The 121,896-nt window shown below is 47.3% G+C and overlaps 10 protein-coding genes and 1 pseudogene across 15 annotated transcripts; 3 read left to right on the top strand and 8 right to left on the bottom strand.

The window, feature by feature from the left end:
- Nucleotides 1-10,777: 10,777 nt before the first annotated feature.
- On the bottom strand, nt 10,778-26,468 carry VPS52 (VPS52 subunit of GARP complex). 2 transcript variants are annotated; one of them, XM_047101915.1, is made up of 20 exons: nt 26,102-26,467; nt 25,149-25,233; nt 24,950-25,002; nt 24,689-24,764; nt 24,423-24,490; nt 23,947-24,122; nt 23,403-23,553; nt 23,014-23,114; nt 22,770-22,902; nt 22,573-22,630; nt 22,085-22,218; nt 21,454-21,609; nt 20,863-20,981; nt 20,340-20,463; nt 19,970-20,065; nt 19,746-19,853; nt 19,456-19,521; nt 11,776-11,887; nt 11,453-11,571; nt 10,778-11,250 (listed from the first exon to the last, which is right to left on the bottom strand). In XM_047101915.1, exons 1-20 carry the CDS (start codon nt 26,189-26,191, stop codon nt 11,104-11,106), a joined length of 2,172 nt encoding a protein of 723 aa, XP_046957871.1. In that variant the 5' UTR covers nt 26,192-26,467; the 3' UTR covers nt 10,778-11,103. The 2 variants fall into 2 exon arrangements, with proteins under 2 accessions (XP_046957871.1, XP_046957872.1); XM_047101916.1 differs by lacking the exon at nt 21,454-21,609 and having other exon boundaries at nt 26,102-26,468.
- A 103-nt stretch (nt 26,469-26,571) lies between these two features.
- On the top strand, nt 26,572-31,695 carry RPS18 (ribosomal protein S18). Its single transcript, XM_047101894.1, has 6 exons — nt 26,572-26,632; nt 27,106-27,204; nt 30,993-31,079; nt 31,164-31,265; nt 31,364-31,455; nt 31,578-31,695. Exons 1-6 carry the CDS (start codon nt 26,630-26,632, stop codon nt 31,651-31,653), a joined length of 459 nt encoding a protein of 152 aa, XP_046957850.1. The 5' UTR covers nt 26,572-26,629; the 3' UTR covers nt 31,654-31,695.
- Nucleotides 31,696-31,894: 199 nt separating this feature from the next.
- On the top strand, nt 31,895-34,072 carry B3GALT4 (beta-1,3-galactosyltransferase 4). Its single transcript, XM_047101893.1, has 2 exons — nt 31,895-32,423; nt 32,618-34,072. Exon 2 carries the CDS (start codon nt 32,641-32,643, stop codon nt 33,790-33,792), a length of 1,152 nt encoding a protein of 383 aa, XP_046957849.1. The 5' UTR covers nt 31,895-32,423; nt 32,618-32,640; the 3' UTR covers nt 33,793-34,072.
- A 261-nt stretch (nt 34,073-34,333) lies between these two features.
- Nucleotides 34,334-42,462, bottom strand: WDR46 (WD repeat domain 46). The gene is made up of 15 exons (XM_047101890.1): nt 42,326-42,462; nt 42,008-42,220; nt 41,818-41,898; nt 41,568-41,680; nt 41,361-41,448; nt 41,127-41,188; nt 40,758-40,862; nt 40,516-40,666; nt 40,258-40,393; nt 39,965-40,064; nt 35,478-35,791; nt 35,235-35,329; nt 34,965-35,060; nt 34,703-34,816; nt 34,334-34,607 (listed from the first exon to the last, which is right to left on the bottom strand). Exons 1-15 carry the CDS (start codon nt 42,392-42,394, stop codon nt 34,506-34,508), a joined length of 1,839 nt encoding a protein of 612 aa, XP_046957846.1. The 5' UTR covers nt 42,395-42,462; the 3' UTR covers nt 34,334-34,505.
- A 159-nt stretch (nt 42,463-42,621) lies between these two features.
- Nucleotides 42,622-44,404, top strand: PFDN6 (prefoldin subunit 6). 2 transcript variants are annotated; one of them, XM_047101896.1, is made up of 5 exons: nt 42,622-42,715; nt 43,084-43,232; nt 43,479-43,549; nt 43,647-43,771; nt 44,007-44,404. In XM_047101896.1, exons 2-5 carry the CDS (start codon nt 43,169-43,171, stop codon nt 44,134-44,136), a joined length of 390 nt encoding a protein of 129 aa, XP_046957852.1. In that variant the 5' UTR covers nt 42,622-42,715; nt 43,084-43,168; the 3' UTR covers nt 44,137-44,404. The 2 variants fall into 2 exon arrangements, with proteins under 2 accessions (XP_046957852.1, XP_046957851.1); XM_047101895.1 differs by lacking the exon at nt 42,622-42,715 and adding an exon at nt 42,747-42,935.
- Nucleotides 44,405-45,058: 654 nt separating this feature from the next.
- Nucleotides 45,059-52,538, bottom strand: RGL2 (ral guanine nucleotide dissociation stimulator like 2). Its single transcript, XM_047101884.1, has 18 exons — nt 52,449-52,538; nt 52,035-52,234; nt 50,662-50,745; nt 50,225-50,403; nt 50,056-50,106; nt 49,670-49,967; nt 49,148-49,399; nt 48,959-49,062; nt 48,777-48,861; nt 48,607-48,675; nt 48,336-48,410; nt 47,715-47,747; nt 47,471-47,592; nt 47,278-47,373; nt 47,068-47,179; nt 46,667-46,957; nt 45,874-45,988; nt 45,059-45,744 (listed from the first exon to the last, which is right to left on the bottom strand). The coding sequence occupies exons 2-18, from the start codon at nt 52,191-52,193 to the stop codon at nt 45,533-45,535; spliced, it is 2,337 nt and encodes a 778-aa protein (XP_046957840.1). The 5' UTR covers nt 52,194-52,234; nt 52,449-52,538; the 3' UTR covers nt 45,059-45,532.
- Nucleotides 52,539-53,299: 761 nt separating this feature from the next.
- Nucleotides 53,300-65,014, bottom strand: TAPBP (TAP binding protein). Of its 2 annotated transcripts, XM_047101892.1 has the most exons (8): nt 64,835-65,013; nt 64,525-64,695; nt 64,037-64,297; nt 56,556-56,954; nt 55,820-56,161; nt 55,606-55,695; nt 55,415-55,452; nt 53,300-54,405 (listed from the first exon to the last, which is right to left on the bottom strand). In XM_047101892.1, the coding sequence occupies exons 1-8, from the start codon at nt 64,869-64,871 to the stop codon at nt 54,394-54,396; spliced, it is 1,350 nt and encodes a 449-aa protein (XP_046957848.1). In that variant the 5' UTR covers nt 64,872-65,013; the 3' UTR covers nt 53,300-54,393. The 2 variants fall into 2 exon arrangements, with proteins under 2 accessions (XP_046957848.1, XP_046957847.1); XM_047101891.1 differs by lacking the exon at nt 55,415-55,452 and having other exon boundaries at nt 64,835-65,014.
- Nucleotides 65,015-65,252: 238 nt separating this feature from the next.
- On the bottom strand, nt 65,253-69,193 carry ZBTB22 (zinc finger and BTB domain containing 22). 2 transcript variants are annotated; one of them, XM_047101888.1, is made up of 2 exons: nt 68,511-69,193; nt 65,253-67,812 (listed from the first exon to the last, which is right to left on the bottom strand). In XM_047101888.1, exon 2 carries the CDS (start codon nt 67,741-67,743, stop codon nt 65,836-65,838), a length of 1,908 nt encoding a protein of 635 aa, XP_046957844.1. In that variant the 5' UTR covers nt 67,744-67,812; nt 68,511-69,193; the 3' UTR covers nt 65,253-65,835. The 2 variants fall into 2 exon arrangements, with proteins under 2 accessions (XP_046957844.1, XP_046957845.1); XM_047101889.1 differs by having other exon boundaries at nt 68,735-69,193.
- Nucleotides 69,194-69,285: 92 nt separating this feature from the next.
- DAXX (death domain associated protein) lies at nt 69,286-73,762 on the bottom strand. 2 transcript variants are annotated; one of them, XM_047101885.1, is made up of 8 exons: nt 73,656-73,762; nt 72,479-72,734; nt 71,494-72,325; nt 71,156-71,370; nt 70,765-70,999; nt 70,131-70,608; nt 69,751-69,973; nt 69,286-69,545 (listed from the first exon to the last, which is right to left on the bottom strand). In XM_047101885.1, exons 2-8 carry the CDS (start codon nt 72,683-72,685, stop codon nt 69,486-69,488), a joined length of 2,250 nt encoding a protein of 749 aa, XP_046957841.1. In that variant the 5' UTR covers nt 72,686-72,734; nt 73,656-73,762; the 3' UTR covers nt 69,286-69,485. The 2 variants fall into 2 exon arrangements, with proteins under 2 accessions (XP_046957841.1, XP_046957843.1); XM_047101887.1 differs by having other exon boundaries at nt 72,479-72,737; nt 73,656-73,757.
- Nucleotides 73,763-80,410: 6,648 nt separating this feature from the next.
- SMIM40 (small integral membrane protein 40) lies at nt 80,411-80,653 on the bottom strand. Its single transcript, XM_047102251.1, has one exon. The coding sequence runs from the start codon at nt 80,651-80,653 to the stop codon at nt 80,411-80,413; it is 243 nt and encodes an 80-aa protein (XP_046958207.1).
- Nucleotides 80,654-121,043: 40,390 nt separating this feature from the next.
- Nucleotides 121,044-121,896, bottom strand: part of LOC124529191 (diphthine methyl ester synthase-like) — a 2,588-nt pseudogene continuing 1,735 nt past the window's right edge.

Here is a 121,896-nt window from a genome sequence, read left to right as displayed (position 1 = left end):
ACAGAAAAGTTGAAACTATAGCACAATTATCATTTGTGCATCTGCCACTTTACTTAGACTTAACAATCACCATTTATACGTACATACAGATATTTACGTATTTATATATATTCTTGAACCAGGTGAAAATCCAGGAAATCACGATGTTTCACACTTTACTATAATACTTCAGCATACGGGGACTTTCTCCTACGTAACCACAATGCCATCGTTACAGTAAGAGAATAACCATCGCTCCCTAATACCATCTGATAATGCAAAATATACTCAAATTTCACCCAGGCTTATGTATTTTTCCAAACCAGTATGCAATCAAGGCACACACAACGCTGTGTGTGAGAGTCAGGCAGGAGAAAGAGAGGTGCAGGAAACAGGGGTGTCTGGGCGGCTTAGTCGGTTGAACATCCGACTTTGGCTCAGGTCATGATGTCATGGTTCGTGAGTTCGAGCTCCATATCAGGCTTGTTGCTGTCAGCGCCTAGCCCACTTTGGATCTTCTGTCCCCCTCTCTCTCTGCCCTGCTCACACACACACACACACACACACACTCTCTCTCTCTCTCAAAAATAAATAAACATTTAAAAATTAAAAAACCAAGTGGGGGGCTCCTGGGGGGCTCCTGGGTGGCTCAGTCCGACTTTGGCTCAGGTCATGATCTCGCGGTTTGCGAGTTCGAGCCTGGCGTCGGGCTCGGTGCTGACAGCTCAGAGCCTGGAGCCTGCTTCGGATTCTGGGTCTCCTCCTCTCTCTGTCCCTCTCATCCTCACACTCTGTCTCTCAATAATAAGTAAACGTTAAAAAAATTAAAAATTAAAAAAAAAAAGAGCTGCAGGGAACAGTGGGAAGAGGGAAGGTGGAGGAGTGGTTTGGTTTCTTCAAAGTGAGAGGCTGAAGATTTAGGAGGGGAAAGGGGCTGCAGAACACCGTAGAGAGACTGGCCTCGGATGGGAGAAAAGCAGCCCCCTCTACTCAAGTGGTTCTCAAAGTGAGGGCCCTAGGCCAGCAGCAAGCAACAATCATCATCTGGGAACTAGTTACAGATGAAAATTCTAGCCCTCCCACCCAAACTAATGAATCGGAAACACATAGTTTAACACATGCTCCAGGAACTCCTGGCGCACACAAAATTGGAGAACTGTTGCTCTAACGAGAGGAACACGGAGGTGGTGTAAATTTGGTCACCAGGGGTTGAGGGAGTTCACCTCTGAAGGCTTCGGTTTCCTCTGTGACATAAGTGAGATCATCAACTGAGAGTGAGGTGAGACAGAGAAGAGCTTCAGAGGTTCCAGGATGAGGGAGCTTAAAGTAACAACTGACCAGCATGATGTGGTGGGTCACTAAGGAATTCTGGGGCCTCTTTTAGGGTTGGTGGTCATGAATAAGGAGCGGTAACTATTTCCTGGAGTGGAGACTTCCTCCAACGCTTTTTGGCTCTCAGAGTAAAATCCTGAAGGAAACAGATCACTGAGCTCATCTAGGGGGAGCACTCGGCCAGATAGGGTGAAAGGATGGAGGGGCAAGGAAGTCTGGGACACTGTCAAGGCAGTTGTTGAAATGAACAAGCCACGCAGCTGACACTGGGTAGGACGGGCTGATGGGTTGGAAGAAGGGAAACATCACCACCCTCGAGGTACCGGGAGACTGAAAAAGGGTGGTGAGGGGGTCGACAGAGTGATGGGTGGAAGGTTCAGAGATGGTGCTGAGGCAGGCAGGCTGCTTGAATGAGGGATTCTCAAAGAGGGGGGGCTTCAGAGGACAAAGTCCAGGGGGTGGCCAAGCTGGCTGGCTTTTAGTACAGAAGGTCCTGGGACGAAGTCACCAAATTGTTGAGAGGCCAGGTGGGGACTGGGCCCTCCGTGTGGACGAGAGGGGAAGACACGGTCCGCCTCTCCGAGAGAGGCAAGGACTTCTGGCAGGTGGCAGACGGTGGCAAAGAGGAAGGAAGAAGGCAATTTAGCCTAATGGCCAAACAACTCAATACTGGGGACCGGAGGAGGTGTAGTCTGGAGGCAGCAATCTGGAGCAAGGAAAGCACCCTCCTCTGTAAGAAAACAAACAGCTCTCATTTCAGAGGACTGCAGAGGAGGTAGTGCCCCCAGGGGAGAGTTCCATTTCAGTGAAAGCCGGGAAGTGAAGGAGCAGTTAAGGGTGTGAGGAGGTCTGCAGTTTATTCGAGGGCATGAGGGTAGCTTAGGGAGGGGGCAAGTGGAGGGCCGGTTAAGAACCAGAGCACAGAGGGTCTGGGGACGACAATGCAGTAGAGTCGGTGGGCTAGGGCATTTACATTTCCACTAGCAAAGGATCAAAACAGGGATAGGAGGGGAGGCAGGCTGGATTTCATTTAGTCTCTTGGAAGCTATAAAAAAGTGATTAAGAATGTGGCCTCTAGGGGCGCCTGGCTGCTTTAGTGTGAAGAGCATGCGACTCTTGATCTCGGGGTCGTGAGTTCGAGCCCCACGTTGGGTGTAGAGGGGACTCAAAATTAAATAAACAGACTTAAAAAAAATAATAAGGATGTGGCCTCTAGAGCAGAGCCGCCCGCTTTCAAATCCCAGCCTTGTCATGTTCCAGCTGTCTATTAGCCTTGGACAAGGTCTCTGGGCCTCCATTTCCTCTTCCATAAAATGGAAGTGACAACAGTACCTGCCTCACAGTGCCTGCCGTGATCGTTAAATGACTTCGTGTGTTAAACGTTTGGGACAGAATCTGGGTAGCTGCCCCACATACACTTGGCGGTGGCTCCCAGACCTGGCAGAACAGCCTCTTGGCTCACTTGGACCCTGCCCCTGCACCAGGTGGGAAACATGAGTGGCAACCACGTGGATGGGAAGGGGGAGTTTCACGAGCAGTTGTGAATGCAAGAATTATACGGAGACGCCAAGATCCCGGTGGAAAAATGGAAGCTTTCAGGTTGCAAGCCAGCTGACACCGCCTATCACTGGGATCTGGATAAGGAGCCTTCACTCCCTAAGGTCACGGGAGGTTAGATTGCTACACATCAGGCCACTTATGGCTTCTCTAATGATGACACATCTAGCTCTCCTGCAAGTGTCCAAGGTATCGATGCTAAGGATGCGGAGGAACTCCTGCAAAGAAAAACCCCAAACCCACAGATCCCCAAAGAGGGGAGCTAAGAGAAAGGAAGAATCAAGATGGGTTCAGGTTGAGGAAGATAGGAATACAAATGTATTTTATCTTACAGTGGATGGGTTTATACAGCTTTTCCAAATCCTGCATTATTATGAGAGATCCTCAGAAGGATTCAAGGTCAAGCTTTACAAAGATAACCAAAAAAGTCTTACAGGAGATGGGCTTTGCTGTTACTTCAAGATCCTGACTTGGAGAGGGATCTGCAAACCTCGCATTAAATAAAGATGAGATTAGAGACTACAAAGTTCGGGGCGCCTGGGTGGCGCAGTCGGTTAAGCGTCCGACTTCAGCCAGGTCACGATCTCGCGGTCCGTGAGTTCGAGCCCCGCGTCAGGCTCTGGGCTGATGGCTCAGAGCCTGGAGCCTGTTTCCGATTCTGTGTCTCCCTCTCTCTCTGCCCCTCCCCCCGTTCATGCTCTGTCTCTCTGTCCCAAAAAAAATAAAAAAAATAAATAAACGTTGAAAAAAAAATTAAAAAAAAAAGAGACTACAAAGTTCATGTCAGGGTTGCAAAGTTTCAAGCTGAAGGAAGAATATGATGTCTCAAAAAAGTGCAGAGGCTACAAGAAGACATCCTTACGCACCACGATTAGAGCAGCTCAGACGAGGTGTCCGCTCTTTGCAGGTCCTGGGTGAGGCCCTGTGGCTACAGATCCAAGAATGAGAGAAAACTCAGAAACAAAAAATGGAGACAGTGACACTTCCAGGTAAAATGATGAGAAGTGTTCTGAAAGCAAAGGAGGAAAAAGGAGCTTGGAACCAGGGAGGATTTCAAAAGTCCAGAGATTTCTTGAATGACAGGACACATCTGGAGATGAGGAACAGAAATCATGCAGTGGCAAAAGCAATTGCCAAGGGGCTCAAGCACAGGGGCGCAGGGAAGAGCTGGTGACAATGACCACAGATGCTAAGTTTGTAGAACTTATACTGGACTATTAATGAGGCCAACGACTGATCCCTGTCCTGTCCTGATCCTGTCCCTGCCCCTGAGGGAGGCCCTCCACAGGGTTCTGGGATATACATGGGAGGACAACATCTTTTCAGGTCTTCTCTGTGCAGATATGGGGATCTCCTACCTCCTGAACTAATAGCTCCGGGGGTGACCTATCCGTGTTTCCTTCAAGGAGCTGCTGCTCCCCGTCTCCTATAGGTGGTCTATATTGAGGATCTGCAGGAACCCGATGAGAGCCCTGGATCTGAACACTCCATGAACATCTCTGTAGCTGTGTCCTGATTTCTCTCACCACACCCCACCTCTCAGCAGCAGTGTCTGACTCTGATCAAGATCCTGAACTGAAAGTTGAACCCGGATCCTAATTCCATTTTAAAGACAATAGGATACTGCATTTCCACAAAGTCATGACTCCTTCCCTTCCCCCAAACCAATTCAATATATAGCCAAAACATGTTAAAATATACAAAACAGAATTTGACAAAATGAAATGGAAAAAAAGCCCCAGAAAAATCCACATTCATAGTGAGGGACTCTGGCATACCTTCCTCAATGACTGATGGGGGAAAAAAAAAACACAAGGTAAAATCAGTAAGGATATAGAACATTTGAAGGACACAATCAACAACTTGATCTATTTGACAAATACAAGACACTTCCCCCAGCAGCAAAAGAATCCACATTCTTTTGTAAAATGAATTTTGTTTACTAAAAATTACCCATGCTATGTCACAGAACAAGCTTCAAAAAAATGTCAAAGGATTAAAACCATTCAGTGTATGTTTTCCAGAAGGTAGAAATCAAGAATAAAATAAGAAAATACTGAACTGCTCAGATATCAAGCCATATACTCCTAAATAACCCTTGGGTTATGGAAGACACCACAATAGAAATTAGAACATCTTTGGAGGTGAATAACAATAGAAAGAGACAAAGGATTTTGTGAGCCACAAGTAAACAGTGTTTAGAGGGAAAGTTATAGAATTACGACCATATATTAGAAAAGGAGACAAGGCTGGCAACCAATGATTCGAATTCATCTTAACAACGAAAAAAAAAAAAAGGTTAGCATATCAAGCTCAAACACAGCAAATAGAAGAAATAATAAAGAGATGGCATGAATAAAATAGAAATAGCAATGCTCAGTGAAGAAATTCAACAAAGTGAGGGGGAAAAAGCAGTGCCTTGTACAGAGCAAGCATGCGATACGTGGCAGTCACATTACTGTCACTCAAGAAGGGTGGACACTGGGCTCACAGACAGATGGCTTGGACGCTCACCCTGGAGTAGACTGGTCCAAAAGCTTTCAGACCCCACCCTGAGTGGAGTGAGATGAGATTTGGGATGGGGAGATTGAGGAAGTAAATGCAGTCTTTTCGAAAGCATGTGTGTGTGTGTGTGTGTGTGTGTGTGTGTGTGTGTGTGTGTGTAAACAGGACACCGTTAAACTCCTGCATACCAAGCAGGATGAAGTGCAAGGAGATAGCACCACAAGGAGCAGTATTTTGTCACTAACAATGTTGTAGAATTGCTGTGGCATGGGAACAATAAAAAGTTGGTTTCAGTATCGTCTTAAAATGTTCTACAGACAACACACCCTCTTGCTGCCTGCCCTGGGGCAACCCTCCCTCTGCTCTGCCGTCAGTAAGCTGCAGCCCGGATGACCCATGTGAGTAAACGGTCCACTCCTCCACCAGAATGGGAGCCCTATGGGAAGCCATGGCAAGTGAGGGTTATTTTGCACACGACGGCAGAGTTTTGAGCAGCATAGCTTTGTACAAGAGAGGTGTTTCCTATATAGTTGATGAATGAATGATTGAACAGTGTAATAACGAAGACAAGAAAATATGGGCGTTTTGTTTAAATGTGAAGAAAACCTTCCCAATTACTGATGTTGTAAAAGAATGCAAAACCAGGAAACTATAACCATCTCATGAGAGCTCAAGGAGTTGTTAACCTTCTTGTTTTGAACCCCTTTGGCTATAATGATGAAGTCAATGGAGGGTAAACTGCATAAAATAAAATACATAGGATTACAAAAGAAAACAATTGTACTGAAACACAGGCATCAAAATAAAAAATCAAACGTGTGATAGATACTAAGATTTAGTGTAGGTCTAATCACTATCGTAACTACGAAGTAACAATGAGCACACATGACATTTTGAAATTTCTGCAACTAGAAGGTGATAAGGTGACATAAAAATGACTGTGATGTCTATTGATAACAGTCACAGGTACTGCTAATTCTGCTGTGGTGGTTGCCTACACTTATCATTAGAGGAAATGTTAAGCTGCAGCTCGAGGTTAGAGAAAATAAAATGTAATTTTTCCTGATCCTCATTCACAGAGCCTTTAGGATCTTGGTTAAGAGCCCTGCATTTGAACCAGGGATGTTTCAGCGGAAAGGGAGCCGGGCCAGGAGAACATGTTGCTCTCTGCCCGTGAGCCTTGTGACCCTTAGTCCCTGCTACTTAGATCCTGTAACTGTCCTGGCTTCTGTCTTTTCCAAAGCCTGCCTGTTCACTTTATCCTTCACTTCTGTAAATATCCTCCCAATAAATTACTCTTCTTAATTTGTTGCTTCTCCACAGATAGCTACTTCCTCAGCCCCATGACTCCCAGCCTGGAGTCATGGAACAAGAAGTGAATGTGGGCAGAGAAGATTCAAACCACTGAGGGGCTGGGTGGTGCTGGACTCAACTTATTCAAGCATGAGAAGCAGGAACAGCATCCTCTCACAGGGCAGGTGTGTGGATTTCAGTGAGACGAAATATCTGCTCTTATGAGATCAAGGACTTTGATTTATTCTCTGTTGAATCCTATCAGTGCCTATCACAGAACACAGAAGGGGGTCAATAAATATACCTTGGCTTAACGGGTGTATCTGAATCTGGAAACACTTGAGAAACTCCAAAATGTAACATGAATTGCTGTATCCATTATTCCCAGGATGAAGAGAACAGATTCCTATTCTTACCCTCAAAGTTTTGTGTTGGTCTTGCTTTCTCCTTCTTTCCTTGAATCTTTGCCCTAAGTCTCTGTTGGAATCCAGCTAATTTGCCTTCTGATTTCCTGAAATTAAAAAAAAAAAAGCCACCCTTCTTAAGTGGAGGGAGGATGGGTCAATAATAGGATGGGGAGAAAGAAGGATGTCCTTTATTTCTTTTGTCCTACCTCATTCAGTGGTCCGGAAATTGATGCCGAGATGAGCATGCCCATCTTGCACAGAAACAGAGCTGTGAAACACTAAGTAAATGTTTCCCCGAGAGCCCAATTAAGAGATAACTCAGGGCAAACCGAGGGTACAGTGGTAGAGAAATAGAGGGAAATGATATTTCTTTAAAGGACAGAGATCCCTGAGCAGTGTTGGAGAAACGCAAGGGGCAGTGATGTTCATCAGATGTTGAGTTTCAGCCTGGGGGTCACAAGGTTCTATCTAAGCCAAAAGGCTTGGGTGCCTGGCTGGCTCAGTCGAGCATGTGACTCTTGATCTCTGGGTTGTAGGTTCCAGCCCACCATGCGTGTACAGATTACTTAAAAAAAAAACAAAAAAAAAAAACAAAAAAAACCTTTTGGGATGCTTGAGTTCACTCAGGTCATGATCTCAGGGTTTAGTAAGCTAGAGTCCCTCATCCGGCTCTGCAGCATGGAGTCTGCTTGGGATTCTCTCTCCCTCTTTCTGCCCCTCTCCAGGTCATGCTCTCTCTCAAAATAAATAAATAAACTTACAAAAAAAACCACTTTAATGTTTATTTATTTTTGACAGAAAGAGAGAAAGAGACAGAGCATGAGCGGGGGAGGGGCAGAAAGAGAAGGAGACACAGAATCCGAAGCAGGCTCCAGGCTCTCAGCTGTCAGCACAGAGCCGGACGCGGGGCTGGATCTCACGAACCTCCAGATCATGACTTGAATCGAAGTCAGACGCTTAACCGACTGAGACACCTAGGCGCCCCCCCCCCCCCCGCCAAAAAAAAAAAAACTTTAAAAAGGGCGGGGGGGGGTGTAGGCTGAAGGAAAACTCTCAGTTGCTTCAGTGTGAAGGGAGCATGAGAAAAGCTTCGTAGTCTTCTTCAGCAAGACGAAGCATCAGAGCCTGTGAACTGGGAACGACCCCATCTCCTGGTCGATGCTGCCCCCTGGAGGTCAATGTGGATGTTGCGGCTCCCTTTCACGCAGTTATGTCTCATCCGGGTCCCGAGAAACTGTTGGATGAGCGTTCTTATGGATTCTCCCGGCGAGTTCCATGTCCCCGAAAACTATGTGCATACCTCCGGGTTCCCTCATCAAGGGTCTCCTCATACTACAGCACTGCCCCTCAGTGAGCCCTGCAAAATAACGCGCTTACCGCTCGTCTGAATATTTGGGTTCGGAGATGGATAGAAGTGGTCTGTAGTGCGCGAAATCAAAGTGCCTGCCTGCACAGCCCTTGTCCCATCCGAACATTAGTTGGCTTTCGATGAAGTCTCCTGTCTTGGAGGCAGTCCCCCTCGACCCTTTCTCTGGGAACCCGCTGTTTTGTCAAAGCGGCCTGTGCCTCCCCTGTCCCAAGTCCCAGATCCTGAGCGAACCTCCTTCTGTGCCCCTCACGCTGAGGCTGCAGTCAGATCAAATGTGATGAACATCTGGATCCGCTAAGGTTGAGAGCTAAAAGTGGGGAGGGTGTAGGTGGTTCGAGGAATGAGAAGTGGGAAAGGAAGGCGGAGGGACAGAGAGTTCCGGGGGAGAGCTTGCGGACCCCTCTGAGCCCAGGACACCAACACCACCGCCTAGCATGCGGCAGGCCTCAGGGAATGTGTGGGGCAGAGTCAGGCAGGGTAAACCTGGAAGCACGCCGAGAGCAGGGAGCGAGGGGCGGAGGCGCCGGGTGAGGTCAGTTAAGGACACTGCCCTGGTTCCGCCTCTGAGGTATCTGGGCCAATCAGGAGCCGCCGACAGTCCCCCCAAATCACCCCGTCCCCGCCGCACTTTAGCCTCCGGCGCCCAGGCTCTCAAAGCAGTGAGGAGGCAGCTTTGATGTCCGGCTTCCAATCAGAGTGAGGCTCTCGGAGATGGGGCGGAACCCAAAGAAGGCGGGAGCGAGAGAAGCCACCCCATCCGCCACGCCCCCACCCCGCAGCAGCCAATCCGGAGAGTCTGCCAGGCGGGACAGTTCCTACTCGGCCAGCCCACGCGTGTACCTCTCTCTCCACCTCCCGCGCCCTGGGCGGTTAAGGACCCAGCCTTCAGACTCTGGCGGCGCCCTCCAGGAACCCCCCACCGCGCCCCTGCCTTGGCAGGCCGGGCCCGCATCCAGAAGGCCTAAGGGGGAAGCAGAAATCATTTTCTTTCCATCACTCGCTGGGACCTGGGAAGGAATCCTCAGGCTATAGGGGAGGAGGAAACATCCCCAGTTACCATCCCTCCCACCCCTAGTCTGTCTGTGCCTTACCCCTTAGGACTTGAAGGCGCCTCCGAGTCTCTCCTACCTAGTCTGAGTTCAAACGAGGTGTATAGGTGGAAAGCAGCAGGAAGGCTCCAAGTCAAACATAGAAATGGATGAGACAGACCCACTGCAGACCTGTCCTACACCTGCCTCAGTGGTGTAGGTGCTACAGCCCTCCATCAAGGGTTGTGCCAGCCAGAACCAGAGGAGCTCAAAAGCTGATGTTCAAGGAAAGGAGACAGTCCCAGGGTCAGTTTGGGGCAGGGATGCAAGGACAGACCATAGTGGGGAACCAAGGCAGCCATAGGACAGTGCCGGAGGCTGCACAGCCATGTTCCCAGCACTTGATGCATTAGCCATTTTAAACAGGGGCCACATTCCTCCACCAGGCTGGTTACTCATGAAATAGTTCCTGCCTAAAACCAATGCCACCACTTCTTTGGCCTGAAGTAGTTAAGAGTTTATTATTGGGGGGGGGGGGAGGGCGCCTGGGTGGTTTAGTTGGTTAGGCATCCAACTTTGGCTCAGGTCATGATCTCACAGTTGGTGAGTTCGAGTCCCATCGGGCTCTGTTGACAGCTGGGAGCCTGGGGCCTGCTTCAGATTCTGTGTCTCCCTCTCTCTCTCTGCCCTTCCCCCGCCTGCACTCTGTCTCCATATCAAAAGTAAATAAACGTTAAAAAATTAAAAAAAAAAAAGTTTACTACCAGTACCTCTTCCTTATGGACACCCATCAGAAGGGAGGTAAGCCCAGGAGGTAGCCTGAGAGGAAAGGTGACCCTGGAACAGAGATGGGGCCACTTGAAGGCCCAAGGAGGAAAGAGGAAGGAAATGGGAAAGGTGTGTTACATCATATTAAATATTTATTGTTTTCTGCAAACTGACCTTGGAGTAACTCTCAAGCCAGGAGGGGATTGGTTAGTGTTCAAGTTGCCGAGATCTTAGGTCAAAAAGCCATAGAAAAGGGGCACCTGGGTGGCTCAGTCATGTTCTCTTGGTTCGTGAGTTCAAGCCCTGCATCGGGTTGCTGCTGTCAGTGCACAGCCCGCTTGGATCCTCTGTCCCCCCCACCTCTGCCCCTCCCACCTTACACTCTCTCAAAAATAAATATTAAAAGAAAAAAAAAGCTACAAAAAACAAAACACTGGGGGTGGGGCCAGGGGAGAGGAATCAATGACTTGGAGGCAGTTTCACCTTTACACCAATTCCAAGAGCTGGGGCTTTTGTGACTCAGGACATGGTGACAAGAGTTGAGTAAACCAGAGACCAAGGCAGTGAAGGTTTTACTGGGGAAAGAAAACTTGGGTGTATGTGTGTGGGGGAAGGATGGTGAATGAAATAGGGAAAATGATAAAGGTGTTTTGGAAGGCTAGGGGGAAGTGGTCCTGGGAACCTGAAAACAAGGAAATTCAGCTTATCCTGATAAGGCAGGGTCCGGGGAATGAAGGCAGGGTGAGGCATGTCAAGGACCTGGGAGGCAGAGGGAGAGCTGGAAAGGAAACCCCAGGTGAAGAAGAGTCTGGGATAGGGTACAGAAGTCCATGGAGAAGGCCAGTGGATCCCAGGATCCGAGACATCAGAAGTTGGGCTTGTGCTTCTTGAGCTCCACCATTAGATGATGAATGTTGATGAGCTCAGCCCTGGCAGGGAGAGCTCGGAGCTGGGGCTGAGAGAGCACACGGTGGAACCGATGATAGAGCTGGATCAGCTGGGTCAAAGCTCCCTGGTCAGAGAAAGTCATGGAAGGATCATGTGGGGTGGTGCTAAAGATGATGTTAGGAATCAGGCTAGGGCTCATCCAGAATTCTGGGCATGCTGGTAGTTGACGATCAAGGGTCACTCGGATGATGCGAGCCCAGGGAAAAGAGAGGGAAAACAACTAGTGACAGGGTGGGGCAAAGTGAGGGCTGGGAGTTGTAAGTCACCTGGATGATACTGGTCCCATTTCTGAAGTTGGTGAAACTCCGCATTACATCCTGACTCAGAGACTCCACTGATGATTTCCAGGAACTACCAAAGCCACGGATCAGCTGAGTAACCCGGGCTGATGGCAGGAGGAAAGAGAGAGGGTGTCAGAGAAGGACTTGGCTAGGGTGATCTTTGTCCGAAAGTCCTCCCCCAGGCACAGCCTTCCTCGGCATCCAACCCCATTTTCCTACTCTACCCTCCTCATGGGATCTGCACCCTCTCGTTTTTCTTTTCCACTCACCTTACCACTGAACCCACCACTACCACATCATCCTCATACCTTCTTCCCCTCGAAGCCGCTCAGCCTGTCCACGCTCAATCAAAGCCTCCGCTTCCTTCACAAATGCCACCAGACCTCCAAAAGGGGGAGACAGCAACTCTTCAATGAATTCCTGTAGAAATACACATATACACAGGGTCAAGGGGCCCTGGTGTCAGCACCTTTCCTTGCGGATCATGACTGACCGGGTCCTCAGAACACTCCCAGAGCAAGTTATATACTTTAAGACACCACTGGTCTCAGGGGTAGGGGAAATCTCCAAGGATCCCCTTCTTCAAAAACAAAAACCAAAAAACTAAACTTGAGCTGGAAGCAGAGTAACAATAAATTGGGGTCAGGGCCGGAACCAGAGGGGTGGGCGGCTGGGAGAGGCAAGGCTACCAGAAGGCAAATGGCCATAGCAAATCTGCTATCTGGAAACGGAGAGAGTCTGATGGCAGACTCAGGTGGAGAAGCAGAGCCTGGGTCTCTCATGAGAACCTCAAAGAGGTACTGATGTAGATCCAAGTGGATTGCGTCTTTCAGCTATTACAAAGGCAGAGACAAATCCTCTTGAAAGAAAATATCCTCAGGGTGCCTGGGTGGCTCAGTCAGTTGAGCTTCCGACTCTTGATTTCGGCTCAGGTCATGATCTCAGGGGCATGGGCATCAAGCCCTGCATCAGGCTCCATGCTAAGTGTGGAGCCTGCTTAAGATTCTCTCTCTCCCTCTGCCCCTCTCCCCAGCTCATGTGTTCCCTCTCCTCTCTCTCTCTCAATCTCAAAAAAATAATTAATTAAAAAATAAAATTACTGAAAAAAGAAAAATATCCTCAATCCCATTTTAGGCCCATATGACTCCCCCTGATCATAAGAGCAGGCAATCAACTCAAAGATCATCAGACACATAAGAAAGGAAAAACTACCATAAGAATCAGTATAGATAGTAAGCAATGGACTTAGACCTGCAAAGATTGCCAACATCAGAACTATCAGATACACAGTGGTTGTGCATTCTGTATGAAACATTCAAAGAAGCTAAAAATATAGACACAAAGATGACCACTCAACAAGATTAGGAATGGGCTGGTGAGGTGCCCCCCGATTCTAAACTTTTTTTTTTTAATTTTTTTTTTAACGTTTATTTTTTTGAGACAGAGCATGAACAGGGGAGGAGCAGAGAGAGAGGAAGACACAGAATCCGAAGCAGGCTCCAGGCTCTGAGCTGTCAGCACAGAGCCCGACGCGGGGCTCGAACTCACGGACCGTGAGATCATGACCTGAGCCGAAGTCGGACGCTTAACCGACCAAGCCACCCAGGCGCCCCCTGATTCTAAACTTTTAAGAATTTAGATAAAATAAGCTAAAACTATGTAAAGCAAAATTTGATAGAACTACAGTAAAAAAGTGACAAGTCTACAAATTTCAAAGCATCTCTTTCAACTACTGATAAGTACACGCAAAAAAAAAAAATCATTAAAGATGTAGATAATTTGAACAATACAATTAAAAAGCTTGGATCTCCACACTGAGCAATTACAGAATACACATCCTTCTCAACCATGCATGGAGCATTTATAAAAGTTGATCATGTACTAGGCCACAAGTGAATCTAAACAAATTTCCAAAACTCAGTACCAAAAACCCCACATTCTCTACCCACAATGTAATTTAGACATTAATTTAAAAAAAAAAAAAACCTTTGATAAATAAGAAAACCAGTTTTTGGAAATTTTAAAATACTCCTCCAAAAATCTCATGGATCTAAAGAAGAAATAATTGAAATATTAAAATTCTTAGAACTGACTTATTTCAAAAATGCTACATATTTAAACCTACAGAATTCAATAAAAGCAGTACTTTGAGGGAATTTCATTGTTTTAAATCTTCGGAAATGCTTTTGTTGGCAAGTTCTATGAAACTTTCAAGGAAGAGATCATTTCAACCTTAAACTCTTTCAGAATAGAAAGAAAGAAGGCATATTTCCTTTCTACCTCCTCCTCCGAATCCAGTATGACTCTGGTACCAAAACCATACAAAGACAGTACAAGGAAAGAAACTCAATGGCCAGTATCACCTATGGACAAAGAAACAAAAATTCTAAATGAATTAGATCAAATCCAGAATGGTTTAACATTCTTGTTTTTTTTTAAATTTTTTAACATTTATTTATTTTTGAGAGACAGAACACAAACAGGGGAGGGGCAGAGAGAGGGGGGAGACACAGAATCCGAAGCAGGCTCCAGGCTCCAAGCTGTCAGCACAGAGCCCGATGTGGGGCTCAAACTCACAAACCGTGAGATCATGACCTGAGCTGAAATTGGACGCTTAACCAACTGAGCCACTCAGGTGCCCTTAACATTCTTTTCTTTTTTTTTTTTCTTAAGTTTTTTTAATGTTTATTTATTTTTGAGAGAGAGAGAGCACGAGCATGAGTGGTGGAGGGGCAGAGAGAGAGGGAGACACAGATCCAAGGCAGGCTCCAGATTCTGAGCTGTCAGCACAGAGTCCGACATGGGGTTTGAACTCACGAACTGTGAGATTTATGACCTGAGCCGAAGTCAGACACTTAACCAACCAAGCCACCCAGAAGCCTCTGGCAAGGTTTAACATTCTAAAGTCTACAAATGTCATAAACCATAAAACTGATATGAAGAAAAACCATGTAATTACCTCAACCACTGCAGAAAAAGCCGTTCTTGATTAAAAATTCAACACCCATTCATGCTTTTAATAGACAGTAACTTCTGGCCTACTACAAATTAAACACCAAAGTGTTGGTGAGGATGTAGAGAAAAATGAACCCTCGTGCACTGTTGGTAGAAATGCAAACTGGTGCAGCCACGGTGGAAAACAGTATGGAGGGTCCTCAAAAAATTAAAAATAGAATTATCATATGATCCAGTAATTCCACTACTGGGCATTTACCCAAAGAAAACAAAAACACTAATTTGAAAAGATAATATGCACCCCTATATTTATCGCAGCCTTATTTACAACAGCCAAGATATGGAAATAACCAAAGTGTCTATCAACAGATGAAAGCACAAGGAATATACAATGGAATATCAGCCATAAAAACGAATGAAATCCTGCCATTTGCAATAACATGGAAGGACCCTGAATGTATAATGCTAGCTGAAATAAGTCAGTCAGAAAAAGGCAAATACCATATGTGATTTCACACATATGTGGAACTTAAGAAACAAAACAAAGTCAAAAAAAGAGACAAACCAAAAAGTAGACTCTTAAACACAAAGAACAAACGTGGTTGCCAGAGGGATGGAGAGTAGGGGGAAGGGTGAAATAGATTAAGGAAGTTCAAAGTACACTTATCTTGATAAGCACTGAGACATGTATTGAATCATTATATTGTACACCTGAAACTAATATAACACTGTATGTTAATTATGCTTGAATTTTTAAAAATGAAGTAATTATTGATAGGTAATGAAAAACTAGTAATGATAGTAACTCTTGGCATGCTAGGGATTGAAAGGAATTTTCTCAACCTGAGAAAGGGTAACTATAAAAAGCCTACAGCAATGTTACCCTTAATGGGGAAATGATGAAAACATTCCTTTTAAAACTAAGAAAAGATAAGGGTTCTCACTGTCATCACTTCTACTCAACTATTCAGCTTTGTGTGGAGGTACTAGCCAGTACAGGAGGAGAATAAAGACATAAGAAATTAAAGACTTAAGGATTAGAAAGGAATAACTAAAACTGTCATATCTACATAGAAACACGCACACACTACCTCCAGAAATGTTTAGAAATAAAAAGTTAAGGAGGTGGCTTTGTATATGGTTGATACACAAAAATCAATAGCATTTCTTTTTTGTTTAAATACATCTTTAAGTTTATTTATTTATTTGTCTATTTAGAGACAGAGCGTGTGCACGTGAGCAGGGGAGGGACAGAGTGAGAGAGAGCATCCCAAACAGGCTCCACACTGTCAGCACAGAGCTCCATGTGAGGCTCCATCCCACAAACCAGGAGATCACGTGAGCCGAAATCAAGAGTCAGACACTTGGGGCACCTGGGTGGCTCAGTCGGTTAAGCGTCTGACCTCGGCTCAAGTCATGATCTGGAGGTTCGTGAGATCCAGCCCTGCGTCGGGCTCTGTGCTGACAGCTGAAAGCCTGGAGCCTGCTTTGGATTCTGTGTCTCCCTCTCTCTCTGCCCCTCCCCTGCTCGTGCTCTGCCTCTCTCTCAAAAATAAATAAACATTAAAAAAAAGAGTGTGACACTTACCCAACTGAGCCACCCAGGCACCCTCAAGAGCATTTCTACACGGCAATTCAAACAACAAGAAAATTTCTTTTAAAAATGATAATATTTAAGTAACAAGTTTATTTAAAAGGCAAATTCTAAAAGAATAGATCAGGAAGTCTGAACAATTTGAAAGGAAAAAAGTTAGCAATTATTCCTAGTACTCCTAGTAATTATTCCTGAATGTGGGTTTATTCCTAATAGGAATAACTACAGTAACAACTCCCAGTACACTAGGGATTGAAAGGAATTTTCTTAACCTGATAAAGGGCATTTACAAAAACACAGCAGCATTATTCCTAATGGGAAAGTGATGAAAGCATTCCTTTTAAAATCAGGAACAGGACAGGGGTTCTCACTATTGCACACTATTCAACTGTTCAACATTGTCAGAGAGGTCCTAGCCAGAACAGTAAAAGATCAAAGATGTAAGAAATTAAACACAGAGAATTAGAGAGGATTTATTTACTCCTAGTAGGATGAAATCTATATATTACACCTACCTAGGAATAACTGGCAAAAGATCTGCAACGTCTTTGTGTTGAAAATTATAAAAGGTTATGAAAAGACATTAAAGACAGGGGGCGCCTGGGTGGCTCAGTTGGTTGAGCGTCCAACTCTTGATTTCAGTGCAGGTCATGGTCTCACAGTTTGTGAGATCAAGCCCTGCAATGGGCTCTGCACTAGCAGCTTGGAGCCAGCTTGGAATTCTCTCTCTCCTTTCTCTCTGCCCCTCCCTTGCTTGCTGTCTCTCTCTGTCTCTCAAAATAAATAAACACTAAAAACAAAAAGTTAAAAAAAAAAAAAGACATTAAAGAATATCCTTAAAAATGGGGAGCCAAGGGGCGCCTGGGTGGCGCAGTCGGTTAAGCGTCCGACTTCAGCCAGGTCACGATCTCGCGGTCCGTGAGTTCGAGCCCCGCGTCGGGCTCTGGGCTGATGATGGCCCAGAGCCTGGAGCCTGCTTCCGATTCTGTGTCTCCCTCTCTCTTTGCCCCTCCCCCGTTCATGCTCTGTCTCTCTCTGTCCCAAAAATAAATAAACGTTGAAAAAAAAAAAATTAAAAAAAAAAAAAATGGGGAGCCCATGTTCATGGATGAGACGTTTCAATACCATAACTATCAATTCTTCCAAACTGATTCAAATTGATCAGTGCAATTCCAATCAAAATCCTTAACGGACTTTTTTAAATGTCAAAATTTACAAGCTGACTGTAAAATTTATATGAAAAATCAAGAGGTCAACACTACTCAACATACTCCTAAAAAAGGTAGAATTTGCGTAATAATATAGCATAATATTTGCATAATCATAGAGCATGTTTGCATTGTTACAAAGCACAATAATTAAAACTGCATTGCAGGTTAGACAAATTGATCAATGGAATAGAATAGACAGGCAAGGGGTGCCTGGATGGCACAAGTCAGTTAAGCGGCAGACTCTTGGTTTGGGCTCAGGTCATGATCTCATGATTTGTGAGATCAAGCCCCGTGCTGGGCTCTGTGCTGACAGTGCAGAGCCTGCTTGGGATTCTCTCTCTGCTCCTTCTCTGCTTTCTCTCTCTCAAAATAATAAACATAGGGGCACCTGGGTGGCTCAGTCGGTTAAGCGTCCGACTTCAGCCAGGTCACGATCTCGTGGTCTGTGAGTTCGAGCCCCGCGTCGGGCTCTGGGCTGATGGCTCAGAGCCTGGAGCCTGTTTCCGATTCTGTGTCTCCCTCTCTCTCTGCCCCTCCCCCATTCATGCTCTGTCTCTCTCTGTCCCAAAAATAAATAAACGTTGAAAAAAAAAATTAAAAAAAAAAAAATAATAAACATAAAAAAAAAAAAAAGAACAGAGACAAAGACACATTTTGCTATCTGACAGAAGCACACTGTGTATGGAGAAAGAAAGGGATTTTCTATAGTTCTGCTCCCATCATTTTCTATACATAAAATATTAAATTAGATTCCTACCTCACATCATACACAAAATCAATTCCAGGTAAATTTAGGGCTTAAACGTAAAAACCAAAATTCTACATTAACAGGAAAATGTAGTATAATATTTTTCTGACCCTGGGATAATGTAAGATTTCTTTTTTTTTTTTTTAAGTAGACTTCACACCCAGCACAGAGCCCAATGTGGGGCTTGACTCATGACCCCGAGATCAAGACCTGAGCTGAGATCAAGAGTTGGACGCTTAAACGACTGAGCCACCCAGGCGCCCCAACATTTCTAACAAGACAGAAAAATAAAGATCAGTAAAGTCAATCATATTAAAATTAAGATTAATTTTAAGACAAGACAATTAAGATGGACAATTAAGATGTCCATCTTAAGACAACATAAAAAAAATAAAAAGATAAAACACCGAAAAATATCTACAAACTATATGATCAAAACATTGGTTTCATAAATAAAATTAATACAAAAAAACTTTTATAAATCGAAAAGAAATACACAGGGGCTCCTGGGTGGCTCAGTGTCAGGTTGTGAGTTTGAGCCCCACACTGGGTGTAGAGCCAACTTCAAAAAAGAAAATAAATAAAAAACAAAAACTTTAAAAAAACAAAACTAAATAATTATTGCCTTACCATACATACCTACATATATATATATGTGTGTGTATATACGTATATATATATATTTTTTTTCTTTCTGTTACGTATTTTTAATTTTTTTTTTCCAACGTTTATTTATTTTCGGGACAGAGAGAGACAGAGCATGAACGGGGGAGGGGCAGAGAGAGAGGGAGACACAGAGTCGGAAACAGGCTGCAGGCTCTGAGCCATCAGCCCACAGCCTGACGTGGGGCTCAAACTCACGGACCGCGAGATCGCGACGTGGCTGAAGTCGGACGCTTAACCGACTGCGCCACCCAGGCGCCCCTGTTACGTATTTTTAAATTTTTTTTTTTCAATGTTTATTTATTTTTGGGACAGAGAGAGACAGAGCATGAATGGGGGTGGGGCAGAGAGAGAGGGAGACACAGAATCGGAAACAGGCTCCAGGCTCTGAACCATCAGCCCAGAGCCTGACGCGGGGCTCGAACTCACGGACCGCGAGATCGTGACCTGGCTGAAGTCGGACGCTTAACCGACTGCGCCACCCAGGCGCCCCATATTTTTAAAAGCAAGAACATGGTAAACACAACATATAGGTCAAGGGGAGACCGTGAGAAGCGAGGAAATGGAGTGAGGAAGAATTCAGTGTTTGAATGCTGGTTATTGCCAAGGCGTGTAGTGGCTTCAGGAGCACGTATATTATAAAAAAAAATACAAAAGAAAATAAAGCTGACCAATAGTTGCAAGTCTGTGTACCTAAAATACTTTAACTGCCACATCCTACACACACAGACACACACACACACACACACACACACACACACACACAGAACTGAAAACAGCACACAAGACCATCCTTTCTTCTTCCCCACACCCCTACCTGCGTCCGAGCATTGAGCAGCTGCTGGAAACTCTCAACCTCTTTGCTGTCATCTGCAGCCCGCTCCTAAGGGACGACAAAGGGAAATCTCAAGTGTGGGGAGAAGCAGCCCTTCACTTCAGGATATCCTCTTCCTTCCGCATTTACTGTACTTGGCCAGGCACTGTGCCAGACGCCAAGAATAAAACATGGAACAAAACCAACATCATGTCTGTCCTCAGGGAGCTAACAGAGCAGTGGGGGAAGCCAAACTCTCTGGGTGGGGAGGAAGGGAGAAGCAGTGTCTGTACCATCAGCACACCCAGCATCATGTCGTAGTTGTTGATCAGGAACACCAGCTGCTCCTTCCTTGAGGAGAACTCAGCTGCCACCCGGAGGACAAAATTCTCCACTTCCACCTGGAAAAGTCAGAAGAAGGAGGTAACACAAGTGGAGGCAAGGGCGCACGGCCCTCCTCACACTCAGGTGGCTGCGGCAGCTGGGCTGCTGGGAAGGCTGTCCTGCCCGCCCTCACCTGTAGCTGTCCCAGCAGCTGCATCGTCCGCTCGTTGGGAATTGTCTGATTGATGCTGACAAGAGCAGAGGAGAATTCTGCATATCGGCGTGTGATCTTGGGGAGACAAAGTAGGAAGAAAATTCACACCAACCCCCTGCCCAAGTCCCTGGGAGCTGGCCAATTAACCTTTATGACTCCTACCTCCCATCCCTCTAACCAACAGTGCCCAGCTCACCCTGAGTTCACGCGCACTCCTACACTGCCCCCTCACACAGTGTGCCCAAATATCCAGCCAGGCCCACAACACAACTGGACACCTGGCCAACCCCACAGTGAAGCTAAGAGCCCTGCCTTTCAGAACCCCTTTGTTACCCTTGTCCTGTCTTACATAGTGGGGCCGAGTATCCAGCCCCCCAAGGCGCTGAGGGTCAGTGCTTCGGACACTCTGGACGTTCATCTCCAGGATCAGCTCAAACCGTGGCCAGAGCAAGGCAAGCACCTGCTCCCAGTACCTGCAGGCTTAATCAGAATCAGAGATCAGCTGGCAAGAAACAGGGGGGTCGTGAGGAGCAGTGGGTCATGTATGGAATTGTTGAATGACCATATTGTGCACCTGACACTAATAGAATGCTATATGTTAGCTAACTGGAATTAAAATAAAAACTTAAGAAGTCAGTAAGAAATGGGGGGGGGCAGGGGAAGAGTTTCTGTGGGGGGAACCCAATTAACAGCTGATGGCTGGTGGAAGCAGGACTGGTATGAAAGGTGAATCAGAAAGCAGTACTATCTCCAGGCAGATGAATGGGAGTAAGAATCAGGTATCAGGTCAGTAGCAGTCCAAAGGTCAGGGCAGGGTCATGTAAGACTATGGGTTCAAGGGCACTGGGCATCAAGGACCAGAACTCAGTGACCTGTCCAGGGCAGGAACATCCCTCTTCGCTGCAATGTTGCGGAATCGGAGAACAATGTGGATACAGAGAAAAACAGCAATGGCATCGTAGCAGTCAGTGAGATAGGACTCCAGGTGTTTCTATGATTCAGGGACAAACAGAAGATTGGAAAAGAATGTTACTGTGTCATTCCCAGAGGCTATGGACAAATGCATGTGCTCCTATGGGGAGGTGGCACTGGAAGGAAGGGAGGGAGAGGTGTGATCTCTCAGGAAATGCTCCCTCCTTCCCTGTCCACTGGCCACTCACAAGGTCCTGCTGCCTTGCCCATCAGGATCTATGATCACAAGCCCTTCACAGCAGAATTCAGGGCTGAGCACTATTTCGGGGGCCCCTCTGTTTTCAGATGTTACTGCCTGAGTGTGGGTCAGTAGTAAGGGTAACCTCAGGACCCCAAGCTTTGAGGGTTTCATATACTCTGCGAGTACGAGATTTAGACATTTTAGAATAAGGGAATCCTGGTTTCAGTACCACCACAGCTAGGACTCCACTAAGGTGTTAAAGAGGACTGAGGACAAAGAGGTCTAAGGGCACAGGAGCTGGGGATCTCACCAGGGTCATGCTGAGTGTACGGCCCATGACAGCATTGAAGAGCTCGTGCGCAGCCGAGCCAGACACAACAAAGAATTCACAGATGAAAAGATATTCACGGCAGGAATTGTCTAGGAGGGCGTAGTGCTGGCTGCGGAAGAGGGCCTCGAAGGGATACTAGGATGGGAGGGGTAAAGAAGAGAAACAGAAGGGATGGATCCCAACACTGACTCCCCAGAGACAGAGCTGGAAAACCATTGAGCCTGGGTAATGAGAGCTCAGGAGGCCCTTCCCATCTGACCCAAGTGCAGACTGAGAAAGAGCAACCTGAATGTGTACTGAAAGGAGGAGGGGGGACAAGGGGCACAAGAGAAGAACCTACCCCCACCTGCCGTTTTTATGCGTGCATTCACCTCCACAACCTGCCTCATGACATGTCATGCCCCTCAGCCAGTCTCTCCCTCTATATGCCCCAAAGTCAACAGTCTTAACCCTCCTCACATCACAGAACGCTCGGGTGACCTGAGAAGGCCACTCCCAGTTCTAAGGAAATTGATACAGGGACCTACCGAATGGGTGGCTTTGCCCAGTCTGGCCTCCCCTACCCAAGGCTCAGCATCCCCTCACGACAGACTCTTGTGCCTTCTCCTACCCTCTGTTCTCCCCGCTGTGCAGTGTGGGGCACCAGGATGGGGGCCTCCAGTTCAGTGGGGGAGATGACAGAGCCACGAGTCCCCAGGGTGAAGATGGTGTTCCTGCTGCGGAGGGAAGGCTTCGAGAAGAATCGTGAAGGGTCAGGGAAAATAATAAGATCACAACTGTGACATACTCAGAGACCCAGTGCCTTCAGGGACTGGAGGCAGCTAGACACAGCCTAGATGTCCCTCCTTCCCAGTACCAGGACCTCACTCTACCTGATACTTGTGAATGGGCTTCAGAGAGCTTCTATCCTCCCTGATACCAGATGCAAAACCATGTGTCAAAATGATGTGTGCCTTTTTCTGGGAAGGCCACAGCCTTCATCATATTCTCAAAGGTTTTGGTTACAAAGAAAAAGGCAAGAAGCAATGCCTTTGAGGCTGAGCTGGAAGTACCCTCCCTGTCAAGGGCTAGTATGTGGGTTCCTCAGGTCTAGGATATCTTTCTTTGCTGTGTCTTCCACGCCCATTAGATCATCCTTCTCAGCCACTTCCTCGTACTAGAAAAAAGAGAAAAGAGAACTGGTAACCATCTCTTCCTACAGTGATAAAAAATTTTTGTCCACTGTCCAGCCTTGCCCAGAGGTGGTCCCTCTTCCCAGCCCACGTTCCTAGGAATGCCTCTCTCCCTGGCCTCACCTGCACCTTCATGAGCCGCCCCAGGTAAGAGCGATAATAAGACAGGTAGATCTTGCTCAGTGTTTCCACATATTCGTCCCTGATCTCTTTTGCTGTTGCTCGTTCATTGCCCAGTAGAAACTGATAGAAGAACCTGGAGGGGCCAGGGATGAGTCAGTATCCCTGCCTCCCCAAGAAAGCAGACACTACAATAGGCTGCTCAACACTTCAGAGGCCATCCTGAGCCCTTCCTTCAGGTGGTGACCTGTATTTCAGCAGTGCCGTCTGGGGGATCTGATAGTTGGTCATTGGTTTTCTGAAGGAATAAATCTTCTGCAGGATGAATTCTCGGATCTTCGTCACTGCCTAGACACGGGGGACCAAACACAGGGCATGAAGCTGCAACCTTATTACTGTTCAGGAAGTGGTGGGGGAAGTACCAAATGTTAAATATTGGAGGATGAAGGATAGAGAATACCTCTTCAGTATTTCTTTAAATTTTCAGGGGAACCCAGAGACGTGAGGATGAGCTCTGCCAGGTAAAGGTAGGGTGAAGTTTTGGGGACAAGCTACAATGAGCGCTGCCAGGGAAATCTAAGTTGAAGGTGTCAGGAAGAGTATTATCATCTCTGGGCTATCATCCCCATCTCTCACCTTGACCCGGAGCCGGTCGAGTATGCCTCTGACATCTGCACAGGCCGCTGTGCCTCTAGCCTCCTGCTCTCGGACTGCAGCTGCCTTGGCATCCAGTTCCTGTAGCTGTTCCAGGAACCTGGGCTCTGTCACTGGGGCCTCCAGAATTGCCCTGGGTAGCAGGGATGGGTGGAAGGGGTTAGGAGGGAGACCCAGACATCCCTAGACCCCAAACCGTATCCGTTATATCCACCGTCTCCTCTCCCTTCTCACACTGTATCATGTAGTCAGGATACATGTACAAAGTTTTCTGTTCCTGGAACCTCTGCCCCTGCTCCCATGCCCATAAGCCTTGAAACTGCTCACTACCTGCCTGACCCTGGATGATTCCTAATCTTGGATGCCTAACGCATGCATCAAGATTGAAAGGGCTGTCAACCCACCCAACAGTTTCTGGAAGGCACCTGATGACATGAAGCCCGGAGACCCACGTGATAAGTAAGGTAGGTCACCCCAGCCTATCTACCTGCTACAGACATTGTGACTCTTCAAACTGGCAACTCACGTGATCAGAGCAGAGGGCACTATCAGACCATCGACAAGTTCCCCAAGTTTCCCCCGAACTGCCTGGCGGTTTCGAAGCCGAATGTTCATGGCTCCTGACTGTTCCTGCAGTGTCCGGATCTCAGAGCTGATAGAGCTGAGGTCACTCTGAAAAGCTCCCAACATCTGCTCCATGCGCTGGGGGGAAGACAGAGATGTTGCTGGAGCACCACAGGGTAGGTAGGGAACAAATGGGTCGCCTAAGTTTATTGAAGTCTTCGGTATCAGTCCACGAGGGTATCAGGTGATGAGGTAAAAAGCACCCCAAAGGTCACTGGCAAGCAACATTAGTTATGGCAGTAACAACAAGAAAGGCTGCTGGGGTCATCCTGAAAATGAATCTAACTATCCCCATCTGAGGCTGATGACCTAAAGAATGGCACCAGACACCATGATCTGGTTCAGGGTTATTAGGGATCACAGGTCATAGTTACTAACCTCAAGAACAGCATCGCAGGCTGTAATCTGGTTGTGCAGAGATGCTATGTTCTCACTCTCTTGGATATCTGACCCACAAAAAGTCAAGGGGCCTCACCATAAAGTTGGAGATTCTCAGACCTGCAGGACCTCTCCAGTTTCTCCCTGAGATGACAGAAACTTCAGAGAGAACATGTCAGCCCCCACCCCCACCCCAGGCTGCCTGCACCATACTCCACAAAATCCCTATTTTAATAACATCACCCTTTTTCTCTACTGGAGGATACAATCCCGAATGGATTTCTGCTCAATCTGCTGTAGCTCCAGCTCAACCTGCTTTGAATAGTGTCGGAGATCCACGCCCTGGGAGAACAGAAACATGGCAGCTTAGGAGAAAGTCACAGTGAAGGGACACTGGGACAGAATCAACACAGGACTAGAGAATAAGACACCAGGGTAACATTATAAGTCCAAGAGACTGTTTCCTTTTTTAATTATTTGAAGGGAGGGTAAGTGGAGGGGCAGATCAGTATAGCCGAAAGCCTCACCGTTTTAAGAGCTTCCTTTACTAATTCATCCTCCAGATTTGCCTGAATGTGAACTGGAAATAGAAGTTTATCGTAAGGGTCCAGCTCCACAGCTCCCTCCCCCAACTGAACATCTGTCCACCAATCCCAGACTTATTATTTCCAGCCCCCTTGCTTCTCAGATCCTCATAAGCAGTCTGCATCCACCTCTATCACTTACCATCCACTTCATCCAGGATGAATTCATCAGAGGAGATGTCCAACTCTCCAAGTTGCAATGGCTCCTGAAGACCAGGACCACCCCCCTGGAGAGGGACAAGTTAATGGGAAAGGACACAGGAAGAACATAGGGAGAACAAATATAATGGGATAATCCGCAAACCTTCAAGGCATGGTGGGAGAGGGGAGAGGAGGATGGGCCGGAGTTTACTAGGGAGCCATACGTACTGAGTCAAAAAATTCCAAGAGTTTCGCATTGTACCCAATCTACTACTTGGGGCTTATAGGTAGGGAATACGACAAAGAAACAGGCAACCCACGGAGAGTAGAGGTGTCCCAATGGGAAAAATCAGGAGTTGCAGAGGACAGAGCAAAACTTACAGTTGAATGCAGGCTTTTCCAGACTCCTGCTATCTCAAGTGTTCTATCAACAATCCCTCTGGGGAGCACCAGCCTTTCTAGAAACGTCAGCTAACACATAGCTTTTACCTGCGTGCCAGGTGCCACCCTTCATATACTCATTCATCTCACCATAATAATCAACAATCTATATGGTACGTCTTATTATTTCGTTCACCTTATATGTGTATAAAGCACGACCGAGAGACTGGTTAACTTGCCCCAAGACACACAGCGTGTAAGTGGCAAAACTGGAATTGGAACCCAATCTGACTATAGAAGCCATGTTCTTAACCTTTACACTACACTGCTTCTCCATCCTGCCCCCAAATCTGGAAATTAATTGAAATTGTGCCTCTGGGAAATTGACTCTTGGCCACTCTGTTTCCGGCTCAGACTTAAGTCGGGTCCCAAGGAGGGGATACGGAAAGCCAAACAGGTAGCATCATCGGTAGCAGTCGGGCTCCCACCCTTGTGCCTAAACCCAGCCCAGGCCTTTCTGACTCGAGGACGACCGGACAAGACTCCGTAAGAGAAAGAGCCCCGCGTTCTCACCAGCGGGCCCTCCTCCTCCTCCATATCTGAGGCCCCAGCCCGCAACATCAGCTCTCGGGCAGCTGCCGCCATGGTCGCAGCGGCGGCCATTCCGCGCAGCCTCACTTCCGGCAGCTGTCAGTCGCCGAGTCCGTCCCTGGAGTGGAACTACAAATTCTAGAAGGTCTTGAGGAGCCCGAAATCGTTCCCAGATACTTGAATTAAGTTGTTTTGACTCCAACCTTCCCTCTTCAGCCCTAACCACTTCACCCAACTGAAAACGGAAATTGGAAGTCTTAAGCACTATCCCATCCCGGAACCTTTGCCGCTCTCACACCAAAGAACTTTACGAATTGTAAAGGGAGGCAGCACCGGAAGTTGTAGCCATCAATAGCGACTCCCAGAAGTCGACTAGGCTCTGGCACAATTTCCTGAAGCGCTCCTGCAAGATAGCTCCGCCTCTTCCGTCTGGTAGCTATATAAGGATACGACGTCACTTCCGTTCTCTCTTCCACAGGAGGCCTACACGCCGCCGCTGGGGCCGCCGCCATGGTAAGCTTGGGGTTAGTGGCGGGATCTGGCGACATCGGAACTGGGACACAGAAAGTCTGCTATTAGGAGGCCGGAAACGGCCTATTCTCCTGGTTCGTAACTTTCTGTGTGAGTCTTTGGATGGCGCCTCCCGGGGAGGAATAACTAAAGACATCTGGGGAGTGGGCCAAAGGAAGAGTCCCTCCCAGAGCGCTCGAAAGCGGCGAAAAGGTTGGGCGTGAATGGGGACCTCCAGTGTCTGCCACTCAGAGTGTGCTTTTGGGAACGGGCAGAAGACCTCCCCCCTCCTAAAGTTTGCGTTTTCCTGGGCCTGAACACTTCATGTCCTGGTGTCTGCAGCACTGAGGAGAGTTTGTTGTGAGAAAACTGAAGGGGGGGGGGAGGGGGTCGTTGCTCCCTGTGTGACAAGCTTAACGTTACTGTTTGATGGTAGTTCATTCGTGATGTCTGGTTTCTCCCCCAATCTCTGTCAGTCTCTAGTAATCCCTGAGAAGTTCCAGCACATTTTGCGAGTACTCAACACCAATATCGATGGGCGGCGGAAGATAGCCTTTGCCATCACTGCAATTAAGGTAAAGTAGGGTAAGGAATGGAGACTAAAAATGATACTTAGGTTAAGACAGCTGTAAGTGAGGCAGGGTTGAAGAAACACACGTCCCAACTAGCTGGGTAAAAACAAAAGAATGGTTAAAAGAGTGATTAATTCTCCTAATCCCTCGCCACATTAACCCCAAAAGGTAAGTAAAGAAAGCCAGAGAACAGTCTGAGTAGAAGCCAAGATAATTTTAGGGGAAAGGGAGTGGGTTCCCTTGTCTACCAGAATTCACTAAAATTTTACTGGACCATCAGCCATGATCCTCTTGTGAGGTTTGTTCTAAATTTGGTTTCTGATTCCTACAGGAGTGCATCATAACAGCAGCCATCACTGTGGGAATACATACACCCTAGAAATTGTATAATTGTACATGGGGGGGGTACATAGAAATGGAACAGATTCCCAGCATGAAGAAACCAATAGTTGGGAAGTAGGAGGGTGTCACTACATCATGAGCAGGTTGTTTAACTCTGATGCCGGAGGTGAATGAAACGCGTTTCCTGTTTCTGTTGATGGGAACAAGTGTTTGGTTCATTCTGTGAATTAGGTCAGGGAGCACAGGCTTGGATGATTCCCTTCACCAACCTGATGAACTGGGCTTCCAGATGGAGACATTATTCTATTGTATTTTTTGGCCCGTACGTATAATTGTGGAATGGCTGAGTGTGTTTTCTCCCCTTCTGTGGACATCATGGGGGCGGGTATAGTCCCTGTCTTGCTCACAATCCCCTGCTTCTGGTGCATAATTGGTGTATTTATGCAGTGTTAGGGAATGGATCCAGGATACTGTAGCCTGGTTTCAAAAAATTTAAAGGAGACAAATATAAAATAACTTGTTAATTTAGAATTGTATATCCTAGCTTTGATTCATCAGATCAAATTCCTTTGCTTTTTCATGTTATACTGCAGGAAGCACAGCTTTCGTTTTTTCTTAAACGGTGTATAAAAAGATTGCTTTCTTTGGTTATTATGTGAAACTAGTAAGATGGTGTAAAATATAGTACTTTTTTCAAGCGTTGGTATGAGGCTAAAATGGGATAGTGAATACAGACAGGCACAGCATAGAGATGTATATGGCAGGCTCAGTTCCAGGCAATAAAGTGAGTCAAATGAATCTTCTGGTTTCTTGTTGCATATGCAAGTTATATTTACACTGTAGTCAATATTAAGTGTGTAGAATTATGTCTAAAAAAATGTGTGTACCTTGATTTAAAAATACTTTATTGCTGGAAGAAATGCTAATCATGAGTTTTCAAGGAGTCATAATCACAGATCACTGTAATGACTATAATATTTAACTAAAAAGTGAAATATTGTGAGAATTACCAAAATGTGACACCAGCACAATGCTTTTAGGAAAATGGCACCGATAGATTCGTTTGACACAGAATTTGCCATAAGCCTTCATTGTGTAAAAGAACAAAAACCACAGTATCTGCACAGTGCAATGAAATGAGATGTGCCTGTATAAAAGATGGTGATGGCTAATGGAATGCTTGTGTTAATCCCTTTCTCTCTGCCTCTTTGAAATTAACTGGTTTTGTATTTACTTTCATTAAATATGTGTTTGTAGTCCACTTAACAATTTAACCAAAGGACTTAAAGGTAATTTGTGAGTTTTGTAATAAGTCTCTTATTACACTTTGCTTATCACTGGGAAAGGTTATTCCTAGAGATAGACGATACAGAGGTTTTTGCTAATTGTGTGGAGAGCCAGCAAATGCACCTAGCTCTTTGGTGAGAGAACTAAAGCTTGGAGAGGGTCTTTTCTAAAGATCCAGAATGGGGGGGAGGGGTTAATAATTAGAAAGTGGAAGAAAGTGGAGGCTGGGTATGAGGAGGGATTCCTCAAAAAAAAAAAAAAAAAAAAAAAACAAATGGTAAGATTAATTGGATGGGGAAGGATGAAGAATGGAAACTGACTCAAGCAGAAGAGGATATTGAGAAATAATACAGACCTTATCAGATTATTGTATACCAACGATCCTTTCCTAATTGTTTTGTTTCCACTTGAAGACTTTTGCTGTGTCCATTTAAGGTTGGCTGGTTTTCTGCCTTTCCTCTAAATCAGGGTGATACTGCCATCTGTGGGTTACTTGGAAACCTGGGAAGTAACCCACTGGCCATGTTTGAAGAATTCAGGTCCTGTCCCATGAGTAACACCGCATTAAATACTTTCTGAGAATAATATTATTAATTTGGTGCCAACTCTTCTATTATATGGTCTAGGCCATTGGGCTACAAATAATGAGTGATGGTCCCCTGAGTATACTCTTCTGGATGGAGAAAACAGAGGTGGTCTCCTTGGCTGAGAAAGGGGATCTAGGGTCCTAACTTAGGAAGTTGGCGAGTTTGTATCAGTCTACAAACAGGGCTTTCAAAAATTTTAGGTTAACAGCAACTTTTTAACTTAATTATGGAAAAATTTTAACATTGAAAAGTAGAGGGCAGAAAATTACTAGCCCCTATGAATATCGTCTAAAAATATGAACTCTTGTTTTATCTACACTCTTCCCTATCATTTTAAAGTAAACCTCAGACATACTATTTTATCTGTAAATCTTTTATTTTTTTCACATTTATCTGTTTCGAGGGAGAGAGAATGCCAAACAGGCTCTGCACTGTCAGCGCAGAACCCTATGCGGGGCTTGAACCCACAGACTATAAGATCATGACCTGAGCCGGAAGTCAAGTTGGACGCTTAACTAAGCCACCCAGGCACCCCTATCTGTAAATGAGAGGCTTAGACTTTAATATCTTCTGATAATTTGATATTCCAGGTCATTTCTTACAGAGAGGAAATAAGTCTTCGTTTCCTGGGGCTACTGAAACAAGCTACTTATTGGCTTAAACCAACAGAAAACTTATTCCTATTGTTCTGGAGGCCAAACATCCAAAATCAAGGTGTGAGCTCCCTCAGAAGGCTCTAGGAATCAATCTTCTGGTGGTTGCCAACAGTCCTTGCTATTTCTTGTCTTGTAGCTGTGTCGCTCTTCTTATTACATGGCCTTTGCTCTGCGTCTTCTCTTTTTGTGAGGATACTAGTCATTGGATTCAGGGCCTGCACTAATCTGGTCTAACCTCATTTTAACTAAGTATATTTGGAATGACCGTTTTTCCAGATAAGGTCACATTCTAGGTGGACATACAGTGGAGTGAGGGGAGGGGCACTATTCAACCTGGCACACCATCCTTCACCATTCAGGTGCAAATTTGGGTGGCAAAGTACCCGTGTTGATGCCGGCACAATGCCACCAGTGTGTTAGTTTTCTTGAGTTTGGTTTGGGTGGTTAGCTCCCTGTGGCCTGCTCATCTCTGAGCACAGACCATCAAGTTTGTGATCTTAGAAAACTAATCATTGCGATGAGGTGACCTGCCCAAAGGACTATGGCCCTTAGAGACCCAGAGCACCACAATCCCACCCCTTGATCAACCCTATTACCCCAAAAGTCCTTACTCTTGCTGCTGCATCCACGTTGAGAGCCAAGCCTTTGGTCCTCCACAATGCAGAGACTAGAAGGTACCATTCTTGGGTGCTGCTGCAGTGTCTTAAGAGCCATCACTTGATGAATGTATGTGTTGAGCAGTATGAAAAGATGTGCTTTCTTTTGGACCCGCTCCTGAATAAAACCTTTTCTGTTTAATGGTTAGGCTTTGTATCTAAAAAAGTATAGTGCAGTGGGTGGTTGCAGGCTGAATAGTGGGGCTTACAAACAAACAAAAAAAAAATCAGACTCAACCCCAAATTACAAAACCTCTCCTCAGGGTGTAGGGCGAAGATATGCTCATGTGGTGTTGAGGAAAGCAGACATCGATCTCACCAAGAGGGCAGGAGAGCTCACTGAGGATGAGGTGAGGACAAGGAAGGGGGTGCTGTGGGCTGGGCCTGCCTTGGAAGGGAGGCCATCCGTATCTGACCTTTGTCCTGCTTGACAGGTAGAACGTGTGATCACCATTATGCAGAATCCACGCCAGTATAAGATCCCAGACTGGTTTTTGAACAGACAAAAGGATGTGAAGGATGGAAAATACAGCCAGGTGTGTATTGAAATGGGAGAGATTAGAGAAAGGCAGGGTGTCCCATTAGAATTAGTCCTGGGAGGTCAGTGGGTAAAACGTTGCTCTTCCAAATCCAGGTCCTGGCCAATGGTCTGGATAACAAACTCCGTGAAGACCTGGAACGACTGAAGAAGATTCGGGCCCACAGAGGGCTGCGCCACTTCTGGGGGTGAGTGGGGTGGGAGTCTCCTCTCCTTGCCTGCCCCTAGACTCCCAGAGGTTTCTCATGCCCCCCACGTGTTTCCTTTATGTTGTGTATGACCTGTGACCTTTTTCTCTTCTCACCTGCAGACTTCGTGTCCGAGGCCAGCACACCAAGACCACAGGCCGCAGGGGCCGCACCGTGGGTGTGTCCAAGAAGAAATAAATCTGTAGACCTTGTCTGTTAATAAATAGTTTATACACCTAAGTCTTCTTTGTATGTAGTTCTCTCCTTTATTCTGGGGACACTGATCCGGAAAGCTACCACAGTGGGGCCCTTTGGGTGTTTCTCCTCTCAGTTGATGGCCTCACTCAGGTGCCCTGGGTCTAGGGTAAAGCAATGGCGTTGCTACTCCCCGTCCTACCAGAAGTGGCGCACCCTCTTGGGGTCCCACCCTCTAAGGTGTGAGGTAGAGAAAACACTCGGCCTAGAGGGGGAGCCTAAGCCAATTTCAAGACAACCAAGGCTCTCGGGTTAGCGCGTGGGGCGGTGTGGCAAGTGTGAGCACCACAGGTCTTGACCAAACCTAGGTTTCTTAAGGAAAAAAAGTGGCCCGCGGAGACCCGGAGAGTTGTGAGCTTCCCCTACCGAGGCAACCCTATAAATCGCTGACCCGGAAGAGCTGGGCTCCGCAGCAGAGCGAGGGGGCGCTTGCGTACTTGGGGAGGGAGGCCGCGGCTGGTAGGCTGCCCCGCGCCCGCCTCTGCGTACGAGGCACACTGATCCGAATCCCATTCGCGGTCGCACAGAAGCCCCGCCACCGGTACTTCGCTTGCCTCTACGCTTCCGGGAAGGCGGTCTGCACGCGCCACTACACTCTCCGAGGGAGGAGGGCGGGACCCAGCCGCCACCGCGGGTGGAGGAGGGGCGACTGGCGCTGTGGCGAAACCCCGCCATGGAGCCGAGCTTTGGGACGGCGGGGCCCCGACGACAAGGTAACCTCCCCGCAGCTCCGGCTGTGCTACCCCACACCCCCCGCGGCCGCGCCGCCTCCTGGGCTTAGGCGCCCCCACCCCGCTCCCGGCGCCGGTACTGGCCGCGCGCTCCATCCCAGGCGTGGCCGGTTACGGACCCAGATCACGGAGATCTGGGGCTTCCGCACTCTAACCGCCCCCATCTTTCCCTCTAGGTCCCTTCTGATTACGCCACACCATGCCCCTCAGCCTCTTCCGGCGCCTTCTCCTTGCTGCCCTGATGCTGGTGATTATTTGGACCCTTTTCGGGCCCTCAGGCATCGGGGAGGAGCTGCTGAGCCTCTCACTGGCCTCCCTGCTCCCGGCGCCGGCGTCCCCAGGGCCGCCCCTGGCCCTGCCCCGCCTCCTGATCCCCAATGAGGAGGCATGTGGGGGTCCCGGCGCCCCACCCTTCCTGCTCATACTGGTGTGCACGGCCCCAGAGAACCTGAACCAAAGAGACGCCATTCGGGCTTCGTGGGGCGGGCTGCGCGAAGCCCGAGGGCTCAGGGTGCAGACACTCTTTCTGCTGGGAGAGCCAAGTTTGCGGCATCCCACCAGGGAATCCCACGAGATCGACCTGGCACGAGAGGCAGCGACTCGGGGAGACATCTTGCAGGCGGCTTTCCGGGACTCTTACCGGAACCTTACTCTCAAGACTCTCATCGGGCTGAGTTGGGCATACAAACATTGCTCCATGGCCCGCTACATCCTCAAGACGGATGATGACGTGTTTGTCAACGTCCCTGAACTGGTATCGGAGCTGGTTCGGCGAGGGGGCCGTTGGGAACAATGGGAGAAAAGCATGGAGCCTCCAAGAGAGAGTAAGTTTGAAGATGAAGAGTGGGAAGAGAGGTCCATCTTCAGGGGCCAGCCAATGCCTCTTTTGTACTTGGGCCGTGTGCACTGGCGGGTGCACCCCTCTCGGACACCAGGGAGCAAACACCAGGTATCAGAGGAGCAGTGGCCTCCCACCTGGGGCCCCTTTCCACCCTATGCCTCTGGCACAGGGTATGTGCTGTCAGCTTCTGCCGTGCAGCTCATCCTGAAAGTGGCCAGCCGGGCACCCCCTCTACCACTGGAAGATGTCTTTGTGGGGGTAAGTGCCCGACGAGGAGGCCTCACCCCAACCCATTGTGTCAAGCTGGCTGGGGCCACCCACTACCCCCTGGACCGGTGCTGCTATGGGAAATTCCTGCTGACATCCCACAGGTTGGACCCCTGGAAGATGCAGGAGGCCTGGAAGCTAGTGGGAGGCTCTGAGGGAGAAAAGACTGCACCCTTCTGCTCCTGGCTCCAGGGAGTCTTGGGCATCCTGCGGTGTCGGGTAATAGCCTGGCTTCACAGCTGACAGTGTCTGGGGCCACAGCAGAGTGAGGAGCTCAGGGTCTAGCCAGCACCCCTCACAGCCGTCTCTCGCCCAGGCCCACGGCAGGGGCCCTAGCTGGCTACAGATGGCCACTTTCCGCTATCAGATGCTCAGTCTATCACTGAAGATAGAGAAATCGAGGGGCCTGGCCTGCCAGCCCCAAAGATGGTCACCAGGAAGAGCAAAACAATGCTGGGGTTGTTCTCTCCAGCCATAGGAGAGGGGCACAAGCTCCTCAATAAACTTGTCTCTCTACCTCTTCGAGTACAGCGTGGTCGTCACCAGGAGTCCAAGAACACATACCCGGGGAGCCTGGAGGCTGCCAGACCATGCTGGATGGGAAGGACCTCTCCAGGGACATGGGAAAGAGAGGAGGAAGGGCCCTAAAGAACAAGGCTAAGGCTATAGTGACGAGATATGAGGTGGGGGTAGAAGCAGGACACCGTGACCCCTCAGATCCTAGAGTAGTCCCATGCTGCACACAGGGAGGGGAACAGGTCCTGAGAATGATCTAGACACATTATCCAAAAAAAACCCCACCTTCTCCTTTAATCCCAACCCAGCCCAGGAGCCAGCTGTCCCTGCCCAGCTGGGGAAGGGGCATACTGCCCCCTCCTTATTCTAAGGAACAGGGTCATTTCCCCACGGGCAGTCGTGGGGGAAAGTGTTGCTCTCAGGCCATCCTTGGGCACGGCTCAGCGCAGAAATCTGTCCAGGGCAGATGGTCGGGCCCTCGTGGGCTTGGCCTTCTTCTCTTGCTTCTGCGGCTGCTGCTCAAGGCTCTGTCGGACTTTATCCTGGGTGGTGAGAGGGCGGCAAGGTGAGAAGTGGCAGGCTGGCAAGGGCAGAGGCCCACAGGACGCCTGGTCCACCCCCCCCAGTGATCATTTACCCGGTGCTCCTCATCCATGACCTTCCTCTTCCTCTTCACCAGGCTTGCTGTAGAACTGCGGCCCTTCTGCTTTGGCTTTGGCTGGAAAGGAGCCTTGGCCTCGGGGTCGTAGCCCTAAGAGAGGAGACAAGGGTAAAATCCATAAGAGCCTCAGAGACCAGGAACCGTGGCAGTACCATGTGCTGTGCTGTACTTCTGGGGACATGGCACGGGGGAGGCTGTGAAGGGGGGAAGGGCCTGGGCACTTGGGCCTGATTCATACCAGCCTCTCTATCCGCTCCTTCTTTTCTTGCTCCAAAGAGATGACATCAACCTCTGCCAGGGCTCGTGGGTCCAGACAAATGAGCTCTGCAGGTACCTGGAGGTGTCACGGAGGGACAGGAATGGGTAAGGAACCATAGGAGCCACAGGAGGATGATCCAAAGAGGGACAGAAGCCAGGGGGCTGCTGAATCCCACTCTTCCCAAGACCCCTGGGGCCATGGGGAGCTTTTCCTACCTCTAGCCCAAACCACATGCAGGTACATGCTCACCTTCTCCAGCAGGGCCTTCACCTCCCACTCCTGGCGCTGCTTTTGGCTCCTGTAAGGATTACTCTCCAGGCCGTCAAAGTTGGGCTCAGCAGCCCCTAGAAAGAGGGAGAAGCATGGAGCTATAAACAGAACCAAGTCCAGCCGCTCCAGCCCAACCAGGCCCTTTTGCTCCTGGCTATCACAAGCCAACCCACACTTCCATCCAGAGTTCATTCACTGGACCCCATCCTCTGGCCCACTCACCAGGTACCAGCATGCTGGTGATGCCCCCAGTGTGCCCCACCCCCAGCACATCTTCAAAGGGGCAGAAGTGAAGGCCATGCACGTGGCCTGAGAGCCGGTGGGTGAGGTAAGGCTGCTCCAGGGAGGGCAGGCTGGCCTTGCCCTGCCCCGCCCATATGTTGACCACGTCACCCATGCCTGCAGCCAGCAGTCCCCGCTGGGAAAAGACCAGGTGCCCTGCTCCCTGGGGCAGGGTCCGAGCACTCAGAGGCTGGAACGTCCCTCGTAAATCAAAGATCTTCAGCTGGTGGTCCAGGCCAGAGGTGGCCATGTACCTGGTAGAGACGGGGAGGTCAATTAATCTGCAGTGTGGGCTTACTGTGCAGGTCTATAGCCAAGTGCAAGCATAAAGTCTCGGTGGGGAGAAACAATTTTTATTTCCCTTTTACAGATGAGGAGACTGAAGCTCAGAGGAAGATAAGTAAGAGTGAATGGTAGAGCTAGAATTCAAGTCCAGCCTGTCTCTTTAGTGTCTCTTCTCCCTCTTTTTTTCTTTTAATATTTTAACGTTTATTCATTTTTGAGAGACAGAATGTGAGGGGGGAGGGGCAGAGAGAGGGAGACACAGAATCCTAAGCAGGCTCCAAGTTCTGAGCTGTCAGCACAGAGCCCAATGCAGGGCTCAACCTCACAGACCATCATGACCTGAGCTAAAGTCAGACACTTAACTGAGCCACCCAAGCGCCCCATTAGTGTCTGCTGTCTTTTTTTTTTTTTTTTTCAACGTGTATTTATTTTTGGGACAGAGAGAGACAGAGCATGAACGGGGGAGGGGCAGAGAGAGAGGGAGACACAGAATCGGAAGCAGGCTCCAGGCTCTGAGCCATCAGCCCAGAGCCCGATGCGGGGCTCGAACTCACGGACCGCGAGATCGTGACCTGGCTGAAGTTGGACGCTTAACCGACTGCGCCACCCAGGCGCCCCAGTGTCTGCTGTCTTAATCAAAGGGACAGTGCACACACCCATCTGTACCTAAATGAGATGTTCCACTGTACCCACAGGGAGTACAGTGGCTCAGCAAAGAGAAGGATCAACAGCAGTGATCAGGGAGGACCTCTAGGAGCTGTTCTAGGTCATTCTCAAGAAACATAGCAAGTACAAATGAATTAATATCAGAGTGTGGAGATGGTGAAATGGAAGCAGAGGTCTGTTTTTGGGATCAGTGGGAAATGTCAGGAGGATCACAAGGGGACAAACAGCAGGGGCTCTTTAAACTCAGACTGAGGACCCAGAGTCCCCAGCACTGCTCTCCAGCAATGACAGACCACAACTGGAAGATTGTGAGGACCTGAGAAAACCTTAGGAAGTAATGAAGTAATAAGCTAGGAGGCCCTGCCCCACCCCCCCTTTCCCTGGAAAAAGGGAGGGCAATCCTCTCAAGGAATCGTGCACTGTAGTTTGTTTTCCAAGGTTGGAGTTTCTATGTTCATGATGTTCCTCAGAGAGGGAGGCTAAAGGGCGACCAGCCAAGCCAGGGTATGTAAGTTTGCTAAGGGGCCACAGACTCTCTTTTTAGCCTTGGCTGTGAGCCAAAGAAGAGGGTACCAAAGGACTCCTATGAAAGGGACTAGCCTAGTGATGGGGCTGAATAGAGGCCCAGCTGGACACTTCTCCTCACAAGACAATCAGGGCCCCAGCTGCATCAGATGGAAAGACCATCAATGCAAACCAGGAATTACGGAGGGCTCCTGGGACACAGGTCACACCCTTTAGTCAACCCACAATTCAAGGGAACATACTGGCTTCTCTCCCCACACATACCTGCCTTTGGGATCCCCTGCACAAATACCAGCCCACTGACCAGAGGGCATCCAGGCTACACTACCATGCTACTAACCCTGCAGAAAACAGTCTAGTTCTAAGAATCCCATCCAGTCCCAATGCCAGCTTCCAGAATGCCTCGAGGAAGCCAGTAAGCCTCATCTTGAGCCCCTGTGGCTTATCTGAGGTGCTCTTGAGAAGGACCAGAGATTAAGCAGAGTTGGGCCAAGATCAAGGACCAGAGCTGTACTCAAGGTGTTGACCAAATCTCAGGAAACTACGTGATTAGGCCTCGGGCACAGCAGCAGCTGACCAAAGCAGTCTAGGGAAGGCAAACGACAACATAGGTTCAATGGCCCACAGAAAGCATTCTCCTAAAGCCAAACTGGCACAAATACAGAGTAAAAATGGTTGAAGCATATCTCTCGGCCCCTAAGGTACAACTATGGGAGGGCAAGGGGGTCTGAGCATCTGGAAAGTTTTTATAAGTTGGGGACTACTGGGCTATTCCTTTTCCAGACTTTAAAAAAAAAAAAAAATTTTTTTTAACGTTTATTTTTGAGACAGCATGCAAGCATGCAACTGGAGGGGCAGAGAGAGACAGAGAGAGACACAGGCCTAGGCTGTGGGTCTAGGGTCTGAGCTGTCAGCACAGACCCTGATGCGGGGCTCAAACTTGCAAATTGTGAGATCATGACCTGAGCTAGGGTCAGACGCTTAGTGACTGAACCACCTAGGCGGCACCCCCCACCCTTTTTTTTTTACAGACTTTCTTTGAAACCATTTGAAAATAAAGTGATGGAGTTCACATTTCATGTACAAGATTCCTGAGCAGCAGTGTAAAAGAAGGAAAGCAGATTAGTCTGCCAGCAGCACCCGGGACTTGCCAGCAGGAAGAACAATCAGAAGCTGGAAAGTGTCTGTGAATATCACATGTGTTCAATAGGAGGCAGCAAGAATGGACAGAAATGGACCTCAGAGAGGCCCTTGAGGGGAAAGCAGCCAGGACCTCAAAGGGGAGCATGGGCAGTAATGAAAGGATGCCACCAAAACAAGCAGTAGAGCCTGGGCACCCAGAAAGCACCCAATCAACAGCAATTTGGTTCCTGCCCTTACTGATGGCTGAAGATCACAGGGCAATGGAGCTAGCTGGAGGTGTCCAGTCAAATTCTGGGTGACTGGAAAGTGTGGCAGAAAAGGAGCAAGCCTGGAGGAACTCTGGGGAGTGGGGTGACCTATCCCGCGATGGACACATTAAATCTGGGGCAACAGAAGACAACTTAGTAGGAACTAAGCGTGTCTCCTGGCTAATCGTTTCCGTCAACCACAGTCCCGTTTCTGAACATAAAGTAGAATACTGCCCCATGACAGGCTCAACAGCCCATTCACCCTTGTACCCCCAGAACCTCAGCACAGAGCCTAGTCCGCAGCAGGTGCCCAGTGAGTGCCTGACAATGAAAGGAATTAAGAGGAACATCCACTGATCCCGTTAGAGGGAACTCATGCGGAAAACAGTACACCAGGTCCGCACATATGTACGCATCAGACAGCACAGCTGGGCAGCTGCAAACTCTCAGGAGAGGCAGCAATTCGAAGCAGGCCCCCTACTCCTACCCCTCACATCACCAGCCAGAACTCAAGAGAACGATCATCTTCAAGGATGCCAGTGGTGAAAGCCAGTGCTCCGTACTCCCTGGGCACCACGCTAAACCCTACAGGCTTTAACTCGTGTTGACACGGGCCGCCTGTGACAGCCTATGAACTAAGCCCAGGGCTTGGCAAACTACAGCCCATGCACCAAACAAATCCAGCCCACCACCTGCTTCTGTACAGCCCTGGAGCTCCAAATGGTTTTTACATTTTTAAGTAGTAAGAAAAAACAAAAAATCTTTTGAAACAGGTACAGGAGATTCAAATTTCAGTGTCTGCAAAGTAAGTTTTACTGGAGCACAACCACATGCTTTCATTGGCTTCTTCTGGGGCTGCTTCTGCACCACAAGAGCACAGGAGTGAGGTCAACACCAACACCACATATAGCATCTCATCTCTGCACCACTGTGGGCACACCACAACTCACAAGGACACCATTATAACTGGACAACGTTTCAAGCGCCACCTATCTCACGATCTGTGTGAAAGAGGTTTTCAAAGACAAATAGGTAAAATCTCTTCCCAGATCAATGCTAACAAGCATTTGCAAATGAGTTTGATGACTTAGAATACTGTAACTTTTAACCTTAACTGAGCAAAATGTTATCCTCAAAAAGAGGAATCCAGTTCTTCCCATCAGACCTGTATTACAAAAATGCTATATTCAATTATTATATTCTAAGTTTTATTGCCTAAAAATTTGTGACGCTTTGTTTTTTCTTAAGTACCTACATAACATGCTCAAATTTCCCTCTCGGCTAGCAAAACCTAAAGTCTTTCTATTTGGCTCTTTACAGAAAAAGCTTCCTGCCGCTTGAGCTAGATACTCATCCCCACTCTTGGGGTGATGAAAGAGTGTGTGGCACACAGAGGTTATGGAGTGTGCCCATGCTTACGTGGCCCGTCAGTGGCTAACACCAGGATTTAAATCTGGGCAGCTTGACTGCAAGTCTATGCTCCTAAAGGCATACTGCTTTCTATACTCTTCTACCCAGCGGCGACCTCCCCAGCACCTCATGACCAAACAAGTGACTTACGTGCCTGTAGAATCTACTGCCACAGCCCGGACCCCTCCACGATGACAGAGAATCTTTGCCAGTGGCTCCTTCATGGCTGGACTCCATAAGGACACAGTCCCTGGATGTGAGAGAAGAGGAGCTGAAGTTATCAACAGGCGCTAAGGGGATTATACCTGGGAAAGATGGGGTCTCAAGGCCAACAGGTATCAAGAGAGAGGAATAGGGGCTATCTAAAGGGATGTGCAAAGTGCAAATATAGAAGCAAAGCAGGTCAGGATGATCAAAGAGTCAAAGCTCAGCTAGAGACCAACCATTGCTGTGTCCGAGATGGATAACGGCATTGTAAGGGTTCTTAGTCATGACATCCAGCCGTCCAGCCCGAGCATTCAGAGCTGCCACGATCTTTCCCACTGACACATCCAGGTAGGTCAGAAACCCTGTCTCTGACTGAGAGAAAGAGAGAGATCAGAATGAGTCCTGATTGCCCTCTGTCCTTCTAGTGGGATCCCAGAGAAGAAGCAGTCTTCTCAAGGGCTGCCGCCCAGTCCCCGTGTTCCATTGCCACTCACGGCCGTGGCCAGAAGGAAGTGAAAAGGCAGGAACTCAAGCCGTGTGACACGGTCACAGCGGCGGATACAGTGGAGCTCGATGCCCTGGTTGTCATAGATGTGAAGCCAACGATTCTGAGCAACGGCAAACAGTGCCTCTGAATGCAGAAACCTGGGAGGAAGGCAAGAGTGGTTCAGTGGGATGGGGTCAAGGGACTGTCATTCAATCGAGAATGGGATGCCTCACCCCCCCCCCCACTGACCGGATGTCCCGCACTGCCTCCATGACGTTGATCTCGCACATGAGCCTCTTTGTTACCCAGTCAAGGGTGGCCACATGACCCCGGCGCCCTCCAAAAGCCAGGTGTCTGTTAGAGGTGGGGAACAGGCAGTGTCAGTGCAGGGAAGCACCGTGACTCAGACCATCTGAGGTATGCCCCACACCAGCCCCTCCTCTCCAATGAGACATTTTACATGCTCAACCTCACATGCAAGCAAATCACAGGACCGCCCCCCTCCCCCCCCATACACTGGCCTAAACATACACTGGCCTGGCTGAGGTGAACATGGCTGAAGTGTTTAAGGAGATGCAACCATATCCTAGTTCAAGAGTCACTGACATCCAGCCTTACCTTCCAGTTCGGGAGTAATTCAGTCTGTAGGGTCCAAACTGCCGCAAGTTCAAATCAAAGTGCTAGGAAAGGGAATATCATTAAAAAAAGGGGGGGGGGGGAAGAGAGAGAGAGAGAGAAAGAAAGTCAAGAAATAACTGGCTCCTTTCAATAATTCCCTCTTGTAGTCCCCACTTCCGTCTTGCTCTGCACCACCAATGTAGCCAGTAGCCCCTTTTCCAATCTCAGACTCACCTTGGCTGCACTTGCAATATCCACAGCCTCCACAATGTCCACCTGGCGTATCTTTGCCGTGTCCTCCCCATCCTCCCCTTCCAGAAACCTAGGAGTGAGTATTAGCAGTAAAACTTCCTAATATGAAGTGGGTGTACCAGCGTGAAAATGATAAGGGACAGCCCCATAAAGCAGGGCCTGGGGAGGCCCACACGAGAGTCCACTTACCCGGGTTCCTCAGCAAGAAGCAGCTCAGAGCGAGCAGCTTTAATGCTTATTTCCTGTTCCTCAGCTTCAGCCACTTCAAGTCGGCTTCGGGTTTTGGATTTCGAATGCGGCAGCTATAATATCGGTGGTGGAGAGGTGAGAGAAGACCTGGACATTATGTAGGATTCCGCGAGAGCCACACAGGCCCCCTCCATCCCCACTCATATACTCTCGGGCTGCAACCCTTCCCCACTCTCTGGCTGGTCCTCACCTTTTTGGATTTGTCAATGCGACAGAACTTCTGAGCCACCTCTACAGGGACGGGGGCAGGGCCTGGAAATGGATCCTGAGCCTGGGGAAGGAGGTAATAATTAGAAGACAGGCTAGGGCTGACCCCCAACCCTCGCACGCGTAAAGTACAAGGCGACTTGCCCCACCACCTTATCAGGTCTCAGGCTCACCCCGGACAAACTCCGCTGAGGCTCCGGATTCCTCCGCTCTCGGGGTTTCTTCGGGAGCTGAGGCTTTTTGGAGAACCGAGACTTTTTTGGGATGTTAGTGTTCTTTGGCCTCTGGTGGCGGAGCTCACGATTCCTTTTCTTGTTACCAGGGGGCCCCGGAGAAGCTCCGGCAGCGGTCAGAGTGGTTTCTTCCTCCCAGTACCTCCGGGGTTTCTACGGGCAGAGCAGGAGCTCTTAACACTCCGCAGCCCGCGCCGCGTCCCGCCCCCCGCGACCCCACAGCTAAAAACTTCTCTTCCACCCCAGGGAGGTCTCTACCTTCTTCTTGGCCTGAAGTCTGTTCTTCTTGGGCGGGACATCTCTGCTCGGTTTGGGGACTGTCTCCATCTAGCCCACCCGAACGACGATCCACGTGCAAAACTCCTCTCAGCTGTCCCACACTCGGCTTGGAAACTCCCGGAAGTTGGCCGGCCCTCATCCAATCAGCGCCGTACCAGATCTGAAGCCTTCTAAGCGCCATCTTAAATGAGGGCTCTTGCGCGTGCGCTCTCTCCCTCGCTCGCTCGCTCTCTCTCTCTCTCTCTCTCTCTCTCTCTCTCTCTCTCTCTCTCTCTCTCTCTCTCTCTCTCTCTCTCTCTCTCGAGGGGCGGGGCTGGCGTTGGCCCCGCCATCTGGAGCAGCAGCTTATGCCCGAGTAATGAATGAAAGGTAGTCTGAGGCTGGGGCCCAAGAAACAATAGTTTCCCTTTCCGGCTTCGTTTCCCCATCTTGCCTAAACCTTCCCGAGTCCAGTCTTTTTTGGCGGAACACCATTCATTAAACCTGCCCAAACTACAGTTCCCGACATGCGTAGGAGGACAACTTCCGGCACCCTCTTTTCCCAGCATCCTTTGTTTACTTCCAGGTTCAGTAATAGTGAAGGGAGAACGTGAGTAGGGCTGGGTTACGGTTGAGGGGTTTGGGGGTCTTAGCCTCAGCCGCCTTCCCCTGGGACCGGGATAGAGTGGCTCTGCGGGACGGGGAGAGGCTGCGGTGCCCCGGGAGGGTGTCTCTCAACAGTGCTGTCATTTCCGCAGGCCAGGCCAGAAAGGGGAGCTTGAGTACCTCCCAGAGTGAGACCCTGCGCCCCTCTCCCGCTCCCCTCAGGCCTTCGTCCCCGCCATGGCTGAGCTAATCCAGAAGAAGCTACAGGGAGAAGTGGAGAAATATCAGCAGCTACAGAAGGGTAAGGGAGCAGGGTCGGTGTGGCCTCGCCCCAATCCCTTCACTCACAGTCCAGAGCCAAACCAAGATAATGTTTCTGCCCGAGTCCCTGCGGGCAGCTCCTTCCCCCATCTCAATGCTCTTCCCCACCCACTGACCAGCCGCCTCATCCTTGCCTACTTCCTCAGCTCCATTTTGTTCTCTCCAGCATTGGGGTCAGGCGGCACATTTGATGTTGCTAATCAAACCTTTCCCCCCCAACCCCCAGACTTGAGTAAATCCATGTCAGGGCGGCAGAAGCTTGAGGCGCAACTAACAGAAAATAATATTGTGAAGGAGGTGAGAGAGGGATTTGCGGGGCGGGGTGGGGGTGGGGGGGGCGAGGAGGGACCTATACTGGCAGTGATTGATCATTTATGTCCCATCCCTCCACCAGGAACTGGCCCTGCTAGATGGGTCCAACGTGGTCTTTAAACTTCTGGGTCCTGTGCTGGTCAAACAGGAGCTGGGAGAGGCTCGCGCCACAGTGGGGAAGAGGCTGGACTATATCACAGCTGAAATGTGAGTCTTTCTTCCACCAGCCTGCAATGCACCCGACAGGGCTGGGGGAGAGGTGTTCCAAAACCATTATAGTGTAGCTCCAGAGTACCCCCCTCCCCCCGGTTGTCCAGTTCCTCCAAACCCTCCCCCAGATCTCAAAGTTCCTCCTCATCAATCCCTTCCTTGCTTTCATCACCTTCCTTAGTAAGTCCCATTAATTTCTCCTTATTTGCTTGTCTCTCTTGCCTCTCTTCAGTAAGCGATATGAATCGCAGCTCCGCGACCTCGAACGGCAGTCAGAGCAACAGAGGGAGACCCTGGCTCAGCTGCAGCAGGAGTTCCAGCGGGCCCAGGCAGCCAAGGCAGGGGCTTCTGGGAAGGCCTGACCCCGTGGTGGGGGGAGGGGGAGGGGAGGGAATGAGGCAGCTCTAGGGTCTATACTGTAGCTAATAAAATGTGAAAACACCTGGCTGTTTTCTGACCAGCCACTTCTGTCATAATTGTCTCCCATCCGTCCCCCGGGCCCCTTTCACTTTATATATACACCACCTATATTACTCCCTCAAGTCCCAAATTCTTGTAACTGGAATCTCTCCGTGGCAGAGTAATCCTTTCTTCTTTCTTGAGAGTAAAATCTGAAATGTCTCAAACCTACTTCTTGCCTGTATGTGCAACGCTGAATTCTCCCTTATCTTGGGTGGCAAACCCCTTTAAGAAACACGGGAAGGGCATTTGCATCACAACAGTTGTTGGGAATGTCAGTTCAATTGCCGGACTCACAGTAATCTAAACAGACCGCAGGGTGAAATGTGGTGACCCTCCTTGCTGTGATTTCTTGCCATCTTCCAAATAGCCCTGGCATCTCTGTCAGTCTCTTTCTGGAATGTGTTTGAATGTAGCTTAGACGGATTTGAAATCCCAACATGGAATGCTCCAAGTTTAGACAGTATCCACAGAGTTGTTCTTCCTTTTCTTTGTCCTAAAATTGTTTCTTACAAATTTTCAACCGGGGGTTGTCCTTCATATGGATCACTTTAATTGGGTGGGTGGTACTTGACATGGGTCTGTGACAACTGCGGAGAAAAACTTAAGAGCAAATAAAAGGACTGGGGTGGAGGGGTTGCTGGGAAGCAATTTCCTCACAAAAACTTGTGAGGAAACCGTTTTCACCAACACCTCACTTTCAGCAATGGGATAGAAATGGGGAGAAAACACTGGCCTCCTTCTTGTTACTTGGCGTCTACCTTCAGCCAACTCTCTACCCCCACTCCCAGCAGCTAGACCATACACACTGCAACGACAAGGGAGTAGAATTTATGTAGTGTTTTGGTTTATTATCTTAGTGTTGTCACAGTGACAGGAAACCCCACAGTAGGAAAAAGAACTCCTACTAGAACCTACTTCTTGCCATCCCCTCTCCCCAGGGCTCAGAGCCTCTAGGCTTTTCTTCTCTCCCTCTTTGCAGGCCTTTCCTTGGCCCTTGGCATGCTAGCATGTGGCCAGGAATCAGAAACCGATTCCACTTTCTACCACTAGCTGTGTGCCACATTCATGGAAAGTAGGGAGCTACGCACAGGTATCCAACTTGGTTACCAAGATTACCAGTTCCCCCAAAGCTGAATCCCTCAGCCGTCTGGTAAACCAGTGGCACTTCACTGCCCCAGGGTGGTTGGCCACCTTTCTGGGTTTCTTCCCAGTGCAACATGACTGCCACCATTCAGGATGGCTACCCACATCTGCTATGGCCACCATGAGTTCTGTTGTGCCGGCAGGGCTTCCTCCTCAGAACAGTGCCCGGGCAATCTTCCTCCCTGTGGCCTTGATCCTGGGAAAGGAACCCCCTCCTCCCTCACTTGGGGGAGTTCCTGAGGCAGAGGGGCTGCTGGTGAGACCCAGTGTAGCAAGAGAGGGCCTTCGCCGCTGCCGTAGGAGGAAATCGTGCGAAGCTCCATCCATAGCGTAGAAGACGTTAGCCGAGGGTGGGATGGTCAGCTCTGTGTGTTCAGAGAGGGAGTGTTGAGAACAAACATGGTCATTCCCCCCACAACCACCTGGTTGTGGACGCCTTCCCACTGCTGGGCATCCCTCTCCGCCCAAATCTGACTTCCTTCATGGCCTCTCACCTCGCTCCCCCGGTAGCAGCTGCACTAGCTCATACTCCGAAGCCACTGCAGAATCACGATTGTTTTTTTTAAGGACACGACTGATGACACTCGGAGCCTTGTCCTGGCTTGTCACCTGGCAGGACAGAGACCAAAAGGACAATAAATTGGCCATCACCTCTGCTTTCTAGCCTTTCAGTTCTAACCACTGATCCCAACCAAAAATGGTTACCGGTGTCAAACACTTTAGAATGAACAGGGAAACCCTATACGGTGGTTCCCTGTACTGCACAAGCCTATACTCCATGGTGTCCAGTGAAATAGGGCTGCTTCCCTATGACAAAACTGCTGTTGGTTCTGAAAATCTAATATGGCCACCAAAAGTCAAGGTGCAGCAGCTAATGCAAAGGAGCCTTTAAAATAAAACAGCTGCCATAACCTTGGGGAACCTGGGTGACTCAGTCAGTTAAGCATCCAACTCCTGGTTTCAGCTCAGGTCATGATCTCACGGCTCTTGAGATCAAGCCCCGAGCTGGGCTCCGCACTGACAGCATGGAGCCTGCTCGGGATGCCCTCTCTCTCTCCCTCTCTCTCCCTCCCTCCCTCTGTCCCTTCCCCACTTATGTGCACACACTCTCTCTGTCCCTCTCAAGGTAAATAAATAAACTTAAAAAAATAAGAAAACAGCTGCCATAACCAAAGGTCAGAATTAAAACTAGAATCATCCTCTTCTTGGCTATTCAAACGTAAGACAACACCTGTAGCCCCACAAGGCATCATCCTTCACCCCACCCCCAGCCCACAGCTTCCTCACCAAGATGCTCTTGTAGACGCTACCATCTTCCCCCAGCTCCATCTGGACTCGGATGATTCGGCAATCAGAGGCCCCTGGCCCAGGCCCCCCTCCCCCACATCCAGTCCCCCTGGAGGCCCCCTCTGCACCCCCACTGAGTGGGGAGCCACAGGAGGCGGAGCGGCGGTGACCTCGAGAAGGCCTGGGAGAGGACGCTGGGGGAGAGAGGTGGCTGGGATCAGCCGGACTGTGCAAAGATGGAGTGCTTTCCAGGGCAGAGTCCAGAGATGAGACAGACGGCCACTTCATGTGCTGGGGACAAACAACATGGGGGACTGGCATGAAGGCAGAGAAGTCAAGCAAGAAACATTCACAAGGGCAGGTTCAGTGTTGAGTCAGAGGTCAACAGGAACAGGGCTCACCTGGGCCAGCCGCGTCAGCAGAGGGGCAGGGGCTCCAGGTACGTCACCTCCCCCGACACTGGGCCGGTCCCAGGAGACAAGAGGGGTGGGACCTCCAACAGAGCCCAGAACCCTGGAGTGGCAAGAGACGGGGAGGGTCAGAAGAAGAAGGGCTCTTCTCCCAAGTAGCTTCCCCAAGATGCTACCCCCCCTACCCGCGGACTCCCTCACTCTGTCCACTGTGAGATGACCAGCGTTGGCCGAAGCACCCGTGGGGCAGGAGGGTCACTGGTACCAGGTGGCTCCACCTCACAGGACACTCGATGGCTGTGAAGAGGGGGAAATGGGCAGAAGTCAGGACGTGACACACCGATCCCCACACTCAACCCTAGCCCTGGAGTCCCAACCTTGCCCAGCCAGTCACCTCTGGGCCTCTGTCAGTGGCCGGAGCCCCTGTAGCCACCGCTGAATATCAGGGTCAGGTCGGAGGTCATAGCCACGACATTCGTTCTGGAGCCGCCGCAGTTCCGAAAGGACAGCAAACTCCTAGGAAGGAGCCCACAGTCTGCAGAAGCCAAAACTCAGGGACCGCCGACTTTCCCCATCTCCCTCCCCTTCCTGGGACATGACTAGAGATGTCTAGCATCCGGCCCATGCACTCCCCTCACCTTCCTCCGCTTGTCAAAATTGATGTATCCGTTCTGCAAAAATAATGGGGATGGGGTGAAGCCCAACCCTGCCACAGAGAGACTACCCCTTTCCAAGCACACACACATCCACATTCAACTCACACACACTTCATTCACTAGGCCTCTGACTCCTCCGTCCTTTCCCTGGCTCCCCCTCACTCCCGTCATGCCCTAAGCCCCCTACTTTACCCTTGAAATTGAATGGTCACAGGTAGAAAGGGTGTCCATTTCATAGATGAGAAAATCAGGGCTCAGAGAGAATGAGGAACTTGCCCAAGATCTCAATGATTGTTTATTTAACAAATGCTACATATGCTTACATTTAGGGCATGTTCTAAGCACTTGCCAAACATTAATTCACTTAATCCTCATAATAACAGACTGACATAGACACTGTCACTGGTTTCCTGTTTACAGATCACTAGGCACAAAGAAGCCAAGCAACTTGCCCAAGTAACAGAACCAGAATTCTGGCAATCTGGCTCGAGCCCTGGAGTTCAAGCGCTAACACCCCACGGCACCTTTCTGGAAGGTCTGTCTGGCCCTGAGGCCCATTTGTTCCCTCATCACAATGCACACATTAACACACACACCACCGACCTCCAGCTCATCCTTGGAGGCTGCATCCAGCATCACCAGGTCCTTCAAGAAGGTGCCAAGATATGGGACCACACCCTGAGGTCAGAGGTCAGGATTAGACCCCCCGCCCCTGATCTGAGAGCTCTCCATTGCTCTGTACTTTCCTATCCCATTGTCTTGAAGGACAAATTTAATTCCCCCACCCCGCTATGCCTCCCCTCTACATCCCTCAGTCTGCTGCCCCCCACACACTCCTTACTCCTTCACAACCACCCCCCAACTGGTCACTCACCCCACCCCGGGAGCCAGACCTCGGGGCCTTCTTGGAATTTGGCTCCAGAGAGGGCTGCAGCTTTGCCTCCTGGGCGGGGGGAAGGAAGGGACAGAACGAGGAGATGTAGGTGTGGCACGTGTGGCACGGGGAGCAGGGGTAGCTGGGAACACCAGGGAATAGGGCCTCACCTGCAGGAGGAGCTCCCGGCTCTGGGAATAATTATCCTCCTCGGAGAAAATCTGGCAGAGGCTGGAGAAGACTCTGAGGCTGTCCCTGAGGGGTGGAAGGCAGCAACCTTGAGGATGGGCCAGGCTCACCCCCACGCCTCTTCCCAGCCCTCAGCTCCAGGCCGGTGCCCCATCCTCCCCACCTGGCTGCTTCCCCCCAGGCTGCTCGAAGCCTGTGGATGGGGCTGGACTGCAGGGCCGACACAACAGCATAAACTGAAGAGAAGTTTCGGAGCAGACGACACTCCTGTGGGGGTCACAGAGGCAGGCCAGAGCTTTGGGACCTCTCTCTCAACACCAGGGTCCCCAACGAGGCCAAGCCTCTCTCTTACCTCTGCCACACGGATCCACTTCTCCAGGAGCCGAGCCCTCTGGGGAGGACGGAGTGGCCGAATGGTCACCTCTCCAGGCCCCTCTCCAGTTGAGGTAGCCCCCAGGACAGAGCTGACCACAGCCCCTGCCACCTTGTTGAACTGTGTGACAGTAGCTCTGACGGATGGGCAGAGGTGGGAATGTCCTGGCCGGTCTCTATGACCCCACAGGCTCCCCAGGCACTGAGAGGGGACCAGATTGAGAAACAGCTCCTGCAGGGCAGAGGTCAGAGGTTAAGGTTCATAGTCAAGCGAGGTCAGCCTTCCAATATCAAAGGTGTGAGGATCTCAGGTGGCCAAGGAACCAAAGGGGCACAGGGTGTGAAGGGTAACAATCAAGGGGAAAGGGAGAAAGGTCAAAACTGAGTGGACAGAGGAAGCTGGGAGCTGGATCAGGAAGGGTTGGAAGCAAGGAAAGGATCTGGAGTGAGGGAGAGGTTAGTAAGGGGGAGGGGGGGATGGGGTCAGAGGTCAGGGTCTCACCGCATCTAGCAGGGTCAGCTGTTCGGCCAAGTGGTCAGCGAGGAACACCAGGACATCCGTGGGGTCAGCAGGGGGGTCGCCGGGGAGGGCCAGGGACTTAGGAAGGTCTGGGGCCTGGGGGTCCACCCGGGACCGGAGGTTGCGGATGAGGTCAGCGCTGCCCCCCCCAACACCCTCCCCTGCTGCATACCCTGTCCGAAGCAAGAAGCTCTCAAGCCGGTCAAGCTGACCCTTGACCTCAGAGCCAAAATCCTCAGGGTGAGAGGCCAGCCAGGTTGACAGTACAGAGATGGCTACCCTGGGAGAAGGGGAAGCAGCCAGGGGTCAGGTATCAAGCTGCAGCTCAGCCAGAGGGAACTGTGAGGTTAACAGTCGGGGTCACTCACCCTATTGTCCTCTCTAGTTCATCAGTAGGATGAGATTCAAGAGCTTCCAGCCTGGAAGAAGAGATTCTATCTGCCCATTTTTTCCCAACCCCCAGTGGCTTTGACTACTTTGGTGGGATTTTCTGGCTTTAGAAAGCCAGATACCATCTTGGTCCCTTATGACCCTGACCTGTCAGCCACAAGCCCTAGCAGGGCAGGTGTGGAGGTGAAGGCCCGGTGGGTGGCCAGGAAAGCTGATGTGAAGGTCACGTCAGCCCCTGATGTCCGAGCATCCAGCAAGTGTCTGACCAGGGCCTCCAGAGTGCCAGCTCGGAGCCTTCGAGACGAACGTGGGGGAGGCGTTGGGGCCTGTTGGAGACAGAAGGACAATTACTGACCCTTTTTTCACCTTTTCCCCTAGATCTCTGGGGAAAATCCCAGACCTAGGAGATGGTCCAGGCTCGCCATATGAGATTCAGAGAGGGCAAAAGACTTGATCTAAGTCACATGGCAGAGTCCAGGTCTCTAGACCTCCAACTTAGCACTCTGGCCAAAAAGTTGGCCAGAGGAAAGGGGGCTGGGTGGTGATGATGGGTCAGAGGTGAGAAGCCAAAGTCAGGATCTCACCAGGGGATCAAGAGGCCGATACTGGCGGCTTGTGACAGTAAAGATGGCACCATCCTCCTCCTCATCCCAGACAGACACAGGGGCCTGGAGGAGCAAGGAAGAGGAAGTCAGACAATCCCACACCACCCCCCACAGGCCCCAGCCCTCACCCCCAGGCCCTACTCCTCCCTCTGTACCCCTCACCTGTGGTGGCGGGGGACAGTACCAGCGAGTGCGAGGGGTGGGGGGGGCTGGTGACCCCAGGTCTCCCCCACTGGGGCCCAGACAGCCCCCCCCAAGCCGCCTCAGGGCCCGGTGGAGTCGAGGGGGTGGCAGTGGGGAGGTGGGTGGGATGCACGAACCCTGGGCCTGGAGACCGCTGTGGCCCTTTCCCCCCAGAGCTGAACCCCAACACAGCACAGAAGCAAGGTGCAAGGGGAAGCGAGAGAGGCAGAAAGCCAGAGGCAGAGACCTTGAGAAGCTGGAACCTCAGTCACCGGCACAGCCGCAAGCTCCGCCCTCCCCCCCTCCCCCGCAGGAACTGACCGAGCCCTAAGAGATAGTCCTTCCCCTTAGCCCCCTTCCCCCTGGTCCCTCAATGCTGGAGACCCCCTCGAGGTGGCGGCTCAAATCCCAGTACAGGAAGGAGAAGGGGAAGTTGGGATGATTGGGGGGGAGGGGGGGCGCAGACTCAGAGTCACGTGGCCCCAGCCCCTCCCCCAACCGATCCCGAAAAACCAGCCCTGCCAGTCACCCTGCCCTCACCCAGTCTCTGGACCCAGGAGTCCAGGGCCTTGGGGCCCCGAATCCAATTTCTGGCCCCTCCTGAGGCCCCGAATCCTGCTTCTGGCCACCACCATTAGTCCCGGAGGAAAGCTGGTTACCCCCCCACACACACTCAATCTGGGATCTTTCCTCCAAAGTCGGAGAACCTGGGCTTCCCGCCTCCACTCATTGCCCAGCAGGAGAGGGGGAGGGGTCACAAAATCGAAGGGTTCCCTCCCAATCCCAGAGTCAGAGGAGTCGGTTACTGTGGAAACAAACCCCTCCCCGCCAAACAAAAACAAGGAGGGAGACAGGGACCAAGACACAATGCCCAAAGAGGCAGGCACACTCTGGCATAAGCAGGTAGAGCCTGAGACCCGCAGGACAGAGAGCCAGACGCTCTGGCAGTAACAGGGAAGGTTCCTGCGGGCAGGTCCTGAGTCACACTGCCACAGAGAACCACAGAAATTCCGGGACTCCCCGCAGCGGGGAGACAGGCAGCCACCCAGCAAGAGGCGCGGAAATTACTGAGGCTGAGGGAAAGAGATGAAGGGACACACAGACACCAGAGAAAGGTGGAGAGTCTCCGAAATTTATACCTCCCCGACTTCCCACCACCCGCGTCTCACCTCGTCTTCTTCCTCCTCCTCCTCTTCCTCCTGCCCCCCGCCCACGCCCTGGCCACTTGGGCCCCCACCCTCTTCGGGGTCTCGGCTCCGGAAGCTGCTCAGCACGACTCCCCCGGGGGGGCTCGTGTCCCAAAGCAGCCGCAGGGGCCGCGGGAGCATGGCCGAGTGAAGGAATCAGCGGGGTCGGGCCATGGGGGCGCCTGGGGAGAAACGGAGGGGGGGGGCAGGTGGAGAGTCAGGTTGGCGCGGGGGATCGGGGAGGAGAGGGACGCGGGTGGGTGCCTAGGTAACCGTATGGAGGTCCTGGGGGGGAGGCAACATAGGAGTGGAATATGGGGGGCCCTGGTGCATTTGGGGGATGAGGGGGTCACGAGTACGGGAACGGGCAGGGTCACGGGGTGTTCTGGCTCTGACCTGCTCGGGAATGGTGGGAGCAGCGCGGGTCCCGGGCCGCTGTTCCCGTCGGTCTCCAGTCCCCAAACGAGTCCCTGGACCGAGTCCCCTCCTCGGCTTTTCCGCACCCCCGTTACCCCCCCGCCAGGCTCCCGGGCCCTCCCGCCCTTTCCGCTCCCCCCCACGTCCGCCCGCTCCGACAGCAGGAGCCAAAAAGGGAAGGAAGTGAGGACAGGAGCCAGGGTTGCGGACTAGGGGAGCCCTGGATGCCCAGCGGCCAGAACCCAGGAGCCCGGGTCCCCAGCTCCGCTGTGCTCGGGACCCCCTACTCGGGGATCCTGGAGCCCTCTTCGCCCCACAATTAATTGGAATGGATGCCGGTCTCCAGCTCCCGAGGGAGGACAGGGGCCGAATTTGACATTCCCCTCCCCACTACACAACGCCGAGGCTAAAACAACCGTGGGAAGCGCTTTAGGTGGAGAGGGATCGGTTACTCCACCCCGCGGGGTTACACTCCCCACCCACACCCACGCGTGTAGCGGACCGGAATCCACTCCGCGTTTTCCGAAGAGCGCTGGGTTCCGGCCCTCTCGCAAGGGGGCGGAGCAGGAAGTCGACACATCCGGTTCCAGATTCGACACTCCCGGGTTTCCGGCGCTCGGCGCTGGTATCTGCGCTCCCTTCTGCCCACCCCCAGTGCACTTTGCTAGAGGGCGTCCTCCCCGCCTTGGGCGGCGCCCGACCCCGAACTGTTCCGGAGGATCGGGTGTCGCCAAAACGTTTGAGAGGTCGGGGAGATTGGCAGGAACCAGAAGTGACTGTAAGAGTCTGTGCTTGCAGAGGGGACCCGTGGGGTGGAAGGAGACACGGTGTTGGGAGCACCAGAGCATAACTTTATTCCAGCGGCCTGGCCGGCTGTCCTGCCCCTCGGACGTCCCTAGGCCAAGCCGCCGCTTCCTTCGTCCAGTAGTTACCTGACCCAACACTTGCTGTTCAATACTTAGGATGTAAAAAAGACTGATTTCTTCTGATGAGCGCCCTCCAGTGGGCGCCCGGCCCTGTGCCGCAGCGGGGACACAGCAGTGGACAGACAGGCACGTCCTTGCCTTTGAGGAGCCGACGGTCCGGAAAGGGAGACAGGCATTTAACAACGACTCGTACAATCACTTAAATACAACTGATGAACCGCACAGGAGGAACACGCAGCGGTCTGAGGGAATAACGAGGCTGTCCTGGAGCCCAGAGAGGGCGAGAGCAGAACAGACAAAGGGAACAGACCAGGGAAGGTGGGAGCCGTTGGAGAAAAGGAATAGCCATCGGTGTGGTGAACATTGAGGGGAGGGCTGGAGGGCAGAGGTGGGGTTGAAGAGGCAAGCAGTGGCTCCAACGTGGGAGATGCACAGGCCAGGACAAGAACGGATTTAGCTTCTAGAGCGCTGGTTCCCCAAATGTGACGCCTGTCCCAGTGGTCCTGGAGACTGTTTCAGTGGGTTTATGAAATTAAGGCTATTCATAACAATACTAAGATGTTACTTGCCTTTTTCATTCTCATTCTCTAAAAACAATGTACTGTGGAGTTTTCCAGCAGCTGAGTATTGACCTCATCGTCCTCACAGCTAATGGAATGCGTGCTTATGTGTTCTTGTGTTAAATTTTTCTGTTTTAAGTTCTAGTATCATTAATATCTAGTTTATAACCCACATAAGCAAAGGTTCTTTAGAGTTCCTGACCGTTTTTAAGTGGTCCGGAGATGAAAAACAACAACAAAAATCGAGAACCACTGCCTTAGAGCTCTAAGAAGGGAAATGCTATAGATTTGTGTCCTTTAAAAAAAGCATTCCAGCCACTCCTTGGAGAGAGAGGTTGGAGGGAGCATGAGCAGATGATGGTGTACTATTTGGTGGAGCTAGTACAGTAGCTCAAACCAGAGATGACGGCGGCTTCCCCAGGATGGTGGTGAGTGTTCTCACTGGGCTTTCTGGAAGAGAAATAAAAAGGAGGTGAGGAATGCCGGGTTTTAGGAAGTGACATGAAATGCTCATGATCAGTCCAGAGATAAATGCACCATCATGGGCACAGAGGGTGGCAGAAGAATGGGGCTCACAGTTTCAGGGGGTTTTCTGCCTGGCAGATACTGCCAAGGGCTTTTGCTTAATCCTCCCAACAGCCTTCAGAGGCTCTGCTGTCTATACAGTAGCCACCATCCACATGTGTCTCTTGAACATTTGAAATGTGCCTAGTCTGAAAGAGGAGTATTAAAATTAATTTTAGGGGCGCCTGGGTGGCTCAGTCAGTTAAGCATCTGACTTCGGCTCAGGTCATGATCTCGTGGTTCGGGAGTTCGAGCCCCACGTTGGGCTCTGTGCTGGCAGCTCAGAGCCTGGAGCCTGCTTCGGTTTCTGTGTCTCCCTTCTCTCTCTCTACCCAACCCCCAACTTGTACGTGTGCACATGCTCTCTCTCTCTCTCAAAATTAATCGCTTAAAAAAATTAATTTTACCGGGTTTTTTTTTTTTTTATGTTTTTTGTTTTTTGGTTTTTGTTTTTTTTTTTTGCTTTTCTTTAAGTAGGCTTCATGCCCAGTGTGCAGCCCAATGCAGGACTTGAACTCAAAACCTTGAGATCAAGACCTGAGCTGAGATCAAGAGTCAGCCGCTTAACTGACCGAACCATCCAGGTGCACCTCTTCTTACCTTTTTGATGTGGCTGCTAGATTATTTAAATGTACATATGTGGCTTGTATCATATTTCTGTTGGACAGTGCTGCCTAAGTAATTTTTTTTTTTTTTTTACCCTCACATCCAAGGAAACTGAGGTGTTGGTTAAGTGGAATATTCAAAGTGGCAGGAGTCAACCCAGGTGTGTGTGAATTCCAAGTTCAGGTTCTGCCCGCCATGCCAGTGGAAGCCAGAGCCTTCCTCTACCAGTGAGGAGTTGCAGGGAGGGTCTCAAATGAATAGGGAAAGAAAAGAAGAGGAGAGCTATTACCTTCTCCTTTGAATCCTTCGAAGTACACATGTAGGCAGCTGTGGAGAGAGATTGAGAAGGGATGGGATGGGGGAGTGAGGGATGGGATGGGGGAGATGAGATTGAGAGGGATAGGTGTCAGGCTTCTGGGAGTAGGCAGGGACTGTCATGGTCACAGTGGGGGTCAGGGTCTAGGTGGGACTCACACTCACCAGCCCAGCCCAGCGCTTTGATGAGCCCGAGGAGGAGAAAGGCAGACAGGAAGAGGCCTACACCATCCTCCAGGGTGGGCCCAGACAGACCTGGCAGGTGGAAGGGAGAAAAGTGAACCCCTTAGTATCTTCCCGGGGCGCCCGCCCCCTTCCCTCCCCCCCTCCCCTGCCCCCCCTCCCCGCCCCGTCACTCCATCCTCCTTCTGGCTCTTACCTGCCACCTCCAGGGTGACCTCTGCGCTGCGCCCCAAGGCCGGCAGGGTGGGGTGGTGGACACGACAGGCATAGCGTGCCCCATGATGCTCGGCAGTTATGGGGACCGGCTGCAGGTGCGCAGAGAGGCTGACGGTGCCGTCTGAGTGGTGGAGCAGGGCAGAGAGCCACTTCTGCCCCTCAGCCTTCTGAAAGCTGCCCTCTGGGCCACCCCGGAGCTCCCACTCCACTTCCAGACCCTCAGAGGGATAGAAGTGGGACACGAGGCATTGCAACTGGGGGGGTGCCTCCCCCCGGGTAGCCCATACAAGAGGTGCCGGTGTCAGGGATACTTTGGGTGGCTCTGGGGAGAAAACATGAAAGGAGCATGGGGGGAATCAATCCACATTGTCCTCCCATGGAGACCCTCAGTTTGCCCCATGGCTTCCCCCAAACTGGGTTTCAGTTTTTCTCTCCTAGGATGGGGAACCCGCTGTCTCCCCACTGGTGCTTCAGAGGGATTCCCACGCTAAAACCCTCAATCCCAGGGACGCCTCTTCCTCAGATTTGGGAACCTTTATCCCAGTCACTCAGATTCCCAGGGACTTCCACCATTGCCCCTCTGAAGCCCAGGGACCCCAATCTACCTCCCATCACTCACCCAGCACCCTCTTCTCCCCTATCCCTCTTCCATCATGATGTCCCCATAATGCCAGTGCCCATCCTTTACCCGTGGGGACCCCTGGACCCCAACTCACTCTGTACAGCAAGCTCCAGAGCGACCTGCCCTTGCAGGTATGGCAGGTGTACAGTGGCCAGATAGGTGCCCTCCTGGAAGGGCTGCACTGCAGGCAGCCAGAGGGTCCCATTTCCAGTCCACGGACCCCACGGCTCATCATCATCCCAAGCAGCAAATGCCACTGCCCCCTCTTGGGCAGGTGGCATTTGCTCACTCAGCCCAGGCGTTGCAGCCAGGAGTAGGTGCCCTTTGCCCAGGTGCTGGCGTCGCCACTCCAGCCCAAAGGGAGGGGGACCTGGGGCCAGAGATGTAGCGGCCTCAGAGGTGGGGGGCATGTAGGCAAACTTCAAGTCCAGCAGAGCATCTTGTCCCAGTCGGATCCGAGGGGTGGGGGTGTGGGTGAGGACAGTCAGCACAGCTGGGGAAGATGGGGAGAGGAGGGAGGGGAAAGGGCATGAGGGAGAGAAAAAGAAAGGGAAAAATAGACAAACAGAGTTATAGGGAAGATACAACTAGAATTCACCCAGCCCTCAGAGAACACCTCCTTTTCTGATTCCATCTTCTAGTCCTCCCTGCAAATCCCCTTTGTTCTGGGACTGGGTGGGACCCAAAGTAGCTGAGAGTGAGCAGATACAGCTAGAGATGAATAGGGGCAGGGAGTGGGGACAGTCCTTGAAGGCTGGGCTGAGCACACAGCCCACTCAGTGGGCTCTGAGAGCACTTCTGACACAGCCTGAACCAGCCCAGTCCCCATGCACCACCCTTCAAGAGCCTTTAGGCTTTAAAGAGCTTTTGAGGCCTTAAAGCCTTAAAGCTCACTCTTGTCACTGGTGAAGACTGTGAAGACTCAGGGATGTCAATCCTATGGTGCCGTACAGAGTACTTTTTGACTGCTATTTATATGGTCCTGTAGACCAGTTGTTTCACTTTTCCGTGGCTCAGCTGAATCTCCTAAGTGGGAATAATGATGATGATCACAGTGCCTATCTTACGGGGTTGTGGTGAAGGTTAAATCATATAATGCCTCTTGCTACCCAGAATTATTCATTTCCTGATTCTGGATAACAAAGGCACCTATATATGAAAGGCACTTAGAACGGTACCCAGAAGACAGTAAGTCTACCAAAGTGTTTGCTGTGGTTACACCTGACCATCAGCCAGACCAACCGAACGTGCCCCAACTCGACAGCATCTCTCCCCATCAACATTCCCTCCCCCTGCTCCAATGCCCATTCTCTCTGCCTTGATGAATGATCACCACCAGCCCCACACCCGCCCCCCCCCACTCCCCATGCTAAAGGGCTTGGAGTCACTAAGACTCCATCCTCTCTAATGCTTTCACTCAACTAATATTTATTGAGTACCTGTGATGTTCAAGGCAGAGCAGTGACAGGCAGTCCCTGCCTTCAGATTTCTTACAGTCTAGTAAGGGAGACGATGAGTAAATTGCCAAACATAACATACTGTGTACTATCCCAACCAGGCCCTAATTCTGTCTTCCAAATAGACCTCACCTGTTTCCAACTCAAGTTCTCACCAACATACATTTGGACAATTACAGCCTCCTCTCGGGCCTTCCTATCCTTGGTCTCTCTCTTCTTCGATTCATCATCCACACTGGAGCCACACAGTGTCGCTACAATTCTGATCCAGTCACTTGCCTGTTTAAAAAACCCAGCTGCCTAGGAAGCCAGCAACTAAAGGCACAGGCTGAAGCTAAATGGCCCAGGCTCCATTCCTGGCCTAGCTTCTTACAAGCGGTTCTTGGACAAGTTACCAAAGTGCTCTGTCTCAGATTTCTTCATCTGTGACATGGAGATGATATCAGTACCTAGTTCCTATGGCTGTTGAGAGGAATAAATGGGATCATGTCTATAAAATGCTTAGAATAAGACCTGGCCATAGAAAATGCTCAGTGAGTGTCAGGTGTTACTATTTTCATTACTGTTGTCGTCATCATCACCACAGACTTGCTGGGTATCTCGAAGAAATCATTTAATCTATATTTTTCTCATTAGTCCAGTGATCTGATCCTTGCCTACTTTTGTAAGAATTAAGTTTAAAAAAGCCTGGCTTTTGGGACAATGGCGCACACACTTCTGATGGTTCACTATCACTTATAAAGCCCAGATCTCAGGGTACTTGATAATCCACCTGCCAACCTATCTGTCCAGACTTCTCTTGCACCCTAAGGACCGGCTCTAGAGAATCCCTTTCTTGTGACTAGTAGAAATTCTAATCAGGACGCCTGGGTGGCTCAGTTGATTAAGCGTCTGACTTCGGCTCAGGTCGTGATCTCACAACTCGTGAGTTCGAGCCCCGCGTCGGGCTCTGTGCTGACAGCTCAGAGCCTGAGCCCGTTTCAGATTCTGTGTCTCCCTCTTTCTCTGTCCCTCCCCCACCTCTCAAAAATAAACATTTTTTTAAAAATTTTTAAAAAAAGAAATAAACTCTAATCATTGGGCCATTCTTTGCTATGGTCATAGGTTCCTTCGGTTTATAATGTCCTTCCCCATTTTCTCCCAAACATCTAAATACTTCATGTCCCACAAGGTCAGGTCCACTGCTACCTCCTCCCAGGATGTTTGGGTCCTTCCCATAAAAGTCCTCTTTCTTCTCTTGTGATTATGCAATTTTTAATCCTAGTTTCTGAGCACTACAAGGTTAAACTTCTCTCAATGTTATGGGAGTTTTTGTTGAATAAATTAAAAATAAAGTAGGTAATTCACTTAGTTTATTAAAATCCAAAAACAGACTCTTGAATTGTCAAAAACCCATACGATTTTAATAAACAAAATCTGAAGGTTTTACAGGTTAACCCTGAAGCTAACAGTGCTCTTTAATATGGGTTGATGGAGGGGCACCTGGGTGGCTCAGTTGGTTGAGTGTCCGACTCTTGGTTTGGGCTCAGGTCATGATCTCACGGTTTGGGGGTTCAAGCCCCACACCGGGCTCTGCGCTGGCAGTGCGGAGCCTGTTGAGGATTCCTTCTCTCCCTCTCTGCCCCTCCCCCGCTCTCTCTCACTAAATAAATAAATAAATTTTAAAATGGGTTGATGGGGCGCCTGGGTGGCGCAGTCGGTTAAGCGTCCGACTTCAGCCAGGTCACGATCTCGCGGTCCGGGAGTTCGAGCCCCGCGTCAGGCTCTGGGCTGATGGCTCAGAGCCTGGAGCCTGTTTCCGATTCTGTGTCTCCCTCTCTCTCTGCCCCTCCCCCGTTCATGCTCTGTCTCTCTCTGTCCCAAAAATAAATAAACGTTGAAAAAAAAATTTACAAAAAAAATAAAATGGGTTGATGGAGCAATTTTAGACCTGCATCCTACAAACTGGACTCTGAAAAATACAAATGGAAATTTGTACCTGTTTTTATGGCTTGTATTACATAGGTTTTTGCTTTGCTGTTAATAAAGTGAATGGTAACAACTATTATAAAGTATTACAGAAAAAAATTTAAATCCAAACCTAATCAAGTGACACGATGAAGAAATACTTGGCCAAATACAGAATGTAGGAAATTCTACAGAACAAGTGACAAACCAGTACCATTTGGGGGGCTGGGGGGAGCAATTATAGAATAAAAGAGACAAGAGACAAAACTGTTGTGGACTGAATGCCTGTGATACGCGCCCCACCCCACCCCCCAAGCTCATTGTTGAAGCCTTCCTGGCCAGTGTGACTAAACTGTTGACTCTTGAACAACACAAGTTTGAACTGTGAGGGTCCACTTATATGCAGGGTTTTGGGGGTTTTTTTTACAGTACAATACTATAAATGTATTTTCTTTATGATTTTCTTTTTTTTTCTAATGTTTATTCATTTTTAAGAGAGAGAGAGACAGAGCACAAGCAGGGGAGGGCCAGAGAGAGTGGGAGACACAGAATCCGAAGCAGGCTCCAGGCTCCCAAGTCATCAGCACAGAGCCCAGCGTGGGGCTGGAACCCACAAACCGCGAGATCATGACCTGAGTCAAAGTCGGACACTTAACCGACTGAGCCACCCAGGCGCCCCTATGATTAATTTTCTTAATAATATTTTTTCTTTAGCTTACTGTAAACATACAGTATGTATTACATATAACAAAACATGTGTTAACCATTGTTTACATTATCAGTAAAATTTTCAGTCAACAGTAAGCTATGAATGGTTAAGTTTGGGGAAAGTCAAGTACACAGAGATTTTCCACTGCTGGGGGCGGGGTCAGCGCCTATAGCCACCCCCCACCCCCAATACACACAGTTGTTCAGAGTAAGCTGTATTTGGAGATAGGGGCTGTGAAGAGGTGATAATGGTTAAATGGGATCATTAACATAGGGCCCTAACCTGATATGCTGGTGTCCTTTTAAGAAAAGGAAGCAACACCAGAGCTCACTTTCTCTCCTCCACGAGGACACAACCAGAAGTGGCCATCTGCAACCACAAGGAGAGAGCTCTCATCAGACACCAACCCTGCGAACACCTTAATCTTAGACTTGATCTCAGACTTCTAGCCTCCAGAACTGTGGGAAAATAAATATTAAGACATCTATTCTGTGATATTTTGTTAAAGCAACCCAAGTAGATGCAACAACCAAATATGATATATAGAACTGTTTTTGACCCTGATTCAAGCAAACCAGCTGTAAAATAACATCACTGAGACAACTGGGAAAATTTTAACATGGGCTAGGAATTAACTGATATTAAGGAATTATTGTGTGGTTTGTTTATGACAATGTTTCTTTTTTTAAGTTTATTTATCTATTTTGAGAGACAGAGTGCGAGCAGCAGAGGAACAGAGGGAGATGGAGAGACAGAATCCCAAGCAGGCTCTGAGCAGTCGGCGCAGAGACCTATGTGGGGCTCGGTCTCACGAACAGTGAGATCATGACCTGAGCCTAGATCAAGAGTCAGAAGCTTAACCAACTGAGCCACCCAGGTACCCCAATGGTTTTCTGAATTTTTTTTTAACGTTAATTTATTTTTGAGACAGAGAGAGACAGAGCATGAATGGGGGAGGGTCAGAGAGAGAGGGAGACACAGAATCTGAAGCAGGCTCCGGGCTCTGAGCTGTCCGCACAGAGCCCGACGTGGGGCTCGAACTCACGGACCGTGAGATCATGACCTGAGACGAAGTCGGACGCTTAACCGACCAAGCCACCCAGGCGCCCCACAATTGTTTTTTAAAAAATGAGAATTAAATACCATACACACAAACTGCGTTAGGACAGTGTATTTGTCAACAAACATTTTGAAGTATTTGATAAGAAATACTGTCTAAATGTGTATTAGCAAAATTACCAATGATCTGTGACACTAGAAAGATTCATTTTAAATTTTACGTTAAAACAACAACTTTCATTTTCTTAAATCCCTAATCAAGCAGAAATGCTTGAAGAGGAAGACTGAGCACAGCAACTAGTTTTTACCCCCAGGGGTCTGTGAGAAGCAGAGAATTGTCCCACCTGGGCGCTCTCATGGCTCCCTATCTGTACTACTCTAATGGCCCAAATTGCTTTCTACTCTACATTACAATTACCCATGACAAACCTGCTGAGAACCTTCTAGAGAGCAGAATCTACATCTGATCACCTTTTTTTTTTTTTTTTTTTTTTTTTTCCAGAGAGAGAGAGGAGAGAGAGAGAAAGCACACACAAGTGGAAGGGGCAGAGAGAGGGAGACAGACAGGGTCCTGCAGAGCCTGACCCAGGGCTCAAACTCAGGAACCCTGAGATCATGACCTGAGTGGAAATCAAGAGTCAGCAGCTTAACTGAGTGAGCCACCCAGGTGCCCCCTGATGGTGTTCTTGACTCTTAAAAATGTCCAGGGCTACCCCAAGATTCTGACTTAATTCTCCTGGAGTGGTAGGATTCAGTGTATTTTATTATTTTTTTAAGTTTATTTATTTATTTTGAGAGAGTGAGTGAGCTCTGGTACATGAATGAGGGAGGGGCAGAGAGAGAGAGAGAGAGAGAGAGAGAGAGAGAGAGAAAATCCCCTCCTCGGGCCGGAACTCACCAACCATGAGATCATGACCTGAGCCTAAAGCAAGAGGCTAACACAACCGACTGAGCCACCTAGGCGTCCCTATATTCAGTACATTTTAGAAACTTCCAACAGGACTCTTACTTGCAGCCTGGACTGAGAACCACTGGGCCCTAATTTATCCTTGGTGCTAATAAATATTGAACCAGTGAATACATTAACAAAGTGATATGATAGTCACATGATAGTCACAACAGAAAGGCGGATAGGAAACAGCATCCACATTTTACAGTTGGAAAAACAGACTCAGAGAAAAAGTATGTTGTCACCCCCACCTCAGTGAAGCCAGAAGCCCTGGGAAATACTCCTTGCCACTGGAGAGAGCTACTATCCCCACAAGGAGCAGTTTGCCTCTGCCCCTGCCTAGGGTGGGTCCTGGGAGCTAAGAACAGAAGTGTAGGCAGAGGTGATTAGGCAGTTGCTGAGGCCCTTTCCCTGGTCCTGTAGGCGATTCACTCTCAGGGAGGAGGGTAGCAGGAAAACGGTCCTGGGGAAGGGAAGGGAGGGTACAGCCCTCAGCTGGGGTTTATCTGCTGGTTGGGCTGTGTCATTTACAAACAATGGCACAAGGAAAGCCTGGCTGGCTCAGTCCAAAGAGCATATGGCTTTTGATCTCAGGGTCTTGAGTTCGAGCCCCAGGCTGAGCATAGAGATTACTTAACATACATACATAAAATTTAAATCAACTTTAAACTTTTAAAAGAAGTCGCACAAGATTGAGGGAAGCCAATAACTACTCATATCCTACCCACCTTCTGCTGCGAGAAAGGTGAGCTCCTAGATACCCAGTTGATTGTTTCTATCTGCCCACTTCCTTCTCATGCCTCCTCTCGGCAAAGTGCCAGACCCCTGGGCGTCAAAACCGCGTTGCACCATGCACAGAAATGGGTCTTTGCAGTGGAAACCATGAGGTCTCCTGCCCTGTCTCTTCCTCCAAGTCCACCATTTGGTGACCACAGAATCAGCGCATCTTCACGAACTATAGGAAAGGGGCAGTCAGAAAATGTCAACGCTCTAGAGCGCAAGAGCCTTTCTTTTGCTAAGTGCAGAAGTTCCGGATGTGAGCACGGATGGGGCTTGAACCCTGGTTTTTGAAACAGAGTGAAACGCAAGATAAAGATCCAGGAGGAGAGGAGAAAAAAAATTTCCTGCTTCTGAGCCCCTCCCAAACCCCATTCCCTTACAAGTTACTCAACGTCGAGTGTAGGGAAAGTCAGCCACTCTTCCCAAAGCTCTGCCCCTGGGAACTCCACGAAGCCCCACCCCCAAACCGCAGGCTGTGGGTGGTTGTTTTCAACTGGGCAGGAGCTAGAATAAACTGTTAGCGGTAGATTGTTTAATCTTAGACGAACCGCCTTGCTTTACAAGTAAGGAAACTAAGCCCCAATTAGTTCCAATTAAGTTCCACAGAGCGAGTCACAGGCAGATCTAGACCCTTAGAATCTACCCGTTCACCTCTACTTCCCCGTCCCAGCTACCTGTTACCATGGTGATGAGATTAGGTTCCGGCTGAGGCTCGGACTCTGGTCTCAGGAAGCTGGAGAGACTTAAGATCGGGCTGGACACGCTGACCAGGAGCCAAGTCCCATCCAGGGCCCGAGGGCAGCTCTGCTCCGGGGTCAAGCCACTGGCCCAATTCGCTGAGGCAGGGAGCGGGAGGTAGCGGCTCATCTCGCAGTGTGGCGCAGGGGCGTCCGAGGGGTACCGCCTGAAGGCAGCCTGCAGGGCTCCCGCGGGGTCTGTGAGCGCGGACAAGGGAATTGCTGCTGTAGTCACCACCAGGAACGCGACGGGGAGGGCAGCGTCCAGGGAATTCCAAATGCACAAACTACCCAGTAGTGAGAGATTTACAGGTAATCCAGGCTCATTTTACAAGGGGAAACTGAGGCCTGAGGTCACAGTGCGACCTAAAGAGGAGGGGGTTTCGGTGGAAGTGGGAGTTGAGGGCGAGTCCGGGATGACTCACCGCGCACTTTGAGGTAGAGCTCGGGTTCGAGGTCCGGCCGGGGAGGTAGTCTCCCTGGGCCCTGGCGCAGCAGCAGTGCGGCGGGTTTCTTGGTCAGGCGGCCCCCGCCCGCGTCCTCCACCATCCAGCACTCTATCACCGCGGGTCCCGCCGAGACGGCGGTCACCAAGCCTGGAGGAGAGGGGCGCGAGTGAGGGAGCGGTCCAGAGGTCAAGCGACCCTCGTCCCGCACCCCCAGCGTCCGGCGCGTGGTGGGTCACCTCCCTCCGCCTCTTCCCTGTTCTTGAGCAGAGTCTCGGGGTTCGCTCACCCAAAGCCACGGAGAGGAGCAGAGACAGGGGCTTCATGGCGCTGCGATCTGCTCAGCTCTGAAACCTCCACTTCTCCCTTTCACTTTCATTTTCCTTGAAAGGCCGGCTGGAGAGTCGCCGGAAATGCCCTCTGGTTGGGTGAGGCCACGTGGGAGGCAGGTGCTTTCCGCACAGGCCAGGCACAGATCCCGGAACACTATCTCCAGTTCTGATCTGGGGACCACAGCCCCGCCCCGCCCCGCCCCGCCCCTCCCTCTTGGACCACACAGTACCACCCACTTCCAGAAACCCTCCCCAACCCTAGGCTCCCCCTCGGTGCCCTCCTTCCAGAAACTACTTCCTAGAGAACCGTTACTCCGCTTTCCCCAACCTGCTTCGGATCCCCAGCAAACACATAGGGGCTGTTGGCAAGCCAAGTGAAATGACCAATAAATATTTTAATCACCATTTTAAAAAAAATAAGATTTAAAATAAAAACCTTGTATTCTTACGACTTATATTCCCTCCTTGTCTTCACTCCCTCCTCAATGAGAATCCAGTTGGAGGTCCCCCAAGGAGAGATAGGAGGGATTAGGGTGGAAATAAAGGGCACGTCCTTAGCGGGGTGGGGTAGGTTCTAGGACAAGGGTGGGGCTCAAAACCTGGTCCCCACAACAACACAAACACAGACTTCAGGTACAGACTACAACCACCTGACCCTTGACCCTGTGACTCCAGGATGCTCCATAGCCCCTTTCCCTCCCCCCACCACCATATGCGCCCTAGTCTGGAGCTGAGGGAAAGGAAGGACTTAGTTCCAGGGATACTTTGTGGGAGAGGGGCTGAGGGATGGAATGGGGTGGCCGATGGTGCAACATTGTTCCCCCTCCAAAATATATACAAGTCCGGTAGAGATAAGGAAGACAGTAAGCGTGGTGGGAGATCACCTGAGGGCCACAGCGCCCCTGGCTGGTGCTCCCGGTTTCCTCTTCCCCGAAAGCTGCCTCCAGGAGCCCCCCCTTCAGTTTGTTCCTCCTCCTCCACCAAAGCCCATCTCCACCTTGTGGACACTGTGTGGGGACCAGACCCTTCGGCTGGACTGGGGCGTGGCCCCACTCGCCTCGTCGCCGCTGCCCCCACCCACTCCAGGAGACTCTCTCTTGGGCGGCAGGGCTGGCCCAGCGGGCCCTCCGGGTCCGGGTCCGCCCCCGCCCAGGCGGTGCCGGCGCTCACAGTGTCCCCGGTGGCGCATGAAGCTGTCTCGCCACATGAACTTCTTGGCGCAGACGCCACACTCGTAGGGTTTGAGACCTGTGTGTGTCTTCATGTGCTCGGTCAGGTGGTGCTTCATCTTAAACTTTTTGTTGCACACGGGGCAGTCAAAGGGCCGCAGGTTGAGGTGCATGTTCACATGCCGATCTCGCATGCTCTTGTGGGAGAAGGCCTTCCCACAGTGGCACAAAAAGATCTTATTCCCATCCCCACTGCCTGCCCCTCCAGGGGTCCCCCCAGCACCACCCGGCATGCCCAGGCTCCCTGCTGAGGTGCCCCCCAGGGTCACCGCCCCGTGTTCAGCTTGGTTCCCTGGTGGCTGGCCTGGGGCCTGTGAGGAGGAGGAGGAGGAGGAGGATGAAGACGATGGGAAGACCAGGATCTGGTTGCCCTGCATGTCCAAGGGAAGCAGGGGCCTCGGAGGGTGGGAGGGGGCATAGGAGGAAGGGGTTGGCCCCCCGGAATCATCAAGCCCCGCCCCAGGACCCCCACCCTCATAGGAGCCAAAGTCATTGGAGGACTCACAGAAATTGACCTGCTCCTCTCCCTTGTCCGGTGGCTCAGTCAGGGTCCGGACATCACTTATGCTAAGGGTAGCCTCTGGTCCTCCAGCCTCGGGAACCCTGGAGCCACCCCCGAGCTCTTCATCTTCATCATCCTCACAGGTCAACACCAGGTCTTCCTCCTCCTCATCCTCTTCCAGATCTGGGTCTTGGGGAACGAGGGGTGCCGGTGCTGGGCTGTTTCCACCCCGCTTCACATATACCCAGTGTTTCTGTGGCATGATGCTGGGGGGTGCATAGGTGGGCCGCCGGAGCCCACCCCCAGGGACCACAGCACCTCTCCCATCCCCATCATCGCAGAGCTCATCTGCCTCCAGCAGCAGCTTCCCAGAGGTAGCCCCGCCACTGCCAACCACAGGGGCTGGGAATACAGGGCCACCTCCTCGACGTTCCCCACTGCCCACTGCAGAAGCTGCAAATGCCTCTTGGGAAGAAGATGAGAAATCAGTGGACTCTCGGGGGCTGAAGTAGTTGCTGCTGCTGGGGGACTGATTCTCACTGGCTCGGCTGGAGGCATGGGAGCGCACAGAGCCCATGGTGGCAGGGGCCACAGTGGCCCCACTCCCCGATGGGACCCCAGCACCAGGGACAGTGGCAGAAGTGGCAGCAGCAGTGGTGATGGTGGTGGTGGTGGCTGAGGCCCGGCCTTCGCGGAGGAGTTCAGTGCACTTATCCACGATGTGCCACATTTGGAGCACCGACCCCACTGTGAGGAAGTTGACAATGTCAGCAGCAGCCATGCTGAGGCGACCAGTGTAAGCGGAAGCCAAGACAGTCTCGAAGGCGCCCGGGTCCATGACGCTGGGCAGAGAGATGGAGGTCATGCCCTTGAGTAAAACCTGGTCGTGGAAGTAAGGGGAGGAGGCAGCCAGGACAGCACGATGAGCCCTGAACTCCCGGCCCTGCACTCGGATGGACACATCGCAGAGCTGGCCCTGTAGCCGCTGCTGATTGAGGGACTCCAGAAGGGCACTGGTCACCTCAGGGAAGGACACGTGGACCACTGCAGCTGCAGGCAGGGGCAGTGGGGGTGGGGCCAGTGACAGAGGCAGGGGGAGTGCTGCCCCACTGGGAGAGAGAGGAGATGGCTCCATGGCGTGGAGGGAGGGGGTACCCCCCCAGCCACAGGAACAAGGGAAGGAGGAGGGCGGCCGGGGGGGTCTCTGGGAAGAAAAAGAGAGAAGAATGATAACATCTCATAATAACACAGCCCTTCCCTCTACAGTTTAAAAACATGTTCATACCCTTTATCCGAGTAATTCCCCACAACACTGTAAGGTAGGTATTCCTCCCAACCCCATTTGACAGATGAGGAAACTGAGGCTCGGAAAGATTACGAGATTATCCAAGGTCACAGAGCCAGTAAGTGGCAGTGCCAGGAAACACAGATGTCCTGACTCCTAATCCAGTGTTCTTTCCTTGGAGATTAGAGAAATAAGGTGTTCTTGGGGAGTGGGGTGCCTCCCCTCGGAATTTCCCATTTGCCTGAAAGCCTGAATTTCCAAAATTTACCTTACTGGTGTTTTGCAACCTTTTCTTAGGAGGGGGGCAAGTCTGTTCCTGTACCGAAAACCATCCCTCCCTCCATGTCTTTTTAGGCTATGCCCTCCCCCCACCAGCTCTGTTGGGAGCAAGGGCCCCTTTGCCCCTCAGCTTACCTCTAGCCCCGCCCCTTCAAGGCACGCCCCTTGGCCCTTTCGGCCCCGCCTCTTCAAGGCCCACCCCCGTGGCCCTCTCGGCCCCGCCCCTTGCCTACCCCCGCCCACACAGGACCCCGCCCCCCTCTGCTCCGCCCCAAGCGCTACTTCGACCTCCTCTCCCACCCGGAAGGCGCCCCCCAACCCCGCGCGTCCCCGCTTACCGGGCCGCGCGCCCCCGGGCCCCCCCGCCCCTCACTCGGCGGCCAGAGCCGCAGCCTGGGCCCCTCCCGCCGCCATCTTGCGCCGACTCCCTCCGCCCTCCGCCTCCGCTCCGCCTCCCGCCCCTCCAGCTTTAAAGGCACAGACGGGTACCCCGCCCGTGCCTCTGGGCACTACTCGGCCGACTAGACCACTTCTCCTTTAAAGAACAGCCGTCTCATTCCACCTTAAAGGTACCAGGTCTCTTCCGCTGCTGAAAACGCAGGACTTGGTGGTTCGGCCGAAGCGCTCATTCCCCTTTAATTCCGTAAGCCTGCCCTTCCCATTGGCGAAGGGTTTTGGCCGTCGCTGCTTAGGCTCCGCCCCTGAGCTGTGGCCATTAGCAGGTTTGCGGGATCTAATCGCCCTGCTCTCCCAGCTTCAGACAGTCCCCCTGAAACCCCGCCCCCTTCCTCCGGGTCTGGATTGGCCAAATAACCTTGAGTCGGCCCCTGATTGGCCTTTTTACTCCAACCGCTCGAAGTGAGAAAGTAAAGCACATTCGGGAGGCTGGAACACATTTCTTTTTCTTTTTTTCTTTCTTTCTTCTTTCTTTTTAGTGCCTGGCAGAGGGCAAGCGGAAGGCCTGAAGCCGAGGGAACTCAAAGAGAGGCAGGCTAAGGACAGGCTACAAAGGACAGCTCCAGGGGTAGTCCAGGCCCAGGCTAACCTTGAACCAGAGAACAGCCGGTGCCAATCGGCTGTGAGAGTAGAACAAGGAAAAGGAAAAGACAGGGATACAATAAGAAAAGAACTTTATTGTTTATTAATGTTTCTGTGTAAAACTTAAGGTTTTGTTTTTTTGTTTTTTTTTTTTAAAGAAACACCACCAAAAGGGGATTAGCCCAGTCAATCCCTTCCTCAGTCATCTGTTTCCCACCATCCTCCAAATACTATTCCAAAACATTTTGGAGGCAGGGAGTGGGGGGTAGAGGCAGCTAATCAGAGTCTGAGAGCACGATGATCTCCTCTGGATCGCACTGTGTGGCCACACTCATCTGCAGGGAGTGAGAGACAGAGTCAGAAAGAGACATCTGGAATATAGGGGTAAAAGAAGCAAAGGGAAGGATTTCTCAGAGATTAAAAACTGGGGTTAGAAAAAAGGTCGAGAGAGGATGTGGTGGGTGCAAAATTCAGATGGAGTGCCTGAAACTGAACAGACAATGAAAGACAAGTCAGGAAACAACTGCCTCCCCCTCTTACCTTGTAAGTACCAGGCCGGGAGGGTTGTGAATGGGGGGCTTGGGACAACTGGGCTGGAGATGGGCTACAGAGGGAGCTGGTCACCAGGCCATGGCTAGGAGAGTCCACTCTTGTCGAGGAATCAGCAACTGGGGCCATAGAAGTCAAGGGAGAAGGTGGGCTGGGCAGGGTAGATACCTTCTTCCCATTCTTCTCATGCACTGCCCTTTGCCTTTCTACATAGCTAGGGACAGAAACACAAATATGTGGAGGGGTATGAAGAGCCTGAGGCCGGAGGGGAATCATCCAGTCTCTTCCCAGCAGACCCAGTTCCTCAATACTCTCAGAAAGCCCCTTGCAACTGTCCTTGGCCTCCCTCTTCTCCTCCTTGTCATTGTTACCTGTTTCCTAATGACCCTGCTCCAGTTTGCTTCTCCTTCCGGGATTTCTTGCACGGGGGACAAGAATCTCCCCAGGTGTGAGGAGACACACCTCCATTGAAGGAAGTGGAGGTGACCATGGCTGCTCCATTCTCCAAGACAGTGGTGAGGGGGTCCTCTGATTGCTTCCTGGAAGAAGAAACGTCCCTCTCCTCAGGGGAAGGAGTGGTATCCAGGGGCAAGGCTTCGATCTCGAGCTCAAAGAGCTGAGACATGGGGCTCTCTTCCTCCAGGGGTAACTCCTCAAGGTGTTCTCCGTTGCTTTCAGCATCTATGCTGGAGGGGGCCAAGGCGTCTTCTGACAGTGAAGATGGTGACATTATGAGTCCTTTGTTCTGCTGCTCCCCCACAGACTTGCTGATCCCTCTGCTAGATTCCAGGTTTTTTTCAGCGGAGATCTGCTGCAGTGGGGACATAGGGCTCTTGTCTCCATCCTGACCTGGAAAAGAAGAAAAGAGGGGAGAGGCAGCATGAGAACTAAGGGAAAGAATACTGCTGAGAGTAAGAGGGAGGGAGGGAAGGGTCTCAAACAGGTGGTTCACATCCAAAAGAGTAGAGGGAACCGACACATGAGGGGACTGTTTCCTTGACATACCTGCTTCCTCCTCCTCCTCCTCCTCCTCCTCTTCATCGTCCCCCTGACCTTCCTGCATCTGTTCGAGATCCTCCTCTTCTTCAGAATCTGTGGCCTCCTCCTCTTCTTCTTCCTCTTCCTCTTCTTCCTCCTCTTCCTCTTCTTCCTCTTCCTCATCACTTTCCTCATCTTCTTCGTCATCTGTCTCAGCCTTGGAGGTGGTAGGGCATTCCTGGGACACCATTCCACTAGGGCCCTGGGGGACAAAGGAATTTCTCTAAGGAATCCCTTGTCCCAGAGGGTCTGGTTCTCAGGTTCCTTCTGCACTTTTCCCAGTCAGTCACCCTAAACTCCCTGCTAGCTAGTGCAGGGGAAGGACAAGGTCTGTCTGAAGGGTTTATCCCTTCCATACCTCACCAGAATCCAAGGAGGCTTTGGGGGAGTCTGCAGAGTGGGAAGAGGTGGCTTGGGGAAGCCGAGCCCTTCTCTTCTGTCTCTCGCCCTCCTCACTCTTGTCTTGCATCATTGCATATTTGGAGATGACCTCATCCAGCCGGCTCATAGCCAAGCTCCGGTTTTCTCGCAGGCGCCGGGCTAGGGCGGGATCTGACAGTGCAGGGTCAATGCCTACGTGGGAAGATATAAAGTCAGAGTACTCAGCCCAAACCCTAGAAGAAGGGACAAGAGAGATCCCCCCTCCACCAAACATCTGACATATAAGGGTTGTTGACAGGCATCACTAATCCCTACCTGGCCTATAGTCATCTGTGAGGTGACAGCCAAAGTTGTAGATGAGATCAAGGTGGCGTCGTTCCTGTAACCTGATGCCCACATCTCGGAAGGCATCCTGAGCCATGAGCTGGAGCTGCTGTCGTGGGAGGCCGAGGCTGTGCCTAGCAGCTGCCTTCTCCACAGCCCGCAGTACATCTCCATAGTCAGGGAAGGTATCAGGCCCTGGTTTGTTGATGAGCCGCTCAATGCGCCTGTTAACCTCTGGGTAGCGGGTGCCACGGTAGGGGATGCGCTGTTCTATGACACGGCCCGTCAGTGAAGAGCAGTCTTTGAGTTCACACAGCCGCCCAAAGAGGCGGATCAGCTTACGCTTCAACCTTGCCTCCTGCAGGTATGTGGAGTCTGGGTCATCCAACTCTGAGAGATCCAACTCCTTTTCCTGCAGCCGCCGGATCTCAGCCACATAGAGCGCTAGCAGCTGCTCCAAGCGCTGGATCTGCCGCCGGGAACCACGGGTCCTTGGGGCCTCAGAGGCAGTGGTCTCGGCATTTGTGGGGTCCGAGGAGGGGTCTGTGGGAGGGTTATTCCCAGAGGGTTCACTAGAGGTGGTGGCAGCAGGGGCCAGGTTCAGCTTCTTCTTGGCTGAATGGGCCTTGAGAACAGTGCAGAGCTCATTAATGTAGACATAGAGCTTAGCTGGCCGGCTCTGGGCCCGAGATAGGACCCGAGAGAGGATGTTGCAGAACTCCGCCGAGGCCAAAAACAGAGAGTGGGCACGCTGCTGCCGGTTATAGAGGAATGGGACCACCTCAGGGTGGTCTGCTGTCTGCGTCTTACACAGCTCAAGGAACTAAAGGATTCAGGGGAAGAGGTAGGGGGAAAGAGACAAGGGGAGGGGTTGAGAGAAAGAAGGCGAGGTGGGGTTAGTGGGGAAGAAAGGACAGGAGAGCCAGTCAGCCATCCCCCTCCCTGGGGTACAAGAATCTTCTCCCCTAAAGCTCACCTCTTCAAACAGCTTCTCATTCTCCAACTTGTAGCATTTCTTGCCGCCAGAACTACTGCTTCCTCCAGCCCCATGGGGCTGAGAGGAGCCAGGGGCTTCTGGCCGGGGTGAGGCCGGATTGGGGGGTGGGTGGGAGGGACCTGGCTGAGCAGCTGCTTCATCTTCGTCATCATCATCCAGCACGATGATGCTGTTAGCGGTGGCCATGGGGGATCAAATCCCCCGGAGGGAGGAGGTGTTGGGGATTTCGGAACTCCTGCTGGAAGGGGATGGGGCCTCAGAAAGAGCCCCTCCAGCACAGCCCATCCCTCATCTCACACACTTTCCAATCTTCTTGGGTTTCAGTAACACCCAGCCCTGCCCAACAGTGTCCTCAACTGCCTGTCTTCCAGCAACTGTTAGTACCATATGCTTTTCTGGCCCTTTACATAAGGAAGCCCCAAACCACCTGAAACCCTTAAGTCCCCACCCCCAGCTCCACCCCTCTTGTCGATATCCAAGCTTTCTTTCTGTTTCATTGCCCCACTTCTCAGACATTCATTTCCCCAATTCTCATACTTGCCAAGTTGATTCTTCCAACCCCTGGACCGCCTCCCACATTGCACTCCAGATTCCCTCGACGTTCCCTCGCAGATACCACACCCCCGGCAGCACCACCTCCTGAGCCTTCCCCGTTTCGCTCTCAAACACGTCAAATCCACACCCTCATCCCATCCTGAAGGATCACCCCCAACTCCTAGACTCTCTGAGGTGAAGGAGGTTCCCTCCCAATAATCCATTCCCCTTTCTCCTCCTTGAATTATCTTCATACTCCGCCCTCCGACGGGGCTCCTCAAACCGGGGCGTCAGGTTGGAGAGATCTCACCTCAATCCCCTCCCTCTTACCCCACCCGAATTTCCCCCATTCTCTGTCTGTGACCTGTAACCGATTGTGAGCCCAGCAGTGAGCTGTCCCGATTCCTCTCAAATCCCAACCTGGCGTCTGACCCCTTCCTCTAGATGAGCTTCCCGCCAAGTCCCCCTCCCCCAGTTCGGCCCCCGGCCACCCCACTCCCCTTCAGGGATAGGAAGGAAGGTACCATAGCTTGTCCCTCAGACTCAGCGCCCGGGACTCCCCAATACCTCTCCCCCGACATTCCCGCCCCCGCCTTCGCTCCCCACACCGTCCGGCCCCCACCTCTGAAACGGTCTCTCGAGGCGACCCTCGCTGCTGATCTCAGAACCTCGCATGGTTCCCTCCGCCTTCCTTCCCCCTCCCACCGCAGGCCCTTCTCTGGACCGGAAGCCGCCGAGTTTCCGCCTACAGCCACATAGGCGCGGCCATATTGTCGTACGGCGCCCGGACCACGCCTCACCCTGCGGCAGGAAGTGGTGGTAGGCCCGCCCCCATCTCCAGTGACGCCCACACAGTCTGCGGCTCCCTTTCCTGTGACCAGTAGGGGGCGCTTTTGCCTCCTCAGGGCGTCCCAAACTACCCGGGGGCCGCCATTTTACCGTACGGTATTGGCTACGCCCGGACTAGGGCGCGCCGCCGGCAGAGCTCTTTTCACCCGGTGCTTCTGCGACTCAGCCAATTAGAAACTTCCTGCATCCGGCCCAACCGCCGGCGGGTCGCGTGCGGGAAGGACTGAGCCACCTTTCCAAGTGGGAAAGGGGGAACGGAACAGGAGAGCCAAGGGATTGGGCCCTCCAAGACTGCGCAAGGGTGCAGGAAAGAACGAGCGTCTCTTAAGAGGGAAAAAACCCTTTTCCTTCCGCTGGGCCGTTGACCAGCCTTCCGGCGCTGCTTTCCTACCTGCCCGGTACCCTTTCCACGGTTTAATCGACTGCGCCTGCCCCTTCCCTTTTGCGGGCTGCCCGCTCCCTTGCCGCTGTCCAGCAGCTACTAATACTTCCAGGTGTCTATATCTCCCAACCGTGAAATCATAACAAATGCATACAGATGAGCACAATGAGCTATACAAATGTGTTCTTACTATTATCGCTATTGTTATTGATTCCTCTTTAAGCGCCTCCATGGAACTAATGACCAACCAAGTAGGTGGGAGCTAGGTGGTTGTCCGTTCTTTTCTGGAGAGGGTCCCCCAAAGTGCAGGCGGTGATGACCTGGAGGCCGAGCTTTGTCCAGGAGCTCCAGGGCCTTAGGACGGCGATATGGGGGTAGGGGTGGGGGGCCGTAAGAAGAATCTGTGCAGATTGCCGCTGTGAGGGCTGGCAGACGAAGTGAGACTCGTAAAATACCTTGGGTCTCGACTCGTCCCTTTCTCTTCCTCTGGGGAAACTGAGGAAAGAACGAGGAGAGAAGAAACTGACTTCGACGCCCGCCTCGCCCGCACCCCCTACCTCACTCAACTTTAGGGAGGCTGGAAGGACTCGTGGAGGCCAGGGTGGGTCCAGATGTGAACTTACGGGGAAGCCAGAACAGTTAACACGGAGATTCCCATCCCCTGCATCCTTTGGCTTTCTACAAGTGGTGACCATTTTGCCACTATTAGGACGCGGAGGTTCTTAGATCCTTAAGCCCTCACTGTACCAGAGCCTCAAACCTGCCCTTCCATTAAAGAATCCCACACCATCCAAGCCTATAGTCTTCAAATTAGGGAACATGAAAATTCCCTCAAAGGGTACTCAGCCTTAGGAGACGATAAGGATTTAATTTCTAGATCCTCAACTTTCGCAAGATTGTTCTTACTGAGTAAATGCTTGCAGTTGAGGTTCTCCTTCTTCCCGTTCCCTTTTATAATCGACTTCCTCGTCTCTTAAACAAACAAACAAACAAACAAACAAAACCCAAAAATGTATGCGGGCATACCTCATTTTATTGTGCCTCACAGATATTGTAGTTTTGTTTTTTTGTTTTTTTTTTTGTTTTTTTTTTTTACCAATTGAAGGTTTGTGGCAGCCTTGGGTTGAACAAGTCTATCGGCACGGGGTTTTTTTCCTGTTTTAAAGATTTTATTTTATTTTATTTTATTTTATTTTTAATATTTATTTATTTTTGAGACAGAGAGAGACAGAGCATGAGCAGGGGAGGGGCAGAGAGAGAGGGAGACAGAATCCAAGGCAGGCTCCAGGCTCTGAGCTGTCAGCACAGAGCCTGACGCGGGGCTCAAACTCACGAACCACGAGATCATGACCTGAGCTGAAGTTGGACGCTCAACCAACTGAGCCACCCAGGCTCCCCTAAAGATTTTATTTTTAAGGAATCTCTACACCCAATGTGGGGCTTGAACCCAAAACCCCAGGATCAAGAGTCACATGCTGTACTGACTGAGCCAGCCAGGTGCTCCTGCTGACACCCTTTTTCGAACAGCATTTGTTCATTTCGTGGTTCAGTGCCATATTTTGGTAAGTACTGCAATATTTCAAACTTTTTTGTTATCTTTACTTTTGTCATGGTAATCTGTGATCGGTTACTATTATAACTGTTTGGGGGTAACACAAATGACACCCATATAAAGACAGTGAACTTAATAAATACCGTGTGTTTGTGCTGACTGTTCCACTCACCAGCTGTTCCCCCATCTCTCTCCCTCTCCTCAGCCTTCCCTATTCTCTGAGACACAAGGATATTGAAATTAATAACCCTGCAATGGCCTCTAAGTGTTTAAGTGAAAGAAAGAGTCACATGTCTCTCACTTTAAATCAAAAGCTAGGGGTGCCGGGGTGGCTCAGTGGGTTAAGTGTACAATTTCGGCTCAGGTCACGATCTTGTGGTTTGTGGGTTTGAGCCCTGCATCCGACTCTATGCCGACAGGTTAGAGCCTGGAGCCTGCTTCTGATTCTGTGTCTCCCTCTCTCTCTCTCCCCCTCCCCTTCTCTCTCTCTCTCTCTCTCTCTCAGAAATAAACATTAAAAAAGATCAATCCGTCAAAAGCTAGAAATGATTAAGCTTAGGAAGGAAGGCATGTTGAAAGCTGAGACAAGCCGAAAGCTAGACCTCTTGTGCCAGACAGTCAGGCTGTGACTGCAAAGGACATGGTCTTGAAGGAAATTAAAAGTGCTACTCCAGGGGCGCCTGGGTGGCTCAGTCGGTTGAGCGTCCGACTGTGGCTCAGGTCATGATCTCACAGTTCGTGGGTTCGAGCCCCGCATCAGGCTCTGTGCTGACCGCTTGCTCAGAGCCTGGAGACTGCTTCAGATTCTGTGTCTCCTACTCTCTCTGCCCCTCCCCCGTTCACTCTTTGTCTCACTCTGTTTCTCAAAAATAAATGTAAAAAAAAAATTAAAAAAAAAAGTGCTACTCCAGTGAACACATGAATGATAAGAAAGCAGCACGGACTTACTGATGATATGGAAGATGCTTGGGTGGTCTAGATAGAAGATCAAACCAGCCACAACATTCTCTCAAAGACCTTAACTCTCTTCAATTACGTGAAGGCTGAGAGGCTGCAGAAGAAAACTTGGAAGCTTGCAGTGGTTGGTTCATGAGGTATAAAGAAAGAAGCCATCTTCCAAACATAAAAAAGCAAGGCGAAGCAGCAGGCGCTGACGTAGCAGCTGCAGCAAGTTATCTGGCAGACCTAGCTAAGATAATTAATGAAAGTGGCTACACCAAACAACGGATATTCAGTGTAGATGAAACAGTCTTCTCCTGAAAGAAGATACTATCTGGGGCTTTCATAACTAGAGAGGAGAAGTCAGTGCCTGGCTTCAAAGCTTCAAATGACAGGCTTACTCTCTTGCTAAGGGCTAAAGCAGCTGGTGACATTAAGTTGAAGCCAATGCTCATTTGCCATTCCAAAAATCCTAGGGCCCTTAAGAATTATGCTAAATCTACTCTGCCCGTGATCTATAAATGGAACAACAAAGCCTGGGTGACAGCACATCTGTTGACAACATAGTTACTGCTAAGCCCTACTTTGAGACCTACTGCTCAGAAAGAAAGATTCCTTTCTGGGGGCACCTGGGTGGCTCAGTCGGTTGGGTGTCCAGCTCTTGATCTGGGCTCAGGTTGTGATCTCACTGTTTGCGAACTCAAGCGCCACGTCGGGCTCTGTGCTGACAGTGCAGAGCCTGCTTGGGATTCTCTCCCTCTCTCTCTCTGCACCTCCCCCCAAATAAATAAACTTAAAAAAAAATTCCTTTCTTGTACTGCTCATTGACAATGCACCTGGTCATCCAAGAGCTCTGATAAAGATATACAATGAGATGAATGTTGTTTTCATGCCTGCCAACACAGCATCCATTCTGAAGACCATGGATCAAGGAGTAATTTCGGCTTTCAGGTCTTATTATTTAAGAAATACATTTCATAAAGCTGTCGTTGGTATACACAGTGATTCCTCTAATGGAATTAGGTGAAGTAAATTGAAAACCTTCTCGAAAGGATCCACCAATGTAGATGTATTAGGAACATTTGTGGTTCATGGGAAGAGGACAAAATATTAATAAGAGTTTGAAAGAAGTTGACTCTAATTCTCATGGGTGACTTTGAGAGGTTCAAGACTTCAGTGGAGGGGGTGACTTCAGATGTGGTAGAATTGGCAAGAGAACCAGAATTAGAAGTAGAGCCTGGAGATGTGACTGAATTGGCTGCAATCTCAAGATAAAACTTCAAAAGATGAGGAGTTGCTTCTTATGGATGAGCACAGAAAGTGGTTTCTTGAAATGAAATCTACTCCTGGTGAAGATGCTATTAAGATCATTGAAATGACAACAAAGGATTTAGGGTATTACATAAAACTTAGTTGATAATGCAGCAGCAGGGTTTGAGAGGACTGACTTCAATTTTGAAAGTTCTGCTGTGGGTAAAATGCTATCAAACAGCATCGCATGCTACAGAGAAATCGTTTGTGAAAAGAATAGTCGAGGGGCGCCTGGGTGGCGCAGTCGGTTAAGCGTCCGACTTCAGCCAGGTCACGATCTCGCGGTCCGTGAGTTCGAGCCCCGCGTCAGGCTCTGGGCTGATGGCTCAGAGCCTGGAGCCTGTTTCTGATTCTGTGTCTCCCTCTCTCTCTGCCCCTCCCCCGTTCATGCTCTGTCTCTCTCTGTCCCAAAAATAAATAAAAAACATTGAAAAAAAATTAAAAAAAAAAAAGAATAGTCGATTGATGCAGCAAACCTCATTGTTGTCTTATTTTAAGAAATTGGCACGGCCATCCCAACCTTCAGCAACCACCACCCTGATCAGTCAGCAGCCACCAGCATCTAGGGAAGACCCTTCCCCAGCGAAAAGATTAAAACTCCCTGAAAGCTCAGATGATGTTTAGCATTTTTAGCAGTATTAAGTTTATTTATTTATGTTGAGAGAGCGAGGATGTGCATGCAAGTTGGAGAAGGGCAGAGAGAGGGAGAGAGAGAGAACCCCAGAGGGGCTCCGAATCCATAAACCATACTGAGCTGAAGTCAGGTTCTCAACTGACTGAGCCACCCAGGCACCCCAGCAATAAAGTATTTTTAAGTTAAGGTATGTACGTTGGGTTTTTTTAAACACATAATGCTATCATGCACTTAATGGACTACAGTATCACGTAAACATAACCTTTATATGCACTGGAAAAGCAAAAAAGCTCCTTTGACTTTCTTTATTGCGATATTCGCTTTATTGTGGTCATCTGGAACAGAACCTGCATTATCTCCAAGATATGCCTGTGGTTGTCAATCATGAAATCTGGGGCTAATCTTGTCTTAAGTAAAGGGACATGTAGCCTATTTCTTTCATCAAGGTACCATAAACACCACCTCTCCTGTCTCATTAAACATGTACTTTCAATTTTTAATCATTTAAAAACTGTGTGCAATCTTGATGCTATTTAAATCAGTTCTGTTCTCATAATAATTGTAATGATAACAGAGAAGAAAAATTTTTTTTTAATTTTTTTAACGTTTATTTATTTTTGAGACAGAGAGAGACGGAGCATGAACAGGAGAGGGTCAGAGAGAGGGAGACACAGAATCTGAAACAGGCTCCAGGCTCTGAGCTGTCAGCACAGAGCCCGACGCAGGGCTCAAACTCACGGACCGTGAAATCATGACCTGAGCCGAAGTCGGCTGTTTAACCGACTGAGCCACCCAGGCGCCCCGAGAAGAAAAATTTTTAAAAACTTTGCTGTCTATGGTCACAACAAAGAAAAACATTTTTCATCTCAATTAATATGTATATGCAAGAAAATATGATTGATCGGTCAGTAAAAGACTTTCAAGTATAAAAGTATAAAATTGTGGAGAAGTGGACTGGTAATAGCTGTTCAAGGGGGAAAAAGAGTCGCGAAAGAAGGAAGAGAATAATCCTGTAGTTATGAGTTTGTTTGTTTATTTTAAAATGTGAATGTTTTCCTTTTTTCTTTTCTCTTTTTTTAGAGTTTTTTAAAAGTGTTTATTTTTGAAGGGGAGAGACACAGAGCATGAGCCTGTAAGGGGCAGGGAAAGAGGGAGACACAGAATCTCTGTCAGCACAGAGCCCGACATGGGCCTCGAACTCACCAACCATGAGATCATGACCTGAGCCAAAGTGTGACAACTGAGCCACCCAGACGCCCCTATTTTCCTTTTTTTTTTTTTTAAATGTTTATTTTGAAAGAGAGCACATGCATGAATGGGAGAGGGGCAGAGAGAGAAGAGGACAGAGGATCCACGCTGACAGCAGAGCCTGCCTTGGGGCTCGAACCCAAGAACCGGAGATCACGACCGGAGCTGAAGTCGGGCGCGTCACCGACTGAGCCACCCAGGTTCCCCAAGATGTGAATATCTGCAATCGGCCAGAAATTCCATCCTTGAAACAATTTTCATTTACGATGAAAAACTGTAGATGATTACTTAAGCATATGTGAGAAGTACAAACCTTTCCAAAAAATTTTCCCAGAGTATAGGTGCAAAAATTTTAAGACAGCTGTGCAAGTGTCCCCTCCACAGCCCCCTACATTCTATTTCCCTCTTGTCCCCACCTCTCACCTCTGTCGCAGGGGAAGACAATGTTTATAGGAAAGGTGGTCACAATTCCAGCTCCTCCTCCTTCTGAGGTGTTCTCAGGAGCCAGTCCCCAAACTTTGCCCACGGTAGCAGCCACAGCAGCTTATAAACAGCCTCCAGGGTCAGTAGCATCAGGAAGAGGACCAGGAAGATAAAGAAGGCCTTGTCCAAGGCCCGACGCAGGGGACCTCTGGGAGGACAAGGACGCCTGGCAAACGCCAGGAACACATCCTCCTCAGCCACATCGCCTTCCTCCTCCGCCATACTAACTCACAGCTGACAGCTGACTGGATCAGCGGGGCTGGGATGGGAGCCCTTGCTCAGCAACGCCGGGATTAAGGGGCATGGCAGCAGCAAGCCCGAACCTGCTTGGGTTGACCCTAATTCCCCCATCAAAGACAGAAAGGAGGCAATCGTATAATCATCCCGTGCAATGTGAATGGTCTGGACTAAGTGATTCCTAAAGTCTGTCCGCCTTTACTGCAACTGTGTCTTCGCAACACGGAGACAGGCGAGCTGGAACGACTGCTGGAGTCATTCTGGGTCTCCAGGTTCAAGGCCCCACGTCTTTCGCCCCTACAGACAGAGGCTGAGCAATTGTAGCTGATGTGCCACCGTGAGCCGCTGTCAGCCCATTCCAGCTTTACCTTGGGTGGTGGGAGGAGGCCTGGGGGAAGGGCTCTCGGGGTCTATAGAAAGAGAAAGATCGTGATTGGTCAGCGGAGCCAGAGTGTGTAGTTGGGACTTAAGTGTTGGCGCGATAATATGGGAGAGGGGTGGTGATTAAAGAGTTGTTGGCTGGGAGTGTCGTCCAGGAGGCTGTCGTTCAGGCAAGGGTTGAAGGCCACTTCTTGGCCCTGTTCCCTAGGCACTGGCCCCAAGGCCCATGTGGAGACCTGAGGACCCCCTGGGATAAGTGGGGCAGTACGGGGGTAGGGTAGCCAGTGGAGGGAGCAATGTATGGTTGTGGACCTCATGCATAGAGCCTTTAGGATCTCTTACCTAAACTTCATTTTGACCTAATAGGAAGACCTTGCTCACCCCCAAAAAGGTACAAATGATGCCACGATTTTGTTTAGAGCCAACTTCTGTTATTGTTTGCTGTCGCCACAAGAGGGTTGCTCTAAGAGTCAAAAAACCTAGATGGAGTCAAACTAATCACTTAGGACTTGTGTTAATTCAACAAGGCGGCCATTAGGCTGCATTAGCAAACCCATATCTAAGCCTGTAAATTCCCCAAGGTTTGGAAATCAAAATGCTGAAGACAATCACCGTCAACGAGGCTTTAAGCTATAGCCAGACAAATAATTGCTTTTCTTTGCTTCTGGACTTTATCTGTATAAGTCTTTCCCCTGGCTCCTGTCTGCAGAATGTGCCTAAGCGCTTTTGGTTTGGTGCTACCCCATTCAAATTCATTCATTCATTCATTCATTCATTCATTCATTCATTCAGAGAGAAGGAGAGAGAGAGAGTGTGCATACAAGTTGGGGAGGGGCAGAGAGAAGGAAACAGAGGATCTGAAGCAGGCTCTGTGCTAACAGCAGAGAGCTGATTCGAGACTTGAACTCACAAACCATGAGATCATGACCTGAACTGAAGTCGGTCGCTCAACTGACTGAGCCACCCAGGCTCCCCTCAAATCCATTTTTACTCAAATAAACGCTTTGAATTTTTAATATGCCTCAGTTTATCTATTACCTGTTTGTGAGTGTCATCTTGAGGAAGTCACTGAACTTTTTTTATAAAACTGAGAAATCTCTTGCTTCAGAAAATTGGTATAGGGGCGCCTGGGTGGCGCAGTCGGTTAGGCGTCCGACTTCAGCCAGGTCACTATCTCGCGGTCCGTGAGTTCGAGCCCCGCGTCAGGCTCTGGGCTGATGGCTCGGAGCCTGGAGCCTGTTTCCGATTCTGTGTCTCCCTCTCTCTCTGCCCCTCCCCCGTTCATGCTCTGTCTCTCTCTGTCCCAAAAATAAATAAAAAGCGTTGAAAAAAAAAATTAAAAAAAAAAAAGAAAATTGGTATAAGGGACAAATAAAATAAGGGGTTTGTTTTGTTTTTGTTTGTAAATTGTGAAGTGCTATATTAATATAACATATTAATTTCTGATACCCTCACTTATGTCTCAGACAAGTTTACAATAAGGCTACACAAACACCTTTTCTTTTTCAAATTTTAATTTAAATTCTAGTTAGTTAATATTATAGCACAATATTGGACTCAGAAGTAGAATTCAGTAATTCATCACTTACATACAACACCCAGTGCTCATCATAACAAGGGCCCTCCTTAATACCCATCACCCATTTAGCCCATCAACCTCCCTCCATCAACCCTCAGTTTGTTCTCTATTGTTAAGAGTCGCTTGGGGCACATGGGTGGCTCAATTGTTTGAGCATCCAACCCTTGCTTTTGGCTCAGGTCATGATCCCAGAGTCGTGGGGTCCAGCTCCACATCAGGCTCCACACCTGTGGAGCCTATTTGGAATTCTCCCTCTCTCTCCCTCTCTCTCTCTGTCTCTCTCTCTCTCCCCCCTCTGCCCCTCTCCCCCACTCTCTCTCTAAAATAAAAAATTAAAACAAATATTCTCTCTATCCCTCTGCCCCTCTCCCTCACTCACAGCCTCTCTGTCTCACACTAAAAAACAAAACAAAACAAAACAAAACAAAACAAAAAAACAATCTCTTATGGTTTGCTTCCTCTCTCTTTTTCCCCGTTCCCTATGTTCATCTGTTTTGTTTCTTAAATTCCACATATGAGTAGAATCATATGGTATTTGTCCTTCTCTGACTTATTTTGCTTAGCATAATACACTCTAGCTCCATCCATGTCATTGCAAATGGCAAGAGTTCATTCTTTTTGATGACTGAGTAATATTCCATCATATATATACCACATCTTCTTTATCCATTCATCAGTTGATGGACATTTGGGCTGTTTCCATAGTTTGTCTATTGTTGGGGGGCCTGGGTGGTTCAGTCAGTTAAGTGTCTTGATTTCAACTCAGGTCATGATCTCACATTCATGAGATCGACCTGGAGTTGGGCTCTGTGTTAACAGCTCAGAGCCTGCTTGGGATTCTCTTTCTCCCTCTCTCTCTCTGTCCCTCCCCCTCATGCTCATGCACTCTCTCTCACTCTCTCAAAATAAAGAAGAAAGATAAAAACTGAGAACAAACTGAGGGTTGATGGGGGGTGGGAGGGAGGGGCGGGTGGGTGATGGGTATTGAGGAGGGCACCTTTTGGGATGAGCACTGGGTGTTGTATGGAAACCAATTTGTCAATAAACTTCATATAAAAAAAATAAAGAAGAAAGAAACATTAAAAAAAACATTGTACACAGTTTTGCTATTGTTGATAATGGTGCTATAAACATCAGGGTACATGTACTGCTTCAAATTTGTATTTTTGTATCATAGGGTAGTTCTATTTTTAACATTTTGAGGAATGAACCTCCATACTGTTTTCTGGAGTGGCTGCACCAGTTTGCATTCCCACCAACAGTGTAAGAGGGTTACCCTTTCTCCACATCTGCACCAACATCTGTTGTTTCCTGTGTTGTTAATTTTAGCCATCGTGATGGGTGTGAGGTGGTATCTCACCATGGTTTTGATTTGTATTTCCCTGATGATGAGGCTATACAAACACCTTTATCTTTCCTTCTCCATGAAAGGTTTAGCACCAAGGTCTTGTGTAATATATAAACCCAGCACCTCAATGGATTTTTTTTAATTTTGAAATAATTTCAAATTTACAGAAAACATTTAAGAATGGTATCAAGAAGGGGCACCTGGGTGGCTCAGTTGGTTAAACATCTGACTCTTAATCTCAGCTCAGGTCTTAATCTCAGATTATGAGTTCTAGCCCCACTTTGGGCTCTGTGCTGGGCATGAAGCCTACTTAAAAAAAAAAAAAAGAATGGTATCAAAAACTCTGGTATCTTTTTCACCCTAATTCCCCCATTCTACATGTGGATATATGTGCTCATTTCTCTCAACCCCAATATAACTATCTGTTAGGGGTTGCATTTTGACACATAAAATTCATATATTGAAGTCCTAATCCTCAGTGTCTTAAGAATGTGACCTGGGGCGCCTGGGTGGCGCAGTCGGTTGAGCGTCCGACTTCAGCCAGGTCACGATCTCGCGGTCCGGGAGTTCGAGCCCCGCGTCAGGCTCTGGGCTGATGGCTCGGAGCCTGGAGCCTATTTCCGATTCTGTGTCTCCCTCTCTCTCTGCCCCTCCCCCGTTCATGCTCTGTCTCTCTCTGTCCCAAAAATAAATAAAAACGTTGAAAAAAATTAAAAAAAAAAAAAAGAATGTGACCTTATTGGGCAAAAGACGTGACTAGACACTTCTCCAAAGAAGACATCCAGATGGCCAGCCGACACATGAAAAAATGCTCAACAACACTCATCGTCAGGGAAATACAAATCAAAACCACAATGAGATACCACCTCACACCTGTCAGAATGGCAAACATTAGCAACTCAGGCAACAACAGCTGTTGGCGAGGATGTGGAAAGAGAGGATCTCTTTTGCATTGTTGGTGGGAATGCAAGCTGGTGCAGCCACTCTGGAAAACAGTACAGAGGTTCCTCAAAAAATTAAAAATAGAACTACCCTACAACCCAGCAATTGCACTACTAGGCATTTATCCAAGGGATACAGATATGCTGTTTCAAAGGGGCATATGCACCCCAATGTTTATAGCAGCACTGTCAACAATAGCCAAAGTATGGAAAGAGCCCAAATGTCCATCGATGGATGAATGGATAAAGAAGATGTGGTGTATATATACAATGGAGTATTACTCGGCAAACAAAAAGAATGAAATCTTGCCATTTGCAACTATGTGGATGGAACTGGAGGGTATTATGCTAAGTGGAATCAGTCAGTCAGAGAAATACAAAAATCATATGATTTCACTCATATGAGGACTTTAAGACACAGAACAGATGAACACAAGGGAAGGGAAGCAAAAATAATATCAGAACAGGGAGGGGGATAAAACATAAGAGACTCTTAAATATGGAGAACAAACAGAGGTTTACTGGAGGGGTTGTGGGAGGGGGGATGGGCTAAATGGGTAAGGGACATTAAGGAATCTACTCCTGAAATCATTGTTGCACTAGATGCTAACTAGCTTGCATGTAAATTTAAAAATTTTAATTTAATAAAAAAAAGAATGCGACCTTATTTGGCAATGAGGTCATTGCAGATGTAATTGGATTAATTAAGATGAGGTTATATTGCAGTAAAGTGTACTCCTAATCCAATATGACTAATGTCATTACAAAAAGGGGAAATTTGGACCCAGATCTGCGTACAATGAGAATACCATGTGTACATGGAGGCAGAGATACGGTTGATGTGTCTACAAGCCAAGGAATGCCAAAGATTGCCAGCAAACCACCAGAATCTAGGGGAGAGGCATGGAATAGACTTTTCTCTCATATCATCATTCAGAAAGAACCAAGCCTGCCAACACTATGGCTTTGGACTTCTGCCTTCAGAACTGTGAGACAATAAATTTCTATTGTTTAAGCCACCCAGTCTGTTACAACAGTCCTAGCAAACTAATACACTATTCTAAACAGCAAATCGACACCACTATTCAAATCACAGATACCTTTCCAATTTCACCAATAATATATCTGCCCTTTTTGATCCAGGATTACATATTGCATTTGGTTGTCACATATCTACAGTCTCCTTTAATCTGGGTAGTTCCTTTGTCTTGCCCTGGCTTTCAGGAATCAGTTTTAAAGAGCACAAGCTTTTTACTTTCTGCAAGATGTCCTTCAACCTAAGTGCACGTAAAGGCAAAAGGAAAATGATGTTGTGTCCTTTCAAGCACATGACATTAGGAAGTGCAGGAGGTGAACCCATATACAGTTCGGCAGGTTTCTCCTCCATAAAGTCAGCACTTGTCCCTTTGTAATTCTTAAGTCTCTGCTACGTCATCAAATCTCCATCTATTTGCCTTAGCATCGATTGATAACCTCCCTTGGAATAACCACCATGATAATGTTTATTAAATATTGATTTTTAATTCCACCATTCCTTCTTCAGCTTTTAGTCAACAATCTACTATAAGAGAGAGCATTACCTTCTCCCTCATTTATTCATTTATTTATATCCTATGGACTCATGGATTTCTTTTACTCAATGAACTGTAACGCATTACTATCATATTTATTGTCTGGACTTGTGGGTTTCTATTTTACTTAATGAATTATAATCAGTTACTATAATTATTATTTTGATGCACAAAGGATCCCAAATTTGGTAAGTGAAATATCCTTTCAAGCTGGATCCTGTGTCCTTTTGAGATGTTCTCAACATTATTTGAGCACTTCCTTCCTTTCTTTTTTTGCTTTTTAAACAATTTTTTAATGTTTATTTTTGAGAGAGAGAGAGAGAGAGACAGAGCATGAGTGGGGGAGGAGCAGAGAGAGAGGGAGAGAGAGAGGGAGAATCCGAAGCAGGCTCCAGGCTCCAAGCTGTCAGCACAAATCCTAATGTGGGGCTCAAACCCACAAACCATGAGATCATGACCTGAGCCCAAGTCCGACACTTAACCAAATGAGACACCCAGGCACCCTGAGCACTTCCTTACTTTCTGGTACAAGAGGTGATCCAGGCTGAATTTGTACTTTTCCTGCCTCCGCCCAGGAATCAACTGTTTCTTCTGGCTTCTTCTAACAGGATGGTATTTGGAAACCAAGATCTGGGTACTAGATATACTCATTACTACAGGGATGCCATTGTTTCTAGCCCCTGACAGCAAACCAAGCTAGGAAATATATGAACATACACACACACACACACACACACACACACACACACTGTTCCAGTTACTGTTGCTGCCTAACATAACTAAAACTTAGTGGTGTAAAACAACCATTTTATTATGCTTATGGAATGATGTCAATAATTCAGGAAGGACACAGTAAAGACAGCTTGTCTTTGCTCAACAATGTCTGGATCCTCAGTTGGGAAGATTTGAAGGCTGGAGATGACTTAACTGCTAAGGTGGAATCATCTGGAGGCATCTTCTGGCAGTTGATGTTAGCTGTCAGCTAGATCTGTGGAGCCGGTGGCCAGAGCACCTACACATGTCCTCTCCATGTAGCCTGGGCTGCTTCACGGCGTGGTAACCTCTGGGTAGTTAAAATTCTTACGTGGTGTTCATGGCTCAAAGGCAAACGTTGCAGTGAAAAGGGCAGAAGGTACATCACCTTTCAGATCTAACCTCAGAAATCATGCAGCACGACTTCATTGCTTTTTATTGGCTACAAGAGAGCCACAAGCCTGTTCAGATTTATAAGGAAGAGATATGGACCTCATAAATCCACCTCTTGATGGAAGAAATGGAGAGAATTCAAGAGAGTGTGGTAGGTGAATAAGAGGAGAGCAAGAACACAGCCAGCCCTTTCCAAGAATGTTGCCCTGAGAGGAAAGAGAAAGATGCAGCATAATGTAGAAGGAAACATGGGATCAAAAGGAAGGATTTTTTTAAAGATTTTATTTTTTAGGTAAACTCTACACCCAACAAGCTCAAACTCATGACCCCAAGATCAAGAGTTGCATGCTCCTCTGACTTAGCCAGCCTGGCACCCTAAGAGGAAGAATATTTTTAACAGTATATTCTGATATTTTGATATGCTTATAGGAATGACTAAGTAGGGAGAGAGGAGACTAGGGAGCAAAGTGGCAACTGTAGGAATGGTATCCTTGAGTGAGTGGGTCTGGGATTCAATGGCCACAAGTAAAAGAGGTGGCCTTAGATAGACTATTACATTTATGGTGTCTGGAGGGAAGACAAAGTCTAAGGGCAAAAGTGTAGATAGGTGGGGACGTGTAATGGGAGGTGGAGAAAGTTCTCCACCTTTCAGTGAACTAGGAAGTAACATAATCAGAAGGGCACCAGGAGGTTAATTTGAGGAGAGAAAGGTGTAGACATTTGCAGGATCCCAGTGCAAGAGTAAAAATGGATGCTTACATATCATAGGTCTAATTTTTTTGAAGTCACTAACCAAGCTAATGAACTGTTAAGTATGTTCTTTATTCATACCTTGAGAAATCTACCTTCATAACAAAATAAAAAAATACGTGCAAAGCAACACAACTGGAAGAACATCAAAATGACTATATTTAATCATTTAATCATTATCACATGTATCTAAGTATTCTATTGGTGGATAACATATGGTTGGATGAGTAATAAATATATGCATTATTTAAAAATTAATAAAATATTAATTTTATAAATGAATTTTATTTATCTTTATTTTAGCAAAGTCGCTATGTTGTTATAATAAAGATTTTCAAATAATCTGTGTTCTATTGATGGTAATGGGCTAAAGAATTTAAAAGTTAACGCAACTCAGGGCACCTGGGTGGCTCAGTTGGTTAAGCGTCTAACTTCGGCTTAGGTCATGATCTCACAGTTCGTGGGTTTGAGCCCTGCATCAGGCTCTGCGCTGACAGTGCAGAAGCTGTTTGGGATTCTCTCTCTCTCTCTCTCTCTCTCTCATTTCCCCTACCCGACTTGTTTTCTCTCTCTCTCTCTCTCTGTCTCCCCCTCAAAAATACACAAATAAACTTTAAAAAAAAGTCAAATGCAACTGTATTCAAACTTCACATAATTTGAATATATTTGTATACAGTATTTGCATACAGATGTAAAATGAAGTTAACCTAAAATTAAAATTATACTCATGCTTTCAAATATTATTTGTCTAAGTTTAAATCATCTATTAAAACTAAAGTTTAAAAAAAAATAAAAAAATAAAACTAAAGTTTAAAATGCAAGTTATACTAAATATTTTGTTTTATTATTTTTTTAATGTTTATTTTTCAGAGAGAGACTGAGCATGAGCAGGGGAGGGGCAGAAAGAGAGAGGGAGACACAGAATCCAAAGCAGGCTCCAGGCTCTGAGCTGTCAGCATAGAGCCCAATGTGGTGCTCCAACCCACCAACCTCGAGATCATGACCTGAGCCAAAGTCAGATGCTTAACCAACTGAGCCAACCAGGCACCCCAGAAAGATGGTATTTTAAATTTTAACTTTTTGAGATTATAGGTAAACCTTCTTAAATATTTTTATAAAAATAAAGCTATATGTAATTCAGGTGTTGGCTATTGATGTAGTTGCCAGTATAATTTCATATGTCATGCTTGTTATACATAAATATATTCACAAGTCTAAGAGTAATATAAATTGTTTAGGACAGGAAAATGTTCCTCAGCCACCATGATACAACTGTGGCCCTACCTACCGGGAAATGAGACATCATTATGTAAGAAAGCATTGCTTTCATAACTGACTGGGAGAGAATATTTGACAAATTGATTAATTTGTCTTTTCTATTACCTAATCACTATCACTGCTAAATTGTCCCTGCATTCTAAACAAGGGTCCATCTCTAGAGTCGGCAACGGCACAGCCCATAAATCTTCACAGCATTTGGTTACCATCACCTTTTGTTTCAATGATAGAAGATAAGAGGTATGGAAACGCATTTCCTTGGGACCTGATTGGTGTTTGGTTTTGGTTTTGTTTTTTTGGAGAGAGAGAGAGCACGAGCAGGGTAGAGGGGCAGAGGGAGAGAGAGAGTGACAGAGAGAGAGAGAGAGAGAGAGAGAGAGAGAGAGAGAATCTCAACCAGGCTCCACACTCTGCACAAAGCCCCACATACAGCTCAATCCCATGACCCTGGAATCAAGATCTGAGCTGAGGGGCACCTGGGTGACTCAATCAGTTAAGCATCAGACTTCAGCTCAGGTCATGATCTCACAGTTTGTGAGTTCGAGCCCCACGTCAGGCTCAGTGCTGACAGCTCGGAACCTGGAGCCTGCTCTGGATTCTGTGTCTCCCTCTCTGCCCCTCCGCAGCTCGCTGTCTGTCTCTCTCTCAGTCTCTCAAAAATAAAAAAAACATTGAAAAAATTTTCTTAAAGATGTGAGCTGAAATCAAGAGCCAGGACTGCTCAACCGACTGAGCCATCCAAGTGCCCCAGGACCTGAATAGTGTAAATTTTAAAGGAAGATGTTTAGACTTCTGGTCACGCTGTGTATAGTAGGCAGCCTTCTACAACGGCTCCAGGTGATCTCCACCTCCTGATATTCATGCCTTTGTGCAATCTCCTCCCCTTGAGTGTGGACTACATCTAATGACTTGCTTGTAAGGGGTTGAATATGGCAAAAGTGATGGGATGTTACTTCCTTTTCTTCTTCTTCTTTTTCTTCTTCTTCTTCTTCTTTTTACAATGAACTATGGCCACTTTTATTAATGGTAAATTACTACATATGCCCTTTCCCACCTCCCACCTTCACCCTGCCCAACCCTCCCAAATTAACAAGAAAAAGAGCAAATATTCAGTAGTGTACCGACAGCAGCAGTATGTCTCTTTTCGAAGAGATCATGTGCCAATAGTTTCAAAGGGCCACAATATACTCCAGATTTTGTTGACAAGTATTTCTGGATTGCATGATAAGCCTTTCCACCATTTGTGGGGCCTGAATGGAATATTATCTTCCACCATATGGCTCTGGCTTCTTAGGATCATGTGGATTCTGAAGTCACCGATCTTACCTAGATCACCCCAGGATCCAACACAGGAAATATCTGCTTCTCACATCTCAAGAAAAATGGAAATAAATCACCCACATGAGCTGCACTGAAGCAAATATCTTTCAACATAATCTGAATGGCCACATCCAGGGAATGAGACTGCATGATCAAATTTATTTTTTTTATTTTAAATTTATTTATTTATTTTAATTCAAATTAGTTAACACACAGTATAGTATTGGTTTCAGGAGTAGAACCCAGTGATTCATCCCCTGTATATAACACCCAGTGCTCATCCCAACAAGTGTCTTCCTTAATGCCCATCACCCATTTAGCCCGTCCTCCCACCCAACACCCCTCCAGCAACCTTCAGTTTGCTCTCTGTACTTAAGAGTCTCTCATGGTTTGCCATGGTTTATAATTTCTAAAACTTAGGAAAGCTTGGTGGAAGAGATGAGCATCAAGTCCATAATCAGCACCCGGTTTCTGAATTTCTTCCCTCTTGTAAAACTTGTATAAGACTTTCTTTATATCATTCTTGTCCAAAGGGGGGTTTAGCTCAGCCCAACATCACCATCAGTGCCATCTGCGCGCTGGGACCCTCAGGTTTCACGCTGACTGCCACCAACAAGGATGTGGTCTGAGCCGTGGAGCCTCCTGAGGCAGGGAAGGAGGCCCAGACAACAGCAGATAGGTGCCCCAGAGCCCCAGGAAGGGGTTCAATGCGGGCATGAAGGGCAGAGCAGTCCGCTGCCCAGTGGCCAGACAGGAGCCTCGCTGGGAGTAGATCCCATAAGGGGCACACGTGGGGAAGGACATCCAGGCCGCAGGCCTTAAAGGAGGCTGGCTGAAGCAGCCGGGGGCTGGGCCTGAGGTGTCACTTCTAAGATTAATTTATTTAAAAAAACCATGACTTTCATCTTGCTGACACTCTCCCTGTTGCTGGCTTTGATGAAGCAAGCTGCCATGTTGGGGGGGCTCACATGGCAAGAAACTGCCCTCCTCTGGACAACAGCCAACAAGAAACTGATATCTCAAGTCCAATAACCTTTAAGGAACTAAATCCTGCCAACAACTGTCGGGGTGAGCTTAGAAAGAGATCCTTCCCTAGATGAACCTTTAGACGAGATCATTGGCAACACCTTGACTGCAGCTTTGTGAGAGACCCTGAAACAGAGCTGAAGCTAAGATTCTCCCAGATTTCTGACCCCCAGAAGCCATGAGTAAATATGTGTGCTGTTTTGGGTCACTAGGTTTTGGGGTAATTTCTTTTTTAAGTTTATTTACTTATTTTGAGAGAGAAAGAGCAGGGTAGGGGGTAGAGAGACAGAGAGAGAGAGAGAATCCCAAGTAGGCTCGGCACTGTCAGTGTAGAGCCTGATGCAGGGCTCGATCCTGCAACAGTGAGATCATGACTTGAGCCGATATCAAGAGTCCTGTGCTTAACCGACTGAGCCACCCAGGTGTCCTGGGGTAATTTCTCATACAGTAATAGATAACTAATATGCTGTGCCAGAACTAAGTGTCAGATCCTTAATAACAGAGAAACCCATATATTTTTTCCAAACTTACTCCTTTTGTGTTATGACTCGTGGGGCCCTCTTGAATGTGGATCTCAAGCCAGAGTCCCTTCTTGCATGGGTAAAAAACAGTAGTAGGATTAGTCTATCAGTCTTCAAATTTTTTTGCTTGCCTGTTTCCTAAAAACATTTTGGAAAACTATGTAACCTCTTCCATATTTTTTACCTTATATCTAATTGTTTTCCCTGTGAATTTATTAAAAAAATTTTTTTAATGTTTATTTATATTTGAGAGAGAGAGACAGAGCACGAGCAGGAAAGGGCAGAGACAGAAGGAGACACAGAATCTGAAGCAGGCTCCAGGCTCTGAGCTGTCAGCACAGAGCCCGATGCAGGGCTTGAACTCACAAGCCGTGAGATCATGACCTGAGCCAAAGTTGAATGCTTAACTGAATGAGCCACCCAAGCGCCCTTCCCTGTGAATTTAAATAACTACAAAGAGTATAAAAATTCTGATGTCTTATAAATGTTGACATTGTAAAACAAAGCTGTTTATATTACTCTTTTAAATGTATAATAGAATTTAAATGCCATCATTATTTGATTTCAACGTCAGCCTTTTAGAAAAAGTACAAATAGGGGGGCACCTGGTTGGCTCAGGCGGTTAAGGGTCACACTCTTTTTTTTTTTTTTTTTTGATGTTTATTCATTCCTGAGAGGGAGAGACAGAGCACAAGCAGGGAAAGGGCGGAGAGAAAGGGAGACACAGAACCTGAAGCAGATTCCAGGCTCTGAGCTGTCAGCACAGAGCCCAACGCAGAGGTTGAACTCAGGGACTGTGAGATCATGACCTGAGCCAAAGTCGGATGCTTAACTGACTGAGCCACCCAGGCACCCCATTAAGCATCCCACTCTTGATTTGGGCCATGATCTCAGCTCAGGTCATGATCTCACTAATGTGAGATGAGCCCCATGTCAGGCTCCCTGCTGGGTGTGGAGCCTACTTGGGATTCTCTCTCTTTCTCTCTCTCTTTCTGTCTCCCTCCCTAACCCTCCCCCCATTTCAAAAAAATTAAAATTAAATTAAATTTAAAAAAGATATGAATGGAACACCTGGCTGGTTTAGCAGGTAGAGATGTGGCTCTTGATCTTGGGGTCATGAGTGCAAGCCCCATGTTGGGTATGGAACCTATTTTTATTTTTTATTTAAAAAATTTTTTAAGTTTATTTATTTATTTTGAGAGAGAGCACGTGAGAGCATGAGCAGGGGAGGGGCAGAGAGAGAGAGGGATAGAGAGAGAATCCCAAGCAGGTCCCACACTGCCATTGATGAGCCCAACACAGGGCTTGAACTCACGAACCGTGAGATCATGACTTGAGTCGAAATCAAGAGTCAGACACTTAACCGACTGAGCCACCTGAGAGCCCCAGGAGCCTACTTTTTAAAAAAATGTTTTTAAAAATGAAAGGAATAAACTCTCTTTCCACAGTTGGATATTTTACATAATTTTTTCTCCTTGAATTCATATTTCATTCACTTTCACCACAGAATTTTATCTTAATTTAATGGATTTTATATCTGAGAGTCTCTCTATATTTCTCTGCAACAAAAAAATTGTTTTTAAATTTTTTTTTCAACGTTTATTTATTTTTGGGACAGAGAGAGACAGAGCATGAACAGGGGAGGGGCAGAGAGAGAGGGAGACACAGAATCAGAAACAGTCTCCAGGCTCTGAGCCATCAGCCCAGAGCCCGACGCGGGGCTCGAACTCCCGGACTGCGAGATCGTGACCTGGCTGAAGTCGGACGCTTAACCGACTGCGCCACCCAGGCGCCCCAAAAAATTGTTTTTTAAGATTAGTTCCTTTTAATTTCTTTCAACCATAATACTGTAAATGTTTCAATTTTTCTTCTGGATTGAACTATTAGCAGTAGCACAAACTGATGAAAATCACATAAGTATATTATAAAACTTGATAATTATTAAATATTAATCTAAAATGTTATCCAAAATGCATCTATTAATGAGTTTTCAACGAGTTCATGTATCACTGAATCACATTGCTGGAATGAGGCAGCACTAATTATCAATTCTTTTTCTATTTTTTTCTTTTGTTATTAGAGTAAGGGCTGAGAGTCCTTATTTACATAAATAAGTAAAAGGGAATGGAAATCCTTTTATTATAGCAATAACACTCACTTCTTTGAGCTTCTTCTGAATTATATGCCAAAAATCACATAATGAGCTATCATTAAAAGTATTTTTAATGATATTCCAGCTGACAACTCAATTACATTCTATTTTAATTCTGTTGAAAGCAAAGAATTGGAAACCACCTGAATTGTTAAAGGGTTCATTACTCAATCATTAAAGTCATTTACGTTCAAAAACAATATTTCAAATACTCCAAATTGTACTTTTGTTTGACAACCCAGATGTTTTCACACTTCCCTACCTTGAGAGAATGGTATAGAGGCAATGATAAAAGAGGAAGAAGAGGGAAAAGAGAATCTGCAGAACAGTTCTCAGGCAAGCCAGTTTTAGGTAAGAGAACATATAGCAACAGGGAACGCAAAAATGGATACCTTCTTAACTGGCCTTGCCCTCATACCCCTTGTAAGGTCTTTGTGTACTCCTTGGAGTCCAAATACTCTAGGGTGAAGACCACTGGACTGGGGAAGCACAATATGATTATCAACCAGCACTGAGGTCTATTGGAGGCTTGTGATAAATTCAAAGTGAGATCAGCCAGCAAAGTTGTGTGGTTTTCATTCCCTTTGGAAATGTTCAGCCACATGAGTACAATGGCAGCCTTGGTAGAGTTAGGGCTTTGCCAAAAATGCTGGGAAAAAATAAAGTAGAAAAGGAATTGAGGCCATATCCAAAGGGAACATCAGTATTATTGGTGGAGGCCAGACGGGAAAGTGAGTGCTAAATTTTCTATGTTTTTTTTTTTTTTAAACCAAACTCTATACCTTCAACGTGGGGCTGGAGCTCATGATCCCAAGATCAATAATTGCATGCGCTATGGCTGGAGCCAGCCAGATGCTCCTAAAATTTTCAGTTCTTAAGGATGGGCTGTCCTAGGATTGTAAAGTGAGAAGAGAATCCAAGACCAAGTTTTGGACAGCTCCAGTATTCAATGTCAAGATAAAGAAGGCAATGGTGACCAAAGACAATCAGAGAGGTGAGAGGGGGATTAAAAATATGTTGGGTCATGTAGGACAAGGGACAAGTGTCCCAATAAAGTAGAAGTCCATTTGCCATCTGCTGTTGGAAACCGAGTACAAGGAGGTCTGGAGCCTGTCCAAACCAGTCCACTGGGTTTGGTTATATGGAAGGCATTGGGGAATTTAGAGTAAGAGGCAGAAGCCCAGCTGGAGTAGGTTGTGGGAAACGAGTGGGAGATGGGGGATGGAAGCAGTCAATACTAACAACTCTTGCTGGGATGTGAAAAAGAGGACAATGGGGTCAATACTAACAACTCTTGCTGGGATGTGAAAAAGAGGACAATGGGGTTTTCTTTCTCTTTGTCTTTTATTTGTTTCTATTATAATATTTATTTGTTGGTTTTTCTCTCCTTTATCTGTGTCCTTTCTCAAAACTGTAATCTAAGCTTTGTGAGGGCAGGAACCAACCCTGTCATGTCCAGTCTGTGCAGTATACAGGATGCTTGGAAATATCTTTTAATGGATTAATGAATGAACCAATGGCAAATAAAAGGTTTAAAAATGTAATCCTTTCCCAAACAAAGGCATATCTTGATCCAAGAACAAATTCTAGCTTCATTTCTTTGACTACAAAGGCAATTTTAAGCTCATTTGGTTAAATCTTGAGAATCGGATGTTCAAGTTTCTGTCTCCTCATGCCCCAAACTTCCCTGAAGGAAAGGAATGAAAAAGACAAAGGCTTATAGGGACAAAAAAGATAGGAGAAGCCAACTTTTTAGAAATCAGAAAGCTGGTAAGAGCTGAAAGAGGGGTGATAATTGACTTTGCCAACCTGGAAAAGCAAAACCCTGAGGTAAGAGCAGTAGATCTGGATAACATGAAACAAGCTGATTCCTGAGACAGAACTTCAGGAAGACACAGGAATTGAGGCCCCAGTTCCCTTTGAAAGCAGACATGCAATGGGAAGATGGATTAAAAGTTTTTGAAGAAGCAGAGTTAGTTCTCCCCACAGTTCGGAACCAGACAACCCCCCAGGCCAGCACATCATGCTGGGAAAAGATTGGGGAAAGTCAAACTGGACAGATTCTGGTGTTGGGGACACCAGGCTCTGCTGAGAGCAGAGATGAGGCTCCACACTTCTGAAGTCTGTATCCTAAGCAGTGAACCCTTCAGCTCCCTCTTCCCAGATGCTTCCCAGAAGGTTGGCAACTTTTACCCCACAGGAGTCTGACTCTCTAAGGAAACTGACGCCCTCAAGAAAAAAATACCTACAGATATTAACATTTGGGGGTTATTCAAAATTTTTAAAAATCTGGGTTCTCTCTCAACTGCCCTATAGTGAAGGCTAATAGTTCCCACCGAGGTAGCAGGGTGGCCTAGTGGCTTGTTGGTGGCTCTATCTTAAGTGAGTGTTCAGTTAAGGAACACAGGATATTCGAGGAAGACTCTGAACAAAAACAACAAACCAAAATAAAAAGTAAAAATAACATAAAGGAAACAGACAGAAGAGGAAAACGTCACATAAACTATAATAAACTTACTCATAGATAAGACTGCATATATATGAAAAAAAGAACAGGATGCTATAAAAAAACCCCAGCAAATTGCCATGAGAAGATCAATAGTGTGTAAGAAATAACAGTATGTGAGAAAAACTTAAGGCCAATTTTAAGATCCAAATTTTATTTTGTTTTTAACTAGGCTTCACACCCAGCATAGAGCCCACTGTGAGGCTTGAACTCATGACCTTGAGATTAAGACCTGAGCTGAGATCAAGAGTCTGATGCTTAACCAACTGAGCCACCCAGGCACCCCTGGATTTTACTTTTCATGGCAGGAAGAAGCTACTAGCATTTAAAAAGTAACAGTTGTGGGGCACCTGGCTGGATCAGTTGGTAGAGTGTTCAATTCTTGATCTCAGAGTTGTGAGTTTGAGCCCCATGTGGGGTGTAGAGATTACTTTAAAAATAAAATCTTTAGGGGTACCTGGGTGACTCAGTAGGTTAAGCCACTTTTGAATTTGGCTGAGGTCATGATCTCACAGCTCATGGATTCAAGCCCCACATCAAACCTGGGTGGCTCAGTCGGTTAAGCATCCAACTCTTGGTTTTGGCTCAGCTCATGATCTCCATGGTTTGTGGGTTCAAGCCCCACATCAGGCTCCATGCAGATAGCACAGAGCCTGCTTGGGATTCTCTCTCTCCCTCTCTCTTTCTGCCCCTCCCCTGCGCATGCTCTCTCCCTCAAAACAAATAAATTAACTTAAATGAAATAAAATCTTCTAAAAAATTAACTAATTTAAAAATGTTGCCCCATGTTGGGCTCTGTGCTGACAGTGTGAAGCCTGCTTGGGGTTCTCTCGCTCCTTCTCTCTCCTCTCTCTGCCTCTCCCCTGCATGAGCACACTCTCTCTTTCTCAAAATAAATAAATAAATATTAAAAAAAAAAATAAGGGGTGCCTGGTTGGCTCAGTTGGTTAAGTGTCTGATTTCGGCTCAGGTCATGATCTCACCGTTTGTGAGTTCAAGCCCCGCATCAGGCTCTGTGCTGACAGCTCGGAGCCTGGAGCCTGCTTCAGATTCTGTCTTCCTCTCTCTCTGCCCCTCTCCCACTCATACTCTGTGCCTTGCTCTCAAAAATAAATAAAAACATTTAAAAAACATTTTTTAATATATAAAATAACAGTTGTCCTCATTGTATTTAGCTCAAACAACAAACAAACGGTATTTATCCTCTTTTTTTTCTCTTGAAAATGAGAGTCTCTAAAGAAAAGAATGCATATTTCTCTTGAAAAATGACTGTCCTGTTTGTCCTGGCTATTTTTAGGTATTATACTGATTTGACATTGCAGTTAATTAACAAAAGAATCTTTCCTGTTGGATAGATACCACGTGCGCAAAATCCCAAAGGAAGAAAGGTGCATCTCCTGTTTTCCCCAGTCCCACAACCACCCAGGTCACCTCCCGGGAACCAAACTGTTATACTGGTTTCTCCTACCTCTTTCCAGATAAGGCAGTCAATTTACTGTGAAGTCAATGATGCTTTGGCATCAGAGATCCTTATTGCTCAGGACCCTTCCCAGGCCCTGAACCCAATTTTGATTTGTACTTTTTGTATTCATTTTCTTTTTTAAGTTTATTAATTTTGAGAGCGAGAGAAATGGAGAGAGAGTACAAGAAGGTGAGGGGCAGAGAGAGAGAGGGAGAGAGAGAATCCCAAGCAGGCCCCATGCTGTTAGCATGGAGCCCGTTATGGGGCTCGAACCCATAAACCATTAGATCACGATCCGAGCTGAAACCAAGAGTCAGACACTGAACCGAGGGAGCCACCCAGGCGCCCCTATATTCATTTGCTAAAAAGGGCCACCAGAATTGTACAAGTTTCAGGACTTCCCAACCCTGGATGTGCCAGAGATAGTGTCTTCATATACAAACATGTAGTCATACATACCCTTTAAAACATGTAAATGGGGGCCGCCTGGATGGCTCAGTTGGCTAAGCGTCCAACTCTGTATGTACCTCAGCTCAGGGTCATGAGTTCAAGCCTGGTGTTGGGCTCCACCAACTTAAAAAAATAAACAAACAAACAAAAAACCACACATAAATGGTAGTATACCACACCCATTCCCTGCCTTGCTTTTTATACTTAATATCTTGATATCAATATTTACAGAGCTGCCTCCTTTTTAACTATTGTGTTGCATTCTATTGTAGGCTTAAATGGTACTTTTATTTAACCATTAATTTACTGATGAATAATTGAGTTATTTCCACTATTTTACCAATACGCACAATGCTGCAGTGAATATCCTTGCACATAATTCATGGTCAGGGTGCCTCTCCATGCAGATGTCCAGGTGAGTCCTTGTTTTGTAAGAGTGCTCCCTATGATTCTCAAAAATGTCCAGTGGAGTTATATGGTGTTGAAGCAGAATTGCTAACTCAAAAAATGTATAAATATTTAATTCAGATAGATATTGTAAAATTGCTGTCTGGAAGGTTGCACCAGCGTACCCTCCCATCAACACTGTGACAACGCCAATTCCCTTCTCCCACTCCTGCCACCTGAGAATGCTATCAAATCTCTCTCTCTTTTGCTATCAAACTTTTTTATCTTTGTCTATCTGGTGGGCAAAATATAGTATGCCATTTGTTATTTTAATTTACATTTCATCAGTATGACTGAAATTGAGCACACTTCGATTTCAATCAAATGGTTCAAAAACCAGTTGAATTTCCTTTCCAAAAATAGTTTGTGCTCTGCCCATTTTCGACGGTTGTCAGTATTTTTCTTATTGATTTGAAAGAGCTTTTTATATATTGGGAAATGGTGCCTATTCTTTAGAAATAATAGAAAAGCTGGAGGTGACAATATAGAGATGCCTTATTTTAAACCCATGTTCCTCAAACTGGTTTACATACATCCCAGGAAATACTTGTCACCGTGGCAGGAAACAGATAGATCGTGTTTAATAGCATCAATTCCGGAGCCAGGCTACCTGGGTTCACATCCCGGCTCTGCCTCTTGCTAGCTGAATGACTTTGCACAAATCTTTTAAAGCTCTTTGACTCAATTAGCTATCTATAAAACTAGGATAATAATAATCTCTTCCTCATAAGGTGGAGTGAAAGAGCCTACGCCAAGGAAAGATAGTTTAGAAGACCAAAACAAATAATAATACTTGTCCTATTATTTGGCTTTTTAATAACAATCCTAAAGACCCAAACAAGGCTAAAGAAAAGTCACATGGGGTGCCTGGCTGGCTCAGTTGGTAGAACATGTGACTCTTGATTTGGGGTTTGTGAGTTCAAGCCCCCGTTGGGGGTAGAGATTACTTAAAAATAAAGTCTTTAAAAAATAAAGAAAAGTCATGCAAATTATGAACCAGAATCCAGCTGGCACAGATAAAACTTCTTGTTTGTTGTTGTTGTTGTTGCTTCAGCTGTTGTTTATTGACACACTGGTAGGCTCTATAGCAACACGCCTGGAGGCGGCTGCAATAGTGGGGAAAATAAAAGGTGAAGGGTGGAGTGTAGGAACAGAGACTCACGGTGCACAACAAGGTAGGAGTGGGGGAGGCTCAGGAGGATGGAGAAGCAAATAAGGGTCTGGACCAGTCTCAAACTGGAACCGCTGCCCCGTGCTGCTATTCTTGTTGTCTGCCTCTCAACCCAGCACAGACAACTTCTTTTTTTAAAAAAAATTTTTTTAACGTTTTATTTATTTTTTTGAGAGATAGAGACAGAGCATGGGTGGGGGAGGGGCAGAGAGCTAGGGAGACACAGAATCAGAAACAGGCTCCAGGCTCTGAGCTGTCTGCTCTCTGTTCCTAAGAGAGAGAGTGTCTCTCTCTGTTCCTTCCCCTCTCTGTCTCTCCCTCTCTCAAAAATAAATAAAGATTAAAAGAAAAAAAAAAGCCCACCCACTTAATTAGCTCACAGTTCTGTGGGTCGGCAGTATGGGTTGGTCTCCTGCATGCAATTCTTTTAATATCAGCAAGGCTCATTCATGTGTTTGTAATCAGATGTTGGTCAGACAGCATTACTTCTGGAGGTTGGCTGTGTGTTTCTAGAGTGACAAGAGGTGCCTGGGTCCCATGTCTTGTCATCTGGAAGCCTAGCTTGAGCTTGTTTGTTGCCAGGGCTCCAAGATTGGAGAAAAGTATACAAGGCTTCCTGAGGCCTACGCTCACAGCTGACACAAGATTGCTTCCACCTTGTTCTGTTGACCAAAGCAAGTCATAAGGCTGATCCAGAGTCAAGGGGTGTGAAAATAAAATTCAAGGTTTGGGATAGAGACCGCAGGTGAGAGACAGCCAGCGACTGGGGGATATACAGAGCCACAAACATCCCCCAAGAGCAGGAGTCGATATGAACATCTGCCTCGGCGGGAGGAAACCAAAACCACTTCTGGTCTGTGCTGGTTAAGGAAAGCATTTTCTCCCCTTACCTCCCTGCACCTGGCTTTGGTGGGAAGGGTGGACACTGAGGGAGCCTAGAAAGGAATGCATGAGGAAGCCAGCCACACCGTGTCTGTTTCCCACCACAGGTTTCCACGTCAAGCCAGTCTTAGCTGGCCCAGAGAAGACAGTTTAAAATGAAGTTTGGAGGACTTTTTATACAGAGGCTGAGCAGATATGGTCTGTGGCCTTCCTGAGTATTGTTCCAGGGGGCAGGGGGGTGGAAGAACTAGCCCAGTAAGGCAGATTCCAAAGGGCAGTAGGAGAAGAGGGTAAAGCTATTACCTGATTACAATCTGCAAGTCCACAGACTCAGTGTATTGTTCCAAAGTAAAAAGTTACAGATTGTAGTAAGTCCTATGAGGGAAATAAACAGCGTGAGGGAGGGTTAGAGATATAGAGAGTGGGAAGATACTTAGTTACTTGACAGAGTGACCAGGAAAGGGCTTCCTAAGGTGACTTCAAACAGGAGAATGAATGAGTCTTAGCCTTCCAGGCAGAGGAAGTGGCTAGTGTATAAAATTCCAAGGCAGGAAAGACTTTGGCATGTTCTAGGGCGATAGTTTCTTTCCTTCTTTTTTTTTTTTAAAAACCACAATATATGGGCAAAACAAACAAACACATTTTATCTGCAATCCAGAGCACAGTCACATCTAAAACAAAAGTATCGTGAAACTCTCCTTTTCCCTAAAGTGCTCAAATGGATTCTGATATTTAATCAGGTTCATTGAGATGTCATTTACATACAGTGAAATTCACTCTGTTTAGATTCTATGTGTTTTGATAAATGTATACAATCGCTTACATCACCACAGTCAAGTTATAGAACGTTTCCATCTCCCTCAAAATTCCCTACTGATGCTTTGTGATCAACCCCTCCCCCCAACGTGGAGCTACTGGCAAGCACTGATCTGATTTCTGCCAATACAGATTTTGTTAAATTGTTTTTCTTGACGTGTGTCTAGATGTTTATTGATTTTAACGATCTTTTCTAAAAACCTGCTTTGGGTTTCATTACTTTTTGTTCTCAATTTTTATTGATTTCTGCTGTTTCTCATTTCCTTCCTTGTTCGCTTTGGATTTAATTTGCTCTTTTTTTTTTCCCTGGATTTTTAAGGTGGAGGATTAGAGTACTGATTTGAAATTTTCCTTGTTTTCTAGTTTGATGTTTAAATTTCCATGTAAGCACTGCTTTGGTGGTATCCGCAAATTTTGATAATATTGTGTTTTTATTTCTATTCAATTCAAAATATTTTCTGGTTTCCCTTGTGACTTCCTCTTTGACCCATGGGTTATTTAGAAGTACACTTTAATTTACAAATATTTGGGAGATTTTCCAAATATCGTTCTGTTATTGGTTTCTAATTTAGTTCAGTTGCGGTGAGAGAACATACTTTTTATAATTTCAATTAGATTAAATTTGGTGAGGCTTGTTTTATGGCCCAGAATGTGATCCATCTTGGTAAAGGCCCCATGCATCCTTGGAAAGAACGTTGTTTTTCTGTCGTTGGGTGGAATGTTCCATAAACGTCAATTAGGTCAAATTTGTTGATGGTGGGTTCAGGTCTTTACATTTTTGCTAATTTTCTGTCTGGTTGTCTTATCAATTACAGAGACAGGAACGTTGAAGTCTCCAACTGTAACTGTGGATTTATCTATTTTGTTTTTCACTTCTAGAAGTTTTGCTGTATGTGTTTTGAGGCTGTGTTCAATGCATGAAATTTTAGGACTGTTATGAATTGATTCCTTTATTGTTAGGTCCCTCTTTATCCCTGGTAATATTCCTTACTGTGAAGTCTAATTTGTCTGGTATTAATATAGCTCCTCTTCTTTTAGTGTTTGCATGTATATCTTTTTGCATACTTTTATTTTTAACTCAGATACGGATTTATATTTGATGTGTTTCTGGTAGAGGGCATATAATTTGGATTTTGCTTTTATTTGTGCAACATAGTTCAAAAGGAAAATAGGTAACCAATAGAGTGAGAGAAAATATTCATAATACATACAGGCAACAGAAGACCAATTGAAAATGGATGAAGAATTTCTACAAATCAGTTGGAAAAAGACAGAAATACACAATACAAAACCGAGCAAACAACTTGGAGAGACATTTCACGAAAGCTGATATTCAATTGCCAATAAACTTATGAAAAAGTACTCAGCTTCATTAGCTGTCAGAGAAATTCTAATTAAAACCACAACATGATGCCACAACATATCCCCAGAAGGACTCAAATGAAAAAGATTAATGACAGCAAGTGTTGGCAAGGATGTGGAGCAACTGGAACACTCACACACTATTGATGTAAATGTAAAATCGGTACAACTACTTTGGAAAATTGTCAGGCAGTATCCAAAAATACCGCCCACAAGAGTGTGTATACAATGTCTACCGAAAACATTTACTAAAATGTTCATAGTAGCACTCCTCAGAGTAGCTCCATATTCGAAGCTAGACAGATGCCCTTAACAGTAGAATGGATAAATTGTGTTACATTGTCACAAAGGGACAGGGGGGCGAACTACAGGGCCACGCAACAACACAGATTAATCTCATTGACGTAATGTTGAATGAGAGAAATCAAACACAAAAGGTGACATACTGTATGACTCCATTTATATAAAATACAAAATGGTCAACATGAATCTACATGTTAGAAATGGAAAAGGATTACCCTTGTGGGTAGCGATTGGAAGGGGGTAGATGAAGCCATCCCATGAGGGAATATTCTGGAATCTTCCATTTCTTTCTCTTGAAGGTAGTTACAAGGCTGTGTTCATTTTTGTGAAAAATATCAAGTTGTATGTTTATGATATGTACCCTTTGGGTACGCAAGTTACATGCTTCCATAAAAAGTTTTCAATGAAGACGCTGAAAAACAAAAAGTCGAATAATCTTATGAGACTTTTTACAAAAAACAGGCCACTGATCCCTGCTTTCATCTCCTTTCCTGTTTAGAGTTCCTGTCTTTATTTATGTTTATTTTGGTATTAATTTCATAATATTATTATATTTTATCAAAGTCATTCATGCACACAGTTTAAATACTTCAACAGGGCTTGTTATCGAAAACGACACCCACTCCCTACTGGGCCTTATCTGCCCATTTCTCATCCCCGGGTCAGTCCAACATAGTTCATTTTGGTTAAATGGATATTCACTGTTAACCTATTACCACTGCACAAACATTACTTGCTGCATAACCTCTCATTTCCCCTTGACCTAATAATTGCCTTTTTGTGAATTATTTCTACCTTCTTACCATGAATTCAATGTTCAAATATCCCCCAGTGCATATTTCTTCTCAATTTCTTCAAATACGTTAAGTAGTCTATCCTTCTTCTGAATGAAATTCCCTTTTTTAAAAAAAATTTTAAACATTTACTTATTTATTTTTTGAGACACAGAGACGGAGCACAAGTGGGGGAGGGGCAGAGAGAGAGGGAGACAGAATCAGAAACAGGCTCCAGGCTCTGAGCTGTCAGCACAGAGCCCAACATGGGGCTTGAACTCACAAACCGTGAGATCATGACCTGAGTCGAGCCAAAGTTGGACGCTTAACCGACTGAGCCACCCAGGCACCCCAATCCTCCCATTTTAGAATGACACCCTCGCCATCTGGTGTCTTCCAGTCTAGAAACTCTGTAATTGGTAACTTCTGGGATATAAATGCTCAGACTTCTGCTAGTTTGGGAGGATAAGTCATATACCTGCTGTCAGAGGAGGCGTATTTGGGGTTCAGCTGCTTCTTAAGTAGACTTCCAGCTAAACGTTCTGTTTTCAGCCCCATACTCACCTCCAGAGGTGATTTGTGTCACTAATTCCTTTTGCAGCTTCTTTGATGTAAATGTGGTTGCTGCTCGGTTTTCCCCAGCTTTCTCTAATCTACTAAATTAGTTACCGTTTGCCTTGCAGCTTTCCAATTTCCAACATTTTGTTGCTACTGTCTCCTTTTCTATTCTCCTCACTGTGTGATTTCGGTCATTAAAAAGAATGCCTTACCAGAATTCCCTCTGTGTCCTTTTATAACCTGCTATTTTATCACAGTGTGACATTTTACTTCTAATCAACTGGGAAAACTCCACATTGGTAACTTCTCAGAAAGAGATTGTCACAAAGTTATTTGAGTGACAGGGCATCTTGCCTGGCTGGTGAAGACAGTCTTCCCCTTCAACTTTCTGCCTTTATTGCTCTAGAAGCTTGAGAGCATTGATTGGCTTTTTGCTTTGTATCTACGAGAAAGAGAAAAGGAGGATGTGATGTCTGCTCACCACCACCCCGGGCCCTAGTACAAGTGTGAGTGCCAGTGGTTAATAGATCCAGGCTCATCAGCAGAAGGAGCTGTTTCCTGAGAGATGTCAGGGACTCCAGACACAAGTCCTGCTGCTGTGGGGCCTATTGTCCCAGTTTGACACACATTAATGTGGTAATCTGAGGACTGGCTGATGGCTTCTTCTGTAGGATATCAGTTCCGGTAACAGCAAAGCTTCCTTAAGCAGCTTTGAGAACTATGAGTGTTGAATCAGAATAGGAGAGGAGGAACACGGCAGATACTTCATGGAGGCTACAGCTGATATTTACAAACACACGTAAGGCCTCTTGTGGGCTCATCTAAAAAAAAAAAACAACAAAAAAAAAACAAAAAACAGGGAAGAGGGGCGCCTGGGTGGCTCAGTCAGTTAAGCATCTAACTCTTGGTTTCGGCTCAGGTCATGATCTCACAGTTTGTGATTTCAAGCCCCTCCTTGGGCTCCGCCCTCAGAGCTCGGAGCCTGCTTGGGATTCTCTCTCCCTCTATCTCTGCCCCTCCTGGCTTGCACTCTCTCTCTCTCTTTCTCAAAAATTAATAATAAAAATAAATAAACTTAAAAAAATTAAAACAAAACAAATAGGGAAGAGAACTTTCTGCAGGACTGGCTGATATAGGTTGAGACCTATGGTGGTCTGCTGTATCGGTGACCCCTAATGGATGCCTCGCAATATTCACAACCTTGTGTAGCCAATAGGCTACAGTGGATGGGACTATGAGCCAGTTCTGAGCCTAAGCCTAAAGAAGCCCTGGTAGTTTTCATTTTTGCTCTCCTGGGAACTTTGAGTCTCCAGGTAAGAAGTCTGTCTACCCTGCTGGAGTGACTGTGTGGAAAGGCCACACAGAGAGGGAGGGGCCCTGAGATTCCACAACAAAGAACTGAGGAAGCCAGCAACAATGAGAACTGAGGCTTCAGATGTATGACACCAGTTGAGCATTTGCAGTCATCCCCTGGCCACTTGAGCCTTGCCAGCTGAGGCTCAAGACCTGTGAGTGAAGAAGCCCTCGGGGGCATTCCAGCGCCAGCGGGCATCACATGAATCGGAAGCCAGCTACGACCTGCCAGAATTCCTGACCCATGTGTTGTGAGAAACAATAAAGCGGCAACTGTTTTAAGACATCGAGTTTTGGTGCAGTTGGTTATGCGTCGATAGGTCACCAGACTGAACCAGAAGAACTTCGGGTTCTTGATGTTTGAGGGACTGCCTCTACCCATCAAGATGTCATGACATTGAGACTGTGCTCAAAAAGAGCTAAAGAAAATGGCAAAAAGAGTTAAAGAAAAAGCATATACTGGTCTGGAAGAAAAATATGCATTTAGAATTTTTTTAAGTTTCTTTATTTTTAGAGTGGGGGGGAGGGAGGGAGGAGCAGAGAGAGAAGGCGAGAGAGAATCCCAAGCAGGTTCTGCACTGTCAGCACATTGCCCGACGTGAGGCTTGAGATCATGACTTGAGCCGAAATCAAGAGTCGGATGCTTAATTGACTGAGCCACCCAGGTGTCCTTGGAATTTTTATAAAATCTCTAAAAAAGATTTGAGCTTAGGCATTTTCTCCTTTACTCACTGTTGGTTTCAAAAACCTAAACTTAAAGACAAGAGTGGGAAATGCCCCCAAACACTACCTTCAGATTGGGTGGCTTTTTACGGATCCCAGTATGAGCTCCCTTTAACCCATGGCAAGGGAGCTGGGGCCTCCTCCACTTGTGATATTTTTTGGCAGTGGCTTAAATCTGATGCCTGTAGTTTATTTATTTACTTACTTATATTTTATTTTTTAAGTTTATTTCTTCTGAGAGAGAGAGAGAAAGCTTGCATATGTGATTGGGGGAAGGGCAGAGAGAGGCGGGCAGAGAGAGAATCCCAAGCAGGCTCACGGGGGGGTCAGCACAGAGCCAGATGCAGGGCTAGAACTCACAAACCATGAGATCATGACTTGAGACAAAGGCAGATGCTTAATTGACTGAGCCACCCAGGTGCCCTTATTTATTTTTATTTTAGAGAGAGAGAACTCAAGCAGGGAAGAAGGGCAGAGGAAGAGAGAGAGAATCTTAAGCAGTCTCTATATTCAGCATAGAGCCAACTTGGGCCTCGATCCCATGACCCCAGGATCATGACCTGAGCCAAAATCGAGTCAGGTGCTCAACTGACTAAGCCACCCAGGTGCCCCGATCTGATGCCTTTAGTTTATTTTTTCTTAATGTTTATTTATTTTTGAGAGAGAGAGAGAGAGAGAGAGAGAGAGAGAGAGACAGAGACAGAGCATGAGCGGGGGAGGGGCAGAGAGAGGGAGACACAGAATCCAAAGCAGACTCCAGGCTCTGAGCTGTCAGCACAGAGCCTGACTGGGGCTCGAACTCATGAGTAGTGAGACCATGACCTGAGCTGAAGTCGGACGCTTAACCAAGTTAGCCACCCAGGCACCCCTGATGCCTTTAAAGCCAGGTTGGGTGCCTGGATGGCTCAGTCGGTTAAGCGTCTGACTTCAGCTCAGGTCATGATCTCCCAGTTCGTGGGTTTGAGCCCCACGTTGGGTTCTGTGCTGACAACTCAGAACCTGGAGCCTGCTTCGGATTCTGTGTCTCCCTCTCTCTCTGTCCCTCACCTGCTTGGGCTCTGTCTCAAAAATAAATAAACATCAAAAAAAATTTTAATAAACAAATGAAGCCAACATAAGTTTTTTGGGTTTTTTTTCTCATTAAACTTTTGTTTTAATGGGTCTCAAAATTCTGTGACAGATTTTTGGTCAAGTTGTTTCCATTAAAAAGTACTGACTTTAAAAACGAGTAACTTAAAACTGCCACACACACACACACACACACACACACACAAATGGTCCACAAAACCTCCTTTCCTTCTGAAGGTTTTATGATTCATTGTTATCATTAACCAGTCTTTTACTTTAAACTTAAATGGCAAATTGATACAAATAGTTCTGAGACTGTTCTACCACCATAAAGCCAGGTTACATTTTAAAAATAAACTCCTGCAAGAAAGAAAAACATTTTAAAAATAAACTCCTGCAAGAAGGAAAATACTCATCTTTACAGAATCCTCCTCATGTGGTGCTGATACATTCTCTCAAGAAGTACCTTAATATAAGGAAAGGAGGTGAGGTTAGTAACCATAGCAGACAGGGCTTGAATCCCACCTCTTTCATGGTTTAGCTGTGGGGCTTTGAAGAAGTTATTCAACCTCTTTCAGTCTGTGCTCCCTCATCATTGAAAAGCGAGAATGTTAATACCTATCTTGAAGGATTGCCTTGAGAATAAAAGAGGTAATGTATATAAAAGTACATAACATACTGCTGGGCATATGGTTAAGGCTCAAAAATATCTTGGCTTCATTTTGCTGCATTCGTAAGTTATTGGAGCCAGAGTTATGACTCAAGGAGGTCGAAGAAAAGCGAAAGGGCTAGACAGCTCAGTAGTAGTTGGTCAGGACCATCACTGCCCTCTCTTCTCTCCATTGCCATTGACCTAGATCCTAGAGATACTAGACTTTTAAAATAGTAACCTATTACCCTAGATTTTCTGTAATCCCCCTCCCTATGCTCATCACAGAAAACAAGGGTTCTGGTTTTATCTCAAGAAAGAATGATAATACAACACCGATTATAAATGAGTCAAATTTTTTCTTTGGGGCTTTAAAAGCCAACGACTCATGACATAAGAAAACCTCTTTAAAAGAATAATTGAAGACCTGATTTTTCTCAACATTGTCACGCATATGCACACATACTCACACACATGCATACACACACTGACACGTGTGCATAACCACAAAGGACTAGCCAAAAATTCCCTGGACTTCAGAGTAGCGAGCATTCTAGCTCTAGTTTTGCCATTGACTTAGATCCTTAGAAACTATTAATGTGTTTTTCCCTTTGCACTTAGCAAGGAAATGACCTCCTTCTTATTTGGTTATGGCATCAATCTGTTTGTGAGGAGATTAAGATTGTTTCAGGAGGAATACTAAGAAGAAAAGAGCTAATATGCATTATTGAAATTCAAAATAGTTTTTTTTTCCAGCAAAACAATAGGCTTGAAAACTGGACTCTGTGAGAGAAATAATTTTCTATATTCACTTAGCTCCCATTTAACAAGATCTTGTTTTGTAATCTCTTAAATCTAGATTTGAAACTAGATTCAAATCTCCACCAAAGTAGGGGTAATTTAGTCTATTGTCTCTGATTTCCTCATCTACTCATGATGATGATAACACCTATATCAAAGGATTGTTTCCAGAATGAACTTCTGTCTTCTGAAGTGGGACTTAGGAAGTGGGCCAGGAAGCCAAGGATATGATATCGAAGGAATAAAAGAGAAGCCTGCCCTTTCCTTTCTTGGACATTGAAGAAGATAGCTAGAAGGTGAGAGTGAGATAAGAATCAAAGAGGCTTAACTTGCTTTTGTGGGAATGGCTTCAGAAATATCCAGAAAGAGAAGATATCATTGACGTTGGCACAAACTTGTGCCCAATGTAGATAAATGGACAAATCAGGGTAAACTGTCAGAGAGGGTCTAGTTTGTACTTCTAGTCCTCCAGTGATGAGTATTCAGTTGAGAGACATGGGCATGCCATGGAGAATGGTATGGCAGGAAGATCCAAACAGGAAACAGAGGCATGCAGTTTGGGTCAGAGCCTGGATGGGGGCCATGTCAAAATTCAAGGGGTCCACTGGGCTTTGCAGAGCTATGGGGAGGTTGAAGTCAGACCTAGTCAAGAAAGACATGTGAGGGGGCACCTGGGTGGCTCAGCCCATTAAGTGTCTGACCCCTGATTTCGGCTCAGGTCATGATCTGGCAGTTCATGAGTTTGAGCCCCACATTGGGCTCTGTGCTGACAGCACAGAGCCTGCTTGGGATTCTCTGTCTCCTCTCTCTTTGCTCCTCCTCCACTCATGCTCTCTCTCTTTCAAAAATAAATAAACTTAAAAAAAAAAAAAGAAAGAAAGACATGTGAGATACTGTAAGTGCTGACTTTAGCCAAAGGCCAGCAGGGGGAGAATGACCAAGTGCATATTGGCCCATAAACCAGAGGAGCCAAAGGACACATTGAGAGCACAAGGACCCCAATTCTCCTCATACACCCATTCCCGAGGAGATCACTTAAGCCTCTTCTCTCTCTCCATGCACTCTCACAGCTACTTGGAAAAAAGCCTGGGAAGAGGCAAGACCTCTGAGAAATCTGAGACTCTGAGCATTTTTACCTAGATAGATTAAAAAATATCTGAACAGCCTGTTTATTCTGTGGTATTGCACTGAAACAACTACAGCTTTTAATGCCACCCAGTGGATGAAGTTTGTAAGAAAGACCACATTGCTTATAGATAAACTATTTCTCCTCACATCTCTGAGTTGTAGTATAAGATAATTGACCCTATTAAGGAGCTTAGACATTGGTGGGACCCTCAAAATGGACTGCAATAGTCAGTTTTTGTTGTGTAACAAACAACTCCAAGATCTCAATGGCTTATAACAAAAACCACCTATTTTCATGCTTTTGGTGGTAGAAGTTGGCTATGGTTTGACTTATCCAAGTTGGGCTTCACAGGGAGTAGTAGGGCTTCAGACTTCTGATTATGTTCAGTTATTTAATCTGGGACCCAAGCTGGAGGGGCAGTGCATGTCTGGAATTTGCTCTTCTCTTAACACATCACAGGAGTGTAAGAAGCAAAGTCAAATCACAAAAGCACATTTAAAGTATATGTTTGTATCATGTTCTATGGCATTCTATTGGCCCAAGGAAAGTCACATAGCAAAAGGCATGGATGTATACTTAAATAAAGGGGAGGCAGAGAATTGGGAATAACAATCGAAACTGCCAGAGGACCACTGTTCCTTGCCCACCCCTCACTCCCAAGCAGTAATATTTCCAAAATGATGTGTGAATTCTAGGAGCAAAGTTTCCCGTGTGCAAAGAGTATCAGTGGAGAATCACAGAGGGCCCAAGGAGCCAGCATACCAAGCATGATGGAGCAGGATGAGGAAAGCCTAGGTCTTGGATGACATAGTTTAAGGTGTTTACCAGCCACCTACCTCCAGACCTTTTTGTAATATGAAATGAGTTAATATCTATACTGTTAGTTGAGTTTTCTGTCAGTTGCAGCTGAGTGTATCCTAACCAAAACTGGTTAGACTCTTATTAACTCTATTTTTCCTTGAGGCCTAGAGAAGTAAGTGCTGGAGGTTGGATTTGAACCCAAGTTTTGTCTACAGAGCACATGCTTTTACTTTACTATGATACCTTGCCCTCCAAGTCTTGTGTGAGGCTAAAGTCTCTTAGGTACATGTCAGCTGATTCAACGGGTAATGGAGTTAAATGCCTCCATGGTGAAAAAGCAGAAAGTCTGGGCATAGCAGTAAAAAATACCAACATGGCTTTGATCTGGCCCTGTAGCCATACAACTCAGAGAAGAGTCAGGGCCAGGCACCAGAGGATACTCAGATGTAGGGCTAGTCCTGAGGTTTCTCTGAGTTTTATGCAGGAAGAGATGTTAGGTGATGGTGACCTCACTCAACAATTTAATCAACCTACACACTTAAAATAAGCCCCCTCAAGCACCTGCTCCCTTCATCCCCCTCTTCTGCTTTGAAACAATGAAAAGGAAAATTGGCCAATAGCAAGTCTAAGCCATCAGTCCTCAAATCTATTCTATAGATCAAAATTTCTGGGCCACATGGAAATACCTCTCTAGGTAGATACCAGGAACTGACCCAACAATTGTATCCCACACAGTAGGTGTTCATGAAGGTTTACTGAATGAATGAACAAACCACAATATAGGATCAGGGCCTGATGAACCTCCCTGCAAGCCTAAAGATCTGTTGGCCAGTGTATTTAGAGTTATTGAAGCTCAAAGGTCTACCTGATATTAGTCAAAGTCATGTGAGACAGATCAGCTAGAATACCCAGGATATCATGTCTTTCCAGTGAGTAGATTTCTCATACCTCTGTCCAAGGAACTTCTTACTACTGAGGTACAGATGCAGAATAAACATGATAGTCACTGAGCATGAGTCAGAGGAGTGAGGACATGTTAGGCAAGTTTCCCTAGGGCCCCACAGAAGCCATTGAAACATGCCTGTCTTGACAGGATTTGGTAATTCTGAAAGTATAATTTAATTTCTCAGGCCTGGATACAATTTTATCACACAGTACAAGATAGATAGATAGATAAGTTATCAGATATATATATGTACATATATATATATGTGAATATATATGTATATATATATGTGAATATATATGTATATATATATCAGATATCTGATCTATCTATATCTATATATATCAGTTTAAATTATATATATATCAGTTTAAATTATATATATAATATATATATAAATTATATATATTATATATATAGACTAGACTAAATTATATATATATTATATATATATAGACTAAATTACATATATATTATATAATTTAAACTGATATTTTAATATATAATATATTATTATATATATTATAATATATATTATATTATATATTATATATAATTTAAACTGATTATATATATATATAAATTATATATATATTATATATATAATTTAAACTGATATTTTGAGGGACTCCTCCTATTAAGAGAAGTCTAGCCCTGTCCAAGCCCCAGCTTCTTGTCTGTAAGAGTACCTCCAGGGTCTTCCCCATAACCCTACATAGCACTTGGCTCTCAGGTGGCACAATGAATGCCCAGGATTCTAACAGAACTCCAGTGATGATGGGGTCCCTGGTGCTGACACATCTCTGTCCCCATCACTTTTTTTATACTGGGCTTCTGCACAGAGGGACCAGGGTGGGGCGTCCACCTCCTTCCATAGGCCTCTGCTTCCATAGCTGGTGCTGTGGTCTTTCTTAGTTCTTTTACTTGTTCTGAAGCAAAAGGGCTTCGCAGGGAGCTCAAATTTGCCCATATCCAAGAATAACTTGATTCATGTCCCATTTTGAGGCTATTTCTTTTACTCATTCACTTAATCAGTCAACAAATATTGATGGTCAACTTTGTGCCATCAGCGTGTGAAGCACAGGGTGTCTGCCTTCAAGCAGCTTGTGGCCCAGCTGAAAATATTAACATTTAGTGAAACATTACAATGAAATGTGAAGTGAGTTATGATAGAACAAATAAAATGTGCTATGAGGGATATGGAACAGGGACAGCTAATCTCATGTGACACAGTAAAGAGCTTCCTGAGGATATGAAGTTCACAGTGAGAACTGAAGGATGAATAGAAATTAGCCCAGTAAAAGAGTGAGGAGACTTAAAATTTTTTTTTTAATTTATTTTTGGGACAGAGAGAGACAGAGCATGAACGGGGGAGGGGCAGAGAGAGAGGGAGACACAGAATCAGAAACAGGCTCCAGGCTCCGAGCCATCAGCCCAGAGCCTGACGCGGGGCTCGAACTCACGGACCGCGAGATCGTGACCTGGCTGAAGTCGGACGCTTAACCGACTGCGCCACCCAGGCGCCCCCTTAAAATTTTTTTTAATGCTTATTTATTTTGAGAGAGAGAGTGTGTGTGTGAGAGTGGGGGAGGGGCAGAGAGAAAGAAGGATTGAGAGAGAGAGAGAGAGAGAGAGAATGAATCTCAAGCAGGCTCCACACTCAGCGTGGAGCCTGACTCGGGGGTTGATCCCACGACTGTGAGCTCATGACCTGAAGTGAAATCAAGAGTCTGACAGTTAATTAACTGAGCCAGGCACCCTGGGCCTTAAAAATATTCTTTTTAAATTAGGGCGCCTAGCTAGCTCAGCGGGTAGAGCATGTGACTCTTGATCTCTGACTAACAAGTTCAAGCCCCACTTTGGGCATAGAGATTATTAAAAAAGAAAAAAAAAATTAAAGAGTGTGGGGCCAAGGGGCTCACTGTTTTGTACAAATTATTTGAAGGTAGAAAAAACACTCCATGAGATTATTACTTGGATACAGAGTTATAACCGACATTAAAACAAAAACAGCATACACTTTCCCAGGGAAGAGAAAAAAGAGAGTACATTTTCAAATTATTTTATAATGCTCAATATAACTTTGTTAACATTAGACAAAGACAGTATAAGATAGGAAAACTATAGGCTAATCTCACTAACAAACATAGTTGGGAAAATCCTAAACAAGATTTTTGTAAATCTAACCCAGCTGTGTGTGTGTGTGCGCGTGCGTGCGTGTGTGTGTGTGTGTGTGTGTAAATCTAACCCAGCTGTGTGTGTACTGCTAACCTGACAATTAAAAAGGGGGGAAACCCCATAAATAATTATTGTATTATTTATAGGGATTTTATTTTCTACATACAAAACCCAATACACTATTAGAATTGATAGGAAACCTTAGAAATGTTACTGGATATGAGATTAATAAGCAAAAAAAACTGGTTTTCTTTATACAAGTGGCAGATTAGCAAGAAAATATAATTTTATAAAAGCCCTTTACAATACAATAAAGATTTGAAAGTAACTAGGGGATAAATCGAACAAAAATGTTCAAGAAATTTCTGAGAAAAATTATATCATTTTATTGAAATGTGCTAAAGCAGACCTAAATAAACGGAAAGTCATACCATGTTTTTGGATGAGAAGACTTAATATTACAATGGTGTCAACTCTCCCCAAAGTAATCTGTAAATCTAATGTAATTCTAATAAAAATCCCTAGTAATAGTTTTTCTGGATGTCACAAGCTGACTCCAAAATTTATATGGATGAACAAAGAGCCAAGAACAACTAAGATATCACAAGATATGTGCCTTACCATATATCAAGAATTATGGCGGGGTGCCTGGATGGCGTAGTTAGTTAAGCATGGGATTCTTGATTTCAGCTCACGTCACGATCTCTGGTTGTGAGATCAAGTCCCGCATCAGGCTCTGTGCTGATGGCACAGAGCCTGCTTGGGATTCTCTCTCTCTCTCTCTCTCTCTCTCTCTCTCTCCCTTTCTCTGTACCTCTTCAGCTCTCTCTCTCTCTCTCTCTCAAACTAAATAAATAAACCTTAAAAATAAATAAATAATAAATAAACACTAAAAAAGAATTATGGCAATTATTTAGTAATTAAAATAGTTGGGTACTGATACAGGGATAAACTCATAGGGCAATGGAGCAGAAAAGAAAGCTTAACAATAATTATGCATATGTATGGACATCTAATACTGACATAGGTAAGTTGTCCTTGTTCTGTGGATGGGATTGAGTATTCAATAAAATGCACTGAGACAATTGGTTTTCCATATGAAAAAATAAAATAAAGGGGCACCTAGGTGGTTCAGTCAGTTAAGCATCTGACTTCGGCTCAGGTCATGATCTCACGGTTCATGAGTTCAAGTCCCGCATCGGGTGAGCATGAACCCCACTTTGAGTGAGCCCTGCTTCTCTCTCTCTCTCTCTCTCTCTCTGCCCCTGACTCACTTATGCACTCTTTCTCAAAATAAAATAAAATAAAATAAAATAAAATAAAATAAAATAAAATAAAACTAGATTTCTATCTCATTTCATACAGAGAAAGGAGGCCCAACTGGATTAAAGTCCTAAATGCATTGGGGCGCCTGGGTGGCGCAGTCGGTTAAGCGTCCGACTTCAGCCAGGTCACGATCTCGCGGTCCGTGAGTTCGAGCCCCGCGTCAGGCTCTGGGCTGATGGCTCGGAGCCTGGAGCCTGTTTCCAATTCTGTGTCTCCCTCTCTCTCTGCCCCTCCCCCGTTCATGCTCTGTCTCTCTCTGTCCCAAAAATAAATAAACGTTGGAAAAAAAAAATTAAAAAAAAAAATAAAGTCCTAAATGCATAAAGCAAAAATTTTAAACTTTCAGAGAAAAATGTAGGGCAGTAGAATATTGGGATAAGATAGAATTTCTGCGTAAGATACTTGAAAAGCACAAGTCCAAAGGGAAAAAATTGATAAATTTGTCTATGTTAAAATTTAAAACTTCTGGGGCGCCTGGCTGGCTCAGTTGAAAGAGCATGTGACTCCTGATCTTGGGGTTGTTAGTTCAAGCCCCACGTTGGGTGTAGAGATCACTTCAAAATAAATCTTTAAAAAAAAAGAAATAAAAGTCATTATACGTGGAGTTTTGAAAAACAAATTAACAACAAAACATTGGTTACCTCGCCATACAGAGAAAGACAGATACCATATGGTTTCACTCTTATGTGGGTCCTGAGAAACTTAACAGGAACCCATGGGGGAGGGGAAGGAAAAAAAAAAAAAAAGAGGTTAGAGTGGGAGAGAGCCAAAGCATAAGAGACTGTCAAAAACTGAGAACAAACTGAGGGTTGATGGGGGGTGGGAGGGAGGAGAGGGTGGGTGATGGGTATTGAGGAGGGCACCTTTTGGGATGAGCACTGGGTGTTGTATGGAAACCAATTTGACAATAAATTTCATATATAAAAAAATAAACAAACAGGAGTGGATGAACAAAAAACAAAAACAAAAAACATTGGTTACCTCTGAGAAGGGTTTACAGAGTAGCCAAGCAATAGGATAATGAGGGAGACTTTTTATTGGTTACTTTTTAAAAAAAATTTTTTTTAACGTTTATTTATTTTTGAGACAGAGAGAGACAGAGCATGAACGGGGGAGGGTCAGAGAGAGGGAGACACAGAATCCGAAACAGGCTCCAGGCTCTGAGCTGTCAGCACAGAGCCCGACGCGGGGCTCGAACCCACGGACCATGAGATCATGACCTGAGCCGAAGTCGGCCGCTCAACCGACTGAGCCACCCAGGCGCCCCTGGTTACTTTTTTTTAAAGGGTGAAATTCAAATAGCATACAGTTAATCATTTTCACGTGTACAGTTTAGTGGTATTTAGTATATTCACAATGTTAATGTAACCACTACCTTTCTCTAATTTCAAACATTTTTCATCACCCCATAAACACGCTTCCTGTCCATTAAGTAATCACATTCCCCTTGACTTCATCACCCTGTAACCTCTACTCTGTTTTTTGTTTTAAGTTTATTTATTTATTTTGAGAGAGAGAGAGAGAAAGAGAGAGGGCACGAACACGCACACACAAGTAAGGGAGAGGGAGAGAGAGCTGTCAGCACATGGCCCTACACAGCGCCTTTGGATCTTGCAAACCCTGAGATTGTGACCTGAGCCAAAATCAAGAGCCAGACATTCGACTGACTGAGCCAGCCAGAGGCACCCCCCCGTCTTTTGTAAGTTTATTTTGCATTCTGTCTCTATGGATTTGCCTATATATATATATATATCGTATAAAAAGGAATCACACAATTTGACCTTTTGTATCTGGTTTCTTAGACTTAGCATAATTCAGCGTTCATCAAAGTAGCATGTATCTGTACTACATTCCTTTTTTATGGCTGAATACTTACTATTGCATTCTATGTATGTATCATAACGTGCTTATCCATTCATCAGTTGATGGACACTTGGGCTGTTTCCACCTTTTTGGCTATTAGAAAAATCGGTGCTATAAACATTCTTGTACAACTTTCTGTGTGTACATGTGCTTTTATTTCTTGGGTAAAATTGCTGGCTCATACCAAGAATAAACAAAGCTGGGCGCTACTTAAAGTGGGAAGGACAGATTTTAGTCAGTAAGATACTACTGCAGTGGAGAAAAGAGTCCCACATGCATGAAACTCAACTTTGATTCGTACAGAGGTAACTGGGCATTTTAAAGGGAGAATGAGGGAATAGGGAGGGGGGAGAGTGGCAACTTTGTAGAGTCAGGGAAGTGGAAAATTACAAAAAGCAGGCAGCAGGGGAGTTGGTCCGTGTGAAATCCATTTGGGTTTATTAACTGGTGCTTATCCAGGTTAGGCTTCTACCCTCCCAAAGAGGCTGAGAGGCAGGGGTCCTACCTTCAGGCATCAGCTGGAACAAACAGTAAATTCTTCTGGCAGCCTCAAGTTTTCTCAGGCAGGTGCTTTAAGGGGGTCAAGGGTCATTGCAAGGATGTGGCCTTGAGCTGTTAGAAACGATGTTAGCATTTGTTTAAGTCTTTATAGGTCTAGATTGAAAGGGTTTAGAGACACCTGGCTAGAGTTTGGTCAAGGAGAGAATCTTTTTTAGTCATATGGTAATTCTATATTTAACTTTTTGAAGAACCCTGGTTATCTTTGTGTGCCTTTTGAAATACATGTGAATATATTGCTATTCCAAAAATTAATAATAAAAGGCGCATTAATGTAGACGTCATATATAGGCATATAACCAAGAAGAATTACTATCTAGAATTTATAGAGAGCTTCCACAAATCAATATAAAAAAGACAATAAACCCCACAGAAAAAGTGAAGACAGGACAAAAGACAATTCCTCAAAGAAGAAGAAACAAAAACTGCCAATGAAAATAACGAGATAACACTTCACATCCATCAGATTGGCAAAGATAAGTCTGGTAATATCAAATGTGAGACTATGGGGCAATAAGGACCCTCTTACATTGGGTCAGAGAGTAAACTGGAAAAACCACTGTGGAGACCATTTGGCAATCTCTAGTGGAGGGGATAACACAATTCCATTTATACACTTTTAAAAAAATGTTTATTTACTTTTGAGAGAGAGAGACAGAGCTCGAGCACAGGAGGGGCAGAGAGAGAGAGACACAGAATCCGAAGCAGGCTCCAGGCTCTGAGCCATCAGCACAGAGCTTGAACTCACAAACCATGAGATCATGAACTGAGCTGCAGTTGGACACTTAGTGGACTGAGCCATCCAGGTGCCCCTCCACTTATAGACTTATACCCAAATTCTCCCACATTTGCACAAGAAGGTATACAGAAGTATGTTTATTGCAGCATTATTTTATATAGCAATCAGGTGGAAATTATTTTTTTTTAAATAAATGTCTGATAGGTCTACGTGGTTTATGCCATTTTTTTAAGTTTATTTATTTTTGACAGAGAGAGAGACACACACAGCATGAGTGGGGGAGGGGCAGAGAGAGGGAGACACAGAATCCGGAGTGGGCTCCAGGCTCTGAGCTGTCAGCACAGAGCCCAACGCAGGGCTCGAACTCACGGATCGTGAGATCCTGACCTGAGCCAAAGTCGGACGCTCAACTAACTGAGCCACTCAGGCGCCCCAATAAGGTGGAAATAACTTTAATATCCATAAGCGAAACAGTGATACATGATCTGTGATATATTTATCAAATTGAATATTATACTGCTGTGCTGTTCAATATGGTAGCCACAAGCCACACGGGACTCTTTACATTTAAATTTAAAAATTATAAATTTAAATTGAGTCAAATGAATTCTATGTTTTAAATTTCAAAGTTTGAATTCAGTTCCTCAATCACATTAGCTGCATTCAGATGCTTCAAGTGCTCAGTAGTGGTACCATATTGGACAGTGCAGATATAGAACATTTCCAGAAAGTTCTACTGGACAGCACTGTTATGGAACAGATAAAATGAGTCATCTGGGTCGACATGTTTCAAAATATATAAATCTCAAAAATATAAGGTTGATAGGAAAAAGCAGGCAAGCTGCACAGGGACACCTAGAGTGTCCCATTTAAATGCTCTCCCATTTAATACACACTCCCACTTAAATAGTTTGGAAATTAAAAACATTCATTGCCTTCAGAGATGGGAAGTGTGTGGTGAGGGATGAACTGGTTGGTATTTTTAACATACATCCTTTGCCTCTCTTAAATTTTGAATCATGCAATTATATCATCTATTCAAATATAGGAAAATAAATTCTGGCCCCAACCAGTTCAAGAAAAATGCTCAAGGCACGTACAGCCTGTTTGGACTTTGGCAAAACCATATTTATGGGTTACTTGTTGAAACCCATCCACCAGATTATCTTAAAAAAGAAACTCGTGTTTCCTTTCTGTGATATTTTACAATTGCCACAGAATGCAAAAAAAAATATTTGCACTGAAACGTCTCCAGCAAGACCTTGCTCAATCCTCTGTTGTGTTTCACGTGAAAATGAAAACCTGTGATCAAAAAAGTTTTGAAATCACTTGTAAAGAAAATGTGATGTGAAGATGAAACTAAACTGTAATGTGTTAGCAAATAAGTAAATCCAGTTTGAACACGTTAAAATGCTGTATGTTCTCACAGACCCATAAAAATACAGTAATGGTACAAAATAATTTGCGGGCCTGGCAATCATCACATTCAGGCTAGAGGCTACCTCTGAGGAGAGAGGAGGGCTATCTGGAAGGAGTACACAGGGGCATCAACTGAGTCTGTAGTATTTTACTTATTTAAAAAAAAACCAAACAGGACAAATTGTTAGTGTTGAATAAGGGGGTGGTGATCCCGTGAGGCTCACTATGGCTGTGCTATGTGGTTTTCTACTTATTTCTTGTTTTTTTTTTAATTTTTTTTCAATGTTCATTTATTTTTTGAGAGAGAGACAGAGAGACAGAGAGACAGAGTGTGAGCAGGGGAGGGGCAGAGAGAGAGGGAGACAAGGAATCCGAAGCAGGTTCCAGGTTCTGAGCTGTCAGCACAAAGCCTGACGCAGGGCTCGAACTCACAAACTGTGAGATCATGACCTGAGCTAAAGTCAGACGCTCAACCGACTAAGCCACCCAGGCGTCCCCTCCCCACCCCCCCGCCTTTTTAAACACTATAAACGCTTTATTAATCGCAAACCACCCCTGTGGGCCAAGTGGTCCTCCCAGACATCCAGGACCCAGCCACAAGTTCAGCGCAGCCTCTCGCTCTGACAGGGTGAGCACTTGGCCCTCGCGCCCAAGGCCTCTCACCTTGTGGAGGGTGGAACTGCTCCTGCGATCCGTGACCTCCACGCGCACCTGCGTGCACTGTCCCCACGAGCTGGTCCCACCCAGCACGTTGCCGAGCCTGGCCAGCTCGATAGGCTGAGCGGGGCTGGCCTCCGGGGTGACAGCGCGGCGGTCAGACGGAGAGCTCCTCATTTTGAAAGAGAAAGGAAGACAAGGGAGAACAATCATTTTAAGCTTTAAGTGGGAAGGCCTGGATGTGAGGGAGCACATTGCACTTCTGAGAAATTAAA

The sequence above is a fragment of the Lynx rufus genome, unplaced genomic scaffold (assembly GCF_022079265.1).
Source record: "Lynx rufus isolate CCGP_SWC_20201006 ecotype Redwood Valley unplaced genomic scaffold, mLynRuf1.p SCAF_6, whole genome shotgun sequence".
NCBI lineage: Eukaryota > Metazoa > Chordata > Mammalia > Carnivora > Felidae > Lynx > Lynx rufus.
This window is presented reverse-complemented; position numbering and strand designations above follow the sequence as displayed.

What these genes read in the sequence shown, in the direction of transcription:
- VPS52 (XM_047101915.1), bottom strand. Translation starts at nt 26,191, where the DNA reads ATGGCCGCCGCTGCGACCATGGCGGCAGCTGCCCGAGAGCTGATGTTG. An exon ending in CACAGCGGGGAGAACAGAGG is followed by an intron (nt 21,610 to 22,084) that starts GTAGGAGAAGGC and finishes CTCCCATCCTAG; the next exon opens with TATCCCTTCGAGGCCCTCTT. An exon ending in GTACACTCAGCATGACCCTG is followed by an intron (nt 20,982 to 21,453) that starts GTGAGATCCCCA and finishes CCTGAATCATAG; the next exon opens with AAACACCTGGAGTCCTATCT.
- RPS18 (XM_047101894.1), top strand. An exon ending in GAGAGCTCACTGAGGATGAG is followed by an intron (nt 31,080 to 31,163) that starts GTGAGGACAAGG and finishes CCTGCTTGACAG; the next exon opens with GTAGAACGTGTGATCACCAT. An exon ending in AGGATGGAAAATACAGCCAG is followed by an intron (nt 31,266 to 31,363) that starts GTGTGTATTGAA and finishes TTCCAAATCCAG; the next exon opens with GTCCTGGCCAATGGTCTGGA.
- B3GALT4 (XM_047101893.1), top strand. Translation starts at nt 32,641, where the DNA reads ATGCCCCTCAGCCTCTTCCGGCGCCTTCTCCTTGCTGCCCTGATGCTG.
- WDR46 (XM_047101890.1), bottom strand. Translation starts at nt 42,394, where the DNA reads ATGGAGACAGTCCCCAAACCGAGCAGAGATGTCCCGCCCAAGAAGAAC. An exon ending in CTCAGCGGAGTTTGTCCGGG is followed by an intron (nt 41,899 to 42,007) that starts GTGAGCCTGAGA and finishes CTCCTTCCCCAG; the next exon opens with GCTCAGGATCCATTTCCAGG. An exon ending in GCAGTAGATTCTACAGGCAC is followed by an intron (nt 35,792 to 39,964) that starts GTAAGTCACTTG and finishes CGTCTCTACCAG; the next exon opens with GTACATGGCCACCTCTGGCC.
- PFDN6 (XM_047101896.1), top strand. Translation starts at nt 43,169, where the DNA reads ATGGCTGAGCTAATCCAGAAGAAGCTACAGGGAGAAGTGGAGAAATAT. An exon ending in AAAATAATATTGTGAAGGAG is followed by an intron (nt 43,550 to 43,646) that starts GTGAGAGAGGGA and finishes TCCCTCCACCAG; the next exon opens with GAACTGGCCCTGCTAGATGG. An exon ending in GACTATATCACAGCTGAAAT is followed by an intron (nt 43,772 to 44,006) that starts GTGAGTCTTTCT and finishes GCCTCTCTTCAG; the next exon opens with TAAGCGATATGAATCGCAGC.
- RGL2 (XM_047101884.1), bottom strand. Translation starts at nt 52,193, where the DNA reads ATGCTCCCGCGGCCCCTGCGGCTGCTTTGGGACACGAGCCCCCCCGGG. An exon ending in ATCGGCCTCTTGATCCCCTG is followed by an intron (nt 50,404 to 50,661) that starts GTGAGATCCTGA and finishes TGTCTCCAACAG; the next exon opens with GCCCCAACGCCTCCCCCACG. An exon ending in GCCTGGGGGGAAGCAGCCAG is followed by an intron (nt 48,862 to 48,958) that starts GTGGGGAGGATG and finishes TCCACCCCTCAG; the next exon opens with GGACAGCCTCAGAGTCTTCT.
- TAPBP (XM_047101891.1), bottom strand. Translation starts at nt 64,871, where the DNA reads ATGAAGCCCCTGTCTCTGCTCCTCTCCGTGGCTTTGG. An exon ending in TCTCATCACCATGGTAACAG is followed by an intron (nt 56,955 to 64,036) that starts GTAGCTGGGACG and finishes CATCTTCCCCAG; the next exon opens with CTGTGCTGACTGTCCTCACC. An exon ending in TCTGGAGCTTGCTGTACAGA is followed by an intron (nt 56,162 to 56,555) that starts GTGAGTTGGGGT and finishes TTTTCTCCCCAG; the next exon opens with AGCCACCCAAAGTATCCCTG.
- ZBTB22 (XM_047101888.1), bottom strand. Translation starts at nt 67,743, where the DNA reads ATGGAGCCATCTCCTCTCTCTCCCAGTGGGGCAGCACTCCCCCTGCCT.
- DAXX (XM_047101885.1), bottom strand. Translation starts at nt 72,685, where the DNA reads ATGGCCACCGCTAACAGCATCATCGTGCTGGATGATGATGACGAAGAT. An exon ending in CACAGATGACTATAGGCCAG is followed by an intron (nt 71,371 to 71,493) that starts GTAGGGATTAGT and finishes CTTCCCACGTAG; the next exon opens with GCATTGACCCTGCACTGTCA. An exon ending in CCCGGCCTGGTACTTACAAG is followed by an intron (nt 69,546 to 69,750) that starts GTAAGAGGGGGA and finishes CACTCCCTGCAG; the next exon opens with ATGAGTGTGGCCACACAGTG.
- SMIM40 (XM_047102251.1), bottom strand. Translation starts at nt 80,653, where the DNA reads ATGGCGGAGGAGGAAGGCGATGTGGCTGAGGAGGATGTGTTCCTGGCG.